This window comes from Mytilus trossulus, chromosome 4, assembly GCF_036588685.1.
Source record: "Mytilus trossulus isolate FHL-02 chromosome 4, PNRI_Mtr1.1.1.hap1, whole genome shotgun sequence".
Lineage (NCBI taxonomy): Eukaryota > Metazoa > Mollusca > Bivalvia > Mytilida > Mytilidae > Mytilus > Mytilus trossulus.
Genome location: NC_086376.1, coordinates 32082758 through 32213867, shown reverse-complemented (window position 1 = coordinate 32213867; position 131110 = coordinate 32082758). Strand labels below are relative to the sequence as shown.

Sequence of the window (131110 nt, the reverse complement as noted above, 5' to 3'; positions counted from 1 at the left end):
AAATAATTATATTTTGCTGAGTCTGGAACCCAAGTGAATCCCATCCAAAGATTTATATGATGGCTTTTAAAATCTCGATAACAACCAAAGAATGTTATAACATAGTGATACGGAATTTTTTCACTCATCTTCATGCCAACAGGTAATCAAGACCCTGGAAGAAATAATATTATATAATATGCTTTACAATCTTTAATCAAGGAGTTACACAACTTTATGGTAAACAACTGTTTTTAAGGTTTTTTCAACATTTAGTCAACCAGAAAATATTTGTTATTTATTCAACATATTTACTTGAACCAGCTGCATCAGAATTAAAAGGCAGAAAGTGCCTTTAAAATGTTACCAAAGACTCGTGTGGTATTCTACTATAAATCCATTAACTTCAACAAGGTGCATTATTCTTTAATCATTTTTTTCAGAAATTTAAAAATTTTCAAAATTGATGGATTCATGCGCCTTAATACAGTACCTATTTATTTTTTGTCAATAAAGTACAGAAAGTTCATGAATTTACATATATCTTTTATTAAACATTCATTTTTTTTTTTTTATTAAACATTTATTATTTATTTTAATACATTTAAAACATTTACAATGTCTTGAGCCTTAAGGAGAATAATTATCTGATTTATTTTAGATTTGAAATAATTAGTTTTAGTTTTTGCAATACATGTACTAAGGCTTTTCTACCTAAGGTATGGATTATCTTAGCTGTATTTGGCAAAACTTTTAGGAATTTTTGGTCTTCAATGCTCTTTAACTTCATACTTTATTTGGTCTTTAACTTTTTTTGATTCGAGCATCACTGATGAGTCTTTTGAAAATGGAGCATGCATGTGTCTGGCACGAATGTAAAATTTCAATCCTGGTATCTATCATTAGTTAACTTGAAACATCCAATTATCACTTGTTACAAAACCTAGTACAATTTCAAATTATTTATTTTGGGATCTGTGAAATTATCATAATATGTTTGTGTACTGTAAAACATAAACAGCAATTATTTCCAAGTATACAAGAATATGATCATTATATTCTATGTCATAATTAGTCATTATTTCCATACAAGTACTAGAAATGAATGCAGTAGACCAAGCGTGCGTCATTATACCACAAGTGAGGAAAATTCAGCAGAAAATAGATCTACATGAATAAAAACAACTATTAACAAGGTAAAACACTTTTCTTCATGTTCAAGGTCCAAGATTCCCTATTACCCTAATTAACATTTAAATAGGTTCATCTATATAAACATGCTTAACAATATTGCTGCACTGACAGATCAGAGCTTTTCATTGAGGTTCAATTTTTTTTTACAAAATATTCATGAAAATACATTGCAACTTAAATAAATCTATGGGGAATGTGTCCCATGGTCACAAATGATGCCCTGTTTGCATTTCATATACAGTTATATAAGGACATAGCTAAAGAACAGTAAAAGTGACACTACCCAAATTTGTACTTGATCAGGGTAATTACTGTAGCAGCCTTTGCACTCATCAAAAGACCTGCCCCACCAGCCGAGTCAGCAAGTGTAAAACTTAAATAAAATACCTTCCATCTCTGTTTTCATAGAACTCCTACAAACACATGTATACCAATTCAAATCTGTGACATAAATTTTCTAAAAAAGCTGAATTCACCACTAACTCCTCATGTCTTAGAGCTGCAAAAAAGAAAAACTGAATGAAGAATTTCCATACCTGCCAACTTTTCAAATGCCAATAAGGTTATTCAAAGAAATGAGTAATGGAATTAGACAGACCAGTAGACAGGACAGGACTAGATCAAAATAATGCCTTTTCCCCTCCAATAGTCTAAATTAAAAAGAAGCATGTAAACATCAGTATTTTTTGACAAACTTGGCATGCAATAGAGTTTTCTTAAACACAAAAACAATGTATTATTGCCCTTTAGTGTAGGTTTGTTCTGTATATTCTGGTTGAAGACATTATATTTACTATATAAAAGATTATCATCATTTCCTGTCTGTATGTCAAATGTTTTATTTACTCCACTGCTCAGATGAAGTAGACATTATTATCTCATTCTTCAGTGACAAAAACAAAATGAAATGACCAATAATATTCTGTCAAGGGTGACATTAAAGAGATTGGAAATATTAATTCCGTCTTATTTGGCTAAAGAAAACCATTATACAGCTTCTAAAGAAAATTAACAATCTGGCCATCAAGAATATGTTCACATAAATATTGACAATCATGGTTATTGGTATAGGAAAATAAATGAATATAAGACATATTCTATGTATATACAATGTACCATCAAGAAATGAAGGAAAATGTTTCACTGGATTTTTTCATACCTGTTGCAGTGTATGAGAAATTCTTAATACTATGAACATTCAAATCTTATATATATTTTAAAATCAAATTGCTGGAATAAGTAGAGCACATGTCATGCGGTCTTGCTAAAAGGAAATATACTGTATTTTGGAGAGATTTTTTTTTTAAAAGTCTATTTGTGCATTTCTAAAACTTCTCGAATATTTAATGAGGAATCCAGATCTATTTCTGAAATACAAGAAGATTTGAGCTCTTATTCTTTATAGGTTTATTTTAAGTCTCATAAATATTGAGAGGGTCTAGAACTGATATTTGGTCAAGTGACACCTGTAAAAAGTACAAGTTATCATTTTGTACAAATTATAATTTGTATTTTGACTTGTAATCTGTACAGAGAGTGTCTGTAAAAATTTGACGAAAATTCACTTATAACTTGTACACTATTTTAAAAATATATGTATTTAGGTGAGAAAAAAAGAGATACATACTACAAAATTGCTAAGAAATTACCACTAAAATTTCAATATGAAGTTAACAGGAGAAAGAGTGTTCATACTTGGAAAATAAAACTTACCAGTGCTGATAGACAACTTGAATGTTTCTTGCTAACATATAAACAAGAGTGCACACGCTGAAATGTCTCGCATCCGGAACTAATCATTGATATTATGTTGATAGTCCTAAGTATAAAGCTTTATTACAACTGTCACATAAACTTAACATTAATCTAGATAACTAAACAAAGACCAATGAACCTTGAAAATGAGGTCAAGGTCAGATGATCCATGCCAGGCAGACATGTACAGCTAACAATGCTTCTATACAACATATATAGTTGACCTATTACTTATAGTTGAAGAAAAATAGACCAAAACACAAAAAACTTAACACTGTGCAATGAACCGTGAAAATGAGGTCACGGTCAAATAAAACCTGCGCGACTGACATAAAGATCATAAAATATTTCCATACACCAAATATAATTGACCTATGGCATATAGTATTAGATAAAAAGACCAAAACTCAAAAACTTAACTTTGTGACCACTGAACCATGAAAATGAGGTCAAGGTCACATGACAACTGCCCGCTAGACATGTACACCTTACAATCATTCCATACAACAAATATAGTAGACCTGTTGCATTTAGTATGAGAAAAACACACCAAAACACAAAAACCTAACTATAACCACTGAACCATGAAAATGAGGTCAAGGTCAGATGACACCTGCCAGTTGGACATGTACACCTTACAGTCCTTCCATACACCGAATATACAAGCCCTATTGCGTATAGTATCTGAGATATGAACTTGACCACAAAACTTAACCTTGTTCTGACACTGGTCCATGAAATGAGGTCGAGGTCAAGTGAAAACTGTCTGACAGACATGAGGACCTTGCAAGGTACGCACATATCAAATATAGTTTTCCTATTAATCATAATAAGAGAGAATTCATTATTACAAAAAATCTGAACTTTTTTTTTAAGTGGTTATTGAACCATGAAAATGAGGTCAAGGACATTGGACATGTGACTGACGGAAACTTCATAACATGAAGCATCTATATACAAAGTATGAAGCATCCAAGTCTTCCACCTTTTAAAATATAAAGCTTTTAAGAAGTGAGCTAACGCCGCCGCCGTAGCCGCCGCCGGATCACTATCCCTATGTCAAGCTTTCTGCAACAAAAGTTGCAGGCTCGACAAAAAAACACACCTTTCAATCATGTACCTGAACAGGTTGGAAACAACCCCTCATGTGAGGGCAATCATACCACATCTTCTTTTTTATACCTCATGTGAGGGATATACTTTTAAGGGACTGTCCCTTATAGGAGGGGTACGTTTGCTGTTGTTTGGTGAAACAATAAAATTGCAAAAAAAAAGGGGTTGTTACAAAAACATATTTTTATGATTTGAAATTTACCCCTCATAAAAGGGGTAATCATTATATTGAGGGGTTATCCTTTATTTGAGGCATTAATTGTTCACAACCTGCTTTTAGTACGCACCTGTGTATTTGATTCATGAAAGAGGGACGAAAGATACCAGAGGGACAGTCAAACTCATAAATCGAAAATGAACTGACAACGCCATGGCTAAAAAGGAAAAAGAAAAACAGACAAACAATAGTACTGCATGACACAACATAGAAAACTTAAGAATAAGCAACACCACCAAAAACTAGGGGTGATCTCAGGTGCTCCAGAATGGTAAGCTCATCCTGCTCCACATGTGGCACCCGATGTCTGATGTAACCCCAATCATGCCTGGAATTGCATTTTTGTTTGTATTTTTGCTTTTAAAATCATATGTTATTATTTGTGCTTTCTGTCCTGAGAATGTTTTTAATTTCGATGCTGCTTTTGTGTGTATGCTTTTATCAGTTTATGACTAAACAGTTCTGTTTCTACTTACCTACACATATATTCTTCACATGGACGGTTGCAGTAACTTGCAATAAATTTTGTAAACCGTTGTTCCTCACATGTTTGCTCAGTAGGTAAGGGAGCATGTACGGAGAGGGAAGGAAACGGTGTATTTATTGCTAATTGCTTTTTGGCGGGAAACTATTACTCTAAGCTGTATCCTGAAATGAATAACTATTTTTTCGTGAATAATTTTACAAGATCTTACAAGGTATGATATCAAATAATACATGATAAATATAGTAAATAAAAACATAAGAAAAAACAGTTATATACTCTTTAAAATAGTCTTCGAAAATAATCATTATTTTCAGTCGAAGACTATTTTAAAGAGTATATAACATAAATCTGCAAATGTTCAAATCCCAAGCTCTATAGTGATCTCTAGTTATCGGTCATCGACAGTCGCTTCCAAAGGACTAGTTTTCATATTTATTCTATTGCCGCCCAGACATCTCATATACTGAAGTAAGATATTTTATAACTTAGAAATGAGATAGCATATGGCCATGAAGTATATATAAGATGCCTAAAAGTATTAATTGTTTTTTTTATATAATTTTATTCAATAAGATATTCTTCTTCTTCCAGGTAAGACAACCGGATTCAATGTTGAATGTTAATGGTTCCGCGCGAAAACTTTATGCAGTGTCGGGCAACACAGAAAGGTTTCTCTTGGCTATTTACAAATTACATTTAAAACGTTCGCAAAAAAATATACAATTAAAAAAAAATTCAACGTTTCCTTTGCCTACTGTATTATCTATGTGTTTATCCCATGTTAGGTAGTTGCTGATGGTTACTCCAAGATATTTACTTACTTCCTCTGTGTCTAGAGTATGACCGTGTAGAGGGTACGACGTTTATATCACTGGTCGATTTGTTGGTGTTATTCTAATGACCAGGCATTTTTTTACATTAAAACTCATCTGCCATTTGTTTTCCCAGTCTTCCAATGCTGTTAAGTCTTTTTGAAGAAGTTCACGGTCAGCTTGGTTGGTGATGGTATAAAAGAGTAGGCTGTCATTCGCGAATAATTTGGTCTCTGATGTAGATGCTGATTCTGGCATGTCGTTAATGTAGGCTAGGAACAGTAATGGACCAAGGACTGTGCCTTGGAGTACACCAGAGAGTACTGGTACCTGCGTGGAGACGGCACCCTCTAATATCACGCTTTGCTTTCTGTTATGTAGGAAGGAGCGAATCCATTTGATGGTTTTGGGGTTGACGCCATAGTATTCCAGCGTGTGTATGAAGTAGTGATGTGGTCCTTGTCAAATGTGTTTGCAAAGTCTAGCAGGATGATGTATACTTTAATTTTGATGCAATGTCGTTGATGGTTACCGATTAGTTGGAATTCGCATGATCGTCTTTTGCGGAATCCGTGTTGTGCATCAGTTAGTATTTTATTTTTTGTCAAAGTGGTCCATGATGTTGCTATGTACCATATGTTCTACGACATTACATGTAATGGAAGTTAAAGATACTGGTCTGTAGTTAGATGCTAGGTGCCTTTCGTCTTTTTTAAAAAGCGGAACTACATTGGCATCTCTCCAATATTGCGGGACTTCACCAGTGTTCCGTATGATGTTTGATATAGGTCTGTTAGTATAGGAGTAAATTGTTCTGCTGCTGCTTTCAGTTTAAAGGCTAGCATTGAGTCGGGACCAGTAGCTTTATGCGGTTTTAGTTTTTTCAACAATTTGTGGACTCCGTTGGTGCTAATTAGTATGTTTTTCATGGTGGAGTATGGACTTTTCCTTTATCTGGGAAGTTATTTAGGTTTTATTTGGTAAATACTGACTGGAATTGGTCGTTTAAAATGTCAGCTTTGCTCTTGTCAATTTGCAGAAATCCCATTTTGTTTTTAACGGTCCCATCCCTATCCATTCTTGACCTTTGCTCTATATATAAGACCAGAATTTCTTTGCATTATCTCTATAGTCTGAAATGACCTCTTCCATATATTTCTTGTTGACTTGCCAGACCTCCCACTGTTGTAGTCTTTTATACCTATCCTTGTCTCTTCTTTTAAGTTTTTCTAGACTTCTCTGCTTTTGGTTAATTTTGCGTCCAATGGTTGTATTGATCCATGGATGAGTGTTTCTTCCTAGAGTCATTAATGTTGGTACTCTTTTTCTCTATGGTAGTTTGTACAGCTGTTTTAAATGCCTGTCATAAAGACTCACCGCTTCTATCTTTGATGTTTTTGAAGGTAGTTAAAAAGTTTTGTAGGTCTTCCTTTATATTATGTATTTCAGCTTTTTTCCATAGAAATATTTTCTTTCTGACTGGTTTAGGTTTAAGTGGTATACAAGCCATATTTAGGAGGGCGATGGCATGGTCGCTGTTTCATATTGATGGTAAAGGTTTGCATCTTAATTGCAAAGAAGGATGAGAGGTAAGCAATAAATCTAAGGTGTTCTCTTTTCGTGTTGAAAAGTCCACAATTTGTTCTACCCCGTTGTCAGCTGCAAGTTCTAAGAAAGCCTGGTTGGTTCTGGTAGGATACTGTCGATGGTCTATAGCTTGTTCTGCCCAGTTAATATTTGTTTAGTTGAAATCAACACAAATAAGGAATATATCTTTTTGGTGTTTTGCTCTGATGGTATTTATTTCGTCTTTCATTTTATTAAAGTAGGTGTCATCTGTTTTATCAGGTCGATACAATGCACCTATAAGTATTTTCTTTTTTTTCCTTCTAAGTTAATAGAACCAGTCAGTAGTTCTATGTCTTTTTATGATGTTAACCAGCCATAATGTTTGTTTAGCTGCTATCATTACCCCTCCATGGGGTCCTTTGGGAGTTCCCACCGTTCCGTGTCATAATGGAAGTAGTCTGGTATACTCTCACTTGATTTGATGTTTGGATCAAGCCATATGTCCGTGCCTATTATTACGTCTGGCTCAGTTGATATCTTATAGATTCGAGATATCTCAAAAAGTCTTTTGCGACGGTCTATAAAGACTGTTGATATAAACTATATAAGGCAAGTAATTAACGTTAATGATATCTTATATACTTTATAAGATATCTTATTGACTTTTTAAAGATATCTTATTGACTTTTTAAAGATATCTTATTGACTTTTTAAAGATATCTTGAAATTGAATATTTCTCAAAACGGCTTGCGGCATGCCATACATACGGTCCTTATCGTATAATACACCTGTTTTAATTAGTGAAAGATAAAAGATTTTTTCCGTCAGATGTCGAGGGTTTCTGTTAACTCAGCAATCTTCATTCAATTATTCTACACAGCCGGTTGAAAAGGTACATTTCTTTCTTTTCTAAAGTGCATGCACGTGCCATGTATGTTTAGAGTATGTGTCTTGTATTGTCTGAATAGACTTTATTTGTTACAACCTTTGCTTCCATGGACAGTTTTCTCATTAGTAATGATACCACATCTTCTGAATTATCTTTACACTAAACTTGCAGTGAAATGATTTACGGTCAGGTAATATGGATAATATAGCAATACATGTTTCAGAATTTAAAAAAATATATGTTATGTAATTTATAGTATACGGTAAAGGTAGCACGTACGCGTGGAGGCCTGGTGCGACGTACTTTATAAACACTATGTGGTGAATGCAGATAGTATAGTTCACTCATATTTGATCTTCAAATGATTTATAATATGATTTTTGATTTTTTTTTTGTGTTTTGCCTATTGCATAATATCTGTTTTGTCATATTAATACATTTGTTGTTCTGAACCTGTTTCTGTTTTGTCCTGTTGATTCCTGCGGATCCAAGCACACCTTTTGAAGGAAAAATTTTGTTGATTATATAGGGTGTGGATTTTAGAGAAGGCCATATGGAGGTCTATAGTTTTTAGCAGTTTCGTCATTTGGTCTCTTGTGGATATTTGTCTGTCCAATCATCCCACTTCCTCTGTAAATAGCATCAACTACTATTGTCATTTACCCGAAACTCTATATGTGCAAAATTGACATGAAGTTATAATTACAATCTTGAAAATATGTCCGAATGTTGACCGATGATCTGAAATAAACAATATAGTAAAAAACGAGCCTAACACTTAAAACCAAGGATTGCGACCGTTAGTAAATGTGTATCAAATGAGCTCTGATCTCTCATATAGATAAGGGAAATGTGAAGTATATGTGAATGTGACATGTCTACTTTGTATTCCACCAACCAACTGAGGCTTATCCGGTACATCCTCTTTACAAACGTCCATACGTTTTTGATGGTGTCGCCTGATCATGTATATGTATAAAGTCCAAATAACTGTACATGTCGTTGAAATACCGCAAATGGATCGGAGGGCCGTCAATCCTTCGCTCATTATTTCCTAGGAATAGACCATACTTGTCTCCGAATTCTGAGACAAGTGCCCGTTATAGTAGTCTCAGTGTGGACTAGACAGTTATTTGTACTTTTGCTAACTTTAAATGCACTCTAAATGTTGAAAACGAGAGTCTCATTGTCAACTATGTTTAATGGTTTAAAATTCCTTTTCAATGTCACCATGTTTACTTTAGAGGCAGAATTTTCAGATCAGGTTGTATTTTTGATATATCATAATGATTTGAAATGTTCAACATGTGACACGCATGTGATCTCTTTCGGTAAAAGGCAGACAACTCTAAAACGAAAAAGGTAACTTTGCTATGTCATTTCATATTATCTATTTATTGTACATTTTCATCGAAATATGTGAAAGTTTTAACCTACAAAAAAGACATAGTTGGCAATAAAAAATATGTTCAAAATCCTGATTTTTTTAAGTTATCGTTTATGTCTATTAAGAAATGGCAATAGATTAAGTCCAGAATTACTTTACATGACAAGCAATCGTTTCAATGCCGTTTTGAATCCACATCATTATTATACAGGTAAAAAAAAAAACCAGACGCAATAGACTAATTTGTAATCAAACTGACCCAGACAAATAAATTACAAGTGGTCGCTATCTATTTATAAATATGTAATTCAATTATATTGGGTTATAAGACCGTCATCAGTCTTCGGAGGTCATCCCGATTGTTATTTGTAGACAACAATACATATGGAATGCTAATCTTTGTTATCAATGATTTGTTTAGTGATATTATCGAGTACACATGTATCGTGTCATCAATTGTTTATTTTATATTTATTGTGATTAAGATATAGGTCTACCGTTTTAGTATGAATAAATTAAATATGAGAACGTGGGTAAGATCGCTGTACAGACAGCTCAGTAATGACCAAGTAAGTCCTGGATTTTTTAAAGTTGTTTTACTGTCCTGCTCTTTTTTACTCTCTTCGTTCCTTTCCTTTTGTTACACACAAGTGTCATCCTGCCTTCTTTTTTTTGGCAATGTGTCTCGTACTGCCTTTATTTTAGTCAAAACTCCTGTCCTCCTTTTTTCCAAATTTCATCCTAGCCCTCATAGAAATCAAATGGTAGTTCCCTTTAGTATTTTAAACATGCAGGACATACAGCGGTTGCGAATAATCCCGTAACCTACATGCGGTGTTCCACATTTGGGAGTAAGAAAATGTAAAATTATTTAAAGGGAGATAACACTGCTGGTACTTCCTGTTGAGAAAAAATGACATCGCTTGCCCTTGGTCTCCGTAACGGCCTAAAGAAACATATTTCTCTCCAAAACTGCAGGTATATATATGTGATAGTCGTGTTTTACGGGGTATCCATAAACGACAAGTCTAGGGTTCTTTGACATCACTTTATTAAGTAAACATAGGTAATAAATAACCCTGCAATAACAAGACCAAGCAGAAGAATCACTTTCACATTTCTTGCTGTGTTGTAGAGCACTTGACCAATTTCGTACACCAATTTTGAAAAACATTATATGTAAATGTAGTGAGCTTCCTGCTTTGCAACATTCTAATATTCAGCTAGACATTTTGCAACTAATTATTAATCCATTCCACTATGCTTGCAGTGCTGAGTCAGAAAATGATATAAGCTATAGAATTGAACCTTTGTGTAGACAATTAATTTATAAATTACACAATAAGAGGTACGAAATACTTTCAAAAATGGACTTGATAAGTAGCAGGAGAAAGATGAACTTTAAAGTCAGTTAGATAGGTCAAATAGGGTTTTTGCAGATCGCCTAGGCTTAATATTAAGTTTTATAAATAGAATTTTAATAGTATAAAGACAATTTTTATCTTTTACATATAAAAGGATAAATAAATATAAAAAACTGTGAACTGTGTACATAATCCTCATAGTGTATATATATATTGATGGATTGATATTCTATACTGTTGCGGTGGTGGAACTATTTTTATTGTTTTACTCCATATAACGGAGGTGTGCCTATATTGGCAGAAATTCATAGGATACAGATACAGAATAGCATAGTTATCACATTTATCAATATCACAGTCTTATTAAAGTCTTATACTATAAACATATAAATATTATACTGGCGTAATAACAATGTTACAAGATCGTAAATAATACATGTAATCTATTCCATTTACAATAAACTATACTGAGTATCAAGAATGCACTTGCAATTATATCTTTCTAAATATAAATGCATGCTTTTGATAAGTCGTATCAAATAGTATATCATTATAATCAACCAAGCGTATTATAAACAAGTCGAATGTATTGCACTTCATAAACGAGTGTCATTCGTAAAACCTTTTAGCATACAAAGGTTATTATATGTTCACTATAGTATTCTATTCTATTAAGTTCGTATGCACTACTGTAATGTATAATATCTATGTAGGTACAATATAATATAATATGACCCTTACCAATCTGTGGAACCAGGTTATAAATCTAACATCTACAGTACAACCAGTATGTTACAGGGACATCATAATCTATGTGTCCTGAAAATAATACACAATAGTAAATACTAGGATCTTGGAAAATAGTGATCCCTTATATAAAATACAACATATTAAAGACTGATATAATAAAATCAAGCTATTACACAGAATAACCATATATGACAATATGAATGCAATTGTCAATGTGACGTCATAGATCCATAACTGAAAGGTCAAGGTCACTTTCAAAATCATTCGTAAATCTCCCTTTCTACATTCAAACTACAGATTCAAATCATATATTCTCAGATTAATACATCAACTATCTTACTCCTATCATATCTAAGGTCTATGGGCAAACCTACCTATAAATGGGCAGAATTGTAAAGCATGCACTGCATACGCCTTTCATACACCACAAAGAATATAAAATCTACTTACCAGATATAAAGAATGTAATTTCAATAACTACAGTTGTTCCAAAGTATGGAAACTTCAGAGAGTAGTCACGAGCACTAAATATAATGTCTCTATATAATTTTCATCACTATATACGGTTTAAATAAGAAGTATATATTAAATATGTATGTCTCCAAATTTCAAGAGTTAACCACCATTACTTCTTTTCCAAAATCTGAGGTGTGTCCAGAATGACCAATAAGAACTGACCATAAAGGTAAACAAGGTGTGACAATTAATTTACTAATGAGTTAGACAGGTAGATACTATTACAACTATGCTCAATGAAGTATGACTGACTAGAACTTCCATACATTTTAAAGTGTAACGAGATAATAGACTATAAACCAAAAGATCAAATAATCAGAATAAAGTAATAAAGTCTAATATCTGGCAGATGATAAAATGTAAAATACTAATAAATCATATACGTAAAAATATACTCTGTCACATATATATCACAAGTTAATAAAAAAGGTCTGATATTTTTTTTTAGTCAAATGGCTAATTGGTGCTGGTACTCAGTTTTGTAAATCATCAATTACTTTATTTATCTATATCAGAACGGCTATTGTTGTTGTTGTGTATCTTTCCTCCACTGCTTGGAGAACTGTAGTCTTGGGTCTTGCTACCCAACACTTCATAGAATAATTATATGCACTGTCCGACTTTTACTACAATACTAAATGAAAGTCTATGTACACATAAAGAGCAGGGTGGTCCCTACTATCATGACTATGTTTCAATCACTCAATCATGATAGTAAGATAAATGTCAAATGAAATCTAGTACACTATTAAGCAGGTTACTTGATATTCCAGAGCTGTACTGCATGCTACATGTAGGGCATAGCAAAGTCCTCGACTTAAACACTTCACTGAAAGTCTTGTTTTATTGAGGTTGCACAAAAGGACTTGATGCGCAGACAAGTATGACCTGCATAAGCAATAGTGGATCAGATATTATCTGTCCATGTAGATCTGGTAACATTTTCCGCATAACAGTTTTCAGGGCTTCCTTAAATGGTTGTCGGACTGTAGTTAGATGCTGACACAGGACAAGAAAGTGAGTTCTGTCCTCTGGTCCTTGTTTACACAGCGGACAAGATGGGTCTACCTCAAATTGATTAAAACGATGTCTATTTGCTTGTAATGTTTTCATTCTACATTTAACGGACGCTTTTGTTATTGCAAACATATGAGAACCAGCACTACTCTAGATCAGATGTGTTTTGCCAAGTGAAAGACGGTCAATGTCTATGAATTTTAATGATGACTTGGTTTTTGCTTCCAGCTTTAGCTTTTGTTCCCAGTAACTGTTTACATTGCTTTCCACATAGATTTTCCTGGCCGATTTTGTAGTAAGTCATAGCATGAAGGTAGATTGTACATTTCAAGCAAAGTTTTCACCATTATAAACCAGCTGTTTGATGAGTTTGTGTTTGTAGCAAGTTGTCGCCACACAACCTGATGTTCAATAGAGTCGAAATTTCTGACAATATTTCCAAATGTAGTGAATATCCTCTATTTTAGATTTTTGTTGTAACAGCTTACACCTCCATACTAAATTACCATAAGAGGTAGTAGGGACGAAAGATACCAGAGGGATAGTCAAACTCATAGATTAAAAATAAACTCACAAAGCCATGGCTAAAAATAAAAAGACAAACAGACAAATATCAGTTCAGAAGACACAACATAGAAAACTAAAGACTAAGCAATACAAACCCCACCAAAAACTGGGGGTTATCTCAGGTGCTCCGTAAGAGTAAGCAAATCCTGCTCCACATGTGTTGCTTATGTTATAAAAAATCCTGTAAATAGCCTTATTCTGTAGTCACAATCGTGAAAAGGGTAGAGTATTGTACATGTAGTTACGACATAAGGAAATATCTGACAGTATTACAACCAATGTTATACATTGTTATAATTTTAATTATTGTGTTGGAGTTATGATCAATAAAATTTAAGTTATTTTAAATGGTGAGGGAAGCAAGTTTTCATTGTTAGAAATTTGACTCAGCTCTTAACTTTCCATCATTTTCTTTTTATTATCATGTTTTTTTTTTTTTTATCTATGACATTCTTTTTAATTTCCAGGATAATAATGATATTAATAAGAATGTGCTAATCATGGTTATAGATGATCATAGTGCTGCAGCAAATGTACATGTATAATCTTGTGTTCATGTTTATGAAAACTATATGTTACATGTGTATGTCAGAACTTCCCTAAAACCTTATGTTTTATTTTTTCAGAGGAATTTTTGTATGTGCTGTAACAGCTTCAAATAAATCTCTGAAGACGAGTGAAAAAAATGAAGTTATAGTTGATGAAAAGGTATTATATAGAATTTATCTTTGATTTCTGTAGCAAGATACTATAATATATAGTACTGAACATTTAATCTAGTTTATCCAAATATTGTTTTTATACCCCCACTTTAAAAAAGGGGGGGGGGGTATACTGTTTTACCTCTGTCCTTCCGTCAGTCCATCCGTCCCATGAATATTTTTCGTCACATTTTTCTCAGGAACTACAATACAAGGATTTTTGAAATTTGGTTACAGGGTTTATCTAAGTCAGCTATACCCTGTGATGCGTTTTCAGATTGATCACTTGACAACTTCCTGTTTACCGAACACTTGTATGATTTTACACATGATAGCCAAGTTGAAAATTTTTGTCACATTTTTCTCAGGAACTACAATACAAGGATTTCTGAAATTTGGTTTCAGGATTTATATAAGTCAGCTATACCGTGTGATGCGTTTTCAGATTCATCACTCTGCAACTTCTTGTTTACCGAACACTTGCATATTTTTACACTATTAATATTATCCACTTGCGGCAGGGGTATCATCAGTGAGCAGTAGCTCGCAGTTTCACTTGTTGTTTCTACTTCTATATATAAGTTACATGCAAAGTTTATAAATTATTGTTTTGAAAATAATCAAGTGTGTTGATTTGGAGTTCTATTCAGTATTGATAAAAATAGTTATTTATGTTTACTTTTAAACTATTGAGTACACACACATGCATTTCTTAAAAATAAATGATTATTAAAGTACACATTTTTAGTCAATTTAGAATTTGGACAGCAAGTCTCCAACCCAACAAAATTTACCGAAACTACTGAGACATACCATAAAATTGAGAATGGAAATGGGGAATGTGTCAAAGAGACAACAACCCGACCATATAAAAAAACAACAGCAGAAGGTCACCAACAGGTCTTCATTGTAGCAAGAAATTCCAGCACCCGTAGGCGTCCTTCAGCTGGCCCCTAAACATATATATACTAGTTCAGTGATAATGAACGCCATACTCATTTCCAAATTGTACACAAGAACCTAAAATTAAAAATTACAAGACTAACAAAGGCTAGAGGCTCCTGACTTGGGACAGACGCAAAAATGTGGCGGGGTTAAACATGTTTATGAGATCTCATGCATTCTTTAAACCAAGTACACAGACATACAATATACATATATGTCAATCTGTAAATGGCACTGCAGATCTGACACATAATTAATTCATTGAGCAGTCATGACAAACAACTTTGGCCTTATTTCAAACGGTTAATGAAACACTTTTATTAATGTCTCTAATATCAATTTATAAACCAGTGGGCCTTGAAATGCATGTTCAGTACAAAGTAAAGTAATAAATAAAACTCTTATCATGCTATCAATTATTTTGTTAAAAAAATTAATTCTTCAAAGATTTTATATAAAATCTGACCTGTAATTGTTTGTTTTAGCCTGATCTTGCAGTATTGTCAGGAGTACCAGAGGAACAGATAAAGACTCGTCAAGTTAGAATATTTATGCCAGCCAAAAATGCTATGCAGTCAGGAACATATAGTCAAAGACGATGGAAAATTGAATTTGATACTCAAGAGAGATGGGAAAATCCATTGATGGGATGGACATCTACGTAGGTCATATTGTAAATTGAAAGTATTCTAGAGCTGCATGATCAAGATCTACATGTATTATTATAGCTTAGGAAAAAATTAGTTGATGATAAAATAAGGAATGTTATTTTGGAGCTATAGGGTATATATCAAGGATCCGGAAATTTTTTCATCTAATTTCGGTCATTTTCATACAACTTAAAAGTTGATGCCCCTTTTCAAAAAATGATTGTCAAAATCACATTACTGCATGAGACTCATTATGAATATGCTCATACTCGATCGTCATGTTCGTAGCATCAACAAACTTGTTTCAATGTTGCATCGCATTTACTTCATGATTTGTCCTACTATTTTCCAAAAATCGTTTAAGAGCAATTAAGGGAAGGCAACAGTTTAAAAATAAAATGTTTATAATGACTAAAAACGATAATATTCTCAGTTATCCCTTACGTTTCCTTTGATTCTGAAGTAAAAATTCAAACCGGATATACTGCGACAATACTAAAACGAACAATTCTGGACTCATTTCCGGGATTAGTTTTGATTATCCAAATCACAGGAAATCATCGGCTTTTTAATATTTTACCTTTAATAGTGTAAGAATATTAATTAAAATAGTTGCACTAGCTTTATCTAGGATGAAATTATTTTAAATTTACAATTAATTGTCTAAATCTGTGGAAGAGAATTTCAAGCATGCGTATTACATAGTAAACAAAGCACGTGTGTTAGAAGTAAAAATATATTTTTTCTACGTAAATTAAACCAAGTTTTAATTTAATTTTAAATCATAATTGACCATTGTCAGACCTGTTTAGTAATTAAATAATGAAGACAGTTGGTATGGAATTTTTATTTCTTTATAATAATAGTTTGGAGCTTGTGATTAATTGTCGGGTGTGAATTAAAAACACAGGTAAAGAGATTAGCAATCATTAGCCAATAGCTCCCCGAGGCATTAATATAGTTATTAGGAGGGCCCTCAGGATTATAACACTTTATTGAAGTGGCAGTTTAATTACAGGAAGTCAATAACAAAACAAAAATATTGTCAAAATGGCGATTTTGAAAGTCGATCTCAATGAAATGACCAAAATTATTACGGTTGAAAAATAAAATTTGACCTAAATCCCAATTAAAAGTTTAGGACATTATAGTTTCAGTTTGACCATGACTGGCAAATATGACCGTTTCCGGACCCTTGGTATATATACATGAGACAATATTCCAAGTAACTACATTTGTACATTTACAGGGGGAAAGCATAGACTGTTAAAGAAACTATTTTAATGTTTTTCATTCTGGCTGTCCATAGTGATGTGCCTTCACATGACAGCAAAATTAAGACAGTCTCTAGAGTCCACTATTCAATGTTGTTCTTTTAAATTTTTAATTTACCTTTTCCTGGTATTGTATGACATTATAATATAACTAGTAGTTTTCTTGTCATTATATCAGTAAGCTAATTAGTAATTTATTTTTCAGAGGTGATCCTCTCTCCAACTTGAACTGCACATTCTTAACACCAGATGATGCTATTGCTTTTGTAGAGAAAAATGGTAGGTCAAATGTTGATTTTATCTCTCATGTTATTTTGTCATGTGAATTTCTTTCTTAATATATGAGTATTAGGATAACTATATTTGGTATAGGGGTTACTTGCAATGTCGACATGTCCTTCCAACAGAGTTCCCCTGACCTTGACCTCATTAAATCGATCACTGATCTAGGTTAAGTAATATGATAAGGTCAATTTTTTAGATACTATAAGCAGTGTGTATATGTAATATGACAAATATAATTAGTTTTATACTGGTTTAGTCTAATTACCTTCTTTTGAAAACCCAATCTCACCAATGATTTTCAACTGATATAAGCAGGATACATTTGTCCAATATGAATTACATGTATTATTCTTTTTCAAAAAAATTAGGGCATTTAAATTAAGAACCACAGTTTTAACTTAAGACCACATTTTGTTCGTATGACAGAGTAATTCTTGTAAGAGAATACACACAAAGGTACTTAAAAGAAGGCAGATACTTATGATTTACAGAACATACATAATGATTCGGTTAAAAAAAAGTATACTTGATCAGGAATTTTAATTGCAAATATTGGTGATTGTGAGTGATTCACTCTAAAACATGTTTCTGTGTATTCCAGAGATGAAATCTTTTTAACTAAGTTGTCAATCAGAGTTGTCCTTTTAAAGTACAAAATGTACCTGTAATCAGCCTTTTTTTACATTGTTTAACATTAGTATGAGCAATTTTGGCTCGAAATCCTGTACACTGTACATAACAAAAAGTGCTGACAAAGTGATATTCTGTACTTGATCATTTCTGCAATTCATGAATAGATACCATTATCTAAGGTGCTGTTATTTTTCTACTATTTAGGTTGGAAGTATCATGTAGAAGAAAGTAAAGAAACCAAGTTTAAACCAAAATCATATGGAGCAAACTATAGCTGGAACAAAAGAACTCGATCGTCAACAAAATAATAACAATTTTCAAATATTTATACTTGTTTGTTCTTTGTACATATTAAAAAATCAGTTTGCATACATGTTTATTTATACATTTGATGTACTCAACAATACAACATAAGGAGATGAGGTATGATGGCCAAAGAGACATTTTCATGTATTCACCAGAGTTCAGTTGAAGTGGGTTATACCTATTGTGAGCCATTCTATGCCCTTCTATAATGAGAAAAACCTGAACCATACAGTTTGTTATAAAGGGTCTAACATGAAAAACTGAACTAGAAAACTAAAGGCCTAATCTCTAACACAACAATTTACAATAAACAAATATGACAGACATGAACCGAAAACAAATGAATTACAGGCACATAATGTGTCAGGTAACATTTATTAGTGAATGATCAATACTCCCACACCATAAGAACATTTACTAATTATTAGTTGCAATTAGCCAGTACTGAACAAGAAAAAAAAATTACATAAAAAATAATAGACACAAGCACCAATTTGAAAGAAAGGCGAAAGATATCAAAGAGACATTAAAACTTATGTTGACAATAAACTTGGTAATGCCATGGCTAAAAAAAGAATATGACCATCAGAAAAACAATAGTACACATAACACAAAATAGAAAACTAAATACTGAGCAACACAAACCTAAGTTAAAACTAGAGGTGATTTCAGGTGCTCCAGAAGGGGTAAGCACATCCTGCTCCACATGTGGTTCCCCAACTTCCCCGTGATATGTTGCTTATGTACAAACCCAGTGATAAGTCTCGTACAGTAGGCCACATTAGAAGAAAAGAGGACAGAAATGTAGTTACAACAATTTAAACATATCCGTTGCCATCTATGAAAAAAATATTCCATAACAGTCAACCAACTTGTGATGGTGTCTGTAAAATAGATGAGGGGATGATTTTAACTGCACCAATTGAAACGTTTGGTTTTAGTACCTTCCTTGTGAGCAGAAAACACTATTGGGGAAATACAAGTCTTAGTTTTGCATTTTGGCCACAGAGATCATTTTATTATGCAATAAAATGTATTTCTGGTAAGCTTTAGAATACTATAATGGCCTTCAAAGTGGGTTTACACTAACATCAAAATTGTTTTTATGTTCCATTCGTTCGTCTGTCTCACTTCAGGGAAAAGATTTTGGTGGAGGTAGTTTTTGGTCCAATAATCTTAAAACTAAGTACCCATGTAACCTAGTTATGATCTTTCTAATTTTAATGCCAATAAAAGTTTTACCCCATTTTCACAGTCCATTGAACATAGAAAATGATAGTGCGGATGGGGGCATCCATTTGCTATGGACACATTCTTGTTTTGCAGGTTTTCCATGCCTTTTCTGTTTGACAGTCTGTATTTTCTTATCCATACCCCCCTCTATAGGTCCAGAAACTACTGTAGTGTTTTCCAACAATTGTTTTACCCTCAAACTTTTCAACTCAGTATAATGGAAAAATGAGGTGAAATGCATGATTTTTATTTTGCCTACGTTACATTTGAGATAGATAAATGGCAATGGACTCTTATTGATTGAAAACCCTTTTAGTAACAAATTTTGAGGACTTTGGTAACATGTTCACTCTGTTATGCAATATTTCATATCATTGTTGTCATGATAACACCAAAAAGAGATTATATTTCATTGTTTTAGGTAGCAATAAACAGTTAGGAAAAAATACAAAAAATTGCCCTTATAAATTTTACCAACCCTTTTTCATTGATTTCTTGCAATATCAAGCTTACTGTTTTTGTCATATATGGGCATATGTATGTAATCAGAATCTTCCATAGATTTTATATCTAGTATATAAAATGGTAAAATATGATTTCATTTTGGTGTATCCATGGCAACAATCTGCATTTATTTGTTATAAATATTGCAAAAAGGGGGGAAAGATGTCACATGTTTCCCCAAAATTTGCCTATAAGTAGAATTTCAATCGTTTGAAGTAATACCTTTTCTGAAACTGTGTACATATATCTTTCAGCAAATCCAATGAAAATCATATGTCTTTCATCTCATTTTTTTGGAAAATTGCGTCAAAAACTTCGTGTATAAATAGAGTGTTTGTAAACAGTACATTAATTTCTGGACCGATGGCCAGTCTAGCTATGAAAATACGGATGGTCAAACAGAAAACAGCCCATAAAACATGTAAAAAATAATCTTGATGCTCTTATAAACCATCTTTGAAGGCTAAATTAGCACTAATCTGTCTAAAAATTAATTTTATTACACAATAACTTTCCTATTTGAAAAATCCACAGGGGCCATAATGCGAAACTAAACTCCTAACTGTGTATTGCTACCTTAACTATTTGATATCAAATCTATAAACAATGCTGTTTCATAATTAGTCAGATGACACAAACATTAAGCATTATTTGTTTGAAAGCAGGGGAAAAAAGATGGTTCAAATGTATGAGTGTTGATTATTTTTCCTGACTATTGCTACCAGAGCCAAAAAAAATGTCTAGACCATACCTGTCAACCTGTGACGATGAAAATGCAGGTCATGACCTGCATTGAAGTATCAAATCTCAGGCTATAACGCATACAAACTTTTTCGAGCTGAATTTCAGTATTTATGGTACATTTTCTTATAATGTATATCAAAGATACCAAAACATCAATGCATGTTCACTTGGTTAAGTCATTTTAAATCTTATTAATTATTATTTTATAGCAGTTTCAAACATTTTTATAAATTTGTGTAACACAGTCTTATGTTCTTCACTTTTTGTAATTATAAATTAATTACTAGAATTTATTTTTCTAATGTACTTTTCGAATGTAATTTTAAAATGTTTTAAAATAATTGGCTATGTAGCTTTAAAACATACCATCTTTATATTAACAAGGAAATTAGACTGATAAAATATAGTTTACATAGCTAGATGAACTTCCTGTTCATGGAACTCTAGACAAAACTTGAGTTTTGCCATGATATTTCTGTCAGTTGATATGTAAGCATAAACATAAGACACATTTATTAAATAAGATATCCCATTGATGAGCGTGGCTAAGATTTGTTCCATTTGGCAAAATACATTCAGAGTAGAAAATTTTGTAAAAAGTAACAGACACAGGCTACAAACTACTACCACCAAGTGATAAGAACAAAGGGTCAGGTGAGCTAAAAAGGGGATTATTGAACAATGGGAATGAGGTCAAAGACAAGATAAAGATTATCTATCTCTTCCACCCGCTGCATAATAAAATTTCATACAAAGAGGTCTCTCAAAATATGTCTTCAAGAAAATCATTGAATATTTGTTGCAGATGAGACAATAGAGTTAAAAATACAATTTCACTTGACAGATAAAGGTAATTGTTACTAATTAACTCTTATTCCCTTTCATAACAGGTTCATTTATAATACATTGTATTACTTGAAAAAAAAAAGAATGCAAGGCATGCAGCATAACATATCAGATGAAATAAAATCATATTTTTATTGCACATTTCCAATAGTATGGAATTTAAATTACAAAACAATATAAAAAAAAGCATACACATTATTATAGCATTTGTAACATGTCTAAATGGTACCTTGTAAAGCTTTAAACCTATTTTATTTCATTTTGTACTTCTTTAACGGAATGCATTCAGTTATCCAGCTTTTTACAATTTGGAATCTTATTTCTACAATAATCTGATTTAAACTGACTATTAAAAAGCAGAAAACAAAACTGCTAAATTACAAATCTAATAAGTAATGCGAAGCAACTAAGAATACCACATGTTGGGAATATTTTACTTTATAATGAAAAATCCATTCAACATATTTAAAAAAATACCCTAAAATAATAAGCCTGCCAGTTATTTAACTTGGTCATCATGGTCATACTGGGGGGACTTTCACATGCTGTTAACTAATCCAAAGTTTTGTTACTATAATGTTGACACTAGATATTCTGATTAAGATGTAAATGTAATATGGAAAACAACCATTCATCTTTTGTCAGGACATATTTTTTTTTATAAATAAAACGTTTGATTCTAAATTTCTTGAATATGTAAATTTTTGTAAAGGAAGGGAAGTGACTTAATATAAATGGTTTGTTTCTTTTGAAAAATTGTAAAAGTACAAAAGCAACTTTGATTTTGAAGTCAAATACTAATGTGTCTGAGGACACAAATGTCTTGTCTCATGCTTGTCAATTTTCCAATTTAAAAAGGGGAACAACTCTAGAACGGTAAATAACTCACAACAAACAAATGCATAATCATAGACATATTAACTTCAATGTGCATACAATATTTTCAACAACTAGATTAAAAACAATAAAGATAATTTATTCATCCATTTTCTTCTGTTTGTTTTTGTATAGAACTTTTCTCATTACTTCCACTATTAACATCAATGTTTGTACTATTAATTTCAGAATTACATATATGTAATTGATCAATTTGGTCTGTGTTTGTTGATATGTTGTGTATTATTCCTGTTTTTGGTTCACTGTCTGTTTTATCACAGTTAATGCCTCCATTTTGTTCAATTCTTTTTTTCCCATGATTCTCCAGCATGGAATTCATACCGTCTGCTCTTTCTGGAGAATCATGATCACTGGAATGTTTGTTATGTTTCTTTTTGTCTTTTTTTGCACTTTTATTTTCTCCATCTTCTTCATCTTCACTCAACATATTGTAAACATCACTACAAACTAAAAGAAAACAAAATACCATTACATTTAATACTAGGAATGGCAAAGTATTACCCCAATAGCAAACAATAGGTTCAGTTTTCTCCAGCTGTCCAAAAAAAAACCTGAAATGAGTAATTTAGGGCAACATGATTTTTCAGCTTATTTTCTACACAGAATAGGTATGACTATCTTAGCTTCAAAGCGTACTATTTTTTAATAATTTAATTATGGATATAACATGTTTCCTGATTGGATGACTGTGTTTTATTTGTCATCTCATAGACATAACTTTGTCATGTGATTGTGACGTCATCACTGTTTTTTCATGATTTACAATTTTTAAAATGGAATTTAGAATTAAATTATAAGGAATGACTGTAATATTTCTTCTGTCTATCCAAAGTAACATAAACTAGAGGCTCTCAAGAGCCTGTGTAGCTAATTCTATTTGGGATTTTGAAATAATATTACATAATGTAAAAAATTGTAACAGATACTTGTAATGATGTTTTTCATTCAGTCGTTCTCTTAAAGATATTTGTATGTATTTCCATAGGGTACCTTGTTAAACTAAGTCCCCATCTGGCGGCCATCTTGGATAATGGATCGGCTACAAAGTAACAACACTTGGTCAGCATCTCATAAGGAACATTCATGCTATGTTTGGTATCATTCCATTCAGCGGTTCTCTAAAAGAAGACATTTGTATGTATTTCCAATAAGGTACTATGTTAAACTAAGTCCCCCGCTGGCAGCCATTCTGGATGATGGATTGGCTACTAAGTAACAACACTTGGTCAGCACCTCATAATGAACATTCATGCCATGTTTGGTTTCATTCCATTCAGTGATTTTATAAAAGAAGATATTTGTATGTATTTCCCATACAGCCTATGTTAAACTAAATCCCCCACTGGTGGCCATCTTGGATGATGGATTGGCTACAAAGTAACAACACTTGGTCAGCATCTCATAAGGAACATTCATGCTATGTTTGGTATCATTCCATTCAGTGGTTCTCTATAAGAAGACATTTGTATGTATTTCCAATAAGGTACTATGTTAAACTAAGTCTCCCGCTGGCAGCCATTCTGGATGATGGATTGGCTACTAAGAAACAATACTTGGTCAGCACCTCATAAGGAACATTCATGCCATGTTTGGTTTCATTCCATTCATGCCATGTTTGGTTTCATTCCATTCAGTTGTTTTAAAAAAGAAGATATTTTATGTATTTCCCTTAAGGTCCTATGTTAAAGTAAGTCCCCCGCTGGGGACCATCTTGCATGATGGATTGGCTACAAAGTAACAACACTTGGTCAGCTCCTCATTGGTTTCATTCCATTCAGTGGTTCTCTAGAAGAAGTTCAAAGTGAGCTAAAAATGTGGTACACGCTTAATAATAACCTGCTACGCAATTTTTTTTGTTATTTTTTTATAGACAGAATTAAATATTACAGTCATTCCTTAAATATATACAATTTTAATCACATGTAAAGGAGTAGGTTCAGTAAGTCTCCTGGTAAGTATTCAAAATTGTTATTATGTAAACTTTTAGCTATTCATTGGAAAGTAGAATACTTCTGCTATATAAATATGGTCTGTTTTTGACAATACAATAGATATAGGAAGATGTGGTGTGAGTGCCAATGAGACAACTCTCCATCCAAATAACAATATATAAAAGTAAACCATTATAGGTCAATATACGGCCTTCAACACGGAGCATTGACCTACAGCCAACAATAAGCTATAAAGGGCCCCAAAATTACTAGTGTAAAACCATTCAAACCGGAAAACTAACAGTCTAATAATGCACATGTATCGGGTACAAGCATCGCATCAGTATTCAAGTCATGCTAAATTAACGAAATCTTCACAATTTTAGAATTTGAGTAAAACTTTAGATGGTTTTGGTCTTAAATGGAAGTGGCCAAATTCATGTTCATTCTTAATATTTGAATGTAAGTTGTATTTGATGATTATACATAACATATATATCTATAAAGGTTGAGGGTGAACACGGATGAGAACACTTTCATTTTTGACAAAAAAACTATCTGAAAAGTGACATATTATAGCATATTTGATAGATTTTCCATATTTGAGCCTGCATATGAACGTCTGAAATAACTTAATCCATTCAAATCTTTCACAAAAACTAATTGAATCGACTGAAGTAGACACTAAAGTGTTTAAAATGTATACAAAATCTTTCATCAGATGAACCTGAAATTTGAGGCCAAAATGGGGCTTTTATTTAATACACAGGTAACAATTTTTTTTTTATTAACTTGTGTATTATTGTCATTGAAATATAAGGGATTATATCTTATTTAAAAGGCATGATAAAAGTGTTCTACGAATACAGAATGTTATTCTTCTTGCATTAAAGATTTTTTCCCTGATCATGCTGATTTTATTTCTGACATTCAAAACTTCATTTAAATGTGCTGACAAAATTTCCAAAAATTCAGTAATTTATTTTATCCAATATAGCTTACAATGACTATATTACATGTACCACTTATTGTAATATTGAAGTTAACATATTTGATTGTCTCCCTTTTAACTTGTGGGACCAGGATTATATTCCTTTAAAGTCATGAAAGTCATAAAAAACCTCAAATTAAAAAAAAATATGCATACGCTTTTTATAACTAAATATAAATGGATAGTTTTCATTATACAACTTATTTGAGGAAAATTCTTTGATTTGTTCACATTTAGAAGAAGTTTACTTCTTCTTAATTGCTGCCTTCCAGGAAGCAATTCACTGACATATTTTCCGTATGCATAGTGACCTGAGCGTAACCCTCCTCGTAAAAATCCTATGATCACAATACGCATGAATCTGTCATTAATATAAACAAGTATCTGATTGTACATGTTAAATATGTGCTCAATACCCATGCTTTTTGTTTTTTGTTAACTATAAGGTGACAATCGGTAAACTTCGGCTTCAAAACACGGCATTTAATGAGCAGCCATATTTGTTAAATCATAATAAACAGAGAGAAAAAAATTGAGGATTATACTTTATATTTGCATAAAAAAAGAGAAAATCGTGCACATAGGACTAAGTTTATGATATATAATTGGATAAACATTATTTTTCACCACTCACTTGTTTCATATTCCTTTAAGCAAACCCTTAGGTAGAGTTTTATGACTGTGAAAAGTTTCATTTATATTTGTCAAACTGTTTAGTAGGCATTGTGCTTACAAGAGACAGCTTCCATATATTGCCTAATTGTAATAAACAGGTGCAACAAATTATTAATTTCATGATGACTTCATTAGTAAAGTAATCATCAGGTAAAATTCATGATTCTTTTATTACAAATCAGAATATCTTAATTTCTACCAGTAGATACTAGAATTCAGTTCGGTACTGGATTTTTTTGGTATCATACAGCATGTACTTTATTATAAGACAACCCTGTCATCTTCATGTCTTATATTTCAGAAGATACATTAGAATCCAGTTGGGTAATGGATTTTTTTTGTATCATACATCAAATTTCAGAAAAAAATGTTTTCAAACTAGATTATAAGACAACCCTATCAACTTTCTGTCTTACATATTCTAAAGTATAAACATGATTCCAATTTGAACTGTAACATATACAATCTACAAGTGAATACATATATAGGCCTTTCTTTTATTCATAACTAATGTTATTTTTCTTACCTGAAAATGCTTCTGGATACATTGAGCCTAATCTTTGCTTTAATTGCCTGTAAAAAGTAATAATACCATTCCATAAATCAGATTCTTCTGTTAGTCATAATTTACCAACAATCTTTTCCTGATTAAAATATATAGTTTTACTCAATTTCATATATAATTAGCATTTAAGATTTTGTACACTTTTTTTCTTATTTTTCATAATCTCAAAAGAAACACATATGAACTAATTATGATATAAAATAAGGTGATGTGGTATGATTGCAAATGAGACAACTACCAATCTACATTTTTCAATTTAAAACTAAATTATGGTTCCATTTTTAGTCACTTTTATAAGGTTTTCAACAATAAACATTACCCATACCACAAAGTCAGCATTAAAAGGCACTGATTGGACAAATTATTAAACAATGTTTCTTACCTTATTCTGCGAAATACACTGTCTAAATCTTTTTTCATTTCATATAAAACTTGTGTGTGCTTTTTGAATTCCTGACTTGTTGCTTCAAATCGAGATAATGACAACAGGTTGAAATTGATCAACATTTCATTGGTCTTCTCATATCTTGATAGCCTGTAAAAATATCCAGCAAATAAACATAATCAATATTATTATACCTTACATATATTACAATCAATTCTATTGGATAACAACTTATCACGTGACATGGAATAATTCGGTTAATTTTCATTTAATTGCAAGGGAGGACGAATAACCCTTAAAATTTACCCCAGCTGTGAATAAACCTATTATTCACCAGCGAATAACCTTCATAGTGTCTAGATTTGCACTTGAGTTACCTCCCATGAAAAATGACGTCACAGACGTAAATAAACAAGATGGTAGCGTTCACGTTACACTGACAGCCCATCAATTGCAAGAGATGAGAAAATAAGGCTTTGAAAATGAATAGAGTGCCAGCAGACGATGATTTCTCTTTATCAAAAGGTCCTTTTCAGGGCCATAAATATTTTACAAAAAGATTCTAGCTTTGTTGTACATCCAAGAAATTCTTGAACACAAACATGACCGAAATGTATTTTCTTGGGCTATTTTCAAACGTCAGCTTGTGTTTGTTATGTAAAAAATATGATAAGTGTTCAAAAGGCCCTTCCACTGTTAGCTTGGTATAATAAAACAATTGTGGCCCCTTAGAATCGATGAATATTCAAAATTGTCAACCAGTAAAAGTTATTTCACTTTGGGCTATGCCCTCATTGAAATAACCTTCTCGTGTTGACAATTTTGGATATTCACTTTTTCAACGGGCCATAATTGTATATTGTGTTTTCTTAAATAAATCATATGATTTTTTTTAGAAAATAATGCCTAAATTTATGTCCTGTGTTATATGGTTATAGGCACATGTACATGTGGAACAGAGTGAAAGATTGACTGATAATTGCAACTGCAAACATTACATCAATATGTGGGATAATGTGCATGAAATAAAACTCAAATAAATAAAACTCAAATAAATTTCATTGATGTCACTTAGTCCAAATAATTATGACGTCTGGCAAGGCTATTTTAATTTTTCTTGAACGCCTTCGACTAGATGTCACTATATATTAAATAAACTGACATGTGATGAATGTGTGCGTGACTTAGTGAGAAAAGGACATGGCCTACTTGGACAGCCAGTCAGGAATATTTCAATGTCAATGATATAGAGTTACAGATGTCCAATACACCACAGGCTATTACTCTACATCATATATTCAACCAAAAAGATTGTTCATTATGCACGTCCTCATGATGTCAATTACCCAATAGAAAGAGTACCTGTATCCCTGTACTATATTTAAAAGTTTGAAGCATCTTTGGTTTCATTATTCTTCTAGGTTGTCTAGTGTTTGCATGTTACATGTAGTGTTTTTAAGGTTCATGTGGACCCTATGGCTAAAATGGCCGTATTTTCACCTCAAAATTTACTCTGAGTACAGACAAACCTGCGCCACTCTAAAAAATTTCAGGCATAGCATGCCCTAGATAAATGAATTTTCAATATGTATTATGTTTTAGAAAAATAAAAACTTACCAGGATTTTGCCATGCACTTTTTTTCATTTCTCCAGAAGGTGCCAAAAATAAACTAAGTTGGGAAACAGGTTTGAGAACTTCCCCACAGGTAAAAATTAAAGTGAGCATTTTTAATTGGCATGGACATGAGCTGGACAATAGATACCTGACAATAACAGGGATTGCATGTGTGTAACCAATGTAACCATTAGGTGAAGGAAAGTTACAAATAGACTGGAGAAGTTGTGAATAGTTTGTATGGGTGTAACCAATGTAACCAATATGTCAATGGGGGTTACAAAACAAGATACCTATATTCAGGTGCACATTTTGTGCCTTATATGTAGGGTCCACATGAACCTTAAACAGTGTTAAGTACTGTGTCAGTGTGTGACTGTTACATCTTCATCTGAACAGTTTATAAACAATTTTAGGGAGACAAACTAGAATATCGTACATGTCACGCTGAACCTGGACCATTGCGTCAATATCCGACCTATTCACTTGTTCTACAATTGACTGGGCAAATTTTGTTGAGGAATTATCACTTTCCTCCTCCTCTTCCATTATTTATTTTTGGTTGGCGATACTAAATGGTCACCAAATCGGTGAATCTATTTTCCGGATTGAATAAAGACCTTTTCAAGCTTTGTAACTCTTATTATTTGATCTTTTATATGATGTAACATCGTGCTTTTATTTTCATTAATAAATTTTTTATTCAATAGATAATACAAATGAACTAAAAAGTGAAAATAAATCAGCATCTTTAAATTTTGTTATCGAATTTTTGTCAGACATAATTTTTGTGATTTGATATTTATGGGAAGACAACTCCGTAAAATTTTAAATTAGTCCCTCAGCCAGTCTCAAGATGTAAATCTTTAATTACAAAGATTGTATGGGTAACATTAAATCAGAATTGGAAAGGTCTTCTCACTCCCCTAAATGAGTCCAAGTACGTAAGCTTTCCTACTGAATTTGCAAAAGTAAAAAAATAGTTTTTTTTTGTGGACAACTGTCTTTCATGACTTTTAATAGGCCTAGTCCAAATAATTATGACATCTTATTATGAAGAAGAAGAAGAAGAAGAAGAACAAAACTTAAAATAATTCCTATTAAGATAAATATATTGGAAAACTATGCATTGACATTTTTTTTATATATACAGTATATACTGCCAGTAATAACGTGTCTTTCATTATTATTATTAAATTGATAGATGAAAAAGTTACAAGGTTTTTATAAAAAGAAATGGAGTGTATAGTTTCTATTAAATATAACGAAATATGTTTAACCCTTTTCTCCATAATAACGCCTTTTGACGCCACCCCCTTTATTCCATGATGACACCTTTTGACGCCCTACATAGTGCCTCATTTGAAACATATTGTTTGTAAAAACTTTATCAGACTTAAAAAAAATTGTATTTAATATAAAAAGGATATTCATGAGAATATCTGACTAAAATTTCAATGATGAAATACTTGTTTTTCGTAATGCATCAAGACACTTTAAACCTGATGTTTATTTTTTAATGAAAAAAATGCTATGCAAATCAAGTATGTAAAAAAAATAATTCATGGAGTATAATGAATGTTCTGTTTGAAGCAAAGTCGTTGTATGAAAAAGGAAAAACTCGCTAAAATACATTGTACCAAACTATGAAGAAAAGATTGAAAATAACAGTATACATATTGTGAAACATTAATGATGAAGATTTCATTACTCAGTTGGAAAAAAATATATCCAATCCATTTTGTCTTTTTTGAAAAAAAAATGATTAGAAAAAAAATTATGTGAGATAATCGATACGCGTATTCTGTCACTTCAAATTTGTTAAAATCACAACATTTCATCACAGAATTGTGCAGAATGCAAACGAGGTAATAAAAAAATAGGCGATCGTTGCTGCGATAATTTTACAAATTATCAACTATTATAGAACAATTGAATTCAAATCAAATAAATCAAACTTTTTTGGTAATAAATCTTATATTTATTTACGATTAGAATTTAGAGTTGTATGGTTTATTTGTTGAGCAGTTTGATAGTTTTTCAGTCAGACGATACCAAAATCTGTAAATCTCAGAAAATTTTGGGGAGTCCGAGATTTTATCAATTTTAAACTGAAAAGCGTATCAGATTCATTTCCTGTTAGATATACTGTTCCCAGACGTGTCAGACTATACATGTGCCAGAATATACAGGCATTGTAAATAACAAGTGTTGAAAACTCAACATTGTCTATAATTTACCTTTAATCTTCAGCCATGCTGATGCATAAACACGATAAATATCTTTTATTAAGGAAATACACAAAATAAACTTAAAGTGGTGTTTTAATTACAAATGTACGTTAACCTTTTGTTCGATTTCAATGATTTCAGATCCTTCAAGGATTTGCAGAGAAAATCTTACTATCATGACTATACAAATTCTTGATTAATTGTTTCTCACAAATTATATCTGTTTTTTCTGAACAATCTTGCACAAATAATGCATTTTGCATGCAGTCAGTTTATTATAATATAAAATATTAGACAAAGAAAGTGTTAAAAAAATATAAAATAATACATATAAGTGTTCTTACAGACAAGTAAAAATTATTATCATAATATGAAATGGAAAACGTAATATTTGTGTAATACATACATGTATCACAAACAAAATAAAGCACAGATTTATGTTTCAAACATTTGTGATGCTTAACTACTGTAGATATTGACTTTTATATTTCTTGTTGCTAAATTTGTTTTCCTGTTGCTAAATAGTGTTCTTGATGCTTCTTGTAGCTAAAATTCTTTTTGTTGCTTATTAGTGAGACTGATTGCAAGGCTATTTTAATTTGATTCTGAAACCCTTCCTTCCTTTTAAAATCATAAAAACATATTGCTTTTTTGCATGTTTACAACAAAATGATGAAAAAATATTTAGCTAAATTCATAAATATTAGTATTTATTTTGTTTTACAATTATACAAAAAATTGTCACGGAATAGAAGTTCCTTCATAATATAAGTTCCAAATGGAAAAACTATTCTGGAATATTATTTCCACAGGAATAAATATTACAGTAGATGTTCCTTACGGAATAAATAGTATAGAATATTTGTTCCGACAGGTACAGGTATTATGACATTGTTTATAATAAAGTTTCCACTGGAACTTCTGTTAGGTGGAACAAATATACGTTGACAATACAATCAATTTTAATTCTAATTTCTAATTGACTTTCTTATCATCTGTAAATAGCCTTATTAATTTATAAAACATAATTCAGTTTATATCTTTACTTCTGGTTGAATGATTATTTGTTTTTTAATCCATCTTCAATATTCAAAAATAACCACAATTATACTGCATTTACAGAGATGGGGAAAGATCATAAACATAAGCATAAAAAACATAAGAGACATCACAGCAGAGATCATTCTGATGGTGAAGAGTCATGGTCTGTCTATAAAAAGAAAAGAAAAGATTACCACAGAGAAAAGAAAGAAGATGAAAGACAAAAGAGTCAAAAATCAAACTATACTAGCGATAGAGAAGTTGATAAAAAGGCATTATCTACTGAACAAGAAGACAAAGATTTAGAGAGAAGTATAAAACTGTGTGAGTATAAACATGATAAAAATTCCTATTCCTACAGAAGGCATGACAAGGACAGACTGCATGGTGAAATTAAAGACCAGGACAATAAAAGATCAAGAAAAGGGGAATATGACTCAAGGACTCATAAGTCTCGTTTATCATCAACAGATCAATCACCTGAGAAATCTGATCAGAGAGTAAGAAGGAGAGAATTAGATGAAAAGAAAGATTTAAATTATCTGCAAAGAAGAAAAGAAAGCAACTCAAATCATGATCATCCAGAAACTTTGAATGAAATGGAGTTTGGTACTAAAGAGAAACATGTTGTTGAATCAGACCATGAGGAAGACAGAGAAGAGGACAGAGACTTTACATTTGATTTTCATCAATACAGATCAGACCTTAACAGAATATTTTTCAGAGATGATGAATTTATTAAAAAGTATGTACATTACAATTTTAAATACATAATTTACATGTTCAGGTTATAATAACACAAATACCATTTACATGTATTATGAAATATAGAAAGAAGGAGATGTGGTATGATTGTCAATGAGAAATCTATCCATCAAAGTCCAAACTATGTGGATTTAAACAGCTACAGAACACATTGAAGTATTCAACAATGAGCAAAACTCCTACCTTATAGTTGGCTATGAAAGCCTGACATTACATTTGTACACGCATTACAAAATATAAAACAATGCGAACTAGAAAACAAACTTCTTGTCCGATGACAAAATAATAAACATGATAAATGAAAAACAAATATTACAGACAGCATCCCTAAATAACATGCTCCTGATATATTTAAGAACAGTTTTCAGCTATCTGCCAGAATAACAAATATAAGTTTTCCATACAAGAGAAATGTTTGGTGTTCTTAAGGGAAAATTATTTTTCTTATGGCCATTATCGGTAATATACAGTCCAATATTTTAGTTAAAAGTTAACATTAAAAGGATAAAAGTCTAAATTGATTTTTTTTTTAATTTAGTTACATGGTTCATATTGTTTACATGACGATAGTGAAAATATTAACTTTTAGTTGTGTGAAAGGGCTTTAAATGAAGACAAGTTAAATTTTTATCTTCAGAAAATTATATAGAAATAATTTACAATTTTGATTAAATTTTTTTTTTGTATAATACAGACCATCAAAGGCATATGATGACTTTTGGTCATTTTTGTTGAAATATCAACAGTTCCAGAGGAAAAAGTATGACAGAGAGAAAGACAAACAAGGAATAAGTAAGTATCATCAGATATCTAGAGTATAAATATACAGGAAAGCTTCACTTTGGGTATCAATATTTGCAAGTAATGTATGAAATCTTCATTGTATATGAAAAAAGAATTAAATATAAAATTAGAAAGTAATATGGGAGAACTTCATTATAAAAATCAAAGTTAATAAGTTTCATTATAAATATTAGAATTTGTTTGTACATGTTGTATAGAATGTTTGAAATCTAAATATGATATTCATCAAAATGATTACATTTTTTGTAAGTAATATTTGAAAACTTCACTATAAATATTGTTAAGTACAGCTACAGCACTAGAACATGTCTTGATTTGACTGAAAGGTCCAAGCTAAATCAAATATTTAGGTCACTTTTAGGAGCTATCAAGTTGAATGATATATTAAATTTATACCTTTGATACATGTATATATATCCCCAATGTTTAAAGTATTTCTTGATGCGATAATACAAATCTTTGACTGTCTTTGAAAGTAAATATTTTTTTGCAGTTCAAAAATGTCAAATTCTCTGTTAATAAAGTCTTTTGTTTTTTTATTTTTTTTTGGTAATATGTGTGTTTGATTTTCTTTTAGTAGAAAAACACCATAAGACAACCGAATCAACTGGGGATCTTGATCTTCCTCAACACTATGACAACAGATACAGAATTAGTTTTAATATCAAGAGTAAAAATGTGGAGGATTTCTTAAAGAAGGGAAGACTTGTAGGTTGGTAATCATTACATAATTTTGCTTATTTGTTTTTAACGATTTCAGACTGTTTTGCATACAAAGAACTAGCTTTTAAATGCTGCAGATCATTGTACTAGAAAAATTAGAGAATTTATTCCAATTTCACCGTCCATTAAACATAGAAAATGATAGTGCGAGTGGGGCATCTGTGTACTGTGGACACATTCTTGTTTCTTCTGTCAATTAGCCAGTTTATACTGATTAACTTCCTGAAGAAAATTATTCATTTCCTGTTCTGTGCAAGTTTTACTCTTAATAAACATGTTAATATAAAAGTGTAGAAATGGTCTCAATTTTAAAATAATTATTGATTCCTATAACTATTGTAAGACTATAAATTTACAAGTGTTTTACAGAATTTAAACATTTTTTTAAATTTCTCTTGAAACAGATGCTGATGTTTCTAGAGACCTGACAAAACACAGAGTGAAACAGTTCAGAAATATCTTGATCCATTATGTGGATTTCCTTCAAAAACAAAAGGTATGATTTTTTTACAAATGAGACGACAACTATTCATCAAAGAATAAGATCACATATTGAATAATTTCTATGCTGAAATGTCACCATAATCCATCAGTATCAGCATAAAATAAACATATATGAATTTTACCATGTTAAGGGGCTTGCAGGTATAAATAAAAAAAAATTAGTATAAGATTTTGCTATATTTTTATATAAATGAATTTTTATCATATACAATGTACTTAATAGAAATTAAAAAAAATAAAATTGGATTATTGTTCATTTAAGCTCACAATCTGCCTTCAAAGAAGCATACCTTTTGTAAAAGTACTTTTTTTCTGTTGAACTAATGGGAGAAATGCATGTGTAGAGGTAATATCGAAATAAAAAAAGAACTAAATTACAGAGATTGCTCAAATTTTCCAAAAGTTTAGTTAAAGTACAGCTGATTTGAAAATATTGATGAAAATATAGGTCACCGATGATTTAAAACAATTGGCATTTTTGCACCAAAGGGAGATAATTTGGAGCTTTTTCAATGATATACAAATTTTAAAAGTCATCTGGGTCCAAATGGAAATGATTTTTTTGGATGTTTTTTGTGCCATATGATAAAGTAACAACTAATAAAGTAATAAATAGAATTTATGATGAAAAAAAATGTTTAAATTTTTTCAGGAAGGTTTGTACCCTCGAGCCTCCTTAAGTGTAAAATTGCATCTGAATCTACAAGTTTGAACCTTTATCAATATAATTTTTATACGCCTGTCAAAATTTTGTCTGTCTGTCCATCCGTCCAGCATCAAAATGTTGCACTGTAACTTGAGAACCACTTATCAAAATTTCATGAAACTTAATATAATTGTTTCTTATGATAATCAAACGATCTGTATACTTTTTGGTGAAAATAAGATTTAAACTTTTTATTATTGTAGGACTTTTTAACTAAAACAATGGTGTGTTTTTGGGGAAAGATGGCTTCAAGCCGTCAATCCCCTATGGGGTTGACCAGAGTGACACTCCCTCACATCATTCATTTTGTTTTTATACATGTTATAGTGTGGGAAACCCCCAACAAATCTTACTTAGATAGAAGAAAAAGGAGACCCAGAAATGAATAGTTTGACTTTAAACACTTTTTTACACATTTCCCTTCTGTTTCTCACGAAATTATCGTATCTTGAACTCTCCTTTACACTATTTACGTTTATTTTACAATCCGGAAAAATTAGTATGACGAGATATTCTAAATATATCCAAACTACATTGTATTTTATAGTGACGTCATTCTTGGAAGAAGCAGGGATATCCTTCGCCAGTTCACTGGTTATTTAAATCATTCTTAGAGATCGTGCACTAATTACAAATTTGTATTTGTTAAATCTAAACATAATATTGTTTACTGTAGATGATTTAAACATCAACATGCAATACTTTAATTTGTAGGTCAACAACTTTCAAAATAAATAAAGATCGTTGGTTTACATGAGACAGGGGAAAGGAACAATTTTATTACTTTTTTCGGGTCTCACTAATTAGAGACAAAAAGCGCCAAGAAGCGACAAGAAGCGTCAAGAAGACTCTAGCGACAAGAAAAAAATATTCTTCTTGTCGCTAATTAGTGAGACCACTTTTTTCTGTAAAAATTCTGAGAATCTTCCTCCAATTCAGGATCACCTCAATTGATGAGTAATTATCCACTAAAATAAAAGTTAATGTATTAAAACACTTCAAATGTGACATTTCTTTGGATTAGTAGTCTTCTATTAAAACAAAATTTTTGTGTACCTACATAATCATTGTAATGGTAAAAAAAAAAATGCATTTTGTAGTTTAAACATATTTATTATTTACAAATATTTCAAAATTAGGATTTGGAAACAAGCTTCACACAGTTTACATCACTCATATTGTTTTTTTTTATTAGTACCTGTTTCCCTGTGATGAGAGTTGTAACTCGGAACTTTAACAATGGAAATTTAAAACTGAATAGATTTTTCTGTCCACACTTTCTAAAGAAAAAACTTACAGATCCAAGAGTACTATCACAAAAAATGGAAAATGGCCCTAGCCTGCAGTTCAGTGGTACACAATCAAGATTTCCAAAAAATTGTAGTTGTTGTGAAATGACAGAATTCAGTTGAGTTATAGATAATTAGCTATCAACTTTAATCAAATGTTTAGATTTAGAAGATGCAGATCTCTTCCATTGGTCCAAATTGAATCCTAAACTAAGGAAATGAAATTACATAAACAACAATTGATTTCAATATTGTCAACCTTTCTACATGTTCTAGCTGTTCTCTTTTTCATTCTTCATATGAAAACTATCAAAAGATACCCCCCCCCCCCTTTTCCAAAAACAAAATCAAATAGAAACAAGGGCCGTCTTTCCCCTCAGAGCTATTCAGCTCTTTGATTAAACATGTCACACCATATATCTCAAAGACGATTTAGTTTTTATTAATCTTAATATCTGTATACTTTTAGGTGATGATTCAAAATTTTATTTTTGAGTTATTGATTTTTTTCTCAAAAAAAGGGTACGGTAACTTATCACATGGTATCTTAAAAATCTTTAATGATTATTGCTTAAATCTTTACACACATTTTAACTATATTAATCTAAAGATCTGTATATTTTTTGGTGGTGATTAAAAAAACTATTTTAGAGCTAATTATTTTTTTGTAAAAAAAAAGATTTTTGTTTACATGTTGAAACGTATGTCAGAAACTATTTATGATTATTGCATAAAATTTCACTCAAAAGATGAAAGGTATATCATGGGCTAGTGGCACAGCTGTTTATTATCTATTCCCACATTAGAATATACAATTAATTAAAGTTCTTATTTTATTTAAAATGATGTTTTTATATTTGGTTTTAAGTTTGCCAAACTGAAGAAAATAAAGACAGACCAAGAAAACCTACCGATCTTCCAGTACAAACAGATGATCCAAGGCATGGTACAAAGACATCAGGTGGTTGTCGTCGCTGGGGATACGGGCTGTGGAAAATCTACACAGGTTAGTTAAATATAAACATCCCATATATTTGTATTTTGTTATACACAAAGTCCATTAAGTCAATCTTTGATGACAAAGTTCGATGTTATATTGTCTTACTGTTTTATTGGTATATGAACTTTTTAATATTGTCAGCAAGCTTTTGTGTGTTATTTGAAAGTTTTGTATGACAAGAAGTGAAAATTAGTGTGCACTGGCTATTTTTCATTCACCGTTCATTTTGAGATGTATAACTAAATAAAGTTTAATAATTCAAATGGCATGTCAAGAGGTTAGGTTATATATGTTTTTTGGCACATTTTTCTAGATATTGAAATTCATTGCATGCAAGCAACAGAACCAACATTTCTATAATGATACGCATATGTTTCACCCAAGACATGTATACTAGGTAGTATCTAGAGAAAATTTAATAAAATTTCATTAAAATTACCTCTGACATTACGCTCTGACTTCACAGTGAGTACTAAGTTTTACTTAAAAAATTATTTTTTGTTTTATTAAAAACATTTACTTTTTACAAAGAACTAATGCTTTGGAACAAGGATTCCTCATTTGGGTAATTTTAGGTAAATAGTTCAACTATTTTGTTTTTTACATTATTTCCTTCTATTATTCATTCCAGACAATAAGTATAGTATATTTCTCACAACATTTTCAGACTCCCCAGTATTTATTAGAAGCAGGATTTACCAAGATAGCCTGTACACAGCCTAGAAGGATAGCATGTATATCTCTGTCTAAGAGGGTGGGATATGAAACTTTAAATGAATATGGATCAGATGTGGCCTATCAAGTAAGTCAACTTAGTTATGGTTGATGTATGATATAGTAATAAGAAGATGTGGCCTATCAAGTAAGTCAACTTATTTATGGTAGATCTATGATATAGAAATAAGAAGATGTGGCTTATCAAGTATGTCAACTTATTTATGGTTGATCTATGATATAGTAATAAGAAGATGTGGCCTATCAAGTAAGTCAACTTATTTATGGTCCATGTATGATATAGTAATAAGAAGATGTGGCTTATCAAGTATGTCAACTTATTTATGGTCCATGTATGATATAGTAATAAGAAGATGTGGCTTATCAAGTATGTCAACTTATTTATGGTTGATCTATGATATAGTAATAAGAAGATATGGCCTATCAAGTAAGTCAACTTATTTATGGTCCATGTATGATATAGAAATAAGAAGATGTGGCCTATCAAGTAAGTCAACTTATTTATGGTTGATCTATGATATAGTAATAAGAAGATGTGGCTTATCAAGTAAGTCAACTTATTTATGGTCCATGTATGATATAGAAATAAGAAGATGTGGCCTATCAAGTAAGTCAACTTATTTATGGTCCATGTATGATATAGAAATAAGAAGATGTGGCCTATCAAGTAAGTCAACTTATTTATGGTTGATCTATGATATAGTAATAAGAAGATGTGGCTTATCAAGTAAGTCAACTTATTTATGGTCCATGTATGATATAGAAATAAGAAGATGTGGCCTATCAAGTAAGTCAACTTATTTATGGTTGATCTATGATATAGTAATAAGAAGACGTGGCATATCAAGTAAGTCAACTTATTTATGGTTGATGTATGATATAGTAATAAGAAGACGTGGCATATCAAGTAAGTCAACTTATTTATGGTCCATGTATGATATAGTAATAAGAAGATATGGCCTATCAAGTAAGTCAACTTATTTATGGTAGATCTATGATATAGTAATAAGAAGATGTGGCTTATCAAGTAAGTCAACTTATTTATGGTTGATGTATGATATAGTAATAAGAAGACGTGGCTTATCAAGTAAGTCAACTTATTTATGGTTGATCTATGATATAGTAATAAGAAGATGTGGCTTATCAAGTAAGTCAACTTATTTATGGTAGATCTATGATATAGTAATAAGAAGATGTGGCCTATCAAGTAAGTCAACTTATTTATGGTTGATGTATGATATAGTAATAAGAAGACGTGGCTTATCAAGTAAGTCAACTTATTTATGGTTGATCTATGATATAGTAATAAGAAGATGTGGCTTATCAAGTAAGTCAACTTATTTATGGTTGATCTATGATATAGTAATAAGAAGATGTGGCCTATCAAGTAAGTCAACTTATTTATGGTTGATGTATGATATAGTAATAAGAAGATGTGGCTTATCAAGTAAGTCAACTTATTTATGGTAGATCTATGATATAGTAATAAGAAGATGTGGCTTATCAAGTAAGTCAACTTATTTATGGTTGATGTATGATATAGTAATAAGAAGACGTGGCTTATCAAGTAAGTCAACTTATTTATGGTTGATCTATGATATAGTAATAAGAAGATGTGGCCTATCAAGTAAGTCAACTTATTTATGGTCCATGTATGATATAGTAATAAGAAGATGTGGCTTATCAAGTAAGTCAACTTATTTATGGTTGATCTATGATATAGTAATAAGAAGATATGGCCTATCAAGTAAGTCAACTTATTTATGGTTGATCTATGATATAGTAATAAGAAGATGTGGCTTATCAAGTAAGTCAACTTATTTATGGTCCATGTATGATATAGAAATAAGAAGATGTGGCCTATCAAGTAAGTCAACTTATTTATGGTAGATCTATGATATAGTAATAAGAAGATGTGGCTTATCAAGTATGTCAACTTATTTATGGTTGATCTATGATATCGAAATAAGAAGATGTGGCTTATCAAGTATGTCAACTTATTTATGGTTGATCTATGATATAGTAATAAGAAGATGTGGCTTATCAAGTATGTCAACTTATTTATGGTCCATCTATGATATAGTAATAAGAAGATGTGGCTTATCAAGTAAGTCAACTTATTTATGGTTGATCTATGATATAGTAATAAGAAGATATGGCCTATCAAGTAAGTCAACTTATTTATGGTAGATCTATGATATAGTAATAAGAAGATGTGGCCTATCAAGTAAGTCAACTTATTTATGGTAGATCTATGATATAGTAATAAGAAGATGTGGCCTATCAAGTAAGTCAACTTATTTATGGTCCATGTATGATATAGTAATAAGAAGATGTGGCTTATCAAGTATGTCAACTTATTTATGGTCCATGTATGATATAGTAATAAGAAGATGTGGCTTATCAAGTAAGTCAACTTATTTATGGTAGATCTATGATATAGTAATAAGAAGATGTGGCCTATCAAGTAAGTCAACTTATTTATGGTCCATGTATGATATAGTAATAAGAAGATGTGGCTTATCAAGTATGTCAACTTATTTATGGTCCATGTATGATATAGTAATAAGAAGATGTGGCTTATCAAGTAAGTCAACTTATTTATGGTTGATCTATGATATAGAAATAAGAAGATGTGGCTTATCAAGTATGTCAACTTATTTATGGTTGATCTATGATATAGTAATAAGAAGATGTGGCCTATCAAGTAAGTCAACTTATTTATGGTCCATGTATGATATAGTAATAAGAAGATGTGGCTTATCAAGTATGTCAACTTATTTATGGTCCATGTATGATATAGAAATAAGAAGATGTGGCTTATCAAGTAAGTCAACTTATTTATGGTTGATCTATGATATAGAAATAAGAAGATATGGCCTATCAAGTAAGTCAACTTATTTATGGTTGATCTATGATATAGTAATAAGAAGATGTGGCCTATCAAGTAAGTCAACTTATTTATGGTCCATGTATGATATAGTAATAAGAAGATGTGGCTTATCAAGTAAGTCAACTTATTTATGGTCCATGTATGATATAGTAATAAGAAGATGTGGCTTATCAAGTATGTCAACTTATTTATGGTCCATGTATGATATAGAAATAAGAAGATGTGGCTTATCAAGTAAGTCAACTTATTTATGGTTGATCTATGATATAGTAATAAGAAGATATGGCCTATCAAGTAAGTCAACTTATTTATGGTCCATGTATGATATAGAAATAAGAAGATGTGGCCTATCAAGTAAGTCAACTTATTTATGGTTGATCTATGATATAGTAATAAGAAGATGTGGCCTATCAAGTAAGTCAACTTATTTATGGTTGATCTATGATATAGTAATAAGAAGATGTGGCTTATCAAGTAAGTCAACTTATTTATGGTTGATCTATGATATAGTAATAAGAAGATGTGGCCTATCAAGTAAGTCAACTTATTTATGGTCCATGTATGATATAGTAATAAGAAGATATGGCCTATCAAGTAAGTCAACTTATTTATGATAGATCTATGATATAGTAATAAGAAGATGTGGCTTATCAAGTAAGTCAACTTATTTATGGTTGATCTATGATATAGTAATAAGAAGATGTGGCTTATCAAGTAAGTCAACTTATTTATGGTTGATCTATGATATAGTAATAAGAAGATGTGGCTTATCAAGTATGTCAACTTATTTATGGTTGATCTATGATATAGTAATAAGAAGATGTGGCTTATCAAGTAAGTCAACTTATTTATGGTTGATCTATGATATAGTAATAAGAAGATGTGGCTTATCAAGTATGTCAACTTATTTATGGTCCATGTATGATATAGAAATAAGAAGATGTGGCTTATCAAGTAAGTCAACTTATTTATGGTTGATCTATGATATAGTAATAAGAAGATGTGGCTTATCAAGTAAGTCAACTTATTTATGGTCCATGTATGATATAGAAATAAGAAGATGTGGCCTATCAAGTAAGTCAACTTATTTATGGTAGATCTATGATATAGTAATAAGAAGATGTGGCTTATCAAGTAAGTCAACTTATTTATGGTCGATGTATGATATAGTAATAAGAAGATGTGGCCTATCAAGTAAGTCAACTTATTTATGGTCGATGTATGATATAGTAATAAAAAGGTGTGGCTTATCAAGTAAGTCAACTTATTTATGGTCGATGTATGATATAGAAATAAGAAGATGTGGCTTATCAAGTAAGTCAACTTATTTATGGTCGATGTATGATATAGTAATAAGAAGACGTGGCATATCAAGTAAGTCAACTTATTTATGGTAGATCTATGATATAGAAATAAGAAGATGTGGCTTATCAAGTAAGTCAACTTATTTATGGTTGATGTATGATATAGTAATAAGAAGACGTGGCATATCAAGTAAGTCAACTTATTTATGGTCGATGTATGATATAGTAATAAGAAGACGTGGCTTATCAAGTAAGTCAACTTATTTATGGTCGATGTATGATATAGTAATAAGAAGATGTGGCTTATCAAGTAAGTCAACTTATTTATGGTCGATGTATGATATAGTAATAAGAAGACGTGGCATATCAAGTAAGTCAACTTATTTATGGTAGATCTATGATATAGAAATAAGAAGATGTGGCTTATCAAGTAAGTCAACTTATTTATGGTTGATGTATGATATAGTAATAAGAAGATGTGGCATATCAAGTAAGTCAACTTATTTATGGTCGATGTATGATATAGTAATAAGAAGACGTGGCATATCAAGTAAGTCAACTTATTTATGGTAGATCTATGATATAGAAATAAGAAGATGTGGCTTATCAAGTAAGTCAACTTATTTATGGTCGATGTATGATATAGTAATAAGAAGACGTGGCTTATCAAGTAAGTCAACTTATTTATGGTCGATGTATGATATAGTAATAAGAAGATGTGGCTTATCAAGTAAGTCAACTTATTTATGGTCGATGTATGATATAGTAATAAGAAGACGTGGCATATCAAGTAAGTCAACTTATTTATGGTAGATCTATGATATAGAAATAAGAAGACGTGGCTTATCAAGTAAGTCAACTTATTTATGGTAGATCTATGATATAGTAATAAGAAGATGTGGCTTATCAAGTAAGTCAACTTATTTATGGTCGATGTATGATATAGTAATAAGAAGACGTGGCATATCAAGTAAGTCAACTTATTTATGGTAGATCTATGATATAGAAATAAGAAGATGTGGCTTATCAAGTATGTCAACTTATTTATGGTTGATCTATGATATAGTAATAAGAAGATGTGGCCTATCAAGTAAGTCAACTTATTTATGGTTGATGTATGATATAGAAATAAGAAGACGTGGCTTATCAAGTAAGTCAACTTATTTATGGTCGATGTATGATATAGTAATAAGAAGACGTGGCTTATCAAGTAAGTCAACTTATTTATGGTCGATGTATGATATAGTAATAAGAAGACGTGGCTTATCAAGTAAGTCAACTTATTTATGGTCCATGTATGATATAGTAATAAGAAGATGTGGCCTATCAAGTAAGTCAACTTATTTATGGTCGATGTATGATATAGTAATAAGAAGACGTGGCTTATCAAGTAAGTCAACTTATTTATGGTCGATGTATGATATAGTAATAAGAAGATGTGGCTTATCAAGTAAGTCAACTTATTTATGGTCGATGTATGATATAGTAATAAGAAGACGTGGCTTATCAAGTAAGTCAACTTATTTATGGTTGATGTATGATATAGTAATAAGAAGATGTGGTATCATTGCTAAGAGACCAAATAACATTTAAGTTAGCAACTATAGGTCTTTAAATGGTCTACAACAATGAGCAAAACTAATACCACATAGCTAGATATCGAAGACCATGAAATGGCTTATATAAAACAATCAAAAATAACTGAATAAATAGTGATTTATGTACAAAAGGACTAACCAAAGGCAAAAATATACAGAAAGAAGCATCAAATATATGTTTTTTCCCCTATTCAATTGAATATGACAAACAACATTACTTTAAATAGTGTCATCACCAAAATGCAGGTTTTTTATTTTGGTAGATTATTTTTAAAGTGTAAACAAAGTTTTAATAAGAATTAAACCAAAATTAAGAATCTGTCTACATTCATATAATCATTGAAATGTAGACTTCAGAATAAATTTTGTCAGAAGCAGAAAAAATAACAGACTACATTTCTTATCTATCAGGTTAGATTTGAGAAGACAAAGACGAGATCTACTAAAATTTTATTCCTTACAGAAGGTATGTTATAGTACATGTATTATAAAATAAAACGCACATGAATAAAATCTGGATTAGCACAGTATAGAAATTACTAATTGAATATTTTATTGAAAACAAAATAAGTGCTGTGAATGTTTCACCCATCTCTTCTCTAAAAAACACATTTATTTTCAAAAGAGTTGTAATTTCACCCGAGGATATGGTTCATCTGAAAACATGAAATCAACTACATAATTGAAACAACTTTCAACTGCCAACAATTGTTTGAGTTGTTCTGACACTTAACAGAGTTTTTAGCTTGAACCTTAACCTTGGAAGTCAGATTTTTATAAATTGACAAAAAATGATATATCATGGACAATAAGAAATTCACTGGAAAGAGGATTGCATGCTTTGTAGATAAATGTTTAGTAATCCATTATTGGTGATAGATTAAAAGATGCATATGTTACAGTAAATAGATGAAATTAGGAATTACATGTAAGTACTAAAAATTTAAATTTAAGAATTACATGTAATCCCTGATGCACTTAGGAAATACAAGTAATTCCTGAAACAGACCAGTTATTACCAGTAATTACTAATTTTAAAAAGATTTTTTACACCTATTTACTAACTATTTACTAATATGGTCAGCTGGTCAAAAGTCAGGGTAATACTAACTATAGAAGGTCAGTGAACATTCTTAAAAAGTGATCAGCCGTAAAATGCACCTTTTTAGCTCACCTGGCCCGAAGGGCCAAGTGAGCTTTTCCCATCACTTTGCGTCCGGCGTCCGTCGTCCGGCGTCCGGCGTCCGGCGTCCGGCGTCCGGCGTCCGTCGTCCGTCGTCGTTAACTTTTACAAAAATCTTCTCCTCTGAAACTACTGGGCCAAATTGAACCAAACTTGGCCACAATCATCATTGGGGTATCTAGTTTAAAAAATGTGTGGCGTGACCCGGTCAACCAACCAAGATGGCCGCCACGGCTAAAAATAGAACATAGGGGTAAAATGCAGTTTTTGGCTTATAACTCAAAAACCAAAGCATTTAGAGGAAATCTGACATGGGGTAAAAATGTTTATCAGGTCAAGATCTATCTGCCCTGAAATTTTCAGATGAATCGGTCAACCCGTTGTTGGGTTGCTGCCCCTGAATTGGTAATTTTGAAGAAATTTTGCTGTTTTTGGTTATTATCTTGAATATTATTATAGTTAGAGATAAACTGTAAACAGCAATAATGTTCAGCAAAGTAAGATCTACAAATAAGTCAACATGACCAAAATGGTCAGTTGACCCGTTTAGGAGTTATTGCCCTTTATAGTCAATTTTTAACCATTTTTCGTTAATTAAAGTAATCTTTTACAAAAATCTTCTCCTCTGAAACTACTGGGCAGAATTGAACCAAACTTGGCCACAATCATCATTGGGGTATCTAGTTTAAAAAATGTGTGGCGTGACCCGGTCAACCAACCAAGATGGCCGCCACGGCTAAAAATAGAACATAGGGGTAAACTGCAGTTTTTGGCTTATAACTCAAAAACCAATGCATTTAGAGGAAATCTGACATGGGGGTAAACATGTTTATCAGGTCAAGATCTATCTGCCCTGAAATTTTCAGATGAATCGGTCAACCCGTTGTTGGGTTGCTGCCCCTGAATTGGTAATTTTGTGGAAATTTTGCAGTTTTTGGTTATTATCTTGAATATTATTATAGATAGAGATAAACTGTAAACAGCAATAATGTTTAGTAAAGTAGGATTTACAAATAAGTCAACATGACCGAAATGGTCAGTTGACCCGTTTAGGAGTTATTGCCCTTTATAGTCAATTTTTAACCATTTTTCATAAATCTTAGTTATCTTTTACAAAAATCTTCTCCTCTGAAACTACTGGGCCAAATTAATCCAGACTTGGCAATCATCATCTTTGGGGTATCTTGTTTTAAAAATGTGTCCGATGACCTGACTATCAAATCAAGATGGCCGCCACAGCTAAAAATAGAACATAGGGGTAAAATGCAGTTTTTGGCTTATAACTCAAAAACCAAAGCCTTTAGAGCAAATCCAACATGGGGTAAAATTATTAATCAGATCAAGATCTATCTGCCCTATAATTTTCAGATGAATCTGACAACCCATTGTTGGGTTGCTGCCCCTGAATCGGTAATTTTAAGGAAATTTTGCTGTTTTTGGTTATTATCTTAAATTTTATTATAGATAGAGATAAACTGTAAACAGCAATTATGTTCAGCAAAGTAAGATTGACAAATAAGTCAACATGACCGAAATTGTCAATTGACCCCCTAAGGAGTTATTATCCTTTATAGTCAATTTTTAACAATTTTCATAAAATTTGTAAATTTTTATTAACATTTTCCACTGAAACTACTGGGCCAAGTTCATTATAGATAGAGATAAATGTAAGCAGCAAGACTAGTAAAGTAAGATTTACAAACACATCACCATCACCAAAACACAATTTTGTCATGAATCCATCTGCTTCCTTTGTTTAATATTCACATAGACCAAGGTGAGCGACACAGGCTCTTTGGAGCCTCTAGTTGTTATAGCAGTGTTAGCTACGAGATATTAAAAACAAAGTTTTTTTTGTTAAATCATTAATGAAAATGATAGAGGGGTCAACCGGAAATGACCTTACAATGCAAGCATTGTGGGATAAAATATCTAACATGGCCGATGTAAACAAACGGCAGATAGAATCCCATACAGAGATTATTGCCAATTTGGCTGCCAATATGCTTACCGTGCAAGACGCGGTTACCAACCAAAATGTCCAGAAAACGAAAACAAACAATAATACGCAAAAGGACAAAGCTGACAACAAGGTTAACCTCATAAACAATAACAATCAAAGTGATCTGTCAGATAATGGTCTGGAAGATATTTCCGACGATGACGATGATGAGTTAAACATCGATGATATTGTTGACGCAAATGACGATGCGGAGAATAAAGCTTTTCTAGATGAACTAGAGAAAATGTACGAAGAGCCTAAGAAATTTGGTGACAGTATAGATAATCAGATGGCTAAATTGGTAGATCAGGCTATAAATAAGCCAATGAAAACAGAAACACTAACAAAGTTAGAGGAACAGTATTTAGTTCCAGAAAACTGTAAACGCCTTCAGGTTCCCAAAGTTAACAAAGAAATTTGGAGAGGGTTCAAGAGTAAGAAACAAAGGGATCCAGATTTGGCACTACAAAATGTGCAAAAATGCATGACAACTACTCTTCTAATGGTAGTTAAGTCTTTAAATGTTATGAAATCTGGAGGGGACATGAATGAGGTTAAAAACACAACAAAAGACATGTTTAAAATGTTAACCCATGGTATATATACATCAAATAGAAAACGCAAACAGCTAATAACGCCAGGAATTCCTAGTAAATATAGAAGGGTAACAGAGGTGGACACACCAGTTACAGAGTACCTTTTCGGGGACAATTTAGATACAAAATTGGAAGACCTTGAAAAAGAAGACAGGAGGACAAATAAACTCAGCTTTAATGACTCTTTTTTAGAGGAACGCAGAGTGGAGAAACGTCCAGGACCTCCATGGCAAAAACCACCCTATTTTCAGCCAAAGCATGCAAAAACTTCTGGACAAGTACATGGACAGAAGGGCAACAAGAACAAGAAGATGAAGGCCGGATTTCACAACAAAGACAAACGTTAAGTGTAAGTGAAAATATAACAGTGATAAACACAGTAGACAATTTTACAGGAGGGAAATTAAAACTTTTTGTACAAAATTGGGAAAAGTTAACAAGTGATGCTTTTATATTAAATGCAGTGAAGGGATACAAAATTGAACTAGATGAAATCCCAAAACAAAATTTTAGACCATCTCCAATTGTTTTTAATGAACAAGAAAACAATTTGATTACAATGGAAGTTAATAAATTCTTGAAAAAAGGGATTATTAGGCTGGTAATGAAAACAGAAAAAGAGGAATATTTTTCAAATATATTTATTCGCCCTAAGAAAGACAATACAATTCGAATGATTTTGAACTTGAAAAACTTCAATGAAAGTGTGTCAAAAATTCATTTTAAAATGGAAACATTGGTACGAGCTTTAACAAACATACAACAAAATGATCATTTTGCATCGATTGATTTAAAAGACAGTTATTTTAGTGTACCAGTTCATGAACAGGACTGCAAATATTTAAAATTTATGTGGAATGATATCGCTTATCAATTTTGTGTATTACCACAAGGATTATCAACCAGTCCAAGAATTTTTACAAAATTACTTAAACCAGTATACTCTTTTTTGAGAAAAATGGGTCATATAAATGTTCCTTATATAGACGATAGCTTACTTATAGCACGCTCTTATGAAGACTGTCAGAACAATGTAAAACATACTGTGGAATTAGTTGATAGTTTAGGCTTTACAGTACACCCAAAGAAATCTGTCTTTACACCAACTAAAGAAATAACTTTTTTAGGATTTATAATTAATTCTGAAAATATGACAGTTAGATTGACACAAGAAAGGATTTTAAATTTACAAGATCTATGTGTTGATGCATTGCATTCGAAGGAAATAACTATTCGAAGTTTTGCTACAATTATAGGAAAAATGGTTGCTAGTGAACCAGGTGTAATATATGCTCAATTGTATTACAAAGATTTAGAAATATATAAAGAGAAAGTGTTAAAAAAGTTTTATGGGAATTACGATAGAAGTATTTGTTTACCAATTCATGTGAAAACAATATTTAATTGGTGGATAAAAAATCTTCCTTCTAGTTACAAACCAATAATTCAAAATGATCCTGATATTATAATGTTCAGTGATTCAAGTAAAACTGGCTGGGGTGGAATTAATAAAACCACTGGGAAGAAAACAGAAGGGTTTTGGTCAGCAGAAGAAAGAGAAATGCATATTAATGTTTTAGAATTAAAGGCAGCTTTCTTAACTTTACAATCATTGGCTGGGAATATTTCACAAAAGCATATTCGAATGAACTTAGATAATACAGTAGCTATTTCTTATATCGAAAATTTTGGGGGAAAAATTAAAAATTACATATTCTAGCAAAAGAAATATGGTTCTGGTGTTTAGAACGAAAATTATGGATTAGTGTGGCACATATAGCTGGAAAGCTAAATATAGAAGCCGATAAACTATCTAGGAAATTAAATGACGACATGGAATGGACATTAAAAACAGAATTATTTGAAAAATTACAGAGTACTGTAGGGACAATGCATATAGATTTATTCGCTAGTAGGCTTAATAATAGGACAACTCAGTATGTTTCATATAAGCCAGACCCACATGCAATAGCAATTGACGCTTTTACTATAAAGTGGACTAATAATAATTTTTATTATATCTTTCCTCCTTTCAGTGTCATAGGACAGGTGCTTCAGAAAATCATCAAGGACAAGTTAGACAAAGTAGTATTGATAGCACCACTTTGGCCAACACAAATATGGTTTCCGCAATTATTACATCAGATCAGTCAACAATCATACATCCTGTCGAAAAACAGTCTCTTTCTACCACAGGATCTGAAACGAATTCATCCAATTTCAAACCTCCGTCTGGGAGCTTTTATCTTGTCCGGGAAAACTTGGAAAATAAAGGACTTTCAACACTCACTGCCGACATCATTTTACAATCTTGGAGGCAATCCACAGGGAAACAATATGGGACTTATTTCAAAAGATGGATGTGTTTTTCAAATAAAAGACAAACTGATCCACTTGATCCATCTATAAACACTGTGCTGTCCTTCTTATCATCACTTTATGATAGTGGATTAAGTTACAGTGCAATCAACACTGCTAAATCAGCAATATCTTCAATTTGTTCTGTGACAAGTGGGATAGACATTGGAAAACATAAACTAGTAACTCGATATATGAGGGGAATTTTCAATGCTAGACCGTCTCTTCCCAAATATACAGAAACATGGGATGTAAATATAGTTTTAGATTATTTGAAAACATTACCTGCAAATGAGGAATTAACATTATTACAACTATCACAAAAGCTAGCATTATTGCTTATGCTGCTTAGTGCGCAACGCTGTCAAACTGTTCATTTGATAAAACTGAATAATATTACTATTTCTAATGACAACATGAAAGTGTACATAGTAGACTTAGTTAAACAATCCAAACCAGGGAAGCACATTGGACCATTGGAATTTAATAGACATGATGATAATAAACTATGTGTTATTGTAGCAATGGAAGAATATTTGAAAAGAACTTCAAAACTCAGGGGACAGGAAAAATCCCTTTTCATTTCATGTGTTAAACCTTTTAAAACTGTAACAAAAAGTACAATATCACGTTGGATAAAACATTTATTAGGAAAAGCAGGAATTGATATAAAAGTGTATGGGACACATAGCTGTCGATCAGCTTCATCGTCTAGCGCTGCAGCACATGGGATTCCATTAAACAATATACTGAAAACAGCCGGATGGAGCTCAGCACAAACTTTTCACAAATTTTATTTTAAACCTATTCAAACACAAACATTAAGTGATAGCTTATTGGAAAACAAATAATAACATTTATTATGTTTTTGTTATAAATGTATATACATGTACATATATATAGTTGGAATAATAGAATAGTACAAAATTAGAATTTTTATTAGTATCCAGAATTGCCTACACATACATCCTGGTGTGAATGATCTAAAATGTAGAACTCTAAAGTCTCGTGGAAGCCTCTAAGTCATCTATTGTTCAATAAAATTTCCAAATTAATCGAAACTTGTTGAAGATTGATTATAATTTTATTGAGCAATAGATGACTTAGGGCTTACACGCCCACCCAAGCTGTTGGGCCAGCTCCCTCCCTACACTAAAATTTAGATCATTCATTCTCTAAAGAATGACCTTTGGTAGTTACGAACTTCCGTTCTCTCTCGTGTAAGCCCTAAGTCATCTATTGCTCAATAAAATTATAATCAATCTTCAACAAGTTTCGATTAATTTGGAAATTATAATCTCACTTTTAGCAGTCAATCTGGATCTATTTTACTAAAATAAGCTGAGAAACCTGGTTTGTGAGTAGTGCACTTGCAAGTTAATAAGGCAAACTTTTTTTTTCGCCTTTGGCGAAAGACAATCTATTTTTTGGACGACAAGTCGCAAAATATTTTTTTTCTTTCAATTTTAGCATTACATATAGTGGCAGCTGAGCTCAGGGTCAAAAACAAATTTCTAGATATTGAAGTTCATAGAAAGTTAATTTACCTCAATTATTTGCTTAAAAGACACATACTTGAATTTCATTTGTATTTCAGGATTACTTTTAAGACAGATGTCAGAAGACCAACATCTGAAGCAGTACAGTGTGATAGTGATAGATGAAGTCCATGAGAGACACATACATACTGACTTCCTGTTAGGTGTTATAAAGTGCCTACTGAAACATAGGGAGGATCTCAAACTAGTTCTCATGTCTGCCACCATTAATATTGACTTATTTAGTGGATATTTTGATGATGCACCTGTAATTAAGGTATATTTGATCTTCTTATTTGCAGGTGTAAATTTCGCAATGAATTTGATGGTCTTGCAATGCTCCTATTCTGTTGAAAATTGTAACATAGTTGTTTCCAGGTTGCACTTTGTAAATACAGCTTTTCTCAAACCATGCCTCCTTTTGGGAGATCTAGAATATTCATAGAAAATTAATTTTGTTTACATACTGGTTCCCAGTTATGCTCTCTGTGTCACATCTCACAGAGACATACCTTGGGAAGGTTAACAGTACATATACATGTGCATATTGTTGGTAACCCTACATTCCAGGTAAGGGGAGTAAAGAAAATTAGTGTTAGTTTGAACTCTCAGAAGTTCAGGGCATATAAACGTTGAAAATATACCGCTCAGCCCTATATTTTGAACTTTAAAAAAAATTGTAGTGCATATGAACTTTCAATTCTAGGATAAGATTTTTTTCAAAACTTCATAGTAAAAGTTGTACAGTTTTAGCGGTAAAAGGAGTTCCTATAGAAAATTGCATTCTCAATATTTACAGAAATGCAAGCTCCATATAGACATGCAATATCACAATTAAAACAAAGTAATTATTAAGCTTAAGTTCCTTTGAAGCATACTAGTGGCATATATTTTGGTGTAACAAAGTTAGTTGTAGGTACAAGGAGCCATGAAAAAAGTTACTCAATGGATAAAATAGTTTTGACAATATTTCATGTTTAATAATCATGCACAGTATACATGATACTGTTTTTCTTATTAAAGTATTTATGTAAAATGTTTTGATCTCCTATCCTACATTAGCTATACAAATTAGAAGATGTATGTTTTATTTAAGGTACCAGGCAGATTATATCCTATAGAACTGGAATATAAACCTATAAAGAGAGATGATTCTAAAGCAGAAAGATTAGATCCTTCTCCTTATCTAAAGATCATGCAGCTAATTGATCATAAGGTATTACAAATTTTAGAAATATTATTATGGCACTGTGAATTGGCTATTATTCATGGATACTTTTTATTGGGGGTTTCATTGATTTGAACAATGAATTTTTAAAAATGCTCAACAAAATACAAATTTTCTGTAAGTTTGTATGCAATTGTGTTAAAACTAGAAATCAGATATTTATAAAAACAGTTTTTCCTCAATCCATGAAATTGGAACCCACTGAAATAAAAGTATTTCTGTTGTTATTAATTAAAGCAAGACAAGGATGACGTAGCAGTAACTCACAGGATCATGTTTTTGCTTGTCTGTTTATTTAAAACTTCTTTTTCTTGGTGTCACTTACCGGGTAGTTGTTTACTATGTGTAAAAAAAATTAGTATCTATCTTTATATAAGCAGAAATGCAAATTATTTTTGTTATTTCTTTTAAATTCAGAGAAGGACATGTGCTTACTGTTTTAATTTTTTGTTTTTTTAGTTCCCAGAAAAAGAGAGAGGTGACTTACTTATATTTTTGAGCGGAATGTCAGAAATTATGTCAGTAGTAGAGGCAGCTAAGATATATGCTACCAATACCAAGAGATGGATCATACTGCCACTACATAGTGCACTGTCTGTTGATGAACAGGATAAGGTGATTGCTATATTTATTTATAGAAATGGTAATTTGAACATAACATGCCAAGGAAGCAGTAAATAAAATACTGTTTAAAGGACTATGTGACCTATTGTCATCACTTGGTGTTTGTCATTGTTTTCCTTTGATCTTCAGTCTGCATGACATTGTAAGCTTTGAAAAAAAACCTTCTCCTTTGAAATTACACAGCAAAATGTTTTACCAAACATTTCGTAACTTTTGGAGTCTCTAGTACTGTAATGTTTTCAATAACACAAAAAAACTGAAAAATGATAACCTGTTTACAAGTTTCATTCAGTAGGTCACAACCAAGGAAAAGTGTACATGATTGTAGTAATGACAATTGGAACATATTTGATGTCATTTTGGAACAGATTTGAAACCAACTTGACCTTAAATTTTCGAAGTCATGATTTCATCATCATCAGGTCATGCAGGTGGAACTCTAAATGCTTACTTGTAAGCATTTACCATCTATCAAGGAAATAATTATGGGAAATGTATTCTCTAAAATATCATATCAACAGTTAACTAGGATTTATATACTCCCTAAACAGGACTTGCATAGAAATAGCAAATTCACAATTGGGAAGCTGAATTCATCTCTTTTCTTGTAATTTTTTGTTTTATTAACTGACCATTATTTACAATTTTTAGATGTAAGTCAAGATATGAGGCAGACTGTAAATATGTATATGTTGTATCCTTTATCTCTAGTTTCGATGGGATAGATGGGTTCAATAGTAGTATCTAAGATAACAAGATCTAAAGTACAAACACAACAATAAAATGAATAAATCTTTATTGTAACAACATATAATTTTATTTTAGATATTTCAAAACTATCAAAACAGTTCTGATAAGCAAAATATTGACAGATTTCGATATTAAATCACTTTAATGATCACTGTAAAAACAATATGAAAATCATTGTACAAAATTTAATTCAGCAAATATTTTATTGTTTGTTACTTTTCCCATAATATCAACTTGCTGCTCTCAATAATCCCCCAAAACCAAATTTGAAAACCCTATACCGCAAAGAAATCTTACAAAAAGTATTTGGCATTGCAAAAGTTAAAACAATTTAAACCAGAAAACCATTTATGTGCAATTTTTGCTTAATCAATAAACTCAAGAAGAATATGACAACCTATGACAAACAGGTACCTCACTGCTGTAAAGTTGATAAAGATGAGGCAGGGTTAAAAAAAATTTTGATTGCACAACCCTCCCCTAAAAAGGGACAGCTGTATAACAGCACAACATATATGACTTGATAGGAGATCAGCACAAATCACAAAAACAACTAATAAAAAGACACAAAATACTCATCTTAGATCTTAGATTAGTAACAATATTAGTTTTTAGAACCAATGACTACCAGTACCTGAATAAAATTGTCTGAAGTTTGTTTGTGACTGATTATTGTTACTTTTTGTAATTGTTTTTTTTTATGCCCCTGTCGTAGCAGAGGGAGCTTTACTTTAGCCTTGTCCATCTGTACGTCAGTCTGTCTGTACATACGTTCGTACGTCCGTCCATGCATCAATCCGTAGGTACTTCCCAAACTTGATATTTGTTCTTGAACTTTAATTTGCATCTACCAAAAGTAATGGTAATTTATACACAATGCTTATTACCACAAAAACACAGGTCGAGTTTGAACTTTTAGTGTTGTTATACTTTTACAGTTCAAGATTTATGCCCTTTTACAAAAGGAAAACTTGCTGTTCTTAAAACAATTAATTCTGTCATATTTATTATAAAATCTTTTTTTGAAAATTGAAGGTATCTTCCTTTTTCCAAAATGGTAGTTGAATTAACTAAAATTATGATTTATACAATGAAATATTCAATTTTACCTCCCTCTGACAAATAAAAGCAACCTTTACCAATCAGTGCTTACAAGCACTTTGATTACCATTCTAGGGTAATGCCCCTTTACAAATGAAAAAGTTGCTGACATTTGTGTTTCCATTCTCTTACTTCAGTTTGTCTTTACTAAATTTAATGAAATGTATATATAATGCTTATTACAACTATATTCAGTTTAAGTACAAATTTTGGAAGCTTCACTTTTACAGTTCTTGAGTTATGTCCCTTCATAATGTTATATGCTAGTGAGGGCATCATCTGTGTCCCTATGGACACATTCCCCATTTATTTGATCCAGTCGTAGGTATGAATATATTGAGGTTTAATACAAAGATGTTTGGTAGCTCTAACATTCAGATGTTGTTCTCTTTTGAAAGGTATTTGTACTTTCAGCTAAGTCAGCTTAATACAACTTATCTTAGCATTTTGTTTTTTGCCATCTTTTAATGCGAGACACCCTATCCATAATAAATCATTATTGTCAATACTTAGGCAAAAGGGTAATTCTAATTCTAAGGTTTTTACATTCTTACATACAATAATCTTCCCAGCAGAATTTAAAACATGTATTAAATGGTTGTCTAGATCACAAACCAAAATCTTATCTGCTGAGGTTATTGCACAATCTGATGGATAAAATTTAGCCTGGCTAGAATTGCTATTATTATACCCATTGTAGGTCCAATGGAGAAGTCCCCCATAATCTATCATCATTACCCTACCCTCACTATTTTTATTCATAAGATCTAAGACTACTATCTTATCCTTTAAAGCTTTGATTCTACCAGGATATGTAAACATTCTCTGATTGTCCTTATCATAATCAATAGTATGTTGTATGTCACCATCCTGGTTCATAATTACAAGTCTTTTGTCTTCTGTAGGTTTGGGGAAAAAAGATTCTACCAAACTTACTAATATCTTATTATCTTTAGTTACATTTACACCTAAAGTTCTCCAGGGAGAAAATGACTTAAAAGTTTTTAACTTGTTATCTTTAGTATATAGGTGTAGATCACTTTCTGCAGATGATATAAGTATTTCTCCATCTTTTGTCCATGCCATATCAAAGACTGCTATCTTAACTTCTCTTTCTACTTTGATTTTACGGTTTTTAAATGTTACTTTCTGCAGTGTTAGACCTGAATAACTTCCCATAAAAGCAGTATTGTCTTCACAGAATAGAAACGTATTTGGCAAATCTGTATCATCAAGTTGATAAGTGTGTTTAACCTCAAAGTCTGGAACTGAATAAAGATCACCAAACATTTGACTTCCTAGTTTCACATGCATGTTTCCAGGAATGAACTTTGCCTCATTTGTTTTTTTTGTTGTAGTTGAAAATTTTGGCAATGACCTATCAAAGATTTTACTTGTAGAGAAAATGTCTGCCACTCGATGAGACTGCAGAATTTGGTTCAGATTGTTTTTCCTGGTTTCCGTCTCGACCTCGTCCTTTGTCATAGAAGAAAGTTCAGTCTTCATCAGGTTTTCATTTGGTTTCCATTTTGCTTCAAGTTCTAGTAATATGTCCTTAGCATGTTTTGAAATTGTCTCTTTCATTTCTTTCTCAGTCTGCAGAATTATATCTCTTGTTTCTTTGAAATTTATTTCACCCTCTGAAAGAATTTTTTCTTGCATGTCCTTTTCTTTTCTTAAAAGTTTAAGATGGGATTCAAATTTGATTATTAAGTCTTTCATTTCAGAGACAATGTCATTATACACTTCATCAATGGGTTTAAAGTCATGGAGTTTATGAGGTTCCATTAAACATTTAGAACAAGCAGGCACCCTGCATTCATTACAGTAAAGAAAACACTTTTGTTTACCATGCTTTGAACATAGCATGTTCTCAAGATTCACTTTACGCACTGAGGTGGCTAAATCCTCTGCTTCAAAATATTTTAAATTTATAATTTCATGTTCCATAGATGCCTTACTTTTGCTATGTATCTTTGAACTGCACAGTTGACATAGGAATAATTCACAGTTTATACACTTCCACTTAATCTCTGGTGATTCTTCACAGAACTGACACACAGCTGGAGTCTGTGCTATAGAATGAGATAGTGCCATTTTTGTAATAAGTCCTGTTAAATTGTGTTGCTCAAAATATTAGGATTTACCTCATTTTATGATAAATTTCACAGATGAAGTATTTAGATTAGGTCATATGATATATTTATGGGTAGATAACAATTAAAGTTTTATCTTTCAAACTTTTAAAGTACTGATAACAGTAGATGTACAAGATATTTGAATACTGATATTATTTTAACATTTGTGCATTGTTTTATTATTTGAAAATGTACAGACTACGTTTCTTAAAAAAAAGAAAATTGCATTTTGATATTTAAATGATGAGAGCAATACTTATAATTGCAAAAATCAATCTTGCATTTCCTTTTTCTGTTTGATAATTGCAATAATAAATGCATGCAAAAAAATCCTTGCAATATTTGAGAACTTTCTCTTTAGAAAAGTGTATAAAGCACTAGTTTTTTACCCAAGTTGTTTATTTTAAGACTTTTTCTCAGCTCAGCCTATAGAAACTTCAGAATATAAATTTCCTAATCACACAGGTATTTTTTGTATTCTTTTCAGCTCCCTATCAATCAATAAGCTATAGCTCCTCACGTCATTGGTTTTTTTTTTGGTTTTGAATGTTTTTTTGATGAATGTTTTATTAATGTAGAAAAGTGTTTTGTGCACAATGTGGTATTTTCATCTACTAGTATAAAAAGGGAAATAACGTTTGATTATTTTTATTACACATCTTTCCTGTCACAAGAAAAATGAAAAACGTAGATGATATTGAAAATTAATTTAGCCCTACAATGTTTTTACTGCAAATTTGTTGACGTAACTGTTTTGTCCTACCCTAAACCCAAACAAAACATGTGCTTCTTGTGACACAGTGACAATACTACCAGAGCTATTGATATCATGTTGTATCCTTCTTCCCTCTGTCTTTTAAATTTTCTTTAAAAATATTTTCCTCTGAAGCATCTCAATGGATAGAAACCAAAATAGTTTTTATTTGTCTGCTGCCTTCTGCCAAGTTTATGATTTTTCACCAACCATATCAATCCACATGCAAGCATGGCTAAAAATAGAACAAAGGGGATTAAACTGCAATGGTTGCAGCTTATATCTCAAACTAGACTCCTCAAAGCAATAGAGAAAACTAACAAAGTATAAATGATCTATATACCCTGAATAAATGTACAAAATATATATATCTGTATTGGAGTTATTGCCCCTGGAATGATTTCAACATGTTTGGTAGTTCTTGGATGTTTTTTCATGGTTAAAGTAGCTAGATTAAAAGTGTTAAGTGCAATTTTGATCACTTTGGCATTTCCATTAACTAGAAGAATACTAAAAAATCATACTATCAAATAGTGAATTTATACTCATGATAGGTACTTTTTTGAAAAAAAGATCCCTAATTTACCTACAATAGCTCACTTGTCATCCTCTATCGTTGTCCAATCATTTAAAAAAAAAACATTTCCTCTAAAATTAACAGGCTCATTGGAACCAAACTTTGACTCCATTATCCTTCAGTATCCTGTTTAAAAAAATGTGCCAAAGACCTGGCCTGTTTACTACTGACATTGCTGAAAATAGAACACATTTCTGAAATGACTCTTTATAGAATTTGCTCTTGAATGACAATTTGTAAACCCTTTTAAGCTCACCTGTCCCGAAGGGCCAAATGAGTTTTTCTCACCACTTGGCATCCGTGGTCGTCCGTCGTCGTCGTTAACTTTTTACATTTTGAACTTCTTCTAGAGAACCACTGAATGGAATAAAACCAAACATGGCATGAATGTTCCTTATGAGGTGCTGACCAAGTGTTGTTACTTTGTAGCCAATCCATCATCCAAGATGGCCACCAGTGGGGGACTTAGTTTAACATAGGACCATATGGGAAATGCATACAAATGACTTCTTTTAGAGAACCACTGAATGGAATGAAACTAAACATGGCACAAATGTTCCTTATGATGTGCTTACCAAGTGTTGTTACTTTGTAGCCGATCCATCATCCAAGATGGCCGCCAGTGGGGGGACTTAGTTTAACATAGGACCCTATTGGAAATGCATACAAAAGTCTTCTTCTAGAGAACCACTGAATTAAATGAATCAAATATAGCCTGAACGTTCCTTTCCTTATGAGGTTGTGTTGTGCCAAATTTTATATTTTTTATATGATTTCAAAAACCCAAGTAGAATCAGGTTAGCGATACAGGCTCTTGAGAGCCTCTAGTTTATGTAGCGTGCAAAAACTTAAAGATGAAAAGATACTATCAACCAAAAAAAAATATCAGCAATACAAGATCAAGGTCATGAATTCTTCTCTAGTCTACATTGTTGGAGAGAGGACATTCTTGAAGATACACATAAACTTAGGTCATTGACACTCTTTAAAGAATCTCTTGTTTATTCACAGGGGGAGACATGATTGGAAAAAAGGCAATCATGAGAGCTGATGACTTCTACAAATAAAAGAAGGCTTTTGATAATTTCTTAAAATCTAATGCCTCATTCACACGTACGTTTAATTCGAATTGAATTTGAATTGAATTCGAATCGAATTCAAATTGAATTCGAATCGAAAGCGAATCGAATGCGAATCGAATTCGCTATTTGCGTTCATACACTCCTCTTTTTTAATTCGAATCGAATTTGAATTGGCTAATTCGCATTATCTTATTCGCATTAGAAGTACGCTTTTGTCAATACGAAGTAAAAGCTAATGTCATTTGGTCAGTAAAGTGAATTTGACGCGCATTGTAATTCGAATTAGAATTGACATTAGGACGTAAAACGTTTTGAATGTGAATTAAACTAATTCGAATTAGTTAATGCGAATCGAATTCGAATTACGTGTGAACTCAGCATTATAGTTTCTATTCTTCTTCACAATTTTAATTTCTGTTTTATTTTCCCAGGTGTTTGATATCTCCCCAGAAGGCGTAAGGAAATGTATTGTATCTACAAACATAGCTGAGACATCTGTAACAATAGATGGAGTTAGATTTATTGTCGATTCAGGAAAAGTATGCAAATATATATATTTTTGTCAGTTTTGTGGTTTTGATGCATTTTTAAAGATTTGTAAATATCAAGTAACTTTCCATTAAAATAATTTTAATTTGTATCCACTTCAAAGGTGCTTTATTTTAACTCAAAGCTTTTAAAGATGGTTAAACAATGAAAATAACACTATCATTTTCTGTGTCTGAAACAATTTTCTGGATTTATTGCCAAAAAGAACCTTCAAACCAACAAATTCGATAAGATGTTTTGATTATGCTTGTTTAAATTACATATGTATGAATTTAAAAATGGTTTTAAAAGTCAACATGATTAAGGTCATTATGAAGTGGAAAAATGAATTTGCAACAGTGTTAGAATTGATTTATGCATGGTTCTTCTCATTTTTAGATAATTTAGAAATATTAGCTTTATGAGGTATGTAGTTGATTTTTCAAGCAACTTGTCTTTTAAAAATGTTTTTTTAAACAGTATCTCAAATGACGAACAAGTTTGATACAACCATATTTACTATTTAATTTTGTACTGAAATCATTTGGACATGTTTGAAATTTCATTTTAGGTCAAAGAGATGAGTTTTGACCCTAAGTATAAAATGCAAAGATTACAAGAATTTTGGATCAGTAGAGCAAGTGCTGAACAAAGAAAAGGAAGAGCTGGTATGTAAATATTTCTTCCATTTTCGGTGTCATCCCATATACATAAATAGATTTCAGCAGAAAGTGGTGTTCTTCTGAGGAAATTAAAAAAATTACCTGGAGCAAAACCATTTTTAGTTCAAAAATAAGAAGATATGGTATGATTGCCAATGAGACAACTATCCAACAGAGTTTAAATAAAGCGTAGCGTAATACACACTCAATGAATATGTTTTAGAAATTTTTGGTTTTTTTTGAGATTTTGAAATAAGGAATAACTTAAACTGCAAAATTAAATCAAGGAAATCACATTTTTTATGTTATGATCTTACTTTAAACTTTAGTTCAAGGTTATAAATACCTTGGGTTACAAACCTATTCAAATATTCAATTTTCATTGTCATAGATTATGTTACTCTGTCTCAGTGACAACCCCATAATGCAACAGGACCTGGTACATGTTATGGATTACTATCATGAACATAGGTGCTAAATCATTATGTAGGTAAAACATGTACAGGACTAAGTGTTATGTTAGAAAACGTTAAAGGATATGTTAATTGATTTGTAGGTAGAACTGGACCAGGTGTATGTTATAGACTGTATGATAGTCCTGATTATGATGCCTTCCAAGAATATGCTACTCCAGAAATACAGAGGGTCCCTCTGGACGCCCTTATCCTACAGATGGTCTCCATGGGTCTTCCTGATGCGAGGAAGTATGTGTCTATGAACTAATTGTTTGCTTGTTGATATTTGGGTTAACATATTTCTGTCATTACTAGCTATGCATTGGACATTGTCAAAAGGACAAGAAACTTTAATGTTGTTAAATTTTATAAAATAAAAGAAATAAAAAAAGTGAATGTAGGCAAGTAGACAGCATCCAAACAACACAATGAACCAGAAGACAACTGAATTTAAACATAAAGTCTTCCACAATATACAAGTCTCTGTATAAAATTTGTTTTTCTATATAGATAACGCTTGGGCAGTACTTACCTTGAGTCTTTTGGTAAATTCATTTAACAGAGACTATCAAAGATCAATTGTTTGATTAATTGTTGGTGGTTAAATTTCTAATCCTATGTTTTTTTTCTTCAGATTTCCATTTTTAGAGGCACCAGACATCACTAGTATTGAAAATGCAATTATATTTCTCAAAGAACAAGTATGTGTTGTTATTTTCCCCCCAGCTAATTTGATAAATTATTTTGATGATTTTAGACATACAATTGCTAAATTTATTATGTAATGCTGGTTTTATTTTCACATTCCGATTTTTATTTAAAAGAATTCTAAATATAAAGAGACGCATGGTGCATGCCTAGCTATCATAAAACACAGTTTAAATAAAAAAAAGTGCTATCAAAATTCTGTCAGCCACACCAAATTTTACAACAAACTTGTCTATTCCCTGTTTCCATTCTCAAATTTTAGATTTGTATCTTAGGACAGCCAATTAAACAGGCAGTAGAGTATTGATTTGATAGTACTAATACAGTAACTCCTTGGAATGCCAGTGAGCCACCAAATAACCAGTACAGTTCATTGTTTATATTTTTCAGGGAGCTATGAAAGATGATGAGACCTTAACACCCATTGGTAATATGTTATCAAGGCTACCAGTGGATGTTGTTATTGGAAAAATGTTAATCATGGGTTCTATATTTCATGTAAGTTTTACAGGACGCTAAAATTGTTTGGTAGATATTAAATGTGATGATATAAGTAAAATGTAAGTTAATATTTCAAAAAGATATGGAGAATTTTACCCTAAATGAGATGAAAATTCACTTTGAAACAAGAAGTTCATTGAAATTAGTTGAAAAGTTGTGTAATTCAAATTTTTATTTTTATAATTTTTTTGATAGATAAGAAATCATAGAATGTTGAACATTTGTTTTTGGAAATTGCTTGTTGTTGGTTGCTGTCTGTGATATTTGTTTTTCCATTTTTGTTTTTACTTAGATTAGGCTGTCAGTTTTTTCTTATGAATTGTCTCACATTTTTGTCATATCAAAACTTTAAAAGATGACTATATGGTATGGGTTTTGCTCATATTTTGTTTATAATTGTTTATAAATACATTTTATTTTACAGATGATAGATGCCGTACTATCAATAGCAGCAGCAATGAGTGTTCAGTCACCATTTACAAATAGAGCTTATGTTGATAGAGATGCTATGGTAAGATTGTGGTATTGATTTCTTATGTTTAAACCTGTTTTGTACTGAAAAAGTCGATTTTTTCATCTAGGGAAAAACTGATAACAGATGAATAGGAAAAAATAAATGAGAAAGTAGATTTATATGATAAATATTCTTGTACGATAATTGATTTGGAAAAAATTGCATCAAAATGGAGGAACATTTGTAAGTTTAGAAAAAATTAAATGGTCATAACCTGTATCTTTGTTGCTGTCCTTGAAGAGTACTTTTACATTGAGTCTCCGGGATAATCTTCCTAAACTTTTAGTCTAAACCAAATAAGGTTGGCAAAAATCCTTCTTAGGGCTATTACAGAAAATAATGTATTGTAGTGTTAGACACCACATGGTATTTATTTCTGTAAGTATTATAGGGATGGAAGCACATGAAAATAAAAATTATACATTGTGGGGTAAATAAAAAGTTGTCCAACCCCCTCCCTACATTTTCTACAAAAGCCCTTAGAATATCTGAATTAAAGCAAGTTATCATTTTATACAGAATCCAGATGAATATTGACTTCTCCAGTATTTGTTTATGAGTCTTTTATATTTTAGGAAGCAAGAAAACCACTAGAATCTGACCATGGCGACCCATTCACCTTACTAGAAACTTTTGATGAATGGATACAGGTGCGTGTTGATATAAGCAATGTGGAATATGCTAATCAGACAGAAACTCAACAATACAATAAAACTAAAAAAGAAGACAAATTACTGTCATCAATAGAAGACATATGTTTCTATACCATCTGTTAAGTTTTGAATTACTTCACATCTTGACAAAATGATCCAACAAGTGTCTGTTTATATAATGTAAATTCAGAAATTATTGCGATGTTTTTATTATTGCGAAAATGCGACAGTGTTATAATTGCTATAATTAAAACTTGTAATTTGATTTTTTTTATATGAATCAAACTATTTTTCTGAATATTGCAAAAATTCAAAATTGCATTTTAGTCTAAAATGGTAAAATCGCAATAATAAATGCATACAATAATTTCTGAATTTACAGTATATAAAGATTTTTTTCTTTTAGTGAAACAGACATTTTGTGAGAGAAAATTTAGGTGTACCGTAAACTAATGGAGATTTAACAGTATGGTTCTAATATTTGTGCCAGTTAATAATGTTTAACTTTCTTTATCAAAATATTTACAAGTTGTTCAAAATCAATCTCATGAAATACCACAAAAGCTTTTACCTTGAAAAGTTGATTGCTTAACACAAACATGGATAACCCAAAGAGGTACCAGTGAAAAGTAAAAAGAATCATTTTTCTGAATTTGATGCACATTTGGATATTTTCTTTTTATGATATTATGATTGATATATGATATTATGATTAAAATATGATATTTATGATTAAAATATAATTCAGGTAAAAGCTGAAGGAAGAGGTACAAAGAAATGGTGTAAGAAGAGAGGACTTGAGGAGCAAAGATTTTATGAAATGATGAAACTTCGTAATCAGTTTAAAGAATTACTAAAGGTAAGCAAAAGATACATACTGTTAAACCAACTTATTTTCGTGAGCGATTTATTTTCGCAACTTTCACGAGTAGAAAAAAAACGCAAATATAAATCGTCGCTAGTATGTAAACCGTGGATCTTTCCTTATTAAACTTCATCGAGTAAATCAGAAAATCGCGAAATTAAATAGCCGTGAAGTGGTCAAGAAAGGGTAAAACGCGAAATAAAGTATCCGCGAAAATAAGTGTAGCAAAAATAAAAAAGTAGGTAAAAAAACTACTGATACAATAAACAACAAAAACACAAAAAAATAGGAATCTAGTATCATTTCTATTTTACTAAATTTTCCTTTGATCTTACTGACTGACAATTTTTTTTCTCAGCACAGTAGAGTGATATAGAAAAATTATGGTTAGAAACTAATGACTTGCACGTCTTTCTCAAGGAAATTAACAATGTCATCATAGATAAAATAGCAATAAACAGATTATTATTGGTCATCTCAATTGGATTGCTTTTCTCACGTTCGACGTCCTAGCTCAAAAGAGAGAATTAATCTCGTTGAGATAAACAACAATAATCTATCTATTTTGGCTGAAAATATTTCTTGAATTTCTTTTGACTAATGGCCTATGTTTTAAAAACCTGTAGCCCAGGTTGTTGCTAACACATATACCTTAGTTTTTTTCACCCATACCCCTGAGCATCAAATTTGATTTATTCTAGTTTCTGTGTCTTTGGATTAAAACGTCTTATATTTGACTCACTGTAGTTTTCTACAAAAGGTAGTGCTATGCACCTGTAAAAAAATAACTGAAATGATTAAAAAGATTCTTGTGTACACATTACATTTTGAGCCAGAATTTCCCTAATAATTGCCTGACTTGGAATAAGACCAGGGATATATTTGTTATCAATGCTTATATCCATAGATATGGGTATTTTAACATCATTCAGATATTAAGCACTTCCAAAAATATTATGGTACAGAATATCAGAACAGAAAAAAAAAGCAACAACATTTTAACCTCGTGCAAATGAATTTTTCAAAACAAAAAAAAAAGACGGATCATACCTGACCCCAATGATTGTTAAACAAAATTCCACAGAACTAATACATAATTTGAATTCGAGTTGCATTAACTAATTCGAATTAGTTTAGTTCACATACGAAACGTTAAATACGTCCTAAGGTCAATACTAATTCGAATTGAAATGGGCGTCAAATTCCCTTTACTTTCCAAACGACGTTAACTTTTAATTCGTATTAACAAAAACATATTTCTAATGCGAATTGATAAGTTAATTCGAATCAATTTCGAATTAAAAAAGAAGAGTGTGTGAACGTGATTAGCGAATTCGATTCGAATTCAATTCGAATTAAATGTCCGTGTGAACAAGGCATTAGTGGGTAAGACACACTTCAAAAGTGATTTAGCATTGTCCATTCAGTTATTTTTTATGAATCCTAGTTATAATTGTTTTTGTCTTTTCAGGATCACCATTTGTTGGACAAAAATTTAGAAGGAGATAAATTTTTGACCAGTGAAGAAAGGAGAAGGCAGCATGGAGACAGAAGGAGATTGGGTGTATTAAAGAAGGAACAACGAAATGAATCAAAGAAAAGAAAAGTTCTCAAGTTGGAAGATTCAGTATGTTCAAAAATATTTGCAAATATGAATGAGATCTGTTTAGTTCATTCATACATTTTGGATGACTTATAAGATTTAATGACTGTTAGGAGACTATGCTACAGAGAGATCGCTAAGGAAGTTGAATTAAAAATAAATTTCATAACATATGAGCAGTGTTGAATTGAAACTAACAGTATGCAAATAAATAGCAATACATTTGTTAACCTATTTCAGGTTGGAAAAATACCTATCGAAAATTGAGCTATTATTAGAAAATCTACAAAACAGACTATAATTCATCATTTATTTTGTATTTGAATGTTCTGAAATACATCAAAGTCTGATACATGTACATGTATACACCTTATCGTTATTTGGAATCTGTTCCGGTTGAACTGATAATCTGTCCCACTTGAACTATTGACTTGAAACTTATTTGCTGTGAAAAGCTATTATGCTTCAAATTTTTTTGAACGGAGACCCATTGTATTTTCAGGAGTTCAAAGTGAGTGAAGGAGAAGAAGAAGATGATGAGAACGAAGGAACAGACATCAAAGATCTGGAATTCAGGTTATCACATGACCTCAATAAATTACAGGTAAGTCTAGAATTCAGGTTATCACATGACCTCAATAAATTACAGATAAAGTGAGAATAAAAAAAAAACAATCTGTAATTCTATTGTGTTATAAATATTATCGTAAATTCCAGAATTTTTGCTGCCCAGGATATTGTTGGACAACATTGATATTAGACAAAAAATTAAAGATAAATTATTGTGATTCCAAAATATAGAGCATAACAAAAAATGTATTAAAAATTTAAAGTTTTTATTTGTGCAAAAGCTATCCTTGAGCAAATTTTGCATATATTTATATTGATCTTATTCTGCACTTATATGTATTTATCTGTTGTAATTTTTAAAAAAAATGTTCTGAGCTATTCAATGGATTTCAGTTTTATTAACTCCCTTTTCATTCTATAGTTTGGTTATTGTGACAGCATGTTAAAGAGTAAAGAATGTCGGATGACATCACTTCAACAAAATTATTTTATACCAGTTTGTCTGTTGATTATATTTTTATGAAATTTATCTTTATAGACAATCTCAAACCAAAGTAGAAGTTTCACCTTGAAGGATATAAATTTATTGAAGATTATACTGTGTAGTGGATTGTATCCTCAAGTAGCTATAAATGATGATACTAACTCCTATAAATCTGACTCAGAACAATCCTTCCATACGAAGGTGGGTTATATCGTATTTCTAGGAACATATTACAGTCCTGAGAAAATGTATAATGTAAACCAAGGACTTATATAGAAGGATTCGAATCTCATAATTTTTGGAAAATATGTAGAGAATCGTTGGATTTGAACATATCTTCTATACATTTTTAAATTGCTTATATTTAATCTTATACCTTATTGATAACCATGGAAATTCTTCTGTACATGTAAAAAACATTTAAGACTTCAGACAAAATAAATTCCATCAAAATCAAGCAAGAACTTTTTAAGTTTTTAGCTGAACAGTTGAACTACGTTTTATTGTGTTTTTCACCCAAAATGTAGAATAATGCCCCAAAAATAATTACCCTCCTTTCTTAAATAATTTAAATCACATGAAGGACATGAACATTATTAACCAAATTAATTATATCAATGTAGGAATCATTTAAGTTTAAGAAAATCTTTATTTTATTAAAATCCATCAACAACTTTTAAAGTTTTAAGGTGTACAGTGTGGTTTCTCCAATGATTCTCTACATATTTTTTTTATCGCAACAAGGATTGTTAAGAAGTTACCTATCCCTCTATATACGTCCCTGTGTAAACTGAAATTGGCATTGCTATGTAAAAATGTCTTTCACAAATCCTACCACAAGATTCATTAAGGGATGACATTAAATGATAACTGAGTTAAAACAATCATAGTAAGTTTGGAAATAAACAAAAAATAAAAGAAACTCATGTCTACCACAATCTAAGATGCCTGTGTATTTCATACAAAGAAAGAAATAACCTATCAAACAACTGTAGAATGAATTATTATAGAAGAAAATCAACTTGATACAAGGATTTAAACAAAAAAAATGAGATTTCACTAGTTTTGTAGTTTTACATTACAATGAATTTGTATAAAATAAATATAAACGTAAATCACAGACTTTTTATGGTTTGGTTCATATTAAACTGACAGATACGTTGACTTTGAAATAAAGACAATGTTGATATTAATGCTAAATTATTCATATTTCTAATAGAATTTCTGTCGGAGTTTCACCTCTATTATTATGGCTCTAAATTTAAGTTATGTTTTGAGGATTTTCATTAATAAATGCAGTCATTATAGCTCAATTATCTGTATATTTAACATACTGTAGTTTTAATTTAATATTGACATTATTTTGAATTATTTTGAACCTACCATCTTTTACAGAACAAACCATTTTTGCTTCTTCATCCAACCTCTGTGTTTGCTAGTCAGCCTGAGTTACTCCAGCCCCCAGAACCAGAGAAACAGAATGTTGGACCAAGTGATTTAAGAGGGAAACTTAGTAACAAACATCAGCTTCTAACTTATGTGTAGGTATCAAAACCACTAAAACTTACTTTTAAACTGAGCATTTTTAACTTCAAAGAATATACTGTTTAGTCATAGGTACTCATCAAATTATAGTTTCATTGATTTTGTTTGAAGTTACTGTGGATCTAAATGTACAATTTCAAATTAACTTCAAATGTTGATGATGATGTGAAATTTTTAAAACAAGATTAGTGTTTTGACCATATTTTTCTGGTTTCATTTAACATGGAAATGGGATAGAGCAGTGGCGGATCCAGAACTTCTTGTAAGGGGGGTGCTGACTGACCTAAGGGGGCTGCTCCAGTCACGCTTCAGTGATTCCGTATATAAGCAACCAAATTTTTCCCACAAAAAGGGGGCAAGGGCCCCCCTTGGATCCGCCTATGTAGAGAGGGGGTCATATTGTCCTATGGATATCTATTATTGTTTCAAATTTTATATAGACTTTGTTTCTTTCTGATACTTATCTGTCACATTGTCTATACTATGATTAGTCAGATAACACTGTAATTGTTATCTTTTATAGCAAATTACTGGAAACAGACAAACCATACTTAGTGAACACCATGAGAGTTCCTGCTCTACAGACTGTTACCCTATTCTCTAACTTCCTGGATACCAGTTCTGATTGTACCAGACTCATCTGTGATGGATGGTTAGAAATAAAATTCCCAGATGCTGAAATTGCCCAGGATATCCTGTCTAGTGTTATAATGCTCAGAGCTACATGGCAAAACTTGCTTCAGTTAAGATTGCAGGGTGAGTATTTAAGGGTTCAATGCTTAATGAACAAAATCAAAAGTTTAATGTAGGATAAAAAACTTGATTTATATAGTTTTTTTCATAACTTAACTTGGGAAAAATTGATTGGCAAGTAAGGATATATATAAAACTGATGTCAATTAAACAAAACTTGCAGCAATTTTGACCCCCACACCCCCAAACTATTTGAATTAAGTTTTTTATCCTTCATTGATTTTGTTATGCCATCTCTTAAAAGCTAAATGGCAAAATCTTGGATAGCATAAAGAGTTATTATCATACGAAGTTTCCATTACACACTCTCTGTGTAAAAAGATACTTTTTCTCTTTGTTGATCTGAAAACAATGTATATTTTGTTGATTGTGTGTACATAAGATAGGCATTTTTGCTGAAGATTCAGAAATATAGAAATAGATATGATGTTTTTGAATAATAAATTAACATACATTTTACTGGCTTTTGTTACAATGATTGGCGAGTACCATATTTATTTACTATTAGTCTGTTTCAAAATTTTCAAGACAGATTTTGCAGCTACTATTGACTACATTGTGAGATTTGTCATTTAGCATTGTAGTGTACTGTAGTGCCTCTTTATTGCTTATGCTTAATATGGTTATCTTTCTTTTAAGTTTAGGCTTTATGTAGTATTGGAATATTTGGTGACAATATCAATTTTAAAAAAGCATCTAATATTTTGTTGTAGACACTTTTAAAAGTTTTAACAGTGAGAAAAAGATAAACCCTAGAGCTAGAAAACTTGAGAAAATATTAGCAGAGAAATTGAGTGAGTTCCTGAGTAGTGATGTATTGTATGCTGTTAGGAGAGTTATGACGGCTGAGATGAAATATGTTTACAAGGGACCTGGAAGAGGTACGTTTCTACATTGTTTTATATATAGAGGCATATATGTCAACATTTAAAAAAATAAGATGAATTAATCTGGACTATAATATCTTTAGACATTAGATTAATTAAATAAACAACAGGCTAGGGAAAGGCTGTCCTTTATAAAGGCTCCAAGTTGTCCAATGAGACTTGACTCCATTGCAATATGATGGCCATCTTAATTTTAAGCTCACCTGGCCCAACGGGCCAAGTGAGCTTTTCTCATCACTTGGCGTCTGTCGTCGTCATCGTCCGTCTTTAACTTTTACAAAAATCTTCTCCTCTGAAACTACTGAGCCAAATTTAACCAAACTTGGCCACAATCATCAGTGGGGTATCTAGTTTAAAAAATGTGTCTGCTGACCCGGTCAACCAACCAAGATGGCCGCCATGGCTAAAAATAGAACATAGGGGTAAAATGCGGTTTTTGGCTTATAAATCAAAACTGAAGCATTAAAAGCAAATCTGTCAGGGGTTAAATTGTTCATCAGGTTAAGATCTATCTGCCTTTCAATTTTAAGATGAATTGGACAACCTGTTGTTTGGTTGCTGCCCCTGAATTGGTAATTTTATGGAAATTTTACTGTTTTTGGTTATTATCTTGAATTTTATTATAGATAGAGATAAACTGTAAACAGCAATAATGTTCAGCAAAGTAAGATTTACATATAAGTCAACATGACCAAAATGGTCAGTTGACTCCTTTAGGAGTTGTTGCCCTTAATAGTCATTTTTTAACCATTTTTCGTAAATCTTGGTAATCTTTTACAAAAATCTTCTCCTCTGAAACAACTGAAATTAATCCAAACTTGGCCACAATCATCATTGGGGTATCTATTTTAAAAGATGTGTCTGCTGACCCGTTCAACCAACCAAGGTGGCCGCCATGGCTAAAAATAGAACATAGGGGTAAAATGCATTTTTTGGCTTATAACTCAAAAACCAAAGCATTTAGAGTAAAATTGTTCATCAGGTCAAGATCTCTCTTCCCTTAAATTTTCAGAGGAATCGGACAATCTGTTGTTAGGTTGCTGCCCCTGAATTGGTAATTTTATGGAAATTTTACTGTTTTTGGTTATTATCTTGAATATTATTATAGATAGAGATAAAACTGTAAACAGCAATAATGTTCAACAGAGTAAGATTCACAAAATAGTCAACATGGAGTTATTGTCCTTTATAGTCAATTTTTAACAATTTTCATAAATTTGTGTAATTTTTCTTAACATTTTCCAGTGAAACTACTGAACCAAGCTCATTATAGATAGAGATAATTGTAAGCAGCAAGAATGTTCAGTAAAGTAAGATATACAAACACATCACCATCACCAAAACACAATTTTGTCATGAATCCATTTGCTTCTTTTGTTTAATATTCACATATACCAAGGTGAGCGACACAGGCTCTTTAGAGCCTCTAGTTTGTTTGATTTAACATATTTATCACTATTTTATGAAATTTTCCTTTGATCTCACTGACTGATAAATATAGATTCTTACATTGATACCAGTGGATTATCGGATTTATCCAATCGAGATAGTTAAATTATCAATTTTAAAGTCCGAGCCGCGCGGCGAGGACTTTAAAATTTATAATTTAACTATCGAGATTGGATAAATCCGATAATCCACGAGTAATTATGTAAGAATCTGTTTCTCTAATGATTAAAAAGACATTTTCTTTTTTGTTAACCGAAAATCCCCTTCGAGTGCCTTTCAAATTGCACGAAGTTGTCAATTTCATTAACACCTGCTATCAAATTTTGATTCATCCAGTTAGCTAAAAAGTTCATGACCCTTTAAATCATCCAATGATCTTTTGAGATCACCAGCAACCACACGTTGATTAAATTTTTTTATACAATGGGTTCGGAAAGGGATAAATTTCGATTGAATTAGAGAATTTGCTTTCTCAGCACAGTAGAGTGATATGAAACATTATAGCTAGAAACTCAAAGAGCATGTGCTATTGCCAATGAAATAATTAATATTGTCATAAATAAAATAGAGGTTAACAGACTCTCATTTGTCATCTCAACTCTGTTGCTTTTCTCACTTTCGCTGTACCTGCTGAGGCAGGAAAATCAATGTTGTTGAGATGACCAACGATAATTTATAAATATCACATGTGACCTCATCATTAGCAGTGGTAGCCACTGGACAAGCACATAAATGGACAAGAATACACATGTTTTTACCTTAATTTCAATATTCATAAAGATATCTTACTTTTGTTTCAGTTGATGAAAATTCAGATTTACCAAGTGGTTTATTTATGTCAAACATGAAGAATGATATCCATCCAGTGAAAGGTGGAATTCAAATTAATGATTACTTATGTCATAACTGGTGAGTCACTTAGTATGTTTTATTGCCTGAACTATTCTTACACACAAAATACAAGTACAAGTTAGTATTTCTGTGCAAGAAATGTGCAAGAAATATTCAAAGAAAAAAAAAAGACTCACAAATTATGAGTAATTTTATAAACTATTCATGGTAACTGAGTTTGGTCAATGACTATCATTGAGTTTGGTCAATGACTGTCATCCTTTAAATTACAACCCAGTTAGTAATCTTTTCAGTGGCAACTTATTCAAAATGTTGATTACTGTTTAAGTGATTGAAAATATGCCATCCAATCGCTACTACAGATCTGCTGATAATTTTATGGGATGAACATAAATGTTTGAAGCACAAATAGTTATCAATTAACACTTTATTTCAAAAGGTCTACACATTTAAAAAATATTTGTACTAACCCATTGATATAAAAAGGACGACATCAAAAGATTGATGTAGGATAACAAAATTTAAATCAAATAGTTTGGGGGTGGGGGGTCAACATTGCTGCAAGTTTTGTGAATCTAAAATTGATTTTACATATATATCCATATAGGTAAATCAATTTCCCAAATTAAGTTAAGAAGGAGGGTAGGGTGTCAGGGAAAAAACTATGTGAATTAAATTTTTTATCCTACATTGAACTTTTGATGTCGTCCCCAAGTTGATTTGTTTTTCTACAGCTTGATAGATGAAGATTCAGCAGCCATTTGGGGAGAATACACATCTAGTATGCAAAAACATTGGACCTGTCCTAGATGTAAAGCCTCTCTAATTGTCACAGTCTTAGAAAGGTTACGACATGAATCAGAATGCCAAAGTGCAAATATAAATGGTAAGAAAGAAAACCTAGAATATAACATTGTACTGTAGATATGAAGGGGGGATTGGGGTAATCAGGTTTCCTATGTCATAGGTGTCAACTCTTCTTATATCAACAGGAGTCTCACAATATTTTTCTGATATTCACAGAATCTGCCTCTTAGGTTCCTGTGCAGGAGTTATACTCTCCCTATATTTAGAACATGGTTTACCCAATTGTAAAGAGGTGGTGTATATTACAGAAAAATGTTGAAATCAATCAAATTGCTAAATTTACATTTAAGGAGGCTTGCGGTTATAAAAAATTCAGCAAAAAATTAAACATTTGTTTTTTCATTACAAATTTTATTTATTAAACTATAAGTTAATACTTTATAATACAGTACAAAAATCACCCAGACAAATCGATTTGGTTTGGCCACAGATGACTTTAAAAATGTTATCATTGAAAAAGCTCTAAATTATCTCCCTTTGGTGCAAAAATGTGATTTTTACGTTTATAAATTGAAATATCTTGTTTAACTCATCCGTGACCTATATTTTTTATTACTGTTTTCAAACAAGCTGTACATAAACTAAATAATTGTAAAATTTAAGTGATTTCTGTAATTTAGTTCTTTTTTTATTTTGATATTACCAATATTTCTCATATTAGTTCAACAGAAAAAACATTTAAAAAAATGGATACTTCTTTCAGAGGCAGATTGTGAGCTTAAATCGACAGTGACCCCATATTTTATTTTATATTTTTATTAGGTTTAAGATAAAGTTTAATCATAGACAAAAAAGCAAAAAAGTTGATTTAGACCTGCGAGCCCCAGTAAATGGATGCTGTGAACCTCTAAAAAATATAAATGGTTATTATCTATTAACTTAAAAATTTCAAAAGGATCTTTGAGATTTTTTTAATTATATGTTTCTTTTTTCATTTGTACTAACAATGTCATGCATGAGCTATTGAAATTTTATTACATGCTAGTTATGTGTTAAATATTATTTTTTTTTACTTTAGCAACAAAAGAAGAAGTGAAGATAGAAATAGAGGAAGAGAAAAATATACAACTGAATCCATTAAGAAAGTCTTATCACTGTGATAAATGTGACAAGGATTATCACTTTACAAATACAGAAATATTGAAACATAAAAAAAGTTGCAGTGGAACCTGAACCTTGTAGAACTGTAATAAAAGTAGCTTCAAAAATACTTTTTGTCATAAAATAAAGTTTTTATACTAAAAAAGTTGTGGCTTAATAAAACTTAACACAAAATTTTGTTTTTCAACAGTGCTTATGTGAAAGATTTTGGACTTATCAAATGCCAATGGACCAAAATTTCTGGATCTGCCACTGATTACTTTTTATATAATGCTATCATGTTGTTGTCTGCATTGTCATCAGAAGACGTATTTAATAACATGAAAGGAAGGTTGGGATTGATTTTTGGGGTTATGGTCCCAATAGTTTTGGAATTAGGGGTCTAAAAGGGGGCCAAAAATAAGTATTGTTGTAGTTTTCAAACAATAACTTGTGTTTAAGTGTATGAATCTCTCTGAAATTATACCACAAGTTTCCATACCATGAAGTGATAGTTAGTTTTGACTTTTGGGGGTTATGGATAAAAATGTTTTGGAATTAGGGGCTAAAAAAAAAGGGAAAAACTAGTCAATGGACAATTAAGATAATTTAAAAGCAGTGTTCAGGAGGTAATTCAAAAACATTGAACATGCAATGTTGCATATGTTTGTATTTACTTCCCTTGCACTACTTGTAAGTTATGTATTAAGGAATGTCAGGTTTTGGACTAATTGCCAAAAAAAGGGGGTGGTAGTACATGTAGTTTTCAATTTATTTTTTCCAAATTTCTCAAAATTCAAATGTTTGAAAATTTTGAAGAAGAAATCTTTAATTGTACAATTGTGCATTAGATTTGTAATATCTTGACCTTGGCTTTGTGTAAGATACCCATATTATGTCAAAAATTTGATCACAATCAAAATTCAGAGCTGTATCAAGCTTGAATGTTGTGTCCGTACTTGCCCCAACTGATGAAAAAAGGGGTTTCACTCCAGTCTTTAAACAGTTTTTTTAACGTAAAAAATACTCACTGATATTAAGTAATGGGATAACTATATTTGGTATATGGCTTCCTTGTGAGTTCTATCTGTCTGTCAGGAAGGGTTTACCTCTATTTAAGGATCAGTTGTCCTGGTCATCTTTATCTCAGACACTAAAAGCCATAGGTCAACTATACTTGATTTGATAATTATTGCAGAAAGGTTTCCATGTCTGACTGGCAGGTTTTATCTGAACTAGACCTCATTTTCCAGCATATGTTTTTGTGGTTTTGTCTATTTTTCACATACAATAAGCAACAGAGCTTATATATTTTTTTGATATGATTGTCAGGTGATCACATTGGTCTTGCAGGTTTCATATGACCACAACCTTATTTTTATGGTCACTTTAGGCAGCAAACATTTGATTTTCTGGGGGGGCTATGGATTTTTTTCTGGACAAACTTTTTATTTCGCCTTTGGCGAAAGACAATTTATTTTTTGGCGACAAGTCACAAACATTTTTTTCCTTCAATTTTAAAATATAGTGGCAGCTGAGGGTGAAACAAACAATTTTTTTTTCTCAGGGTCAAAAACAAATTATTTTGTTCTCCAAAAACTGGAAACAAACTTTTTTTCCAAAAAAATTTATAGCCCCCCCCCCCCCTGAAAATCAAATGGTTGCTGCCTTAAAGTCAAAGTTGATTTTGCATGGTTTTGTCAGTTTATCATATACCTTTACCAATAGGTCAATTATATTTGAAATGACAAAGGTGTACTTGTCTGGCAGTGTTCACATGACCTTGATCTTCTTTGTCATGGTTAATTAATAATTTTTCATTTTTTGTCAGTTCATCACATACAAATGTACATGTACTATGAGCAGTTTGTCAACTACGTTTATTGTATGGAATGAATGCAAGTTGGACATGTCTGTCTGGCAGGGCACATATGACCTGGACCCCATTTTCATGGTTCATCGGCCAATGACAAGTTTTTGTGGTTTGCTCTGTTTTTCATGGTAACTAGTTTAAGCAATAGGAACACTTTATATTGTGTGTGGAATAATTGTAAGGTGTACATGTCCATCTGGCATGGTTCATCTATAACCTGGACCTCATTTTCATGGATTATTGATTATTCATCAATTAAAAATGGGCTAATAATATAATGCAAAAATTGTAAATGTAATTTACATCCTTACAATATTTGATTGTAACACATATATATAGATTTAGATCAATATCTAAACTTCTCTAACAAGGATTTAAGGACACTCTGTTGTGTTGTCTGTTCAGATCCTCTAGTTTTGTCATAAAAATTCACAATTTCAAAAATTTGACGACAGAAATTTCTTTGGCTGATCAATGTAGTGTGAATCTATGCAGATAAAATTCAATCCCACAAAATGATTCTACTTAAGTTGACATTAAAGACACAACCTTGTTATTTACAATTACAGCATTGCCTGGAAGCTGATTAGCACTATTCAAACCTCATTTCAAAACTTTCAGAGGAAATGAATTTCATTTGGACCACCATACATGATGTATATAAATATATATTATATATATACGTACTTATGAATATAATTATTTTCTGTGACTGTATCTTACATTAATTTGTAGGATCCTTTACTATAGATAATTTAGCTGATCTGTAACAATAACATCTTCATGCCTTATATATCATGTACTGTAGTACGCCGCTAGATTAAAACTGACGTGGAAAGGTAACATATGGCCACCGAAAGCTCTTTTTAAGAGAGCCCAGGTGGTCGTGTGGTCTAGCGGGACGGCTGCAGTGCAGGCGATTTGGTGTCACGATATCACAGTAGCATGGGTTCGAATCCCGGCGAGGGAAGAACCAAAAATTTGCGAAAGCAAATTTACAGATCTAACATTGTTGGGTTGATGTTTAGACGAGTTGTATTATATATATATATACTAGAACACACCCGTGATATCGCGGGTCTGTGACTGAATTAAAGAATATAACTATGCGTAAAGCCTTATTCTAATATTGGTATTGTCATCTGATAAAGTAATGCCGATTATTAGATGCACAGTTTTCTCTGCTTTCAACATCTTTCTGTTTGAACCCGTCGACCTGGAACTTATCAATTATTGGTATAATTAATTTTATTTGGAAAACAAAAGGGCCTGGAAAGGAGTATTTTTTAATCAACAGCATTGTCCTTTATGAGTTATAAATAAAGTTGAATTCTTTGATTCGCTGTTTTGCGTCATTCCGGCTAACAAATTGAAAACTGTACATGCTGTACCTTTACGCCTTATTTTAAGTCCAGATTTTTATTATTCGTATTGTCATCTTAGAAAGTCATACTGATTAAAATATTACAATCGGGAACAATGTGACAATGATTGAATTTAGTAGTGTCAACCCTGTGATTACGACCCGTGTATATAGCTAAATCCTAAATACAGCGTTTGGTGGTGCGCCTGTCAGATGCGGAACGTACAGATAAGGTAATAGGTAAAAGGTGAATATACTATTGGTATCGGTATCGGATTCGACCCGGAACTTCTTAATTACTGGCAATATTAATTATGTTGAAAACAAAAGGGTCTGGAGTGGTGTAATTTTTAATCAACAGCGTTGTACTATATTAGTTATATATAAAGTTGAATTCTTTGATTCATCGTTTTCACGTGATGACGGCTGACAAATTGGACTTCGTAATTTTAGTATTATAGATATATCTAAAGTAACTTCAGAATAACAAATGGACAAATATGGTTGTGTTTTCACCTCGTACAGAATTACCTGTGAGGTTTTAAAAAATTTAAGGCCTGGCATCCACTAGATGTATGAAAGTTAAATGACTTTTGTGCTCCAAAGAGATAAAATGGTTTTTGGATTTTGATGGGCATTTTTTTTCCTTCCTGCAGAAGATGTAAAAATAATCAAACCCTGAATTACTTTGATACTGTCCACTCAGATTAACTCTTTAACCCATCTATAAACATGTAGATACATGTATCTATTGTCTATGCCAATCAGGGACAATCAATCCAAGACAAACCAGTTCTTAAAAAAATGCCCAATAAAATCAAAACAAGATTTCATTTTTCTGATACGCAAAATGCATTTAACTTTCTTTATATTTAGTGGATGCTAGGCCTTAAAACTTTGCAAACTGCACAGGTAAGTCTGCACACAAAAAAATCAGCCATATTTGTCCATTTGTTGTGATAAACCTTAACAAATGCCCTCTAAATAAGAAAGAGAGAACATACATTTAGTTGAACCACAATTTGAGTGTTTACTCAGTACATCTGCCATATTTGACATATAAGTTGTAAAACTTGTTTCCCAATCCACTATAAATAAATATGTTTAAACTATTTGACCAATACAAATAAATGTAGCACCACATTAACCAATTCAAAATGATCCAAGGAAGAGCTACCCATTTTGTGACAATACTTTATTCCCAGTAACCATATGAACTGTTACCATTGATTACCAACATTGTACATGTACAGACACTTTGTCGTCCAAGCCAACCTTTCAATAGGTCAGCTCATTATAATTAAAAGATGCATTTAAAGCTATTTATCAAGTATCTATATGTCATGCCTGAACAATTATTTATATTAAATTTAACCCCATAGAATTTAATATACAGATCAATGTACAATCTCCAACTTTCTAATTGTTCACACTGTTTTAAGTTAACTAATGAGATCTAAGTTCAAATGCTGCTGACTCAACAATTTGCTTTATTGTATTTTTATAGCTTCATGTATACATAGATATAATTGTAAATAAAACAACACAATATTTAAATTTAATTTTCTGTATTAGCTTTCTGAAACATGTTGCCAATTCAAAAGTCACAAATATTATGTGTATCTACACAAACTGTTAACTTGGATGCTCTCGTCTCTTCAGGAGCCCTTCAACTTCTCTCTGTGCACCATAATATTGACCTTTCTTTGTGTAAAGATAACCAAACAATGAAAATGAAAAGTAAAACACAAATGGTGCTATTTTTGAAGCTTTTAGAAGCATAGTTGTACTTGTCATTTTGAACTATTGTCAGATGCAAGCTTTCTTTAGGTACTATATATATATATAATTTGAGTTACAGGCTCTTTATATCACTTCCTAGTTTGGCTTGTATGATTTTCCTTTCACACAGGTGAGCTTTCCTTTTGAAATTTATGCTTCACTAGAATCTAGTTCTGAACTTAAGTCGTTTACAGGTAATTCTGGTTCTTTGATTTCTTTCTTATGAATTTGTTGTTCAAAAACAGGCTTCCAAATATAGTTTCCCGTGATGACACCCAACACTACAGCCACGAATATATCAAATTTTCTTAGTCCTGATCTTCGGAATCTAAGCATAGTATTGTATCATATGGTTCTAAATCAATTTACTCGTTATTCGATGATAGTAAATAGTTCATTTTACAATTTTTGACCTTGCGTTTAGACCGGAAACTTGCTTATTATAAATTTTGAACAAGTACGGGTGCGTAAATGCCCATAAATCCGTAATAGACGTAATAGTAAGGCTGTAATTTTAAACCGAGTCAGACTATTCTAAGGATTTGCATCACTATGTTCCAGACTATATGAGTATTTGGAGAGTACGCGTCTTTTATGGACTTTTACAAATTAATATTATTACAATTGTAACAGATTAGTGTTATGTCTTCCCAGGTTCTCTAATAAACTGACCGTTTTATTAAAGTCTATAGATCTATATGTTTTATTACGTGCTTTTTACATGTATTTTGTATAGTTCACATTTACAATACATTTCAATAAGATAAATACTTAAAATACGATGGTCAAGTTTACGGTTAAGTCCTTACCTGGTTAGTAAGATATATTGTTTTAGATAAAAATGTAGAATGTAATACATGTATGGTCAGATTATGTTTCTGTATGTGAGAGAAAGTTGTTCCCCTTTTGTCAGTACTTTGTATCGATGTTTGTGACTTCATCTTTGTCTGATTAAAATGTAGAAATGGAAACTGATGTGTTTTTATGTGTCCGTATACTATACAATCGCCTCCATCCATGCTACCAGAGCTATTCCCCTAGTCTGTAATACCAAATGGTGAAGTAAATCAGTTTACTGACACCATCACGAGTTGGTTGACCGTTATGGATTAACCCCGGGGGTCTCTTCCTATATAAAGGTATATACATATGTGCCGCTGGAATGGGTCCCTTTTTTGATCCGTCAAATATATCAATGGGTGCAATTTTACCGAGGAAATATATCAATAGGTAGTAATTGACCGATTGTGATATATCAATGGGTCATAAATATATGAATGGGTTATGATTTCGCTGTGAAATATATGTATAGGTACCGTAGGGATTTCACAATTATTCAAAATATGAATGGGGGGTGTTTTTAAAATCCCAGCTGCACACCTGTACCCAAAATCCCATGTTGAGACCCCCCCCCCCCCCCCCCCCCCCCCCCCCCGTGGGATTAACCTTTCAAAAATGATATTTGATATGTTCCTTACGTCTTTACTACAATCCCCTTCCCTTTCATACACCTACCGAATAAGACTATTTACCGGATTTGTTATCTTAAAAGCAACACGACGCGTGCCACATGTGGACTCAGGATATGCGGCTTACCCTTCCGGAGCACCTGAGATCACCCCTAGTTTTTTGGTGGGGTTCGTGTTGTTTATTCTTTAATTTTAGTTATTTTTGTAGAATTTGAACAGAGACTTTTAAAAAGATAAGAATTTTAAATCAAAATAAACGAAAGCCTTTTGTAACTTTTTATCAAAATACGGTTCATATCATGCTGTGTAAAATATAATACAACTGCATAGGTCATGGAGCTATCAAGTTTTAAAAGCTAGATCTCTTATTCTGAATTTACATTAAATAAAGACCATGCAATTGGTTTATGATTACTTTCTGGTGCATGCCTTGTTTCACTGTATTGTTTTAAGCAAAATGCCATTGAGTGTGTAAGTAAATGTAATATGATCTATAATTACAGGCACGGAGACAGAGGGGGGTTCCGGAGGTTGAAACCCCCCTTTTTTGGACAATCAATGCATTTGAAGGGGGACCTGTAATTGGACCCCCCCCCCCCCGCTTTGTCCTGGGTTAGGAACCCCCCTTTTTACAATAGCTGGATCCGCCCCTGAATAAGCTTGCTTGTTAGCTGAACCGTTAGCTAGAAAGCAAGCTTACCAAAATAATAACCATTACCTACACAAGGAATTTCGCTGTAATAATTACATATTTTAAAATCAGTTTCATGTAAATAGATCTCAATTATAGTGGGCTTTTAGAAAATAGAAATACAATCGACGTCACTGGACATTCTCCGGGTTTTTTTTTTTGCTACTAAACAAACAGAGAAAAATATCTACATAAGTTTTGCGACCACCATGATGTTGACCAAAATAGGGGCTTCTACTAACTACTAGTATGTAGCCTGGTATCATTGTTCCCTTGCTCGCTTCTAAGAGGAGGTGGTTGGACAAGAACCCAAGGCAACTATTTATGCTACATTCAAGTTAATGGGTCACATCAATTATTTTTTATCAAAAACAAATGTTCTATATATTTGTATCTTCAGTGCAATATTTTTCTTCATTTCGAGAGGTACACATTTTCTCTAGCTTCCTCAAACATCTTCACATATCTATTAAAGGGGCACTCGCTACGCCGGAAATAAAAAAAAAAATATAAAAATAAAATGGGATTTGTTTTTGTTCAATCATTAATGAAAGTGAAAAGTTAAATAATAAATCGCATTTAGCAACAAGTATGGTTCAGTTTTGACCAAATAAGCTAAGAAACATTAAAGATTAAGTATACACTTGCAAGTGAATAATTCGACCTCATTGAATCCGTATTCATGTGAACCTCAACTTAACCCCTTGGCTAGAGATGGATAACGCATCAATCGTGCTTGGTCAGTCTCAGAAAGGAAAAGAAAGTCAACATTGAAAGTGAAACGAAGTCAGTCAATCATTTGATTGACTGATTCACTCGTCAAAAAATCGGTCTTATACAGGTAAACACGATGGTTATATATATTTTTAATCTATAATATTAAATTAAATACTAGTAGATCTTATTCTAGAACAATCCAATTGCACGATTTCTCTTTTAGGAGGTACACAAATTTCAGCAAAAAATTAAACATTTGTTTGTTTTTTTCCATTACAAATCTTATTTATTACACTATTAATTATAACTTTATGATGTGGTACAAAAATCAACCAAAAAAAATCGATTCGGTTTGGTCCCAGATTACTTCTTTTTTTATTTCGATATTACCTCTATTTCTCCTATTAGTTCAACAGAAAAAAGGACATTAACAAAAATGTATGATTATTTCTGAGGCAGATTGTAAGCTGAAATGAACAGTGACCCCATTGTTTTATTTCGTTTTCCTATTAAGTATATGATAAAGTTCATTTAAAAAAATTTTAAAGAAAAACCTATTTAAAAAGTTATAAGAGTTATACCCGCGAGCCCCCTAAATCTATAATTTTAAATCTATTTATATGCCTTATATGGTCATCGGAGGTTTTACAAGGTCAACTCGATATTTAATAAGACCACGCAAGGATTTGTATATATGAAGTGATAGTATAGTATACAAATCATTGGACGACGTCTAGACTTACGAAACGAAGCTGCATATTGTCGATCATTTGCTCTATAAATTGTTTATTTTAAACGTTTTAAAATCTAAATAGATGTTTAACATTGCTATGAATCAAATATGAGAAATTGAGTCAAATCGGTGAACATGAATTTGACAGCTAGTGCCCCTTTAAACATTGACAACTTTTTAAAACTAAATGTAAAAAAAATCAAAAACAGTAAAGACAGAAGGGGTAAGTGCATGGGCAAGATTGTCGATGGCACTTCATGGATAGAAATTTAATAGAGGTTCAATAAAATCTGATCAGTAAATTGGTTTAAAACGTTATAGAACAATGGATATTCAACCAATGACGTAACGTTATTTTCACTTTGGGGTACGACAATGAAATTACCCATGATGCTTTAGATTCTGAAACGGCTAATTGTGTAACTGTTTTAAATACAGATAGACAGAGAACAGATCTCTGCCAAATTCTTTTGACTATACATGTATCAATTTGTGCCCATAACATTAATTTATTCCTTTATTCTAGAAGAATTTATAAAGACAAATTTTTAGTGGAAAAAGCTACTTGTAATTAGGGTTCGAGCCTTGCTGATTGTTTCATTTATAGCTAAAACTATTTGTATCAATATGCACATTGGAAGTTTCAGATCACGACTCTTTTCAATCTAATTTGAAAATATAGAACTCTGATTTCGTTATACTACATATTTTGTATACTTTTAAAATCATGTTATGTACATGTATATATACATTGAACATAGAAAGAAACATACATTTTGTAGACTAGTCTACGTATGCCAACAATATTTTATCATCGGTTGTCGATGGACTTTTGTATACCAAAAGAAGAAGAAGAAGAGAACCAATTTGAATTGTATGCAGGTCGATATCTTACTTTCTTTGGCTCATCAAAGTTATGGACATAGTAAAATGACAGATTTATATTTCAATAAGATTGTTCTCGAACAAAGAAAGGAATTCGTCATCATCACAATTGTTGGGTATGATGTATAATAATGTGAACATGTGGTTCTGACAAGTACTTTATGCCAAATTTCCTGTTTCGACTTGCATGTTATATATATGCCACTAACCGTACACTAATTATCCACAAGGGATGTGAATATTTCCCAGAAAAACTATTGAGTATCAAAGTTTCAAATAAATTTCGGGATTTATTTTCTTTCTTGGTATTCAATAACAGAAAGAATAAACTGCTTGTCCGCTTTTGGGGTATTCTTGCTAGTTAAAACAGACTTATTACATATTTGTTTTTCGAGCGTTCATTTTTTTTTATATATAAATAAGGCCGTTAGTTTTCTCTTTTGAATTGTTTTACGTTGTCTTATCGGGGCCTTTTTATGTAGCTGACTATGCGGTATGGGCTTTGCTCACTGGTGAAGGCTGTACAGTGATCTAAAGTTGTTAATGTCTGTGTCATTTTGGTCTCTTGCGGACAGTTGTCTTATTGGCAATTATACCACATCTTTTTTTATATAGTATTCACTAACCATTCATCTATTCTTCTTTTGTTTTAAGTGAGGGGGAAATCATAGGACACACATTTGTTCTCGACTCTAATATAAAACGAGCTACTTGACCACCTAAAACCATAGGCGAATTTAGCCATTTCCCCTGTTGTGGGAAATTTTTGGGTGGTTATATAGGGAATCTCTGAAGCTTACTTTTTTTGTATTGGCGCTCTGTTAGAAACATTGATTTTCAAAAGTTAACTTGAAGAGAGGTTGAATGCTCACAAACATATCAAACCATGCCAAACAATTTGCTTGCATATTGCAAGTCTGTATATATAGATGCTTGCTGTTTAATTGTTACATCTGTTTTCCGTTTTGTCATTAATCAACTCTCCCCCTTTATGTTTTACAGTTTGTTACTGGTGTTTGCACATTGCTAAACGCCGCCGTTCGTTGAGTCCTGTAATTTTAGTTACTATAAATGATAGTATATTGACATGTCATCCAACATTAGGAAAGAAGTCAAGCAGGCTGTGCTTATATGATTTCAAATTATGCCTTCATCGTTCAAGCTATGTTATTTTCACGTACTATATAAAGATTTGTTTTGATTCCTATACTTAATTAGATGGGTCTTGAATAAACTTATCATAGATACCAGGATTAAAATTTTATATTTACGCATGCAGACGCGCGTTTCGTCTACAAAAGACTCATCGGTGACGCTCGAATAAAAAAATGTTTTTAAGGCCCAAAAAAGTACGAAGTTGAAGAGCATTCAAATTGAGGACCAAAAATTCCTAAAAGTTTTGCCAAATACATATAAGGTAATCTCTTCCTGAGGTAGAAAAGCCTTAGTTTTTCTTTCTAAAAAAATCAGGTTTTGTTAGCGGTAAAATTATATTTAACTATTTAAAATTTTTACAAGTAAATGTATCACTCCCAACATTTGAGTAGTCAGGCCCAAAATCCTGGAGGCGCACCTGTCAAGACAGTGGCATATATATGAGGGTAGTAATGCCCTTTATCGTCAGGCGTCAGACGGACAATTTCGGCTACCGTTAGCATCAAATTGATTAAAATTTTACCGTGATTTGTCAAAATATCCTACCGTGATTCGTCAGAGGTCTAAAAAAAATAACGTGATTCGTCAAAATAATTCGATTGTTTTATCGTCTAATAGAACGTGCGCATTTGATCGTCATGCACCAAAAAATACCGTTATCGTCATTTCATTGATTTGGCAAGAAAATTTACCGTTATTCGTTATGAAGGTACCCCCATTACCACCCTCATATATATACTATTGACGTCACGGACCTGGACTTCATGAGGACTGTTTTTTTTTCTTTTGTTTAACTTAAGTGCATGTAATTTAGAATGAAAATGAGGAATGTGTCTTTATTTATTTTTGTTTTGCAAGGAGAGTTAGGACAGATAATATTTTAAAAGAGATACAAAAGACACCAAAAAAAAAAACACCAATCAAGCTCAAAGGTCGAAAAAAAATCGAAACATATGGGCATAGATACAACAACCCGACCGAAGAGCAGAAAACTCAATACATCCTGAGTGATTTTTTTTTTGTTTGGTTCCATTTCACCGTATATATATCTTTTTTCCCCCTTTATTCTCGTAAACCAAAGTACAATGGTATGCATTTCCCTATTCACGGTTCATTAAGCCGCTATCCATTTATTGGTTAATATATTTGGCGGGTAAATCTGTCGAGGCCGGAAGTCACGATCTAGCTCTGGGAACTGCGAAAAAAATCTAAAACACCTATTTACGATTTAATAACTTCACTTTGTGGTTGGAAATTTATTATATTATCAGTCAGGTAAGTCTTATTCTTTCGCTAATGACACAAAATGGCCATATCACTGTGTAATTTAATGTTAACCGATATTATGAATGTTTACAGCTTGACGATCCTTGATTGACGAGAGCGAGTAAATATTCATATATATATAATTATGATATACACCTCCTGTTTATGACTAGGTTATGTCTTATTGTTATCAGTCCTGATATTCATCTCAAGTCATAACTCCTGTCGATGAAAGTTAAATGATCAAATATGCGAAAATTAAAGAAGCCATATTTAAATGAGCTAATATGGGAATCGAGTAGACCGGTATATACATGTAAATGCTGATATTAAAATTTTAAATCTTGTTTAACAGGTGGAGGACAACCCACCAAATGGGGAACTGTTCCCCAAATGAGTAACTATCCTTCATTTGAGTAATCATTTGGAAGTGCTAAAAACTAAATTTTATTATTAAACTGAGTTTTTTTTTTTCTTAAAATGACACATTTATGAGATATGCTGCAAATTCTCCAAAAAGATGATTATCCCTATCTTGATTTACTTGAGAAAGTTGTTCCTTTTTCTATGAATTTGTGTAGTTTTTTCCAAAAAAAAACATTTTTTAGAAAATTTAGTTTTTAGCAGTATGAACATGATGAAATGATAAGTCAAATGAGGGATTGTTATGTATTTGGGGAATATGACTTGAGGTGAATATCTGGACAAATAGTGTATGAAGAACAGTCCCTCATTTTAGGGATATCGCTTATTTGGAAATTTTACAAAATTTCCTTCTAGATACTAGTTTTTGATCATAACAAGCGTCCGTCCAAGTTTGATAGTAATCAAGGCTAGGAAGAAAGTTAAAAAAAAATTAAAACTTTAAACACACAGTGCCAATGTACTTTTCTCTAATTTATGTGCCATTTTCACCTTTCCTGACCGGTGTGAGAAAAATATTTCTCCTCACTAGTGAAAAATCTGTTCTCTGCAAATGTTTGGTTGAAATCTAATTGTGACGTTGAATTTACTTGCTTTCTTCTGAATTTTCTTATTGCGATGTCACAAAAAAGGCGACAATGCCTGGTGACGTCACATCAAAAGTACACAGCTTTCCTCTAATCTTTTAAAAGGAAGGATAAAAATCAAAAGAGAAACAGATTCCACCACTATAACTCTTTTATAACGATATTCCTCCACTCTGAACAGTTAAATTTTAATTATTTAAAAAGCTCGACAAGACTCGCGCTTTAAATATTAAAACTTAACTGTCTTGAGTGGAGAAATATCATAACACACTTGTAACGGGGTATTTTCTGGTCAAATACAACGAAAACTAATCTAGGGTTCTGTTCTTTTAATACACAATATTTAAGACCCTAGCTACAACACATAATAACAAATAATAAATACATGCAGTCGCATGACAAGACAGTACATATAACATATGGGCAAAGGGAAATAACTACAATTCATACTTATTCCTTTGAAAAACTATATACTGAAATAATTCCTTAAAGCACACAAATCTAACTCTTTGGTTAACTTTCCAATAAAATACTCATATGTATCTCATAATAATTAATGATTATATATATGGACCATAATTTGCTATTGGGCTCCGTTTCCTATAACTATAGAAAAGTGATAAAATGTGAATTACTGTAAGAAAAGTTGTAACTACATGTACATCTAAAGATGCCATTATTTTTATCAACATACAAGTGTATGCTACTCTTCCCTAGAAAAAAAATTGAAATATACGAATTTCAAAGATTCTACAACCATATTTTTGTGTCGTTTCTCGCGTTACTTTTTGCTCCCGAAGAGCATAACGCTGACTGATTTATTGAGGTTTGAAAAATTAGTACAAAAATGGCTACAGAAGGATTCATAAACTTTAATTCATCCCTTTTATTTATTATGTCCATTGTTATTGAATATTGCGCACTTTGGATTCATTTTTGCTTGTAAACTATCAAACTGATTATTCTTTATTCATAGAGAAGGGGATAAATGCTTTCTTTAATGTTTACTATAGTCACAAAGTTTTTAAAAGTTAATAGAAACATATAAAATAACAATTTTCTTCTCAAATATTATACGAAGTGTTTTATTGTAAAAAACAAACCTTTGCATAAGTTTTCAATTTATCTATTTCATAGTTAAGTGCCAGTCTTTGTAAGAATCAGGCAATTTAGGTAAAAATTAAAACATGATTAGAAAAAAACCACCGAGCTAATCATGCTATTTAATACTAACCATCGTCCTGAGTTAAAAAGTATTAGTCTTTCGTTTGAGTGTGTCTGGTAATAGGAAATAACTTCGTTAGAAAATTGGTTAGAATGATAGCAAATTACAGAGTTATCTCCCCTTTTTCGTTAATTTCAAGAGAATTTCAACCAAATTGTATCTTCTATTACCAGAACAGAAAATGGAAATGAATGTTATTTTTGTGCATTACTACACATTATGAACTGAAATCAATGTCAAATTGAGTGGGTTTTTTTGGTCATGTTTACACCACTGCCTGATTCTTAGGCAGACTGGCACTTAAGCAAAACAATAGACCACTTTCCAGTTCATCCGTCACCGGCAAAAACTCGTCAATTATGCACGCCTTTATGACGTCATTTACCAGATAGAGGGGGTCGCCTGTATCCCTGCACTATTTACGTTCATCAAGCGTCTTAGTGATCGTCTTTGTGCAGGATAAACTAAAAATAATGGTTGCTCTGTAGGTTCTTACTGACAATTCCCTAATGCCTGAGCAGTGTTGATTTTCAATATTGAGAATTCAATTTGCCGAATAATTTGTACAATATAGAATTATAGTTTTCCAACCACTCGCTCAACATTGGAAGGGAAGTGACGACGCCCCTAAACACACAAATGACGGTGATAAAGGCGTGTATAATTGATGAGTTTTTTCCGGTGACGGATGAACTCAAAAGTGGTCTATTAGATATCAAGTCGACAACATGGCTATCTATCCAGTTGGATGAAAAAAATGCATGACCTCTGATTTTTTTTTAATTACCACGGACAGAGTACATATCAATCTAAGTTCAGTTATTTCCTTGTCTGCCCTTCCATTATGTGACTCAAGAAGAAAAAAATCAAAAAATTGGTAACAATTGTGTCAAAAAGAGAAAATCGAGTCAACCTTCTTACGTTAGGGTGTGTTTGAGATGAATATTTTGTCTTGAAAACGTACAAAGCAAGAACATTTGATACATCATCTCGCTTCAGATTCTATCATTTTTATATATGTTTAGCAAAGCTACAGGTTGACTTTATAACAAAACAATCACAGTACTAAAAGATGAAATATATGGGTCAAATTAAATACCTATGTAATAAATCACAAAATCGGAGTAGGTGTGTTCTAATAGCTATTTTTTTTAACTAAAAGTACTTGACGACAGTCTTTTAAGTTGAATGATAAAAAAGCATATCTGCGAAAAAATATATATATATTTTTGGCTTCCATTTCTACGATTGCGCTTTATATTTATATCCTGTGATGTTTCAAAATTTAGTGTCCTTAACCTCAAATATACTTTTTTTGAACGCCCAATAAAATTTAAGTATGATGAATTCAAGCTGAAGCCCCGCCTATCTTAATTGCCATGCTTGAGCAAACATTGATACAAACAAAGCAATCAAGCCAAACAAAGATTTGTCTTGCTAGCATTAATGTAAAAGCTGTAATATGACTGTTTTTATAAAATGATTTAATCTTTTACTCTTTCATACTCCAAATATTTTTCCATTCAATTAATTTGATGAATTGTTTATATCTTTTGATATTCATGTTTGCAGACAAGTACTTCAACAATGAGAAAAGATTTAAAAATAATTAAGGACAGAAAAAGCAGCAGAAAGTGAAAGACTTGAAGAAATATAGGGAATGTAAGTATGATTTAATGATTTTGCTGCTTGTGGCGTTTCCTTGAAGTAGCCCGTTTCCTCCAAATGAGATGACAGTTATGGATGTTGAGAAAAACAGGCATGAAAAAATAGAAGAATAAGAAAGGGAAATAGACAAATTCACTTGGTCTACAACAAAGGAGCACTTTATTTTATTTTATTCCAATTCTACCAAGGAGGACAGAAGAAGCGGCTAAAGACTTGAAAGAAAAAAGTCAATGTAAGTAAACTGATTTAATAGAGATATGCTTGGTTGGCTTTTTCTATATATTACAGTTATGTTAGTGAAAATGGGTTTGGTTTGCAAAATGAGGACATATTTGCAGTGTTTTATTTAAAATTTAAAATCAATATAGTGCAATTACATTCAACTTTTTTTTCTTCAGTTTTTAGTATATTGAATGCATCTTGTTATATTGTAAAACAGCATTAACTTTTAATTAATTAAAACTGATTTAAACAGCTTGATCGAAAATCTCAAAAAAGTTATGCCACACACTTTATCAGAAAAATTTCATTTGATATATAGGAGTTTGACAACGACTATTTTTTATCATTGAGAAGCTTAATATTTCCTCAACTAAAGAATGTGATTAAAACGTTCAGCTGTTTTTTACAGAGTATATCTCCTTCGTGTTAGGAAGGTGTCAGACCACTAGTTACTCCCTCAAATTTAGAACATATGTAAAAGAAGGCCTACTCTTAACACAAAACAGTGCTTTTGATGTCATTGTTTACTTTTAAAATTTAACCAACAAATTTGCAGAAATGAAACTTTTGGTGAAAGAGAAATGTGTTTCGACCAATTCATGCAACTTGAGCCAAAATTCACTTGTCTATCAGTTTGCATTAAATTTCAGCATGAATGCGCTCCACATTATACTCATTTAAGATTTCCAGAAAACCAGACGTTATTTAAGGAGCACCTCTGTTTCTAAGGTCAGATGTACCACCTTAATAGTAGAATTTTGCAACAAAATATTTATCTTAATTTGAAAACAATTTGCCATTGACAATACAAATATCAAATGATTATTTCAAAAATACATTGTGCTTCAAGTGCAAAGTCTTTTCTAACAATTAACAATTAACATAGTTGTTTTCTGAGCTAGTTCTGATTGGTCAGGTTTTATTGTGTTTCTTGCTTTTGTTCTATGGATAGTTCAGTGGTATCTTGTTTTTCAGGATATGGTGTGTGTTATTCAAAGGCATCTTTTTATGTAATTTTGAAATGATATACATTTGATATTTGATAGCAATTGAGATTGAAAAGACCAAATATTATAGTGCATTAAGGAGGTACCTAACACTACAGGGAGATAACTCTGTAAAATCAGCTAGTTGTTTTAATGATATTGTGTTGTTAGGGGAATGTTAAGCTTCTCAATGATCAAAATTAGTGTTTGTCAAACTGCTATATATACAGTCCCCCAAAAGTTAAGCACCATCCTATATTTAACATCAATGATATTTAACAACACCTTTAAATCTAAAAAAACTCAAAAGTTAACTAAAAAGTGTTATACTTTTGTTAAATTATGAATCATCAACAAAATTTAGGTCAAATTTTAAAACAGTCTTTTGTTTTATTGTTGTGCTTCATATACTTGTTGACAGACCAGTCCTTCAACAATGAGAAAATGTTTAAAAAAAATTGTGTATTAAAATGTTTTGATTTGTGTACATTAATCTGAATAATAATGACTTTCTTTTATTTCCAATTCTACCAAAGAGGACAGAAGATCGAAGAAACCCAAAGTGAAAGACTTGAAGAAATATAGGCAATGTAAGTAGGATAAAGTGACTTTGCTGTTTGTGGCGTTTCCTGGAAGTAGCTGGTTTATACCTCCAAATGGGACGACAGTCATGGATGTTGAGATGGCCTACGTCGCAGATTCGCGAGGACGGGCGGCTCGGATGTTCGCTAGCGACCTACGACAGCTACAGGCTTCCTGCCTATGCCTGTAGAAGGGGACTTTGAGATGTCATGCTGAAGTTTTCTGGAGATTATCTGGTTTCATTTTTGGGAAGCAGTCCACATGGAAAAATGATGCAGCCAAACTAAAGATACGCTCGATTGGTTCTTTCTAACCTCCCTGTTATTAAGAAGCAGGAAAAAATTGAAGAATAAGAGAGGGAAAATGTCAAATTTGCTTGGTCTTCAACAAAGAAACCCTTTTGTTTTATTGCTGTGCTTCATATACAAGTTGACAGACCAGTCCTTCAACAATGAGAAAATGTTTAAAAAAAATTGTGTATTAAAATGTTTTGATTTGTGTACATTAATCTGAATAATAATGACTTTCTTTTATTTCCAATTCTACCAAAGAGGACAGAAGATCGAAGCAACCCAAAGTGAAAGACTTGAAGAAATATAGAAGAAATATAGGCAATGTAAGTAGGATTAAGTGATTTTGCTGTTAAATGTGGCGTTTCCTGGAAGTAGCTGGTTTATACCTCCAAATGGGACGACAGTCATGGATGTTGAGTTGGCCTACGTCGCAGATTCGCGAGGACGGGCGGCTCGGATGTTCGCTAGCGACCTACGACAGCTACAGGCTTCCTGCCTATGCCTGTAGAAGGGGACTTTGAGATGTCATGCTGAAGTTTTCTGGAGATTATCTGGTTTCATTTTTGGGAAGCAGTCCACATGGAAAAATGATGCAGCCAAACTAAAGATACGCTCGATTGGTTCTTTCTAACCTCCCTGTTATTAAGAAGCAGGAAAAATTGAAGAATAAGAGAGGGAAAATGTCAAATTTGCTTGATCTTCAACAAAGAAACCCTTTTGTTTTATTGCTGTGCTTCATATACAAGTTGACAAACCAGTCCTTCAACAATGAGAAAATGTTTAAAAAAAATTGTGTATTAAAATGTTTTGATTTGTGTACATTAATCTGAATAATAATGACTTTCTTTTATTTCCAATTCTACCAAAGAGGACAGAAGATCGAAGCAACCCAAAGTGAAAGACTTGAAGAAATATAGAAGAAATATAGGCAATGTAAGTAGGATTAAGTGATTTTGCTGTTTGTGGCGTTTCCTGGAAGTAGCTGGTTTATACCTCCAAATGGGATGACAGTCATGGATGTTGAGATGGCCTACGTCGCAGATTCGCGAGGACGGGCGGCTCGGATGTTCGCTAGCGACCTACGACAGCTACAGGCTTCCTGCCTATGTCTGTAGAAGGGGACTTTGAGATGTCATGCTGAAGTTTTCTGGAGATTATCTGGTTTCATTTTTGGGAAGCAGTCCACATGGAAAAATGATGCAGCCAAACTAAAGACACGCTCGATTGGTTCTTTCTAACCTCCCTGTTATTAAGAAGCAGGAAAAATTGAAGAATAAGAGAGGGAAAATGTCAAATTTGCTTGATCTTCAACAAAGAAACCCTTTTGTTTTATTGCTGTGCTTCATATACAAGTTGACAAACCAGTCCTTCAACAATGAGAAAATGTTTAAAAAAAATTGTGTATTAAAATGTTTTGATTTGTGTACATTAATCTGAATAATAATGACTTTCTTTTATTTCCAATTCTACCAAAGAGGACAGAAGATCGAAGCAACCCAAAGTGAAAGACTTGAAGAAATATAGAAGAAATATAGGCAATGTAAGTAGGATTAAGTGATTTTGCTGTTTGTGGCGTTTCCTGGAAGTAGCTGGTTTATACCTCCAAATGGGACGACAGTCATGGATGTTGAGATGGCCTACGTCGCAGATTCGCGAGGACAGGCGGCTCGGATGTTCGCTAGCGACCTACGACAGCTACAGGCTTCCTGCCTATGCCTGTAGAAGGGGACTTTGAGATGTCATGCTGAAGTTTTCTGGAGATTATCTGGTTTCATTTTTGGGAAGCAGTCCACATGGAAAAATGATGCAGCCAAACTAAAGATACGCTCGATTGGTTCTTTCTAACCTCCCTGTTATTAAGAAGCAGGAAAAATTGAAGAATAAGAGAGGGAAAATGTCAAATTTGCTTGGTCTTCAACAAAGAAACCCTTTTGTTTTATTGCTGTGCTTCATATACAAGTTGACAGACCAGTCCTTCAACAATGAGAAAATGTTTTAAAAAAATTGTGTATTAAAATGTTTTGATTTGTGTACATTAATCTGAATAATAATGACTTTCTTTTATTTCCAATTCTACCAAAGAGGACAGAAGATCGAAGCAACCCAAAGTGAAAGACTTGAAGAAATATAGGCAATGTAAGTAGGATTAAGTGATTTTGCTGTTTGTGGCGTTTCCTGGAAGTAGCTGGTTTATACCTCCAAATGGGATGACAGTCATGGATGTTGAGATGGCCTACGTCGCAGATTCGCGAGGACGGGCGGCTCGGATGTTCGCTAGCGACCTACGACAGCTACAGGCTTCCTGCCTATGTCTGTAGAAGGGGACTTTGAGATGTCATGCTGAAGTTTTCTGGAGATTATCTGGTTTCATTTTTGGGAAGCAGTCCACATGGAAAAATGATGCAGCCAAACTAAAGATACGCTCGATTGGTTCTTTCTAACCTCCCTGTTATTAAGAAGCAGGAAAAATTGAAGAATAAGAGAGGGAAAATGTCAAATTTGCTTGGTCTTCAACAAAGAAACCCTTTTGTTTTATTGCTGTGCTTCATATACAAGTTGACAGACCAGTCCTTCAACAATGAGAAAATGTTTAAAAAAAATTGTGTTTTAAAATGTTTTGATTTGTGTACATTAATCTGAATAATAATGACTTTCTTTTATTTCCAATTCTACCAAAGAGGACAGAAGATCGAAGCAACCCAAAGTGAAAGACTTGAAGAAATATAGAAGAAATATAGGCAATGTAAGTAGGATTAAGTGATTTTGCTGTTTGTGGCGTTTCCTGGAAGTAGCTGGTTTATACCTCCAAATGGGACAACAGTCATGGATGTTGAGATGGCCTACGTCGCAGATTCGCGAGGACGGGCGGCTCGGATGTTCGCTAGCGACCTACGACAGCTACAGGCTTCCTGCCTATGCCTGTAGAAGGGGACTTTGAGATGTCATGCTGAAGTTTTCTGGAGATTATCTGGTTTCATTTTTGGGAAGCAGTCCACATGGAAAAATGATGCAGCCAAACTAAAGATACGTTCGATTGGTTCTTTCTAACCTTCCTGTTATTAAGAAGCAGGAAAAATTGAAGAATAAGAGAGGGAAAATGTCAAATTTGCTTGGTCTTCAACAAAGAAACCCTTTTGTTTTATTGCTGTGCTTCATATACAAGTTGACAGACCAGTCCTTCAACAATGAGAAAATGTTTAAAAAGAATTGTGTATTAAAATGTTTTGATTTGTGTACATTAATCTGAATAATAATGACTTTCTTTTATTTCCATTTCTACCAAAGAGGACAGAAGATTGAAGCAACCTAAAGTGAAAGACTTGAAGAAATATAGAAGAAATATAGGCAATGTAAGTAGGATTAAGTGATTTTGCTGTTTGTGGCGTTTCCTGGAAGTAGCTGGTTTATACCTCCAAATGGGACGACAGTCATGGATGTTGAGATGGCCTACGTCGCAGATTCGCGAGGACGGGCGGCTCGGATGTTCGCTAGCGACCTACGACAGCTACAGGCTTCCTGCCTATGCCTGTAGAAGGGGACTTTGAGATGTCATGCTGAAGTTTTCTGGAGATTATCTGGTTTCATTTTTGGGAAGCAGTCCACATGGAAAAATGATGCAGCCAAACTAAAGATACGCTCGATTGGTTCTTTCTAACCTCCCTGTTATTAAGAAGCAGGAAAAATTGAAGAATAAGAGAGGGAAAATGTCAAATTTGCTTGGTCTTCAACAAAGAAACCCTTTGTTTTATTGCTGTGCTTCATATACAAGTTGATAGACCAGTCCTTCAACAATGAGAAAATGTTTAAAAAAAATTGTGTATTAAAATGTTTTGATTTGTGTACATTAATCTGAATAATAATGACTTTCTTTTATTTCCAATTCTACCAAAGAGGACAGAAGATCGAAGCAACCCAAAGTGAAAGACTTGAAGAAATATAGAAGAAATATAGGCAATGTAAGTAGGATTAAGTGATTTTGCTGTTTGTGGCGTTTCCTGGAAGTAGCTGGTTTATACCTCCAAATGGGACGACAGTCATGGATGTTGAGATGGCCTACGTCGCAGATTCGCGAGGACGGGCGGCTCGGATGTCCGCTAGCGACCTACGACAGCTACAGGCTTCCTGCCTATGCCTGTAGAAGGGGACTTTGAGATGTCATGCTGAAGTTTTCTAGAGATTATCTGGTTTCATTTTTGGGAAGCAGTCCACATGGAAAAATGATGCAGCCAAACTAAAGATACGTTCGATTGGTTCTTTCTAACCTCCCTGTTATTAAGAAGCAGGAGAAATTGAAGAATAAGAGAGGGAAAATGTCAAATTTGCTTGGTCTTCAACAAAGAAACCCTTTTGTTTTATTGCTGTGCTTCATATACAAGTTGACAGACCAGTCCTTCAACAATGAGAAAATGTTTAAAAAGAATTGTGTATTAAAATGTTTTGATTTGTGTACATTAATCTGAATAATAATGACTTTCTTTTATTTCCAATTCTACCAAAGAGGACAGAAGATCGAAGCAACCCAAAGTGAAAGACTTGAAGAAATATAGAAGAAATATAGGCAATGTAAGTAGGATTAAGTGATTTTGCTGTTTGTGGCGTTTCCTGGAAGTAGCTGGTTTATACCTCCAAATGGGATGACAGTCATGGATGTTGAGATGGCCTACGTCGCAGATTCGCGCGGACGGGCGGCTCGGATGTTCGCTAGCGACCTACGACAGCTACAGGCTTCCTGCCTATGTCTGTAGAAGGGGACTTTGAGATGTCATGCTGAAGTTTTCTGGAGATTATCTGGTTTCATTTTTGGGAAGCAGTCCACATGGAAAAATGATGCAGCCAAACTAAAGATACGCTCGATTGGTTCTTTCTAACCTCCCTGTTATTAAGAAGCAGGAAAAATTGAAGAATAAGAGAGGGAAAATGTCAAATTTGCTTGGTCTTCAACAAAGAAACCCTTTTGTTTTATTGCTGTGCTTCATATACAAGTTTAGAGACCAGTCCTTCAACAATGAGAAAATGTTTAAAAAATATTGTGTATTAAAATGTTTTGATTTGTGTACATTAATCTGAATAATAATGACTTTCTTTTATTTCCAATTCTACCAAAGAGGACAGAAGATCGAAGCAACCCAAAGTGAAAGACTTGAAGAAATATAGAAGAAATATAGGCAATGTAAGTAGGATTAAGTGATTTTGCTGTTTGTGGCGTTTCCTGGAAGTAGCTGGTTTATACCTCCAAATGGGACAACAGTCATGGATGTTGAGATGGCCTACGTCGCAGATTCGCGAGGACGGGCGGCTCGGATGTTCGCTAGCGACCTACAACAGCTACAGGCTTCCTGCCTATGCCTGTAGAAGGGGACTTTGAGATGTCATGCTGAAGTTTTCTGGAGATTATCTGGTTTCATTTTTGGGAAGCAGTCCACATGGAAAAATGATGCAGCAAAACTAAAGATACGTTCGATTGGTTCTTTCTAACCTTCCTGTTATTAAGAAGCAGGAAAAATTGAAGAATAAGAGAGGGAAAATGTCAAATTTGCTTGGTCTTCAACAAAGAAACCCTTTTGTTTTATTGCTGTGCTTCATATACAAGTTGACAGACCAGTCCTTCAACAATGAGAAAATGTTTAAAAAGAATTGTGTATTAAAATGTTTTGATTTGTGTACATTAATCTGAATAATAATGACTTTCTTTTATTTCCAATTCTACCAAAGAGGACAGAAGATCGAAGCAACCCAAAGTGAAAGACTTGAAGAAATATAGAAGAAATATAGGCAATGTAAGTAGGATTAAGTGATTTTGCTGTTTGTGGCGTTTCCTGGAAGTAGCTGGTTTATACCTCCAAATGGGACAACAGTCATGGATGTTGAGATGGCCTACGTCGCAGATTCGCGAGGACGGGCGGCTCGGATGTTCGCTAGCGACCTACGACAGCTACAGGCTTCCTGCCTATGCCTGTAGAAGGGGACTTTGAGATGTCATGCTGAAGTTTTCTGGAGATTATCTGGTTTCATTTTTGGGAAGCAGTCCACATGGAAAAATGATGCAGCCAAACTAAAGATACGCTCGATTGGTTCTTTCTAACCTCCCTGTTATTAAGAAGCAGGAAAAATTGAAGAATAAGAGAGGGAAAATGACAAATTTGCTTGGTCTTCAACAAAGAAACCCTTTGTTTTATTGCTGTGCTTCATATACAAGTTGACAGACCAGTCCTTCAACAATGAGAAAATGTTTAAAAAAAATTGTGTATTAAAATGTTTTGATTTGTGTACATTAATCTGAATAATAATGACTTTCTTTTATTTCCAATTCTACCAAAGAGGACAGAAGATCGAAGCAACCCAAAGTGAAAGACTTGAAGAAATATAGAAGAAATATAGGCAATGTAAGTAGGATTAAGTGATTTTGCTGTTTGTGGCGTTTCCTGGAAGTAGCTGGTTTATACCTCCAAATGGGACGACAGTCATGGATGTTGAGATGGCCTACGTCGCAGATTCGCGAGGACGGGTGGCTCGGATGTTCGCTAGCGACCTACGACAGCTACAGGCTTCCTGCCTATGCCTGTAGAAGGGGACTTTGAGATGTCATGCTGAAGTTTTCTGGAGATTATCTGGTTTCATTTTTGGGAAGCAGTCCACATGGAAAAATGATGCAGCCAAACTAAAGATACGTTCGATTGGTTCTTTCTAACCTCCCTGTTATTAAGAAGCAGGAAAAATTGAAGAATAAGAGAGGGAAAATGTCAAATTTGCTTGGTCTTCAACAAAGAAACCCTTTTGTTTTATTGCTGTGCTTCATATACAAGTTGACAGACCAGTCCTTCAACAATGAGAAAATGTTTAAAAAGAATTGTGTATTAAAATGTTTTGATTTGTGTACATTAATCTGAATAATAATGACTTTTTTTTATTTCCAATTCTACCAAAGAGGACAGAAGATCGAAGCAACCCAAAGTGAAAGACTTGAAGAAATATAGAAGAAATATAGGCAATGTAAGTAGGATTAAGTGATTTTGCTGTTTGTGGCGTTTCCTGGAAGTAGCTGGTTTATACCTCCAAATGGGACGACAGTCATGGATGTTGAGATGGCCTACGTTGCAGATTCGCGAGGACGGGCGGCTCGGATGTTCGCTAGCAACCTACGACAGCTACAGGCTTCCTGCCTATGCCTGTAGAAGGGGACTTTGAGATGTCATGCTGAAGTTTTCTGGAGATTATCTGGTTTCATTTTTGGGAAGCAGTCCACATGGAAAAATGATGCAGCCAAACTAAAGATACGCTCGATTGGTTCTTTCTAACCTCCCTGTTATTAAGAAGCAGGAAAAATTGAAGAATAAGAGAGGGAAAATGTCAAATTTGCTTGGTCTTCAACAAAGAAACCCTTTTGTTTTATTGCTGTGCTTCATATACAAGTTGACAGACCAGTCCTTCAACAATGAGAAAATGTTTAAAAAAAAATGTGTATTAAAATGTAAATTTTGATTTGTGTACATTAATCTGAATAATAATGACTTTCTTTTATTTGCAATTCTACCAAAGAGGACAGAAGATCGAAGCAACCCAAAGTGAAAGACTTGAAGAAATATAGAAGAAATATAGGCAATGTAAGTAGGATTAAGTGATTTTGCTGTTTGTGGCGTTTCCTGGAAGTAGCTGGTTTATACCTCCAAATGGGACGACAGTCATGGATGTTGAGATGGCCTACGTCGCAGATTCGCGAGGACGGGCGGCTCGGATGTTCGCTAGCGACCTACGACAGCTACAGGCTTCCTGCCTATGCCTGTAGAAGGGGACTTTGAGATGTCATGCTGAAGTTTTCTGGAGATTATCTGGTTTCATTTTTGGGAAGCAGTCCACATGGAAAAATGATGCAGCCAAACTAAAGATACGTTCGATTGGTTCTTTCTAACCTCCCTGTTATTAAGAAGCAGGAAAAATTGAAGAATAAGAGAGGGAAAATGTCAAATTTGCTTGGTCTTCAACAAAGAAACCCTTTTGTTTTATTGCTGTGCTTCATATACAAGTTGACAGACCAGTCCTTCAACAATGAGAAAATGTTTAAAAAAAATTGTGTATTAAAATGTTTTGATTTGTGTACATTAATCTGAATAATAATGACTTTCTTTTATTTCCAATTCTACCAAAGAGGACAGAAGATCGAAGCAACCCAAAGTGAAAGACTTGAAGAAATATAGAAGAAATATAAGCAATGTAAGTAGGATTAAGTGATTTTGCTGTTTGTGGCGTTTCCTGGAAGCAGCTGGTTTATACCTCGAAATGGGACGACAGTCATGGATGTTGAGATGGCCTACGTCGCAGATTCGCGAGGACGGGCGGCTCGGATGTTCGCTAGCGACCTACGACAGCTACAGGCTTCCTGCCTATGCCTGTAGAAGGGGACTTTGAGATGTCATGCTGAAGTTTTCTGGAGATTATCTGGTTTCATTTTTGGGAAGCAGTCCACATGGAAAAATGATGCAGCCAAACTAAAGATACGTTCGATTGGTTCTTTCTAACCTCCCTGTTATAAAAAAGCAGGAAAAATTGAAGAATAAGAGAGGGAAAATGTCAAATTTGCTTGGTCTTCAACAAAGAAACCCTTTTGTTTTATTGCTGTGCTTCATATACAAGTTGACAGACCAGTCCTTCAACAATGAGAAAATGTTTAAAAAAAATTGTGTATTAAAATGTTTTGATTTGTGTACATTAATCTGAATAATAATGACTTTCTTTTATTTCCAATTCTACCAAAGAGGACTAAAGATCCCAAAGTGAAAGACTTGAAGAAATATAGAAGACATATAGGCAATGTAAGTAGGATTAAGTGATTTTGCTGTTTGTGGCGTTTCCTGGAAGTAGCTGGTTTATACCTCCAAATGGGACGACAGTCATGGATGTTGAGATGGCCTACGTCGCAGATTCGCGAGGACGGGCGGCTCGGATGTTCGCTAGCGACCTACGACAGCTACAGGCTTCCTGCCTATGCCTGTAGAAGGGGACTTTGAGATGTCATGCTGAAGTTTTCTGGAGATTATCTGGTTTCATTTTTGGGAAGCAGTCCACATGGAAAAATGATGCAGCCAAACTAAAGATACGTTCGATTGGTTCTTTCTAATCTCCCTGTTATTAAGAAGCAGGAAAAATTGAAGAATAAGAGAGGGAAAATGTCAAATTTGCTTGGTCTTCAACAAAGAAACCCTTTTGTTTTATTGCTGTGCTTCATATACAAGTTGACAGACCAGTCCTTCAACAATGAGAAAATGTTTAAAAAAAAATGTGTATTAAAATGTAAATTTTGATTTGTGTACATTAATCTGAATAATAATGACTTTCTTTTATTTGCAATTCTACCAAAGAGGACAGAAGATCGAAGCAACCCAAAGTGAAAGACTTGAAGAAATATAGAAGAAATATAGGCAATGTAAGTAGGATTAAGTGATTTTGCTGTTTGTGGCGTTTCCTGGAAGTAGCTGGTTTATACCTCCAAATGGGACGACAGTCATGGATGTTGAGATGGCCTACGTCGCAGATTCGCGAGGACGGGCGGCTCGGATGTTCGCTAGCGACCTACGACAGCTACAGGCTTCCTGCCTATGCCTGTAGAAGGGGACTTTGAGATGTCATGCTGAAGTTTTCTGGAGATTATCTGGTTTCATTTTTGGGAAGCAGTCCACATGGAAAAATGATGCAGCCAAACTAAAGATACGTTCGATTGGTTCTTTCTAACCTCCCTGTTATTAAGAAGCAGGAAAAATTGAAGAATAAGAGAGGGAAAATGTCAAATTTGCTTGGTCTTCAACAAAGAAACCCTTTTGTTTTATTGCTGTGCTTCATATACAAGTTGACAGACCAGTCCTTCAACAATGAGAAAATGTTTAAAAAAAATTGTGTATTAAAATGTTTTGATTTGTGTACATTAATCTGAATAATAATGACTTTCTTTTATTTCCAATTCTACCAAAGAGGACAGAAGATCGAAGCAACCCAAAGTGAAAGACTTGAAGAAATATAGAAGAAATATAAGCAATGTAAGTAGGATTAAGTGATTTTGCTGTTTGTGGCGTTTCCTGGAAGCAGCTGGTTTATACCTCCAAATGGGACGACAGTCATGGATGTTGAGATGGCCTACGTCGCAGATTCGCGAGGACGGGCGGCTCGGATGTTCGCTAGCGACCTACGACAGCTACAGGCTTCCTGCCTATGCCTGTAGAAGGGGACTTTGAGATGTCATGCTGAAGTTTTCTGGAGATTATCTGGTTTCATTTTTGGGAAGCAGTCAACATGGAAAAATGATGCAGCCAAACTAAAGATACGCTCGATTGGTTCTTTCTAACCTCCCTGTTATTAAGAAGCAGGAAAAATTGAAGAATAAGAGAGGGAAAATGTCAAATTTGCTTGGTCTTCAACAAAGAAACCCTTTTGTTTTATTGCTGTGCTTCATATACAAGTTGACAGACCAGTCCTTCAACAATGAGAAAATGTTTAAAAAAAAATGTGTATTAAAATGTAAATTTTGATTTGTGTACATTAATCTGAATAATAATGACTTTCTTTTATTTGCAATTCTACCAAAGAGGACAGAAGATCGAAGCAACCCAAAGTGAAAGACTTGAAGAAATATAGAAGAAATATAGGCAATGTAAGTAGGATTAAGTGATTTTGCTGTTTGTGGCGTTTCCTGGAAGTAGCTGGTTTATACCTCCAAATGGGACGACAGTCATGGATGTTGAGATGGCCTACGTCGCAGATTCGCGAGGACGGGCGGCTCAGATGTTCGCTAGCGACCTACGACAGCTACAGGCTTCCTGCCTATGCCTGTAGAAGGGGACTTTGAGATGTCATGCTGAAGTTTTCTGGAGATTATCTGGTTTCATTTTTGGGAAGCAGTCCACATGGAAAAATGATGCAGCCAAACTAAAGATACGCTCGATTGGTTCTTTCTAACCTCCCTGTTATTAAGAAGCAGGAAAAATTGAAGAATAAGAGAGGGAAAATGTAAAATTTGCTTGATCTTCAACAAAGAAACCCTTTTGTTTTATTGCTGTGTTTCATATACAAGTTGACAGACCAGTCCTTCAACAATGAGAAAATGTTTAAAAAAAAATGTGTATTAAAATGTTTTGATTTGTGTACAATAATCTGAATAATAATGACTTTCTTTTATTTCCAATTCTACCAAAGAGGACAGAAGATCGCAGCAACCCAAAGTGAAAGACTTGAAGAAATATAGAAGAAATATAAGCAATGTAAGTAGGATTAAGTGATTTTGCTGTTTGTGGCGTTTCCTGGAAGCAGCTGGTTTATACCTCCAAATGGGACAACAGTCATGGATGTTGAGATGGCCTACGTCGCAGATTCGTGAGGACGGGCGGCTCGGATGTTCGCTAGCGACCTACGACAGCTACAGGCTTCCTGCCTATGCCTGTAGAAGGGGACTTTGAGATGTCATGCTGAAGTTTTCTGGAGATTATCTGGTTTCATTTTTGGGAAGCAGTCCACATGGAAAAATGATGCAGCCAAACTAAAGATACGCTCGATTGGTTCTTTCTAACCTCCCTGTTATTAAGAAGCAGGAAAAATTGAAGAATAAGAGAGGGAAAATGTCAAATTTGCTTGGTCTTCAACAAAGAAACCCTTTTATTTTATTGCTGTGCTTCATATACAAGTTGACAGACCAGTCCTTCAACAATGAGAAAATGTTTAAAAAAATTGTGTATTAAAATGTTTTGATTTGTGTACATTAATCTGAATAATAATGACTTTCTTTTATTTCCAATTCTACCAAAGAGGACAGAAGATCGAAGCAACCCAAAGTGAAAGACTTGAAGAAATATAGAAGAAATATAGGCAATGTAAGTAGGATTAAGTGATTTTGCTGTTTGTGGCGTTTCCTGGAAGTAGCTGCATGGTTTATACCTCCAAATGGGACGACAGTCATGGATGTTGAGATGGCCTACGTCGCAGATTCGCGAGGACGGGCGGCTCGGATGTTCGCTAGCGACCTACGACAGCTACAGGCTTCCTGCCTATGCCTGTAGAAGGGGACTTTGAGATGTCATGCTGAAGTTTTCTGGAGATTATCTGGTTTCATTTTTGGGAAGCAGTCCACATGGAAAAATGATGCAGCCAAACTAAAGATACGCTTGATTGGTTCTTTCTAACCTCCCTGTTATTAAGAAGCAGGAAAAATTGAAGAATAAGAGAGGGAAAATGTCAAATTTGCTTGGTCTTCAACAAAGAAACACTTTTGTTTTATTGCTGTGCTTCATATACAAGTTGACAGACCAGTCCTTCAACAATGAGAAAATGTTTAAAAAAAATTGTGTATTAAAATGTTTTGATTTGTGTACATTAATCTGAATAATAATGACTTTCTTTTATTTGCAATTCTACCAAAGAGGACAGAAGATCGAAGCAACCCAAAGTGAAAGACTTGAAGAAATATAGAAGAAATATAGGCAATGTAAGTAGGATTGAGTGATTTTGCTGTTTGTGGCGTTTCCTGGAAGTAGCTGGTTTATACCTCCAAATGGGACGACAGTCATGGATGTTGAGATGGCCTACGTCGCAGATTCGCGAGGACGGGCGGCTCGGATGTTCGCTAGCGACCTACGACAGCTACAGGCTTCCTGCCTATGCCTGTAGAAGGGGACTTTGAGATGTCATGCTGAAGTTTTCTGGAGATTATCTGGTTTCATTTTTGGGAAGCAGTCCACATGGAAAAATGATGCAGCCAAACTAAAGATACGCTTGATTGGTTCTTTCTAACCTCCCTGTTATTAAGAAGCAGGAAAAATTGAAGAATAAGAGAGGGAAAATGTCAAATTTGCTTGGTCTTCAACAAAGAAACCCTTTTGTTTTATTGCTGTGCTTCATATACAAGTTGACAGACCAGTCCTTCAACAATGAGAAAATGTTTAAAAAAAATTGTGTATTAAAATGTTTTGATTTGTGTACATTAATCTGAATAATAATGACTTTCTTTTATTTCCAATTCTACCAAAGAGGACAGAAGATCGAAGCAACCCAAAGTGAAAGACTTGAAGAAATATAGAAGAAATATAGGCAATGTAAGTAGGATTAAGTGATTTTGCTGTTTGTGGCGTTTCCTGGAAGTAGCTGGTTTATACCTCCAAATGGGACGACAGTCATGGATGTTGAGATGGCCTACGTCGCAGATTCGCGAGGACGGGCGGCTCGGATGTTCGCTAGCGACCTACGACAGCTACAGGCTTCCTGCCTATGCCTGTAGAAGGGGACTTTGAGATGTCATGCTGAAGTTTTCTGGAGATTATCTGGTTTCATTTTTGGGAAGCAGTCCACATGGAAAAATGATGCAGCCAAACTAAAGATACGCTTGATTGGTTCTTTCTAACCTCCCTGTTATTAAGAAGCAGGAAAAATTGAAGAATAAGAGAGGGAAAATGTCAAATTTGCTTGGTCTTCAACAAAGAAACCCTTTTGTTTTATTGCTGTGCTTCATATACAAGTTGACAGACCAGTCCTTCAACAATGAGAAAATGTTTAAAAAAATTGTGTATTAAAATGTTTTGATTTGTATACATTAATCTGAATAATAATGACTTTCTTTTATTTCCAATTCTACCAAAGAGGACAGAAGATCGAAGCAACCCAAAGTGAAAGACTTGAAGAAATATAGAAGAAATATAGGCAATGTAAGTAGGATTAAGTGATTTTGCTGTTTGTGGCGTTTCCTGGAAGTAGCTGCATGGTTTATACCTCCAAATGGGACGACAGTCATGGATGTTGAGATGGCCTACGTCGCAGATTCGCGAGGACGGGCGGCTCGGATGTTCGCTAGCGACCTACGACAGCTACAGGCTTCCTGCCTATGCCTGTAGAAGGGGACTTTGAGATGTCATGCTGAAGTTTTCTGGAGATTATCTGGTTTCATTTTTGGGAAGCAGTCCACATGGAAAAATGATGCAGCCAAACTAAAGATACGCTTGATTGGTTCTTTCTAACCTCCCTGTTATTAAGAAGCAGGAAAAATTGAAGAATAAGAGAGGGAAAATGTCAAATTTGCTTGGTCTTCAACAAAGAAACCCTTTTGTTTTATTGCTGTGCTTCATATACAAGTTGACAGACCAGTCCTTCAACAATGAGAAAATGTTTAAAAAAAATTGTGTATTAAAATGTTTTGATTTGTGTACATTAATCTGAATAATAATGACTTTCTTTTATTTCCAATTCTACCAAAGAGGACAGAAGATCGAAGCAACCCAAAGTGAAAGACTTGAAGAAATATAGAAGAAATATAGGCAATGTAAGTAGGATTAAGTGATTTTGCTGTTTGTGGCGTTTCCTGGAAGTAGCTGGTTTATACCTCCAAATGGGACGACAGTCATGGATGTTGAGATGGCCTACGTCGCAGATTCGCGAGGACGGGCGGCTCGGATGTTCGCTAGCGACCTACGACAGCTACAGGCTTGCTGCCTATGCCTGTAGAAGGGGACTTTGAGATGTCATGCTGAAGTTTTCTGGAGATTATCTGGTTTCATTTTTGGGAAGCAGTCCACATGGAAAAATGATGCAGCCAAACTAAAGATACGCTTGATTGGTTCTTTCTAACCTCCCTGTTATTAAGAAGCAGGAAAAATTGAAGAATAAGAGAGGGAAAATGTCAAATTTGCTTGGTCTTCAACAAAGAAACCCTTTTGTTTTATTGCTGTGCTTCATATACAAGTTGACAGACCAGTCCTTCAACAATGAGAAAATGTTTAAAAAAAATTGTGTATTAAAATGTTTTGATTTGTGTACATTAATCTGAATAATAATGACTTTCTTTTATTTCCAATTCTACCAAAGAGGACAGAAGATCGAAGCAACCCAAAGTGAAAGACTTGAAGAAATATAGAAGAAATATAGGCAATGTAAGTAGGATTAAGTGATTTTGCTGTTTGTGGCGTTTCCTGGAAGTAGCTGGTTTATACCTCCAAATGGGACGACAGTCATGGATGTTGAGATGGCCTACGTCGCAGATTCGCGAGGACGGGCGGCTCGGATGTTCGCTAGCGACCTACGACAGCTACAGGCTTCCTGCCTATGCCTGTAGAAGGGGACTTTGAGATGTCATGCTGAAGTTTTCTGGAGATTATCTGGTTTCATTTTTGGGAAGCAGTCCACATGGAAAAATGATGCAGCCAAACTAAAGATACGCTTGATTGGTTCTTTCTAACCTCCCTGTTATTAAGAAGCAGGAAAAATTGAAGAATAAGAGAGGGAAAATGTCAAATTTGCTTGGTCTTCAACAAAGAAACACTTTTGTTTTATTGCTGTGCTTCATATACAAGTTGACAGACCAGTCCTTCAACAATGAGAAAATGTTTAAAAAAAATTGTGTATTAAAATGTTTTGATTTGTGTACATTAATCTGAATAATAATGACTTTCTTTTATTTGCAATTCTACCAAAGAGGACAGAAGATCGAAGCAACCCAAAGTGAAAGACTTGAAGAAATATAGAAGAAATATAGGCAATGTAAGTAGGATTGAGTGATTTTGCTGTTTGTGGCGTTTCCTGGAAGTAGCTGGTTTATACCTCCAAATGGGACGACAGTCATGGATGTTGAGATGGCCTACGTCGCAGATTCGCGAGGACGGGCGGCTCGGATGTTCGCTAGCGACCTACGACAGCTACAGGCTTCCTGCCTATGCCTGTAGAAGGGGACTTTGAGATGTCATGCTGAAGTTTTCTGGAGATTATCTGGTTTCATTTTTGGGAAGCAGTCCACATGGAAAAATGATGCAGCCAAACTAAAGATACGCTTGATTGGTTCTTTCTAACCTCCCTGTTATTAAGAAGCAGGAAAAATTGAAGAATAAGAGAGGGAAAATGTCAAATTTGCTTGGTCTTCAACAAAGAAACCCTTTTGTTTTATTGCTGTGCTTCATATACAAGTTGACAGACCAGTCCTTCAACAATGAGAAAATGTTTAAAAAAAATTGTGTATTAAAATGTTTTGATTTGTGTACATTAATCTGAATAATAATGACTTTCTTTTATTTCCAATTCTACCAAAGAGGACAGAAGATCGAAGCAACCCAAAGTGAAAGACTTGAAGAAATATAGAAGAAATATAGGCAATGTAAGTAGGATTAAGTGATTTTGCTGTTTGTGGCGTTTCCTGGAAGTAGCTGGTTTATACCTCCAAATGGGACGACAGTCATGGATGTTGAGATGGCCTACGTCGCAGATTCGCGAGGACGGGCGGCTCGGATGTTCGCTAGCGACCTACGACAGCTACAGGCTTCCTGCCTATGCCTGTAGAAGGGGACTTTGAGATGTCATGCTGAAGTTTTCTGGAGATTATCTGGTTTCATTTTTGGGAAGCAGTCCACATGGAAAAATGATGCAGCCAAACTAAAGATACGCTTGATTGGTTCTTTCTAACCTCCCTGTTATTAAGAAGCAGGAAAAATTGAAGAATAAGAGAGGGAAAATGTCAAATTTGCTTGGTCTTCAACAAAGAAACCCTTTTGTTTTATTGCTGTGCTTCATATACAAGTTGACAGACCAGTCCTTCAACAATGAGAAAATGTTTAAAAAAATTGTGTATTAAAATGTTTTGATTTGTATACATTAATCTGAATAATAATGACTTTCTTTTATTTCCAATTCTACCAAAGAGGACAGAAGATCGAAGCAACCCAAAGTGAAAGACTTGAAGAAATATAGAAGAAATATAGGCAATGTAAGTAGGATTAAGTGATTTTGCTGTTTGTGGCGTTTCCTGGAAGTAGCTGCATGGTTTATACCTCCAAATGGGACGACAGTCATGGATGTTGAGATGGCCTACGTCGCAGATTCGCGAGGACGGGCGGCTCGGATGTTCGCTAGCGACCTACGACAGCTACAGGCTTCCTGCCTATGCCTGTAGAAGGGGACTTTGAGATGTCATGCTGAAGTTTTCTGGAGATTATCTGGTTTCATTTTTGGGAAGCAGTCCACATGGAAAAATGATGCAGCCAAACTAAAGATACGCTTGATTGGTTCTTTCTAACCTCCCTGTTATTAAGAAGCAGGAAAAATTGAAGAATAAGAGAGGGAAAATGTCAAATTTGCTTGGTCTTCAACAAAGAAACCCTTTTGTTTTATTGCTGTGCTTCATATACAAGTTGACAGACCAGTCCTTCAACAATGAGAAAATGTTTAAAAAAAATTGTGTATTAAAATGTTTTGATTTGTGTACATTAATCTGAATAATAATGACTTTCTTTTATTTCCAATTCTACCAAAGAGGACAGAAGATCGAAGCAACCCAAAGTGAAAGACTTGAAGAAATATAGAAGAAATATAGGCAATGTAAGTAGGATTAAGTGATTTTGCTGTTTGTGGCGTTTCCTGGAAGTAGCTGGTTTATACCTCCAAATGGGACGACAGTCATGGATGTTGAGATGGCCTACGTCGCAGATTCGCGAGGACGGGCGGCTCGGATGTTCGCTAGCGACCTACGACAGCTACAGGCTTGCTGCCTATGCCTGTAGAAGGGGACTTTGAGATGTCATGCTGAAGTTTTCTGGAGATTATCTGGTTTCATTTTTGGGAAGCAGTCCACATGGAAAAATGATGCAGCCAAACTAAAGATACGCTTGATTGGTTCTTTCTAACCTCCCTGTTATTAAGAAGCAGGAAAAATTGAAGAATAAGAGAGGGAAAATGTCAAATTTGCTTGGTCTTCAACAAAGAAACCCTTTTGTTTTATTGCTGTGCTTCATATACAAGTTGACAGACCAGTCCTTCAACAATGAGAAAATGTTTAAAAAAAATTGTGTATTAAAATGTTTTGATTTGTGTACATTAATCTGAATAATAATGACTTTCTTTTATTTCCAATTCTACCAAAGAGGACAGAAGATCGAAGCAACCCAAAGTGAAAGACTTGAAGAAATATAGAAGAAATATAGGCAATGTAAGTAGGATTAAGTGATTTTGCTGTTTGTGGCGTTTCCTGGAAGTAGCTGGTTTATACCTCCAAATGGGACGACAGTCATGGATGTTGAGATGGCCTACGTCGCAGATTCGCGAGGACGGGCGGCTCGGATGTTCGCTAGCGACCTACGACAGCTACAGGCTTCCTGCCTATGCCTGTAGAAGGGGACTTTGAGATGTCATGCTGAAGTTTTCTGGAGATTATCTGGTTTCATTTTTGGGAAGCAGTCCACATGGAAAAATGATGCAGCCAAACTAAAGATACGCTCGATTGGTTCTTTCTAACCTCCCTGTTATTAAGAAGCAGGAAAAATTGAAGAATAAGAGAGGGAAAATGTCAAATTTGCTTGGTCTTCAACAAAGAAACCCTTTTGTTTTATTGCTGTGCTTCATATACAAGTTGACAGACCAGTCCTTCAACAATGAGAAAATGTTTAAAAAAAATTGTGTATTAAAATGTTTTGATTTGTGTACATTAATCTGAATAATAATGACTTTCTTTTATTTCCAATTCTACCAAAGAGGACAGAAGAATAAGCAACCCAAAGTGAAAGACTTGAAGAAATATAGAAGAAATATAGGCAATGTAAGTAGGATTAAGTGATTTTGCTGTTTGTGGCGTTTCCTGGAAGTAGCTGGTTTATACCTCCAAATGGGACGACAGTCATGGATGTTGAGATGGCCTACGTCGCAGATTCGCGAGGACGGGCGGCTCGGATGTTCGCTAGCGACCTACGACAGCTACAGGCTTGCTGCCTATGCCTGTAGAAGGGGACTTTGAGATGTCATGCTGAAGTTTTCTGGAGATTATCTGGTTTCATTTTTGGGAAGCAGTCCACATGGAAAAATGATGCAGCCAAACTAAAGATACGCTTGATTGGTTCTTTCTAACCTCCCTGTTATTTAGAAGCAGGAAAAATTGAAGAATAAGAGAGGGAAAATGTCAAATTTGCTTGGTCTTCAACAAAGAAACCCTTTTGTTTTATTGCTGTGCTTCATATACAAGTTGACAGACCAGTCCTTCAACAATGAGAAAATGTTTAAAAAAAATTGTGTATTAAAATGTTTTGATTTGTGTACATTAATCTGAATAATAATGACTTTCTTTTATTTCCAATTCTACCAAAGAGGACAGAAGAATAAGCAACCCAAAGTGAAAGACTTGAAGAAATATAGAAGAAATATAGGCAATGTAAGTAGGATTAAGTGATTTTGCTGTTTGTGGCGTTTCCTGGAAGTAGCTGGTTTATACCTCCAAATGGGACGACAGTCATGGATGTTGAGATGGCCTACGTCGCAGATTCGCGAGGACGGGCGGCTCGGATGTTCGCTAGCGACCTACGACAGCTACAGGCTTCCTGCCTATGCCTGTAGAAGGGGACTTTGAGATGTCATGCTGAAGTTTTCTGGAGATTATCTGGTTTCATTTTTGGGAAGCAGTCCACATGGAAAAATGATGCAGCCAAACTAAAGATACGCTCGATTGGTTCTTTCTAACCTCCCTGTTATTAAGAAGCAGGAAAAATTGAAGAATAAGAGAGGGAAAATGTCAAATTTGCTTGGTCTTCAACAAAGAAACCCTTTTGTTTTATTGCTGTGCTTCATATACAAGTTGACAGACCAGTCCTTCAACAATGAGAAAATGTTTAAAAAAAATTGTGTATTAAAATGTTTTGATTTGTGTACATTAATCTGAATAATAATGACTTTCTTTTATTTCCAATTCTACCAAAGAGGACAGAAGAATAAGCAACCCAAAGTGAAAGACTTGAAGAAATATAGAAGAAATATAGGCAATGTAAGTAGGATTAAGTGATTTTGCTGTTTGTGGCGTTTCCTGGAAGTAGCTGGTTTATACCTCTAAATGGGACGACAGTCATGGATGTTGAGATGGCCTACGTCGCAGATTCGCGAGGACGGGCGGCTCGGATGTTCGCTAGCGACCTACGACAGCTACAGGCTTCCTGCCTATGCCTGTAGAAGGGGACTTTGAGATGTCATGCTGAAGTTTTCTGGAGATTATCTGGTTTCATTTTTGGGAAGCAGTCCACATGGAAAAATGATGCAGCCAAACTAAAGATACGTTCGATTGGTTCTTTCTAACCTCCCTGTTATTAAGAAGCAGGAAAAATTGAAAAATAAGAGAGGGAAAATGTCAAATTTGCTTGGTCTTCAACAAAGAAACCCTTTTGTTTTATTGCTGTGCTTCATATACAAGTTGACAGACCAGTCCTTCAACAATGAGAAAATGTTTAAAAAAAATTGTGTATTAAAATGTTTTGATTTGTGTACATTAATCTGAATAATAATGACTTTCTTTTATTTCCAATTCTACCAAAGAGGACAGAAGATCGAAGCAACCCAAAGTGAAAGACTTGAAGAAATATAGAAGAAATATAGGCAATGTAAGTAGGATTAAGTGATTTTGCTGTTTGTGGCGTTTCCTGGAAGTAGCTGGTTTATACCTCCAAATGGGACGACAGTCATGGATGTTGAGATGGCCTACGTCGCAGATTCGCGAGGACGGGCGGCTCGGATGTTCGCTAGCGACCTACGACAGCTACAGGCTTCCTGCCTATGCCTGTAGAAGGGGACTTTGAGATGTCATGCTGAAGTTTTCTGGAGATTATCTGGTTTCATTTTTGGGAAGCAGTCCACATGGAAAAATGATGCAGCCAAACTAAAGATACGCTCGATTGGTTCTTTCTAACCTCCCTGTTATTAAGAAGCAGGAAAAATTGAAGAATAAGAGAGGGAAAATGTCAAATTTGCTTGGTCTTCAACAAAGAAACCCTTTTGTTTTATTGCTGTGCTTCATATACAAGTTGACAGACCAGTCCTTCAACAATGAGAAAATGTTTAAAAAAAATTGTGTATTAAAATGTTTTGATTTGTGTACATTAATCTGAATAATAATGACTTTCTTTTATTTCCAATTCTACCAAAGAGGACAGAAGAATAAGCAACCCAAAGTGAAAGACTTGAAGAAATATAGAAGAAATATAGGCAATGTAAGTAGGATTAAGTGATTTTGCTGTTTGTGGCGTTTCCTGGAAGTAGCTGGTTTATACCTCCAAATGGGACGACAGTCATGGATGTTGAGATGGCCTACGTCGCAGATTCGCGAGGACGGGCGGCTCGGATGTTCGCTAGCGACCTACGACAGCTACAGGCTTCCTGCCTATGCCTGTAGAAGGGGACTTTGAGATGTCATGCTGAAGTTTTCTGGAGATTATCTGGTTTCATTTTTGGGAAGCAGTCCACATGGAAAAATGATGCAGCCAAACTAAAGATACGTTCGATTGGTTCTTTCTAACCTCCCTGTTATTAAGAAGCAGGAAAAATTGAAAAATAAGAGAGGGAAAATGTCAAATTTGCTTGGTCTTCAACAAAGAAACCCTTTTGTTTTATTGCTGTGCTTCATATACAAGTTGACAGACCAGTCCTTCAACAATGAGAAAATGTTTAAAAAAAATTGTGTATTAAAATGTTTTGATTTGTGTACATTAATCTGAATAATAATGACTTTCTTTTATTTCCAATTCTACCAAAGAGGACAGAAGAATAAGCAACCCAAAGTGAAAGACTTGAAGAAATATAGAAGAAATATAGGCAATGTAAGTAGGATTAAGTGATTTTGCTGTTTGTGGCGTTTCCTGGAAGTAGCTGGTTTATACCTCCAAATGGGACGACAGTCATGGATGTTGAGATGGCCTACGTCGCAGATTCGCGAGGACGGGCGGCTCGGATGTTCGCTAGCGACCTACGACAGCTACAGGCTTCCTGCCTATGCCTGTAGAAGGGGACTTTGAGATGTCATGCTGAAGTTTTCTGGAGATTATCTGGTTTCATTTTTGGGAAGCAGTCCACATGGAAAAATGATGCAGCCAAACTAAAGATACGCTCGATTGGTTCTTTCTAACCTCCCTGTTATTAAGAAGCAGGAAAAATTGAAGAATAAGAGAGGGAAAATGTCAAATTTGCTTGGTCTTCAACAAAGAAACCCTTTTGTTTTATTGCTGTGCTTCATATACAAGTTGACAGACCAGTCCTTCAACAATGAGAAAATGTTTAAAAAAAATTGTGTATTAAAATGTTTTGATTTGTGTACATTAATCTGAATAATAATGACTTTCTTTTATTTCCAATTCTACCAAAGAGGACAGAAGAATAAGCAACCCAAAGTGAAAGACTTGAAGAAATATAGAAGAAATATAGGCAATGTAAGTAGGATTAAGTGATTTTGCTGTTTGTGGCGTTTCCTGGAAGTAGCTGGTTTATACCTCTAAATGGGACGACAGTCATGGATGTTGAGATGGCCTACGTCGCAGATTCGCGAGGACGGGCGGCTCGGATGTTCGCTAGCGACCTACGACAGCTACAGGCTTCCTGCCTATGCCTGTAGAAGGGGACTTTGAGATGTCATGCTGAAGTTTTCTGGAGATTATCTGGTTTCATTTTTGGGAAGCAGTCCACATGGAAAAATGATGCAGCCAAACTAAAGATACGTTCGATTGGTTCTTTCTAACCTCCCTGTTATTAAGAAGCAGGAAAAATTGAAAAATAAGAGAGGGAAAATGTCAAATTTGCTTGGTCTTCAACAAAGAAACCCTTTTGTTTTATTGCTGTGCTTCATATACAAGTTGACAGACCAGTCCTTCAACAATGAGAAAATGTTTAAAAAAAATTGTGTATTAAAATGTTTTGATTTGTGTACATTAATCTGAATAATAATGACTTTCTTTTATTTCCAATTCTACCAAAGAGGACAGAAGATCGAAGCAACCCAAAGTGAAAGACTTGAAGAAATATAGAAGAAATATAGGCAATGTAAGTAGGATTAAGTGATTTTGCTGTTTGTGGCGTTTCCTGGAAGTAGCTGGTTTATACCTCCAAATGGGACGACAGTCATGGATGTTGAGATGGCCTACGTCGCAGATTCGCGAGGACGGGCGGCTCGGATGTTCGCTAGCGACCTACGACAGCTACAGGCTTCCTGCCTATGCCTGTAGAAGGGGACTTTGAGATGTCATGCTGAAGTTTTCTGGAGATTATCTGGTTTCATTTTTGGGAAGCAGTCCACATGGAAAAATGATGCAGCCAAACTAAAGATACGCTCGATTGGTTCTTTCTAACCTCCCTGTTATTAAGAAGCAGGAAAAATTGAAGAATAAGAGAGGGAAAATGTCAAATTTGCTTGGTCTTCAACAAAGAAACCCTTTTGTTTTATTGCTGTGCTTCATATACAAGTTGACAGACCAGTCCTTCAACAATGAGAAAATGTTTAAAAAAAATTGTGTATTAAAATGTTTTGATTTGTGTACATTAATCTGAATAATAATGACTTTCTTTTATTTCCAATTCTACCAAAGAGGACAGAAGAATAAGCAACCCAAAGTGAAAGACTTGAAGAAATATAGAAGAAATATAGGCAATGTAAGTAGGATTAAGTGATTTTGCTGTTTGTGGCGTTTCCTGGAAGTAGCTGGTTTATACCTCCAAATGGGACGACAGTCATGGATGTTGAGATGGCCTACGTCGCAGATTCGCGAGGACGGGCGGCTCGGATGTTCGCTAGCGACCTACGACAGCTACAGGCTTCCTGCCTATGCCTGTAGAAGGGGACTTTGAGATGTCATGCTGAAGTTTTCTGGAGATTATCTGGTTTCATTTTTGGGAAGCAGTCCACATGGAAAAATGATGCAGCCAAACTAAAGATACGTTCGATTGGTTCTTTCTAACCTCCCTGTTATTAAGAAGCAGGAAAAATTGAAAAATAAGAGAGGGAAAATGTCAAATTTGCTTGGTCTTCAACAAAGAAACCCTTTTGTTTTATTGCTGTGCTTCATATACAAGTTGACAGACCAGTCCTTCAACAATGAGAAAATGTTTAAAAAAAATTGTGTATTAAAATGTTTTGATTTGTGTACATTAATCTGAATAATAATGACTTTCTTTTATTTCCAATTCTACCAAAGAGGACAGAAGATCGAAGCAACCCAAAGTGAAAGACTTGAAGAAATATAGAAGAAATATAGGCAATGTAAGTAGGATTAAGTGATTTTGCTGTTTGTGGCGTTTCCTGGAAGTAGCTGGTTTATACCTCCAAATGGGACGACAGTCATGGATGTTGAGATGGCCTACGTCGCAGATTCGCGAGGACGGGCGGCTCGGATGTTCGCTAGCGACCTACGACAGCTACAGGCTTCCTGCCTATGCCTGTAGAAGGGGACTTTGAGATGTCATGCTGAAGTTTTCTGGAGATTATCTGGTTTCATTTTTGGGAAGCAGTCCACATGAAAAAATGATGCAGCCAAACTAAAGATACATTCCATTGGTTCTTTCTAACCTCCCTGTTATTAAGAAGCAGGAAAAATTGAAAAATAAGAGAGGGAAAATGTCAAATTTGCTTGGTCTTCAACAAAGAAACCCTTTTGTTTTATTGCTGTGCTTCATATACAAGTTGACAGACCAGTCCTTCAACAATGAGAAAATGTTTTAAAAAAATTGTGTATTAAAATGTTTTGATTTGTGTACATTAATCTGAATAATAATGACTTTCTTTTATTTCCAATTCTACCAAAGAGGACAGAAGATCGAAGCAACCCAAAGTGAAAGACTTGAAGAAATATAGAAGAAATATAGGCAATGTAAGTAGGATTAAGTGATTTTGCTGTTTGTGGCGTTTCCTGGAAGTAGCTGGTTTATACCTCCAAATGGGACGACAGTCATGGATGTTGAGATGGCCTACGTCGCAGATTCGCGAGGACGGGCGGCTCGGATGTTCGCTAGCGACCTACGACAGCTACAGGCTTCCTGCCTATGCCTGTAGAAGGGGACTTTGAGATGTCATGCTGAAGTTTTCTGGAGATTATCTGGTTTCATTTTTGGGAAGCAGTCCACATGGAAAAATGATGCAGCCAAACTAAAGATACATTCCATTGGTTCTTTCTAACCTCCCTGTTATTAAGAAGCAGGAAAAATTGAAAAATAAGAGAGGGAAAATGTCAAATTTGCTTGGTCTTCAACAAAGAAACCCTTTTGTTTTATTGCTGTGCTTCATATACAAGTTGACAGACCAGTCCTTCAACAATGAGAAAATGTTTTAAAAAAATTGTGTATTAAAATGTTTTGATTTGTGTACATTAATCTGAATAATAATGACTTTCTTTTATTTCCAATTCTACCAAAGAGGACAGAAGATCGAAGCAACCCAAAGTGAAAGACTTGAAGAAATATAGAAGAAATATAGGCAATGTAAGTAGGATTAAGTGATTTTGCTGTTTGTGGCGTTTCCTGGAAGTAGCTGGTTTATACCTCCAAATGGGACGACAGTCATGGATGTTGAGATGGCCTACGTCGCAGATTCGCGAGGACGGGCGGCTCGGATGTTCGCTAGCGACCTACGACAGCTACAGGCTTCCTGTCTATGCCTGTAGAAGGGGACTTTGAGATGTCATGCTGAAGTTTTCTGGAGATTATCTGGTTTCATTTTTGGGAAGCAGTCCACATGGAAAAATGATGCAGCCAAACTAAAGATACGCTTGATTGGTTCTTTCTAACCTCCCTGTTATTAAGAAGCAGGAAAAATTAAGAGAGGGAAAATGTCAAATTTGCTTGGTCTTCAACAAAGAAACCCTTTTGTTTTATTGCTGTGCTTCATATACAAGTTGACAGACCAGTCCTTCAACAATGAGAAAATGTTTAAAAAAAATTGTGTATTAAAATGTTTTGATTTGTGTACATTAATCTGAATAATAATGACTTTCTTTTATTTCCAATTCTACCAAAGAGGACAGAAGATCGAAGCAACCCAAAGTGAAAGACTTGAAGAAATATAGAAGAAATATAGGCAATGTAAGTAGGATTAAGTGATTTTGCTATTTGTGGCGTTTCCTGGAAGTAGCTGGTTTATACCTCCAAATTGGACGACAGTCATGGATGTTGAGATGGCCTACGTCGCAGATTCGCGAGGACGGGCGGCTCGGATGTTCGCTAGCGACCTACGACAGCTACAGGCTTCCTGCCTATGCCTGTAGAAGGGGACTTTGAGATGTCATGCTGAAGTTTTCTGGAGATTATCTGGTTTCATTTTTGGGAAGCAGTCCACATGGAAAAATGATGCAGCCAAACTAAAGATACGCTTGATTGGTTCTTTCTAACCTCCCTGTTATTAAGAAGCAGGAAAAATTGAAGAATAAGAGAGGGAAAATGTCAAATTTGCTTGGTCTTCAACAAAGAAACCCTTTTGTTTTATTGCTGTGCTTCATATACAAGTTGACAGACCAGTCCTTCAACAATGAGAAAATGTTTAAAAAAAATTGTGTATTCAAATGTTTTGATTTGTGTACATTAATCTGAATAATAATGACTTTCTTTTATTTCCAATTCTACCAAAGAGGACAGAAGATCGAAGCAACCCAAAGTGAAAGACTTGAAGAAATATAGAAGAAATATAGGCAATGTAAGTAGGATTAAGTGATTTTGCTGTTTGTGGCGTTTCCTGGAAGTAGCTGGTTTATACCTCCAAATGGGACGACAGTCATGGATGTTGAGATGGCCTACGTCGCAGATTCGCGAGGACGGGCGGCTCGGATGTTCGCTAGCGACCTACGACAGCTACAGGCTTCCTGCCTATGCCTGTAGAAGGGGACTTTGAGATGTCATGCTGAAGTTTTCTGGAGATTATCTGGTTTCATTTTTGGGAAGCAGTCCACATGGAAAAATGATGCAGCCAAACTAAAGATACATTCCATTGGTTCTTTCTAACCTCCCTGTTATTAAGAAGCAGGAAAAATTGAAAAATAAGAGAGGGAAAATGTCAAATTTGCTTGGTCTTCAACAAAGAAACCCTTTTGTTTTATTGCTGTGCTTCATATACAAGTTGACAGACCAGTCCTTCAACAATGAGAAAATGTTTTAAAAAAATTGTGTATTAAAATGTTTTGATTTGTGTACATTAATCTGAATAATAATGACTTTCTTTTATTTCCAATTCTACCAAAGAGGACAGAAGATCGAAGCAACCCAAAGTGAAAGACTTGAAGAAATATAGAAGAAATATAGGCAATGTAAGTAGGATTAAGTGATTTTGCTGTTTGTGGCGTTTCCTGGAAGTAGCTGGTTTATACCTCCAAATGGGACGACAGTCATGGATGTTGAGATGGCCTACGTCGCAGATTCGCGAGGACGGGCGGCTCGGATGTTCGCTAGCGACCTACGACAGCTACAGGCTTCCTGCCTATGCCTGTAGAAGGGGACTTTGAGATGTCATGCTGAAGTTTTCTGGAGATTATCTGGTTTCATTTTTGGGAAGCAGTCCACATGGAAAAATGATGCAGCCAAACTAAAGATACGCTTGATTGGTTCTTTCTAACCTCCCTGTTATTAAGAAGCAGGAAAAATTAAGAGAGGGAAAATGTCAAATTTGCTTGGTCTTCAACAAAGAAACCCTTTTGTTTTATTGCTGTGCTTCATATACAAGTTGACAGACCAGTCCTTCAACAATGAGAAAATGTTTAAAAAAAATTGTGTATTAAAATGTTTTGATTTGTGTACATTAATCTGAATAATAATGACTTTCTTTTATTTCCAATTCTACCAAAGAGGACAGAAGATCGAAGCAACCCAAAGTGAAAGACTTGAAGAAATATAGAAGAAATATAGGCAATGTAAGTAGGATTAAGTGATTTTGCTGTTTGTGGCGTTTCCTGGAAGTAGCTGGTTTATACCTCCAAATGGGACGACAGTCATGGATGTTGAGATGGCCTACGTCGCAGATTCGCGAGGACGGGCGGCTCGGATGTTCGCTAGCGACCTACGACAGCTACAGGCTTCCTGCCTATGCCTGTAGAAGGGGACTTTGAGATGTCATGCTGAAGTTTTCTGGAGATTATCTGGTTTCATTTTTGGGAAGCAGTCCACATGGAAAAATGATGCAGCCAAACTAAAGATACGCTCGATTGGTTCTTTCTAACCTCCCTGTTATTAAGAAGCAGGAAAAATTGAAGAATAAGAGAGGGAAAATGTCAAATTTGCTTGGTCTTCAACAAAGAAACCCTTTTGTTTTATTGCTGTGCTTCATATACAAGTTGACAGACCAGTCCTTCAACAATGAGAAAATGTTTAAAAAAAATTGTGTATTAAAATGTTTTGATTTGTGTACATTAATCTGAATAATAATGACTTTCTTTTATTTCCAATTCTACCAAAGAGGACAGAAGAATAAGCAACCCAAAGTGAAAGACTTGAAGAAATATAGAAGAAATATAGGCAATGTAAGTAGGATTAAGTGATTTTGCTGTTTGTGGCGTTTCCTGGAAGTAGCTGGTTTATACCTCCAAATGGGACGACAGTCATGGATGTTGAGATGGCCTACGTCGCAGATTCGCGAGGACGGGCGGCTCGGATGTTCGCTAGCGACCTACGACAGCTACAGGCTTCCTGCCTATGCCTGTAGAAGGGGACTTTGAGATGTCATGCTGAAGTTTTCTGGAGATTATCTGGTTTCATTTTTGGGAAGCAGTCCACATGGAAAAATGATGCAGCCAAACTAAAGATACGTTCGATTGGTTCTTTCTAACCTCCCTGTTATTAAGAAGCAGGAAAAATTGAAAAATAAGAGAGGGAAAATGTCAAATTTGCTTGGTCTTCAACAAAGAAACCCTTTTGTTTTATTGCTGTGCTTCATATACAAGTTGACAGACCAGTCCTTCAACAATGAGAAAATGTTTAAAAAAAATTGTGTATTAAAATGTTTTGATTTGTGTACATTAATCTGAATAATAATGACTTTCTTTTATTTCCAATTCTACCAAAGAGGACAGAAGATCGAAGCAACCCAAAGTGAAAGACTTGAAGAAATATAGAAGAAATATAGGCAATGTAAGTAGGATTAAGTGATTTTGCTATTTGTGGCGTTTCCTGGAAGTAGCTGGTTTATACCTCCAAATTGGACGACAGTCATGGATGTTGAGATGGCCTATGTCGCAGATTCGCGAGGACGGGCGGCTCGGATGTTCGCTAGCGACCTACGACAGCTACAGGCTTCCTGCCTATGCCTGTAGAAGGGGACTTTGAGATGTCATGCTGAAGTTTTCTGGAGATTATCTGGTTTCATTTTTGGGAAGCAGTCCACATGGAAAAATGATGCAGCAAAACTAAAGATACGCTTGATTGGTTCTTTCTAACCTCCCTGTTATTAAGAAGCAGGAAAAATTGAAGAATAAGAGAGGGAAAATGTCAAATTTGCTTGGTCTTCAACAAAGAAACCCTTTTGTTTTATTGCTGTGCTTCATATACAAGTTGACAGACCAGTCCTTCAACAATGAGAAAATGTTTAAAAAAAATTGTGTATTAAAATGTTTTGATTTGTGTACATTAATCTGAATAATAATGACTTTCTTTTATTTCCAATTCTACCAAAGAGGACAGAAGATCGAAGCAACCCAAAGTGAAAGACTTGAAGAAATATAGAAGAAATATAGGCAATGTAAGTAGGATTAAGTGATTTTGCTGTTTGTGGCGTTTCCTGGAAGTAGCTGGTTTATACCTCCAAATGGGACGACAGTCATGGATGTTGAGATGGCCTACGTCGCAGATTCGCGAGGACGGGCGGCTCGGATGTTCGCTAGCGACCTACGACAGCTACAGGCTTCCTGCCTATGCCTGTAGAAGGGGACTTTGAGATGTCATGCTGAAGTTTTCTGGAGATTATCTGGTTTCATTTTTGGGAAGCAGTCCACATGAAAAAATGATGCAGCCAAACTAAAGATACATTCCATTGGTTCTTTCTAACCTCCCTGTTATTAAGAAGCAGGAAAAATTGAAAAATAAGAGAGGGAAAATGTCAAATTTGCTTGGTCTTCAACAAAGAAACCCTTTTGTTTTATTGCTGTGCTTCATATACAAGTTGACAGACCAGTCCTTCAACAATGAGAAAATGTTTTAAAAAAATTGTGTATTAAAATGTTTTGATTTGTGTACATTAATCTGAATAATAATGACTTTCTTTTATTTCCAATTCTACCAAAGAGGACAGAAGATCGAAGCAACCCAAAGTGAAAGACTTGAAGAAATATAGAAGAAATATAGGCAATGTAAGTAGGATTAAGTGATTTTGCTGTTTGTGGCGTTTCCTGGAAGTAGCTGGTTTATACCTCCAAATGGGACGACAGTCATGGATGTTGAGATGGCCTACGTCGCAGATTCGCGAGGACGGGCGGCTCGGATGTTCGCTAGCGACCTACGACAGCTACAGGCTTCCTGCCTATGCCTGTAGAAGGGGACTTTGAGATGTCATGCTGAAGTTTTCTGGAGATTATCTGGTTTCATTTTTGGGAAGCAGTCCACATGGAAAAATGATGCAGCCAAACTAAAGATACATTCCATTGGTTCTTTCTAACCTCCCTGTTATTAAGAAGCAGGAAAAATTGAAAAATAAGAGAGGGAAAATGTCAAATTTGCTTGGTCTTCAACAAAGAAACCCTTTTGTTTTATTGCTGTGCTTCATATACAAGTTGACAGACCAGTCCTTCAACAATGAGAAAATGTTTTAAAAAAATTGTGTATTAAAATGTTTTGATTTGTGTACATTAATCTGAATAATAATGACTTTCTTTTATTTCCAATTCTACCAAAGAGGACAGAAGATCGAAGCAACCCAAAGTGAAAGACTTGAAGAAATATAGAAGAAATATAGGCAATGTAAGTAGGATTAAGTGATTTTGCTGTTTGTGGCGTTTCCTGGAAGTAGCTGGTTTATACCTCCAAATGGGACGACAGTCATGGATGTTGAGATGGCCTACGTCGCAGATTCGCGAGGACGGGCGGCTCGGATGTTCGCTAGCGACCTACGACAGCTACAGGCTTCCTGTCTATGCCTGTAGAAGGGGACTTTGAGATGTCATGCTGAAGTTTTCTGGAGATTATCTGGTTTCATTTTTGGGAAGCAGTCCACATGGAAAAATGATGCAGCCAAACTAAAGATACATTCCATTGGTTCTTTCTAACCTCCCTGTTATTAAGAAGCAGGAAAAATTAAGAGAGGGAAAATGTCAAATTTGCTTGGTCTTCAACAAAGAAACCCTTTTGTTTTATTGCTGTGCTTCATATACAAGTTGACAGACCAGTCCTTCAACAATGAGAAAATGTTTAAAAAAAATTGTGTATTCAAATGTTTTGATTTGTGTACATTAATCTGAATAATAATGACTTTCTTTTATTTCCAATTCTACCAAAGAGGACAGAAGATCGAAGCAACCCAAAGTGAAAGACTTGAAGAAATATAGAAGAAATATAGGCAATGTAAGTAGGATTAAGTGATTTTGCTATTTGTGGCGTTTCCTGGAAGTAGCTGGTTTATACCTCCAAATTGGACGACAGTCATGGATGTTGAGATGGCCTACGTCGCAGATTCGCGAGGACGGGCGGCTCGGATGTTCGCTAGCGACCTACGACAGCTACAGGCTTCCTGCCTATGCCTGTAGAAGGGGACTTTGAGATGTCATGCTGAAGTTTTCTGGAGATTATCTGGTTTCATTTTTGGGAAGCAGTCCACATGGAAAAATGATGCAGCCAAACTAAAGATACGCTTGATTGGTTCTTTCTAACCTCCCTGTTATTAAGAAGCAGGAAAAATTGAAGAATAAGAGAGGGAAAATGTCAAATTTGCTTGGTCTTCAACAAAGAAACCCTTTTGTTTTATTGCTGTGCTTCATATACAAGTTGACAGACCAGTCCTTCAACAATGAGAAAATGTTTAAAAAAAATTGTGTATTCAAATGTTTTGATTTGTGTACATTAATCTGAATAATAATGACTTTCTTTTATTTCCAATTCTACCAAAGAGGACAGAAGATCGAAGCAACCCAAAGTGAAAGACTTGAAGAAATATAGAAGAAATATAGGCAATGTAAGTAGGATTAAGTGATTTTGCTGTTTGTGGCGTTTCCTGGAAGTAGCTGGTTTATACCTCCAAATGGGACGACAGTCATGGATGTTGAGATGGCCTACGTCGCAGATTCGCGAGGACGGGCGGCTCGGATGTTCGCTAGCGACCTACGACAGCTACAGGCTTCCTGCCTATGCCTGTAGAAGGGGACTTTGAGATGTCATGCTGAAGTTTTCTGGAGATTATCTGGTTTCATTTTTGGGAAGCAGTCCACATGGAAAAATGATGCAGCCAAACTAAAGATACATTCCATTGGTTCTTTCTAACCTCCCTGTTATTAAGAAGCAGGAAAAATTGAAAAATAAGAGAGGGAAAATGTCAAATTTGCTTGGTCTTCAACAAAGAAACCCTTTTGTTTTATTGCTGTGCTTCATATACAAGTTGACAGACCAGTCCTTCAACAATGAGAAAATGTTTTAAAAAAATTGTGTATTAAAATGTTTTGATTTGTGTACATTAATCTGAATAATAATGACTTTCTTTTATTTCCAATTCTACCAAAGAGGACAGAAGATCGAAGCAACCCAAAGTGAAAGACTTGAAGAAATATAGAAGAAATATAGGCAATGTAAGTAGGATTAAGTGATTTTGCTGTTTGTGGCGTTTCCTGGAAGTAGCTGGTTTATACCTCCAAATGGGACGACAGTCATGGATGTTGAGATGGCCTACGTCGCAGATTCGCGAGGACGGGCGGCTCGGATGTTCGCTAGCGACCTACGACAGCTACAGGCTTCCTGCCTATGCCTGTAGAAGGGGACTTTGAGATGTCATGCTGAAGTTTTCTGGAGATTATCTGGTTTCATTTTTGGGAAGCAGTCCACATGGAAAAATGATGCAGCCAAACTAAAGATACGCTTGATTGGTTCTTTCTAACCTCCCTGTTATTAAGAAGCAGGAAAAATTAAGAGAGGGAAAATGTCAAATTTGCTTGGTCTTCAACAAAGAAACCCTTTTGTTTTATTGCTGTGCTTCATATACAAGTTGACAGACCAGTCCTTCAACAATGAGAAAATGTTTAAAAAAAATTGTGTATTAAAATGTTTTGATTTGTGTACATTAATCTGAATAATAATGACTTTCTTTTATTTCCAATTCTACCAAAGAGGACAGAAGATCGAAGCAACCCAAAGTGAAAGACTTGAAGAAATATAGAAGAAATATAGGCAATGTAAGTAGGATTAAGTGATTTTGCTGTTTGTGGCGTTTCCTGGAAGTAGCTGGTTTATACCTCCAAATGGGACGACAGTCATGGATGTTGAGATGGCCTACGTCGCAGATTCGCGAGGACGGGCGGCTCGGATGTTCGCTAGCGACCTACGACAGCTACAGGCTTCCTGCCTATGCCTGTAGAAGGGGACTTTGAGATGTCATGCTGAAGTTTTCTGGAGATTATCTGGTTTCATTTTTGGGAAGCAGTCCACATGGAAAAATGATGCAGCCAAACTAAAGATACGCTCGATTGGTTCTTTCTAACCTCCCTGTTATTAAGAAGCAGGAAAAATTGAAGAATAAGAGAGGGAAAATGTCAAATTTGCTTGGTCTTCAACAAAGAAACCCTTTTGTTTTATTGCTGTGCTTCATATACAAGTTGACAGACCAGTCCTTCAACAATGAGAAAATGTTTAAAAAAAATTGTGTATTAAAATGTTTTGATTTGTGTACATTAATCTGAATAATAATGACTTTCTTTTATTTCCAATTCTACCAAAGAGGACAGAAGAATAAGCAACCCAAAGTGAAAGACTTGAAGAAATATAGAAGAAATATAGGCAATGTAAGTAGGATTAAGTGATTTTGCTGTTTGTGGCGTTTCCTGGAAGTAGCTGGTTTATACCTCCAAATGGGACGACAGTCATGGATGTTGAGATGGCCTACGTCGCAGATTCGCGAGGACGGGCGGCTCGGATGTTCGCTAGCGACCTACGACAGCTACAGGCTTCCTGCCTATGCCTGTAGAAGGGGACTTTGAGATGTCATGCTGAAGTTTTCTGGAGATTATCTGGTTTCATTTTTGGGAAGCAGTCCACATGGAAAAATGATGCAGCCAAACTAAAGATACGCTTGATTGGTTCTTTCTAACCTCCCTGTTATTAAGAAGCAGGAAAAATTAAGAGAGGGAAAATGTCAAATTTGCTTGGTCTTCAACAAAGAAACCCTTTTGTTTTATTGCTGTGCTTCATATACAAGTTGACAGACCAGTCCTTCAACAATGAGAAAATGTTTAAAAAAAATTGTGTATTAAAATGTTTTGATTTGTGTACATTAATCTGAATAATAATGACTTTCTTTTATTTCCAATTCTACCAAAGAGGACAGAAGATCGAAGCAACCCAAAGTGAAAGACTTGAAGAAATATAGAAGAAATATAGGCAATGTAAGTAGGATTAAGTGATTTTGCTGTTTGTGGCGTTTCCTGGAAGTAGCTGGTTTATACCTCCAAATGGGACGACAGTCATGGATGTTGAGATGGCCTACGTCGCAGATTCGCGAGGACAGGCGGCTCGGATGTTCGCTAGCGACCTACGACAGCTACAGGCTTCCTGCCTATGCCTGTAGAAGGGGACTTTGAGATGTCATGCTGAAGTTTTCTGGAGATTATCTGGTTTCATTTTTGGGAAGCAGTCCACATGGAAAAATGATGCAGCCAAACTAAAGATACGCTTGATTGGTTCTTTCTAACCTCCCTGTTATTAAGAAGCAGGAAAAATTGAAGAATAAGAGAGGGAAAATGTCAAATTTGCTTGGTCTTCAACAAAGAAACCCTTTTGTTTTATTGCTGTGCTTCATATACAAGTTGACAGACCAGTCCTTCAACAATGAGAAAATGTTTAAAAAAAATTGTGTATTAAAATGTTTTGATTTGTGTACATTAATCTGAATAATAATGACTTTCTTTTATTTCCAATTCTACCAAAGAGGACAGAAGAATAAGCAACCCAAAGTGAAAGACTTGAAGAAATATAGAAGAAATATAGGCAATGTAAGTAGGATTAAGTGATTTTGCTGTTTGTGGCGTTTCCTGGAAGTAGCTGGTTTATACCTCCAAATGGGACGACAGTCATGGATGTTGAGATGGCCTACGTCGCAGATTCGCGAGGACGGGCGGCTCGGATGTTCGCTAGCGACCTACGACAGCTACAGGCTTCCTGCCTATGCCTGTAGAAGGGGACTTTGAGATGTCATGCTGAAGTTTTCTGGAGATTATCTGGTTTCATTTTTGGGAAGCAGTCCACATGGAAAAATGATGCAGCCAAACTAAAGATACGCTTGATTGGTTCTTTCTAACCTCCCTGTTATTAAGAAGCAGGAAAAATTAAGAGAGGGAAAATGTCAAATTTGCTTGGTCTTCAACAAAGAAACCCTTTTGTTTTATTGCTGTGCTTCATATACAAGTTGACAGACCAGTCCTTCAACAATGAGAAAATGTTTAAAAAAAATTGTGTATTAAAATGTTTTGATTTGTGTACATTAATCTGAATAATAATGACTTTCTTTTATTTCCAATTCTACCAAAGAGGACAGAAGATCGAAGCAACCCAAAGTGAAAGACTTGAAGAAATATAGAAGAAATATAGGCAATGTAAGTAGGATTAAGTGATTTTGCTGTTTGTGGCGTTTCCTGGAAGTAGCTGGTTTATACCTCCAAATGGGACGACAGTCATGGATGTTGAGATGGCCTACGTCGCAGATTCGCGAGGACAGGCGGCTCGGATGTTCGCTAGCGACCTACGACAGCTACAGGCTTCCTGCCTATGCCTGTAGAAGGGGACTTTGAGATGTCATGCTGAAGTTTTCTGGAGATTATCTGGTTTCATTTTTGGGAAGCAGTCCACATGGAAAAATGATGCAGCCAAACTAAAGATACGCTTGATTGGTTCTTTCTAACCTCCCTGTTATTAAGAAGCAGGAAAAATTGAAGAATAAGAGAGGGAAAATGTCAAATTTGCTTGGTCTTCAACAAAGAAACCCTTTTGTTTTATTGCTGTGCTTCATATACAAGTTGACAGACCAGTCCTTCAACAATGAGAAAATGTTTAAAAAAAATTGTGTATTAAAATGTTTTGATTTGTGTACATTAATCTGAATAATAATGACTTTCTTTTATTTCCAATTCTACCAAAGAGGACAGAAGAATAAGCAACCCAAAGTGAAAGACTTGAAGAAATATAGAAGAAATATAGGCAATGTAAGTAGGATTAAGTGATTTTGCTGTTTGTGGCGTTTCCTGGAAGTAGCTGGTTTATACCTCCAAATGGGACGACAGTCATGGATGTTGAGATGGCCTACGTCGCAGATTCGCGAGGACGGGCGGCTCGGATGTTCGCTAGCGACCTACGACAGCTACAGGCTTCCTGCCTATGCCTGTAGAAGGGGACTTTGAGATGTCATGCTGAAGTTTTCTGGAGATTATCTGGTTTCATTTTTGGGAAGCAGTCCACATGGAAAAATGATGCAGCCAAACTAAAGATACGTTCGATTGGTTCTTTCTAACCTCCCTGTTATTAAGAAGCAGGAAAAATTGAAAAATAAGAGAGGGAAAATGTCAAATTTGCTTGGTCTTCAACAAAGAAACCCTTTTGTTTTATTGCTGTGCTTCATATACAAGTTGACAGACCAGTCCTTCAACAATGAGAAAATGTTTAAAAAAAATTGTGTATTAAAATGTTTTGATTTGTGTACATTAATCTGAATAATAATGACTTTCTTTTATTTCCAATTCTACCAAAGAGGACAGAAGATCGAAGCAACCCAAAGTGAAAGACTTGAAGAAATATAGAAGAAATATAGGCAATGTAAGTAGGATTAAGTGATTTTGCTGTTTGTGGCGTTTCCTGGAAGTAGCTGGTTTATACCTCCAAATGGGACGACAGTCATGGATGTTGAGATGGCCTACGTCGCAGATTCGCGAGGACGGGCGGCTGGGATGTTCGCTAGCGACCTACGACAGCTACAGGCTTCCTGCCTATGCCTGTAGAAGGGGACTTTGAGATGTCATGCTGAAGTTTTCTGGAGATTATCTGGTTTCATTTTTGGGAAGCAGTCCACATGGAAAAATGATGCAGCCAAACTAAAGATACGTTCCATTGGTTCTTTCTAACCTCCCTGTTATTAAGAAGCAGGAAAAATTGAAAAATAAGAGAGGGAAAATGTCAAATTTGCTTGGTCTTCAACAAAGAAACCCTTTTGTTTTATTGCTGTGCTTCATATACAAGTTGACAGACCAGTCCTTCAACAATGAGAAAATGTTTTAAAAAAATTGTGTATTAAAATGTTTTGATTTGTGTACATTAATCTGAATAATAATGACTTTCTTTTATTTCCAATTCTACCAAAGAGGACAGAAGATCGAAGCAACCCAAAGTGAAAGACTTGAAGAAATATAGAAGAAATATAGGCAATGTAAGTAGGATTAAGTGATTTTGCTGTTTGTGGCGTTTCCTGGAAGTAGCTGGTTTATACCTCCAAATGGGACGACAGTCATGGATGTTGAGATGGCCTACATCGCAGATTCGCGAGGACGGGCGGCTCGGATGTTCGCTAGCGACCTACGACAGCTACAGGCTTCCTGCCTATGCCTGTAGAAGGGGACTTTGAGATGTCATGCTGAAGTTTTCTGGAGATTATCTGGTTTCATTTTTTGGGAAGCAGTCCACATGGAAAAATGATGCAGCCAAACTAAAGATACGCTTGATTGGTTCTTTCTAACCTCCCTGTTATTAAGAAGCAGGAAAAATTGAAGAATAAGAGAGGGAAAATGTCAAATTTGCTTGGTCTTCAACAAAGAAACCCTTTTGTTTTATTGCTGTGCTTCATATAATAGTTGACAGACCAGTCCTTCAACAATGAGAAAATGTTTAAAAAAAATTGTGTATTAAAATGTTTTGATTTGTGTACATTAATCTGAATAATAATGACTTTCTTTTATTTCCAATTCTACCAATGAGGACAGAAGATCGAAGCAACCCAAAGTGAAAGACTTGAAGAAATATAG

At 33.7% G+C, this 131110-nt stretch overlaps 5 protein-coding genes across 8 annotated transcripts; 3 read left to right on the top strand and 2 right to left on the bottom strand.

Moving 5' to 3' along the window:
• The first annotated feature begins 10252 nt into the window (after positions 1-10252).
• Positions 10253-18474, top strand: LOC134715123 (NADH dehydrogenase [ubiquinone] iron-sulfur protein 4, mitochondrial-like). Its single transcript, XM_063577055.1, has 5 exons — positions 10253-10381; positions 14244-14325; positions 15749-15924; positions 17393-17466; positions 18310-18474. The coding sequence occupies exons 1-5, from the start codon at positions 10317-10319 to the stop codon at positions 18411-18413; spliced, it is 501 nt and encodes a 166-aa protein (XP_063433125.1). The 5' UTR covers positions 10253-10316; the 3' UTR covers positions 18414-18474.
• Positions 18475-21856: 3382 nt separating this feature from the next.
• On the bottom strand, positions 21857-29377 carry LOC134715122 (uncharacterized). Its single transcript, XM_063577054.1, has 4 exons — positions 29238-29377; positions 27180-27332; positions 26759-26805; positions 21857-23082 (listed from the first exon to the last, which is right to left on the bottom strand). The coding sequence occupies exons 1-4, from the start codon at positions 29345-29347 to the stop codon at positions 22718-22720; spliced, it is 675 nt and encodes a 224-aa protein (XP_063433124.1). The 5' UTR covers positions 29348-29377; the 3' UTR covers positions 21857-22717.
• A 222-nt stretch (positions 29378-29599) lies between these two features.
• Positions 29600-75476, top strand: LOC134715121 (probable ATP-dependent RNA helicase DHX34). Of its 4 annotated transcripts, none has more exons than XM_063577052.1 (28): positions 29600-29710; positions 32152-32815; positions 33530-33627; positions 34220-34351; positions 34767-34858; positions 37730-37867; positions 38529-38663; positions 44803-44857; positions 52128-52345; positions 53165-53284; positions 53756-53911; positions 60754-60861; positions 61422-61518; positions 62069-62216; positions 62602-62668; positions 63066-63173; positions 63601-63687; positions 64266-64340; positions 65092-65202; positions 66680-66835; positions 67314-67415; positions 67920-68066; positions 69261-69406; positions 69934-70166; positions 70877-71044; positions 73300-73408; positions 74086-74237; positions 75237-75476. In XM_063577052.1, exons 2-28 carry the CDS (start codon positions 32154-32156, stop codon positions 75389-75391), a joined length of 3975 nt encoding a protein of 1324 aa, XP_063433122.1. In that variant the 5' UTR covers positions 29600-29710; positions 32152-32153; the 3' UTR covers positions 75392-75476. The 4 variants fall into 4 exon arrangements, with proteins under 4 accessions (XP_063433122.1, XP_063433123.1, XP_063433119.1 ...); XM_063577053.1 differs by having other exon boundaries at positions 29604-29656; XM_063577049.1 differs by having other exon boundaries at positions 29612-29738.
• LOC134715120 (MATH and LRR domain-containing protein PFE0570w-like) lies at positions 47466-50398 on the top strand. Its single transcript, XM_063577048.1, has 2 exons — positions 47466-48521; positions 50209-50398. The coding sequence occupies exon 1, from the start codon at positions 47482-47484 to the stop codon at positions 48517-48519; it is 1038 nt and encodes a 345-aa protein (XP_063433118.1). The 5' UTR covers positions 47466-47481; the 3' UTR covers positions 48520-48521; positions 50209-50398.
• Positions 56186-57868, bottom strand: LOC134714332 (E3 ubiquitin-protein ligase TRIM71-like). The gene has a single exon (XM_063575570.1). It carries the CDS (start codon positions 57866-57868, stop codon positions 56186-56188), a length of 1683 nt encoding a protein of 560 aa, XP_063431640.1.
• Positions 75477-131110: the final 55634 nt, after the last annotated feature.

Excerpts from the sequence above, each read along its gene's own strand:
- LOC134715123 (XM_063577055.1), top strand. The coding sequence starts at position 10,317 with ATGACATCGCTTGCCCTTGGTCTCCGTAACGGCCTAAAGAAACATATT. Across the intron at positions 10,382-14,243 it reads ATTTCTCTCCAAAACTGCAG|AGGAATTTTTGTATGTGCTG; the intron begins GTATATATATGT and ends TTATTTTTTCAG. Across the intron at positions 15,925-17,392 it reads TTGATGGGATGGACATCTAC|AGGTGATCCTCTCTCCAACT; the intron begins GTAGGTCATATT and ends TTTATTTTTCAG.
- LOC134714332 (XM_063575570.1), bottom strand. The coding sequence starts at position 57,868 with ATGGCACTATCTCATTCTATAGCACAGACTCCAGCTGTGTGTCAGTTC.
- LOC134715120 (XM_063577048.1), top strand. The coding sequence starts at position 47,482 with ATGCAAGCATTGTGGGATAAAATATCTAACATGGCCGATGTAAACAAA.
- LOC134715122 (XM_063577054.1), bottom strand. The coding sequence starts at position 29,347 with ATGGAAGAGGAGGAGGAAAGTGATAATTCCTCAACAAAATTTGCCCAG. Across the intron at positions 27,333-29,237 it reads GTCCAGGTTCAGCGTGACAT|GCTATCAAGATATGAGAAGA; the intron begins GTACGATATTCT and ends ATATTTTTACAG. Across the intron at positions 26,806-27,179 it reads AGTGTATTTCGCAGAATAAG|GCAATTAAAGCAAAGATTAG; the intron begins GTAAGAAACATT and ends TACTTTTTACAG.
- LOC134715121 (XM_063577049.1), top strand. Across the intron at positions 63,688-64,265 it reads ATGTTGATAGAGATGCTATG|GAAGCAAGAAAACCACTAGA; the intron begins GTAAGATTGTGG and ends TTTATATTTTAG. Across the intron at positions 67,416-67,919 it reads ATGACCTCAATAAATTACAG|ACAATCTCAAACCAAAGTAG; the intron begins GTAAGTCTAGAA and ends TTATCTTTATAG.